Raw genomic sequence first — 138,064 nt, 5'->3', positions numbered from 1 at the left:
TCTGCTGTCAGTCAGTACCGAGAACATAGCTAACTCCTTCACTCACTCTCTGGAAACACATGTCTAAGGCCAGGCAGATAAATACATCTCCATTGAATAGATGTGTCAAAATTATATTTCTAAGAATTTGTTCTGCTTAGAATATCATCGTTTAGTGCCATATAATTGCTTATTCCTTAAAATCCTTTCTATTTCTGTAAGTTTGGTAGTGATGTCTCTCCTTTCGGTGATAATTTGCTGATTGGTATTCTCTCCTTTCGGCAGTATAGCTAATGGTTTTGTCTTCTGGTTTCATGGCTTTTCTCTTGTCTAACTCCCTTATTTCTGCTGTAGGTTTTGACAAATTCCTTCTGTTGCTTAGAGGTTGTTATTATTTGTTTGTTTCTTTTTCTTTTCCTTTTTTTTGGGTGGGGGCGACAACAGGATAATTCTGCCTGGAACTTTATGCAGACCAGGCTGGCCTTGAACTCAGAGATCTGGCTGTTTCTGCCTCTGGAAAAACAGAGTGCTGGGATCAAAGGCCTGAGCCACCACACTCAATTCTTCCTCTATGTTTTTTTTTTAAAGATAAATGTTGTTAGGTTATTGATTTGATATCTTTCTAATAAAGACAATTGAGACTGTTATTTCTCATTAAGCACTGCTTTAATTGTAACAGTTTTGTCATTTTTTCATTCATTGTATTTTCTTTTGGGTTGTGTGTTGACACAGGGCATTGTGTAGTCTGAACTTGCTATGTAGCTGAGGATGCTCTTGAATCAGGAGCTTCCTAACTCCAGGTCCCAAGATCTGGGGTTAGAGGCCCGTGTCACAACACCTGCTTCATTTTGTTGTTGACCATTGCAAGGTAGTTTCTGATTTTCCCTGTAAAAAAAAAATCAATACACTAATTTTCCCTTTTAAAGAAATTGATACTCGACACATTGATTATTTAGGAATGAACAATCTAATTTATAAATTCCTCAAACTCCTTTCATTTCTTGTGTATGTGTGTGTGTGCACTTCCATGTTTTGTTGTGCTGCATGTGTGTGCTGTGTACATGAGGAGGATATGTGTGTACATTTGAGCATGTGAGTGTGGAGGTCTGAGGTAGACAACAGATGCCTTTTTTTCCCCATTGCTCTCCAACGTCTTTGAGACAGGGTGTCTCACTGAGAAGCTTACCCGCTTGGCTAGGCTGGTTGGCCAGTGAGCTTCAGGACCCCCAAGACCCCCTCATCTGTCTCTCTCCATCCATCAGCCCAAGGCTGGGATTATAAGCATGCTCCACTATGCCAAGCACTTTGTGTACGGTCTTGGGGTCTGAATTCAGGTCTAGTACCTTCATGGCAGAGACTTTGCTGATCCAGCCATCTACTTCCTCCTCAAATGCGAACATCTGACTTAGGGTCATAAAGATGAGTCAATACCGGGCAGCCAAGTGTAGCACTATGCTGGAGGGGATAGTGTAGTGTGTATGCCAGGACCGAGGAGCTGGGACATGCTGTACCTTCTGCTCAGGTTGCTGTGAATCTAAAAAATGCTCTTAAAAGGAAAAAAAAAGGCTTCAGAGGAATCTATTGGAAGGTACTGTGTGCTAGGGCAGCCTACTTAAAAACGTGGTTTGTGCTTGGGCTGCTGATCTGTGAGCTGGTTGTTACTGCTCTGCTGTGAGATAAGGAGCCTGTTCGAGATGCAAATCAGTCTATTGTTTCCGGTACTCATAAAGTCTGTCTGTAAAAAGACAGCAGCTGCAGCTGAGTAGGCCAGCACGCTTGTGCCTGTGGCCTTTGCGTGTAGGAGACTTTGTCTGAGGAGATACGAAGAGGAGTCCGGCTTCAGCCTGCTCATAGGCTGTGGTGATAGAGATAAGATGCTCCGAGTGAGGGGAGCTTCCAAGAGGGAATATGCAAGCTGCTTCCCGGGAAGCAGTGAAGGGAACTTGAAATGTGGGTAAAGATTTTATTTTATTTTTTTTTCTTTTTTCTTTTTGGTTTTTCGAGACAGGGTTTCTCTGTGGTTTTGGAGCCTGTCCTGGAACTAGCTCTTGTAGACCAGGCTGGTCTCGAACTCACAGAGATCCGCCTGCCTCTGCCTCCCTAGTGCTGGGATTACAGGCGTGCGCCACCACCGCCCGGCCCAGTGGGTAAAGATTTTAACGATATGTAGGTGAAAAGGAATGGTTGTAATGATCTGTCCTGTTCCTTTAAGAGACAAGCCACGCCCCCCTTTGGTGGAGGCAAGTCGATCTTCAGCTTTCAGCCTGAGTCCCTGTAGCTTCCAAATCTCCCTTCTCTCTTCCCCCTCTCTCTGTCTCTCCCCCCTGCCCCTCTTTCTCTGCTCTTCTCTCTTCTCCCCTTTCCTTCCATAATCTACTAAATAAATATCCAACCTCATGGCATGTCTATCCATGTCTCTGTCTCTCGCCCTCCGCATGGTTTCCTGCCCGGGACCAGCCACCTTCGGAGACCTGTGGCGTGGTTTTGTGCACCATCCTTGCCTGGGACTCCTGCCCACTGCCACTGCTCAGGGACCTGCAGTGTTTCTGCTGTTGCAACCACGGGGGATTCTGCGGCACTTTAATTAATCCATTATGGTATTTGAGGCAAACACAATCTAAGCAAAAGTCTGAAAATGTAAAAAATGAGGTTGTAGTTAGAGACCAGGAAACAGTTTTATTTTATTTTTTTTTTAATATTTATTTATTATGTGTACAATATTCTGTCTGTGTATATGTCTGCAGGCCAGAAGAGGGCACCAGACCTCATTACAGATGGTTGTGAGCCACCATGTGGTTGCCGGGAATTGAACTCAGGACCTTTGGAAGAGCAGGCAATGCTCTTAACCACTGAGCCATCTCTCCAGCCCCAGGAAACAGTTTTAAATGAAAATAAGACATATACGTTAAATACAGCCAAGAGATGCCAGGCAGGGTTTGAGGGCAGGCTAGATAGGACTTAATTCCATACCATGAAGTTTGTCTTCTGATTGGACGACAATAGGAAGCAGAAAATGACATGGCTCAACTGTGATTTAAAATTAACCTGCACCACTAAGGGAACCCACCTAAAGAGAAGGAACTTGGACCGAGAGGCTCATCCGGATGCTACTTAAACAGTAAGAGCCCCAACGCAAGGAACTGAAGCTGGTCTGAAAACAATGGCAACATACAAAGCTGTGATGGAGGGAACATGTATCGGGTTTGAAAACTGCTTAAGCATGAATAAGGGAAACAAAGGGTGTCTGGACCGCTGACTGCACAAAGCCAAGGGCGGAAAGGCGGCATGAAGAACCGGTTGGGTGGGAAGATAATGATTTTGGCTTGACTTGAGCTTGAGGTACTTGGCAAGACATCCAAGTAGAAATGTACATAGATAATGTGGGTCAACACCTCCAGAGAGACGTGAACTTCTGGGCAGTCAGCAGTGTGGAGATGGCCAGGGAGCTCAGAAAGAGAAGCTACAGAAGAGCCCTGGAGGCATGGAGGGATGGAGTGGAGATCAGAGAATGGAGAAGAGCCAATGGAAATGATTGACAGGCAAGTGATCAGGGCTGAAGACCCCCAAAGAACATGACACCCATGGAGGGACAGGTGTAGAAGACGATGGTCAGCCATTGTCATACATGGCAGACTTAGTACTGGCTATAATATTAAGGCCACCACGCTTAAGTCACCTAGGTTGTATAAGACTCATGATGGATGATCCCAAACACCAGGATTGAGGGAAATATACTCCTTGGAGCATAAATCGACACCAAGGAATCAGGAAAACAAGAGAAGACAGAGACTGCAGGTTAGAAGAAGCAGTTGAGGCCACAAAGTTTGCAAAGAATGAACTAAGAACCTAAAACAGTGGTTCTCGACACATGGGTCATGGCCCCTTTGGGGGTCAAACAACCCTTTCACGGGAGTTGCCTCATATCAGATACCCTGCATATCAGATGTTTACATTACAGTTTATAGCAGTAGCAAAATTACAGGGATGATGTAGGAATGAAAAGAATTTTCTAGTTGGGGGTTGCAGCGTTAGGAAGATTGAGAACCATTGCACGAGGGAAAAGGCGCTGTGCTGCTTTCTGTGATGCAGGGGGGGAAATACAAACATAAGGAGGGTACGCAGACAGTTTCACAGCAAGGACAAAAGGTTAAAGATGTTCTTGGCAGGTGCTTTGTGCTCGGGAGTGTGGGAAGGGAGGTCATCAGAAACAGGGACGGGGCAGGGTCGGAAATGATGGAGAAGAATCAACACACCTGTAGAAATGAAATGAAGAGTCCACTATAAATGGGTAAACACACCTCTGAAGTTCATCAAAGTCCTAACTGAATCAGAAATCCAAGGGTGTGCCGTAAAATCAGTTGGCACTTTGCCAAAATGAAATGGTGACTATATAGTGGGACCCTGAATCAATCCAAGCAGCTGCCTGTGTGTTTTATATTATCATTGCAAGTGAAGAATTGGTCCAGACTATATTCATTATTGTGTTTCTAATATCCACACTGGTATAAATTTGTGAGTTTACGAGTAGGTGTCAGTACGAGTTCACGTACTTATAGGTTGCTGTTGTAGGCACATGGGGTCCATGGTCAACCTTGAGTTTGCTCCATAGGTGTCATCCACCATGTCTTGTATAATGAGGTCTCTTATTGGAACCTGGGACTTTTGGATTAGACAAGGCAAACTCCAGTGATTCTCTTGTTTCTCCTTTCAAGTGTGTACCACCATACTGAGCTTGTTACATGGTTAACGGGGGGGGGGGGCGGGGGGTATGGGGCAGATGATCACAGTGCATCTCAAGTCAGGAAGCAGAGAGATGAAGGCATAAGATACAATTATTACTCATTTAGGTATCATATGAACACATAGTTAAGGGACATACCTTGTTAAAATTCATACTTTTAGCTGGGCAGTGGTGGTGACGCATACCTTTAATCCCAGAATGTGGAATGCAGAGGCAGGTGGATCTCTGTGAGTTCGAGATCAGCCTGGTCTACAAGAACTATTTCCAGGACAGCTAGAACTGTTACACAGAGAAACCCCGCCCCCCCATTCATACTTTTACATAGAAAATCCCCTTAAGGAACCAGGAGACAATGGCTTGCTATTGCTATTGACATGGTCCTTATGTTACAGGAGGAGCAAATGATCAGATGACTCACAGGAAGCATTAGTCAGGGTTACTCAGACAGACCCCAGAGCACACGGACCTCTTCTTACCACCACCTTTGGCCTGAGGGTTTTATTTTGGTCTTGTGGCCTTCCCTGGGTCACCAGGTAGTCTAGGGCACTTCTGGATGCTCTTCCCTCACTCCTTTCCTTCGAGTCAGACTTTGATGAATTCAGTGCTGCTCTCAACCATTCTCAGCTTTCTTCTCCTTATGACTGAGAGACTCTTCCATCACCCATGTCCTCACAGAGCCTGAATCTCTGAGGACCTGGATTGACGTGGATCTTTTATACCAGAAACCCGAGGTTAAAGAGGGGAGGCAGTGTCAGGAGTGCGTTTCCCTATTCTAGCACACTTGGGGGTCAGCAAGATAGAGTTAGGGAATAAGCGGGTGTGTGCACGAATCTGCTTCCTCTCCTAGCTCATTGACAAATAGCTACTCCTAGAAAAAGTGGCCTGGAAGCAGAGATGGAAGGGTCATGTTGAGGGCAGCAGAGTCTTTCTCCCACAGCACTGTTCCTAGAGCCTACCCTGAAAGAGGGTGGCTGGGTTAGGATGCTGCTGTTGTTCAGGGCATCTACCATTGTGAGCAGAACAGTTCGGGGAGGACTAGGGCTGGAGGGGGCCAGGCAGAGGCAACAGAAGCCCCACTGTCCAACACCAGTCTTCACAACTTCCCTGGGAAACACCAGGGCTATTATTCCTACTTTAGTCATCGACACCTGGAAATTCTGTTCTGGGAGGCGATTCTCAACTTCCTCCTCTCATTTCCAAAGAGAGAGAGATGAGAGGTGGTCCGCGTCAATTGAAGCTTAACTGAGGAGCCTGTTCTTATTAGGGTTAAGCGGAGAAGTGTCTGTTGGGGTGTGCTTGGCCTAGCTCTACTTCCCACTCTTCTGGCAGAAGCGCTGCCATTTTTGCCTTGTATACATAGCCTTCTTTAGTGCATAGTCATGACAAACGCCGCTCAAGCTGCTTCCTTTTCCTGTGGTCACAGGCCGGGCTAGTAACTCACATTCTTCCAAGTGAGGCTTGCTCTCAGATTCTAAACTAGAGGAGGACGGCACTGCAAACTGCAGGGAATGTTGTGTGACATTTTACTCTTTGCTCTTTGGGACCCGCCACCCAGCTCCCAAATAAATCACACACGGAGGCTTATTCTTAGTTATGAATACCTGGCCTTACCTTGGCTCGATTCTTGCCAGTTTTTCTTAACTTAAATTATCCCATCTATCTATTTGGCTTTTATCTTTCTCTGTGTCTGTATTCCTTTTCTTTACTTCTTACTCCTGTCTGGCTGTGTAGCTGTGTGGCTGGCCCCTGAAATCTTCCTCCTTCTCTTTCTTCTCTCATTCCCAGATCCCCCTCTTCCAAATTGCTCCTCATATTGATTCTCTCTGCCTGCCAGTCCCGCCTATTCCTCTCTCCTACCTTGCCATTGGCCATTCAGCTCAGAGTCAAACAAATGCAACATAAACAAAAGAAACACATCTTAAAATAATATTCCCCAGCATGGGAAGGATTCCTCGAGGGGCCAGGACTCCAGAGGGGCCCTTCCGTAGCCCGTGCGCAGGAATTTGACTCCTGTTTGGCCTTTAAAAGCCACTAGCTTCAGCCTTCTTTCGAGTCTATGGCCATGCCCGAAGCCTCCAGTGTTCCCTGCTTCAGTTGCCCAGACGTGGTTTCTACTTCCTGAATTGTACTCCGTGTTTCAGGACAAACCCTAGGAAGGAATGACGAGCAGACACCGAAGTTTATGTTTATGTGTCTAGACTGGATGTCTCATGACCATCACGGTGCCATTGCTGTCGTTGTCATCGTCATTATTGTCATTATCATGGTCCTCTTCTTCGTGGGTAAATAGATCTCGCCCAGGTTTCATAATTAGGAACTGGGCAGGGTTGAGACACACAGTCAGCTCTGTGTGACTCAGCAGGGACATGCTGGGATCTCCAAACACCCTCCCCGAGGGCTCATCTTATCCTTAGGTTATGACTCTGGCTTCGTGACGTAATACTTAGTGAGATGTGAGGCCTAGTGCTTCCAGAGTTCTAATTCTATACTTGCAATACTTGCAACCCAATCAACCCAATACTATCAGCCTGCCTGCCTTCTAAGGTGTTCCTTGCCTTCTCAAAGCTCTCTCTCTCTCTCTCTGAAAATAGAAGGTAAGAAAAACATTTGCTCAGCTGGGCATGTGGCTCACTTCTATAATCTCCAAGTTAGGAAGGTGAGGCAAGTTTGATTCCTGTCTGGATTACATAGTAAATTCCAGGTAAGCCTTGGTTACAGAATAAGATGCTGTCAAAAGACAGGAAGGAAGGAAGGAAGGAAGGAAGGAAGGAAGGAAGGAAGGAAGGAAGGAAGGAAGGAAGGAAGGAGATAGGTAGGTCTGTAGATGAATGGATAGAGATCATTTTCTCTGGGCTTAGTACGTACTAGTCCCTATTCTAAGCCCAGTGTGTGTGTGTGTGTGTGTGTTCATTCACTTCGCTTCATCACATTCTGGTGAGGTAAGTGCTGTGTTGCTCTCTCTCACAAGTGAGGGACTTAATGCCCTGAAAGACCTGAGTGGCTTAGTCAAGGTTACGCAGACAGCAAAGGACAGATCCTCTCTGTAACAGAGTCTCGACTAAGGCATGGTGATTTGTTAGTTTATCATGGTATCTACTCAGTGCCTGGTATCAGGTGGGTAGGTTAATGCCAGGACAGATGAAGGAGCGAGTTAAGAGAAGGCTAAGGTGTACATGGTGAGTACAGAGGGGTACCAAGAACACAGTCCCATTTCTCCCCGTCTAAACGGGTGTCGTCTGCATTTCCTGGTGCTCCCAAGTTCCTGTCATTTCCCACGTAGCCTGTAGGTGTTTTAATGAGATTCCTGAACTAGTTCTTTTTTGTCCAGCTGATATAAAGATACGGTTTCTGAATATGCTACGTTTTCCTGTGCCTTCTTTCACATAGGACCAATAACTCTGCGAGAGTACTTGAGTGACAACTGCGTATCGTTTACTTTCTCAGGATTTAGATATGGCGGAGTCCTGGGGTGGCGAGACGGTTTGCTACTGTCTGTGCTCTTTATCCAGGTTTTCCGTGGCTGATCCTTGGAGAAAGCCTTTGGCTGAATTCGTTGTACGCTGGCATCCCTTGGAAGGCAAAGCTGCAGAGCTTGCCTGAAAGGCACTGGAAGAGGACACCCTGGGCCTAACTTCTTGGATGGAGCCGGAGTCATGGGGATCATTTGTGTTGTTTGTGGACAGTCGCGAAAGGTTGGCCAGATAGCCGGGGTCTGGAACATAGAAGGTTAACGATTCAGACTTCTGGGGATGTAACGTGTGGGTAGGTCTCCAAATAACATTTGTGGAGCGATTTAGGTTCTATAAATATGCACCAGTGAGCAATTTGGGCAGAGGAGGACCGTAATGAAAGTGAACAGGACGTCCTGGGCTTCAGGCTCCCCGGCTTTTGCGCAATGGATGGAGGGTGTAGGTGAGATGTAGACTCCACAGCGTCTCCTCTCTAAAGACTTAACTACTGCAACTACGGTGGCTTAGATGTTCCAAAACCAGAAGCCAATGCTTATCTGCAATGTGGACTGACCGTTCACCCGGTGGGCAGTTTTATTACAAGACTGGCATTCGACTGCCAGGATCTCGAGGCCTTTGAGCCACAAGACTGGGGTGATCGTGTCTGACTACCTAGGAGAAACAAAAGGGGTTTAGATATCTCTTCGTGAAACACAGGAAAAGATTATAGGAGACATGAAAAATAAGACGGTCAAGGAACAAGACCCTACAGAATGAAGGTCTGGCCACTTGCCTAGGTATCAACCCCCCCTCTGAGCTGCTAATAGGAACAGAAAGGATTCAAACCCTACAGTAGAAGAAAGCTATGAATGGCAACCGTGGCCAGCTACACAACAAAAGCTGTATTGTTTTTTTGTTTTGTTTTGTTTTGTTTTGGTTTTTCGAGACAGGGTTTCTCTGTGGTTTTGGAGCCTGTCCTGGAACTAGCTCTTGCAGACCAGGCTGGTCTCGAACTCACAGAGATCCGCCTGCCTCTGCCTCCCGAGTGCTGGGATTAAAGGCGTGCGCCACCACCGCCTGGCTCGGAGTGTTCATTCTTTATTTTCCTTCTTGTTTAGACTTCTAATAAAGACCCCCCCCCTTTCCCTTTTGAGTTGTAGAAAGAGTATGGGTGGCAGCTGTCAACTTGGTTTAGAGGTTCTAGGATACCCAGATTGGGAGACAGTGCCTGATGGACGTTTCCTGGAGACAGCCAGAGTATCTTTGTGTAAGAAGCATAATTGTAGCCGGGCGGTGGTGACGCACGCCTGTAATCCCAGCACTCGGGAGGCAGAGGCAGGCGGATTTCTGTGAGTTGGAGGCCAGCCTGGTCTACAAAGAGAGTTCCAGGACAGGCTCCAAAGCTACAGAGAAACCCTGTCTCGAAAAACTAAAAAAACCAAACCAAAACAAACAAACAAAAAAAGAAGCATAATTGCGTTTTAAGGGGAGAAGAGTGAACCTTGCTGGCGAACGGATGTTTAGATGTTATTAAAGGGTACGGATGCTGAGTAGTCATAGGAACGAACTGTACCACTTAGGAGCCAGCTGTCTCTTTAATCCACCGTAGCTCTTTTCTATGTGGTAACATAAGGTTAAGGTGAGAATCAGCATCCGTGTGAGAGCCAGGAAGTCAGTCTCTCTTACTTCCTGTTAACTTTTGCTAATAAGAGGCACTAGTGGTGAGCCAGACAAGGAGGGGGTGATGCTGCTTCTTTAATGCGTGAAATCCATACTCAAACGAACTAAAACAAATCATTCGCCTCTCCAAATATTCAAGTCTGATATTTGATGTTGATAACTGATCAAAAACATAATGGGGTTGAGTTATGCGGCACTGAAAACCACCAGCCGGTATGTCATCAGTGTGCCTGATGTCATTACTGCCTATTAGATTTAGCCTGGATATTTTGACAGCTCTCTTTTGAAAAGCCTGGGGGAAAATTATCTGCCCTGCAGATCGCTATGCATTCCTGGTTTATTAAAATGTGCAAAGAGAGCCTGCACTTTCTTCTGAGGTAGCATTGAGGCCCTTTGATCTCTGCTGACTCCCACTGACAGGATTTGGAAGTCTCTGTTGGCATCAGAAAAGACAAGCCTTGGGTCAGAGAGCTGTTTGATATTTGGCCTCTTTTAACTGAAACAATTGCAGTCTTTTTAAGTTCATGGATTATTAATATTTGGTGACTAACTGTGCTTAAACATCGGTGGAGATGAAATTTCAAAAAATGATTATTTTGGCTGTACAATATGATTGGATATATGAAATGTCAATTCTCTGTCATGGGAATTTTGCTTCAATTAAAGAGAAATCAAGTCTCTTTGTTTTACAATGAATATTTTATTTGTGTGAGCTGAAGTTACAAAAAAACATAGATATCATAAAGGTTCTACAAGGATGGTGGGCAGACTAGAACTTGGGGATTGTGGACAGTTGGGATATTGTAGATCCAGAGCTAAGTTATTTTAGGGTGTCATTAGCCCCTTGAGAGTTATTCACCGCTCACATCTCAGGGAAATGTCCGGAAGTATATTAAGAGACCATTAGTTTCCATCAACCCCAATGTTCAGCCTGCCACCAGACAGCATCTGGAACCTTACAGCAGAGATGTCTCTGTCCTCGGGTGTTGTGTTGCCCCTTGCCCCTCCCCAACCACTCTCCACCCGTGCCAAGATGTTTTGTGCCCCCCTTCTCTGTGACCACCCACCTACTGTTTTCAAAGTATATTTGAGAACGACTTTAATTCATGACTTTCTTTTGTTCTGTAACTATAAAAACTTCATGAAGCCATTTGCATGTTAGAACACGGTGTCTGCGGCAACTTGAGTTAATCCGTGTTTCCGGGTTATGGCTACGATTTCACCTTGCTTCAAGGCTATCTGCAGGAGCACTCTCTGACTGTTTCAGCTTATCTCTATGCTGAGAGCCAGTTAAAGACTTCTCAGATCTTAGGCAGTTTTTTTTTGTTTTTTTTTTTTGTTTTTTGTTTTTTGTTTTTTTGAGACAGGGTTTCTCTGTAGCTTTGGAGCCTGTCCTGGAACTAGCTCTGTAGACCAAGCTGGTCTCGAACTCACAGAGATCCGCCTACCTCTGCCTCACGAGTGCTGGGATTAAAGGCGTGCGCCACCACCGCCTGGCTCTTAGGCAGTTTTTACCCTTAGTGAAGTTCATGAATTTTAATCATATAATAGATACAACAAGCCAGAAGTGACTTCCACTAGCTATTAGCTACATCAAAAGAATGAAAACAGCCAACTATAAAAAATGTACATATGTCTCAAGATACTTTCTTATGGAAAAATAAAAAGTCCAAAGTCTTATTTACTTAATGGTAGTATCCTCTTGTGGTGAGAAAAGTTGTTTTTGCTCCATGCTGGTAAGGGTCGCCTCTCCTTCTGTGTTCTTCCTTTCAGTCTGCCCCATTTTTACTACTTAGGTCATTGGCATAAAGAAGGAACATGTATTATTCCACCATACTTCTTATTTTCGAAAGAATATTCCAGAGTCCGCTCATTTAGTTGAACTGAACAAGGCCCAGTTCATTCTTGCAAACTGAGGTTTGTTTTGAATGAGGCTCTGCCTCACTCAGCTTCCCATTACCCCGATAACACACCTGGCTAATGGAAGGGCAGAAATGGTTTCTTTCGGTTCAAGCTTTCTGTCTGTGACCGCTTGGCTTCTGGGCCTGTGGTGAGGCACAGCGTATGGTGAATGTGTGTGAGAGTAAACCTGCTCACCTCAGAGTAGCCAGGAAGGAGAGAAGAGAGGGGACGAGAAGAGAGAAGTGAGGAAGGGGGAGAGAGCTTACTATGTACCCTGAATGACCTACTTCAACTAGGTTCCCCTCTCAGCAGCTCCCAGGGCTCTGCCAGTTGAGGGGGTAAACCTTCCGCATGCAAGCTCTGAGGGGACATCTAAGAGAAAATCCCTAACCCTGACCTTCAGCCTTGATTTATTTGTCACGTGTGGTCTGAGCAACGAACCCCAATAGCCCTGGACCTATTTTTGGTTTCGAATGAGTGAGATTATGAAGCACACAGCAAGCCAAGTACAAGAAGAAAACAGTAAGAGATTGTTAGGTAGGTAGCTAGACAGACAGGTGCTCAAAACCACCAGCGGAAATTGTGGAAATTCCCTTTAAGGCAGCCAGGTGAAGTTCCCAATTGAGAGGCCTGAGCCAAGCAGAGTGTCCCCTCTGGTAAGGCTTCTAAAACACAAAACAAATATCTGCAGAGATAACATCGTCAAATCTAGTGTTCACGATGACGCCCTACAGAAACGAACCGAGGACTTGGAGGCAGCCAGCTGGAGTTCCAAATCGAGCTCTCTCTCCCATGGCTGGGCTCCCAGCTTCTCCAGCTCACTGGAGTTATTTATACCTCACGAGATAAACAATAGCAACGTCTCTCTCAGAACTGGTTCACCTTCAAGCTGTTCTCAAGGGCACCGTTTGTTTTTATTCTGCCTGTTACAGGGTTATAGATGGAGAGGGGGTGAATGCAGGATGGGTAGATGATGGAAGGATGGATGAATGGGGGAATCTCATCTTAGACAAGGGTCTTAGAGGACACTTGACATAAACGTGCTTAGGTCTAAAGTGTGTGTGTGTGTGTGTGTGTGTGTGTGTGTGTGTGTGTGTGTAGGCTGCTTCCGGAGCCAACTTCTTAGTGAGCTTAAACAGCACGTGACAATTTATCAGTCTAATCCCCAGAACAGCGGCAGATACAGCTGGTGTGACGTTTCTCACACTGTGTCACTCAGAGGTTCCTCTCTTTCACTTACAGGAATGCTTATGATTACATCAGGTCACCCAGAGACCCCAAGAGCCTTTCCCGTCTCCACTCAATCATATCTGCAAAATTCATTTGGCTATTTGAGGTACCCAGTTCACAAGTTCAGAGGATCACAAATGCTGACATCTTTAGGGGGACCACCATTCTGTTTGCTTTATGTAACAGTAGAAACCAAATCATCAAAACCTAATGCTGCAAAGGTATGGGCCATGAGATCAAGTCTGTTAATTCGATAATCCCATGTGTTCTGTGTGGGAGTATACACAGTTTGGGTAAGTCTGAAAATCATTATGGAGACGATATCTTTGCATCTGCTGGGATAGCGGTGAATAGCGAAGGTCTGCACTCATAATGAGAGTGCCGGAGACTCAGGTTAGCAAAACTAAGGCAGTTCATTCTGCAGTTTTGCAAAGCCCAGTGTTAGCCTACGGGGACTGATGGGCATGTTGACCGAGTGCAGAGTATGGGTCATAAACACTAATGGATGACCCTTCCTCCTGTTCCTCTTATTGAGTGATCAGGAGGGTACGGTCCTGCTGTTCTTTACATTTATCTGCTCAACAAAAACTACATGTGAGTTCATGTCTAATTTGTTACATTCTGTTTATTTTAAAGTAGATCAGATGCATGACCTCGTGGCAAGCTTAGCTATTAGTATTTTGATTTTTGTTTTTTTTTCGAGACAGGGGTTCTCTGTGTAGCCCGACTGTCCTGGAACTTGCTTTGTGGACCAGGCTGACCTTACTCAGATTTGCCTGCTTCTGCCTTCCAAATGCTGGGATTAACGGCATGAATCACTACTGCCTGTTAAACTTGGCCATTAGTAGTTTTCTCCTCTAAACTTATAGTTTGAGCGTGTATTGAAGGGAGTAACAGCAGAGTTTGGATTGAGTCAGGGAGGGGACATAGCTAGATTAGCAAGCCTTGGGCAGACTCTAAAGCAAGAGGTTCTCAACCTTTCTAATGCTGTGACCATTTAATACAGTTCCACACGCTGTGCTGACCTTCAGCCTTAAACTTATCTTTGTTGTACTTCATAATTGTAATTTTGCTACTGTTATAAATTGTAATGTAAATATCTGATATGCAGGATATATTAGTGACCGCAGTGAAAGGGTTGTTTGACCCCTGAAGGGGTTGCAACCCTACAGGTTGAGAATCGCTGTTCTAGCGTTTTCTATTCATTTGGGCCTAAGTTGGATCAAGGCTTCTTTGATAATCATCAGATTTTATTTCTTACAATGGGAAAAGGAGAAAGGAGGGAGAGCTAGCTAGCTAGATGATAGATAGAAACCTTCCCCGGTTTCCTGACTATGGAGTCACTATAACGAGTCATAGTCTACCACCATACTTTCCTTCCTATGATGGCCCATGTCCTCTGTACCTACAAGCCAATATCAACCCTTCCTGGCTCAGGTGTGTTAAGCGCTTCATCCCAGTGATGAGACCATAACTGTCCTCTGAAGAAACGGAAAATGTCAACAGACATTAAGTACTTAATCAATATAAACTTATAACCACTTAAAAATATAGATAGACATTTAAGATTAAAGCCAAGCTAGGAGCAAAGGTTAATGTTCAAATGTTATATGTTATTACAAAGTTGGAATAAGGCAACTGAATGAAGGGCGAAAGTAAAAACTGAGGAAGCTCACTGGTTGTTCCTGGTTGGTTTTTTTTTTCTTTCTTTCTTTCTTTTTTTTTTTTTGGTTTTTCTCAAGACAGGGTTTCTCTGTAGCTTTAGAGCCTGTCCTGGAACTAGCTCCTGTAGACCAGGCTGGTCTCGAACTCACAAAGATACGCCTGCCTCTGCCTCCCGAGTGCTGGGATTAAAGGCGTGCGCTACCACCGCCTGGCTCAGCTCACTGGTTGCTATGACAGTAGGTGGGCTTTAAGAGACACGTGGACGAAGCTACTTAAGGAAACAGAGGGACAAGTATGTTTTAAAAATATGAGCAGTGGGGATGCCCCTCAGTGGTGGAGATGCAACAGCCTTTTAAGGTCTACCGCTAAGTTTACTCTCCTGCCCACACCCCTTTGGGTACTGTCCCTCAGTTCCTCTTGTGCTGTAGATCAGGAGGCTTCCAGTGAGATCGGTGACTGTAGGATTGATTTCTAGCCCTGTCCGAGACCGGAGCATTTCTCCCGTTAGCATCTTATGTATTCATCCAGGATCCCACCCTGCCTGTCTCTGCCCATCTCTCGCTCCCTCTTTTCAGGCTCAGAACCTCAGCTACACTGAACAGAATGCTCCACTCTGTGTTTTTGTATTTCTTTAGCTGGTTTGTTTGAGGCAGGCTCTCCTGTATGTGTCTCCTAAGATGACCTTTAACTCACTATGAACTTGATTGCCTTGATCCTCCTGCCTCTAACTCCCAAGCACTGGGATTCCAGGCAGGCACCTTTATCATGTGATGCTGGGGATCCAGTCCAGGGCATCTAGGCAAAACACTCTATGAACGAAGCTATGTTCACAGCACTTTCTTTTGTATTTCTAATTTAAAAAAATCTTCCAAGACAATAGTGCAGATTTAATTGACTATTACCACAGAGATTATTATTATTATTAAAGCAAAAGCCGTGTCATCATTCCAAATGAAGCAATTCAGACCACTGTCAATGAAAAAAGCATCCAGGGAGATTACATTACTTGCCCTAGAAAAACAGCATGCAGCAAGGAGGGAAGCCCTGTGCCACGGTGAGCCATGGTGTGTGCCAAGGGGCTGAGGCAAAGGGAAGTTTTAAAAGATGAGAAAATGAGGATTACATCGGATGTTTTGAATCAATAATCCATGGCCACAACGATGATTAATAACAAGAGTGGTGTGGCGTCCATCTCAGGTTGGCCAGTTTGTGTGCATGGGTCCTCGGAGAAGGCTGTGTGTGGTGTCCTTTTCTGACACAGCCACTTGCGGGTAACACACAAGCACAAATCCTTCTCTTACAATCTCCAAGCTGTTGCTACACTTGACACAAGTGTGATTCTTTTTTTCATTCTGATGTCGTCTGTATTTCTGTTATACACTGAGGCACATATAGTTTTCCTTGGTGACAGTTTTATTTTTTGGCAACAATAGCAATGAGTCATTTCTATTTAGATCTCTCTACAATAATTTCACATTGTTTTAGGATAGCTCTACTCTTGATGATTTAACAGGGACATCATTGATTCTGTGGATTGCCCTGGGAAGACGGACATTTAAACATTATTTGTTCTTCCCATGGGTGGTTGAACTTCTAAATATGTTTATTCTTCCTGCAGGTAGATGAACTTTTAAGCAATATTTATTCTTCCCAAGGGCAGACGGACATCTAAACAATATTTGTTCTTCCCGTCAGTGACATAGGATTCTTTTTCATTTGTTTTATTTTCTGTGATTTCTTTCTTCAGTGCCGTATAGTTTCAGCATGCATATCTTTCATCTTTTCAGTTAAATTGATTCCTAGATATTTTTAGCTTTGTGGCTATTGTTAACAGGACCCTTTTCTTGGCTTCTTTCCAGAAAGTTTGTTACCAGTTATGGAAAAGCTCTTGGTGGTTTTGCATCCTGCACCTCTACTTCTTTCATTCTTCGTGTTGAAGCTCACACCCGGGGCGTGCTAAGCACTGGCTCTCCCATGGAGCTCCATTTACAGGCCCTGTGCATCCATTGTTAAGAGCTAGGTCACACTGTGCTGCCCAGACTGATCTCAGACTCCTGAGTTTACGTGATCTCTCTGCCTCAGTTTCCCAAGGAGCTAGAACTACAAGCATGTGCCATGGTGCCTGGTTCTACTTTAAAAACATTATGTGTATATGTGTGTAGGGGTTGGTGCACGTGAGTGCAGTGTCTGAGGTGGCCAGAAGAGGGAGCTGGATCTTCCGGAGCAGGAGTGAGTTGTCCAAAGTGAGTCCTTGCTATCTAGATTTGAATTTTCGATTTTAGGGAAATCTACTTAAGTAATGTTCGCAGCCTCAGAAATTACGTGAAATAATGATGGATTTTTTGTTTGTTTGTCTGGTTTGTTGGTTTTGATCATTTGAGACTGTCTTTCATTATGTATCTCATGCTTGCCTCAACTTGCCATCCTCCTGCCTCTGTCTCCTGAGAGACAGGACTGTGGTAGGCATGCACTACAATGCTGGGCTTATGTGTTTTTTTTGAAATAAGAATTAATAGACTTTGGTTGCATATCATACACAAAGTATACATATGAAGGCACAAAATTAAAGAAAATATTTCAAATTTGTGGGATTAGTTACCAAGAAGAGTTGGTTTGGGGATAAGAAGAAAGTCTCAGGTGCAGGTAGGTTGTTGGGGACCAGCCACAACAAAAATACCTCTTGCCAGGATAAGGGCATGCGAATTTAGAAATACAGTAAATAATATGAAGACATGAATGAAAATAATAAAATGGAGAATCATATAGGATAGTATCAGGAGGGAATTCCAGTGAGTACTGAAAATTTGCCCGTGTTTAATTTACAACTGCTTAAAATATCCATCCCTTTATCCTGATGTCTATCCCTGATAGTAGGGTGTGTTTCTTTCCTGTATGTTTTGTGCCTTTATTTTTATTTTTCAGAGTTAACATTTTTTTGACTGAGGCATCCATTTCTTCTGTGTTGTCTTCATTGCTTGAGATTCTCTCTTTCCTCTCTTTTCTCTGTTGGCGAGGCTTTCCCTTTGATGTTTTAGTTGACTTCGTAAGTTTTTAATTTCCAATTTTATCTCATTTGGATTTTCTTTAGTGGTTCTATTTATACTTCAGTGTGTTGAACTGTTGAGCCTATAATTCGTGATCCTAGAGAAGCTAAATAAGAAGGTGAACCCAAAGAAAAACTTATGTGTGTTGTTTGAAGCAGCTAAATTGGGGCATGGATAATCTGTTTCAGAGCAGTAGATAACTAAAGCAATAAAATCCAGTCTGTAAGCCAAGCAGAGAATCTGGAATTTGTCTCTCTGCTAGGCCATCAGGAGAAATGCTCTCTCTGACTTGGATGGTGATGGCTGTAGGGAAAATCCAGTGCAAACTGTTGGAAGTTGTTGTGGCTAGTACCACACCTTTGAGAGCCAGTACGAGCAGCTGTAGCTGCTGTGTCGCTTCCTCCAGGTGTCTGTGGATGGCCAAAATGGAGGGTGCTGACACAGGCTAAAGGGCTAACAACCCCCAAAGCCTCCAGCGAGTTGAGAACTCCAGACAGGTAAACTGATGCAAAGATAACGTCTTCTGCAGGGAACTGGGATCCAGTGAACTCTTAAAGCTGAGCAGCCTGCATTGGCATTCACAGCCTGGAGAATGCAAGGGAACAGATCTGCAGATGGACTCTTCCACCAGAAAGGTCCCCTTTTCTGCCCTATAAAACTCCAAGTCTCAGGCAGGGCGGCGGTGGAACACACCTTTAATCCCAGCACTCGGGGAGGCAGAGGCAGGTGGATCTCTGTGAGTTCAAGGCCAGCCTGGTCTACAGAGTGAGTTCCAGGTCAGGCTCCAAAACTTCACAGAGAAATTCTGTATTGAAAAACGAAGAAGAAGCCCGGCAGTGGTGGCGCACGCCTTTAATCCCAGCACTTGGGAGGCAGAGGCAGGCGGATCTCTGTGAGTTCGAGACCAGCCTGGTCTACAAGAGCTAGTGCCAGGACAGGCTCCAAAGCCACAGAGAAACCCTGTCTCGAAAAACCAAAAAAAAAAAAAAGAAAAACGAAGAAGAAGAAGAAGGAGAAGAAGAAGAAGAAGAAGAAGAAGAAGAAGAAGAAGAAGAAGAAGAAGAAGAAGAAGAAGAAGAAGAAGAAGAAGAAGAAGAAGAAGAAGAAGAAAAGAAGAAGGCAGGTCTGCAGTGGCTATGCTGACGACATTGAAGATGAAGTAAGAGAAGGGCAAGCCAAGGAGGGGAAAGCAGAACCCTCCTCCATCCATCTGGAGTTCCCCAAAGCATGGTCAGAAGGGAAAGGACTTGAGCAGAGGTGGGGTTTATTATTTGGTTAGCCTAAAAACATGGGTTGTGACATCCCTGAACCTCGAAGTTCCCATGTGAACATGGAAGGCTTTACTTCCTAGCAGGGCAGATGTGAAAACTTAAATGGATTAACGTTTGCAAAGCTGCAGTTCATAATTGGAAATCAGCTACAGTTACTGCTAAAAATGGCTTTTTAAAAATATCATTTCAATAATCCTATAATTTAAGGGGCAAAGGGAGGTGGATCTTGAGTTCCAGGAAGGCCTGGGTTACACTGGGAGAGGCTTTCTCAAAAAAAAAAAAAAAAAAGGAAGGGAAAAAAGGAAAGAAATATCGCAATTGAAGTTTAATGTTTTGTAAATCTATACTGTGCGGAAAACACTCATCTGGGTATGCTCACAAAGTGGGAGAGTGTGGTGTGTCTCCGCTATAAACAAGTTACTGAAATTGGCTCTTGCCTTTACAGTTCCTCTCTTGGATGAGTTTTAAGAAAGTGACTTTCCTCCAGTCAGCCACCAGGTGGCGCAGTTTGTTTTCCAAACCATGGCAAGTTTGTTAGGAACAACAGGTTTAATTGCTTATCTAGAAATAGCCAGGAGACTAAGAAACCTCCCTGAGACATAGAGAAGGTAGAGGCCGAAACGAGAGTTGGAACTATCCCCTCTCAAATCCTTCCCGTTCTTACCAGGAGGATCTGAGAGTAGACAAATGGCTTCCGTCGAGTGTGAAAAGGAAGATGCCATGACTCAGCCAGTTCTTAACCCTTCCGGTGAGCCAGGCGTGCATGGGAATAATCCCATCCTACACGGGAAGGAACTGACTTGTAAGGAGGAGAAACAATGAATTGAAGTCACCTCCGTCTCCCAGCCAATTTAAGATTCTAGGATCGGGACGACATCGTTCTACAGACCAGCGAGAGGAGGACGGTTTGGGGATCACAGTATCCAGAGAAGCGCAAACAAGGAGAAAGAAGCTAAATGTTGCTTTCAGCTCCTACAGTTAGGACAACACGAACAGCAAAGAACTGACCGTTGCATGCCGGGCATTTTTCCATCGCCGTCTCTGGGTACAAAGCTTAAGGTAGCAGGAAATTTAGTATCATACCAATATGAGAAACCAGCCTCTCTCATCTCTCCTCTGCATCAATTATGTTTGTGTGGCTGTGACCACAGCATCTGGAGAGAACAGCTTAGGGGAAGAAAGATCAGCTGTGGCTCACAGTTTCAGTGTGTGGTGGTGGAGAAGGCACAGCCAAACATGTGGTTTCTGCTGTCACAGTGAGGTGTGGGTTCCAGGCTGTTATCACATCTGAACAGGAAGCAGAAAACCCCCAGTGGTTCAGTGCCTCTATTGATCGCATCAACAACTGGGGACCAGGTGTTCAAACCAGGAGCTTGTAGGAGACATTTCCTTTAAAACCAGAATGCCCCCTAATCCTGATTCCTCAGAAGTTTGGATTAGTGCCCTGGTTTCAGCATGGTGGTATAGAATCTGTGGCTAGCATTTGCGACTCCATCTTGATTTGTATCCTGGTCTTTTGGGGCCCAGTGTAGGAACTCAGTCCAAAACAATAGTCTCCAGTGGCTTTTATTTGACAATTCCTAGGACCAAGGATGTAGCTAAGTTGATAGAATGAGACAGGCATGAAGCTCTGGATTCAATCTGTGGCATCACACAAACCTGGGTGTGGTGGATCATGCCTACAGTCCCAGGGTGAGGTGGCAGTGGGAAGGTCAGAAGTTCAAAGTCATCTTCATCCGCAGTGAGTTCAAGGCCAGTCTGTTTCAAACAAATAAACAAAAACAACAACAAAAAACAAGCAAACACCAAAACCAAAGCAAACCAAAATAAACAACAATCCCTCTTCCAAACCATACTCACCCAATCAACCAAAACAACCACCATATTTTAAAGCTCATAGTGCTGCTTTACCCTTAGCAATAGCTGACAAGCAGATGTCTGGGTAGAGATGCCCAGAGGATCTAATTGGCCTTGCTTCTTCTCCCTGCAGGGACCACCCCACCTCTGGCCACAGCTTCTGGTTCCCCCTGCCCTTCCCAGCCACAATCTTCTTTTTTTTCTTTTTTTAAAAATATTTATTTTATTTATTTATTATGCATACAATATTCTGTCAGTGTGTATGCCTGCAGGCTGGAAGACGGCACCAAGCCTCACTACAGATGGTTGTGAGCCACCATGTGGTTGCCGGGAATTGAACTCAGGACCTTTGGAAGAGCAGGCAATGCTCTTAACCTCTGAGCCATCTCTCCAGCCCCCAGCCACTATCTTCTACATCTTCCGGTTTTCTAAGCTCTGACCTTTGCTTAAGCACAGGTCTTCCCCCTGCAGCTGTCCCGCGCTGCACACGGTCCCAACTGGTCAGTTTCTTAATCTGTTTCCTGGCATTGCTGGCTTCCTTCCTTTTGAGAAAAGTGTTGCTATCAAGATGATGTTACTCTTACCAGAGTGCAGTGAGACCCAGAGCTGGGAGAGCACGAAGCGTGCAGGAGGATGACCTGCCCCGGATAAGGATTATTTCCGGACTTTCTGAGCACCTGACCCGCGTATCCTTCAAAGTCCCAGTGCTGCTCAAGCCTCATGGGTTCCCTTAATCAAAGGTTCCCAGCAGTCTGTATGAAAGGACACGCCCTCCACGGACCTGATGTCTTCAACGTTTGTGGGCTTTGTTTCCAAGTAACTCATGACTTTTGCCAGTAAAAGCCTCTTCCTTCTCTATACATGCTTAGTGTGCCATCGCATGAACCCTCAAACATAATTCTTTTGCTCATTTTCAAGTTAATTCTTAATGCTTGCCAATGCTTCTCTGCATGGTTTTTTTTTGTTGTTGTTGTTGTTTTGTTTTTTTTGGGTTTTTTTTTTTTTGAGGCAGGATTTCTCTGTGTAACTTTGGTACCTGTCCTGGAACTAGCTCTTATAGACTGAGCTGACCTCGAACTCGCAGAGATCTGCCTGCCTCTGCCTCTTGAGTGCTGGGGTTAAAGGCGTGCGCCACCACCACCCGGCTTCTTTTCATCTTTATTACTTTCCATAATATGGCCTACCGCCCACTCTTGGAAATAGTCTGAAGACTCCCAGAATCTCCCCTTATTGCCCCTTTATCTCCTGCACCTCTTCCCATCCTTCATGTAACTATCGCTGCTCTGCCTGTATACAGACCCATTCCGCAGGAGGAGAAACAGCGGCTTCTCTCTTGGGAATCTGCTGAGGGCATGCCCAGTCAAAGATGTGGACCTTAAAATGTGGACCTCAGGTTTAAAACAAGAGCTAGTTCTTGTGAATACAGCTCAGCAGAGAGATAAATGCAGAACTTATCCAGGGATGGAGTGTGTTATGGAGTTAGCCGGGAGTAGCATTCACTGAGGGTATGGGCTGAGCTGATGGAGTTTGAAGTTCACAGGCTGAGCTCTACTTAGTGTTTATAAGCTGCAGTGTCTTGAGGGCAGGGTCACTGGCTTGCTCTCCACTGTAGACCTGTTCTGCAGTTGCTAACCTTTCGAATAAGTGTGTTGGGGGAGGATGCTGAGGAGTCTCTCTGCTTGGGCAGCAGGAAATTAAGGGTTAGGTGGAGAGAAGAAGGAAGAGTCTGGATGCATGGTCAGAGGGAGATCAGTTCTGAAGAGAGCCTGCCCCAAGTGTGGCCAAGGGATTGGGAGCTGAAATAGAGGCAAGGAGGAGACAACCCACCTGAGTTCATAAAGAGCCCTGGACTATAAGAATAACAGTTGTACTAAAAACAGTAAGTGCGGGGACAGAGGAGATGGTTCAGTCCGTAGATTGCCTAGCACCCAAGCACAAGCACCTGGGTTTAAATCTCCAGCTCCCAAGTACCAGGGGGTTGTGGTGGCATGCTGCTTGTAAACCCAGTACTGGGAGAACCAGGGTTGGCAGAAAACCGGCGCGCAATGGGTAACCAGCCTAGCCAAATCAGGAAGCTCCAGGTTTATTGAGACACCTTGCCTTTAAAAATAAAGTGGCGAGGGACCGAGTTAGTGGCTCAGCCAGTAAAAGTCTTTGTCATTGCAAACACAATGACCTGAGTTCAAGTCCCAGCACCCATGTAAAAATCTGGGCCATGCTCAAGACCCCATTTCTGTAAGGGGGTCAAGATAGGAGCATCACTTAGCTTATCACGGTCCAGCTGTGGTCCAGTGAGAGACCCTGCCTGTCTCGGGGGAATAAGGTGAAGAGTGAGAGAGCAAGACTCTTGATGTCCTCCTCTGATCCTGTGTATGTGTCCAGGTGTGCACACCTGCACATGCACATGTGCATTCAGCACACACATGCACACATACACACACACACACACACACACACACACACACACACACACACCTAAAAATGAAAGTGGAGAGCATTTACGGAAAACATCTGACATTGGACTTCTGGTCTGCACATACATGCACATACAAGCATGCACACCTATATGCAAATGTACACACACTAACATGTCTACATGACTATATATAGAGTATCCCACATGCACACACACACTATATATAGAGTATCCCACATGCACACACACGATTAGAACAACACAACGGGTAACTCCTTCAAGAATGGGAAACATAAAATGTGGCAAAGCAGCATCTCTAGTTATATATATATTTTATTATTTGACAATTTAGTATGTGTTTACAAAGACATATTCCCCCCCAGCTTTCCCCCTTCATCTCCCCTGAGATTTCTCCCCCTTCTCCCCCAAGTCCACCTCTCAATTCCATGTTCTCTTCTCTTTGTTTAGTTAAAAGAAAAGCTCCCTAAACCTACGTAATGCTACCCGTACGTTCACGTTTGTGGGTGCAACCAGTGGCCCATGCCCCTAAAGAAGAATGGCAGTCAATTGCCCACAGCTCCTCTGTTAGGGATGGGTCCTCAAAGAGTATTTACAGTGGTACCTCTAAGTCAGCAAATGAAGTTCATGTAACTCAGAGCCTTGTCAAGTCATAGCAGCCAGGATCCACGACAAGCCATGAGAGTTCCAGCTTGGTGGGGGACTGCTTGAGCCTCGGGGTTCAAGACTGGCCTGGGCAAGACAGCAAGCTCAGTCTCAGCAGAAAAAAGGTCCTAACAAAAGTCGCCTGCTCGTTCTTTCCTTTCTGCTGGACAGTCTTCAGCGGCTGCATTGTAGTAGCCTCTGTTTTCTTAGGAATCTAATAATGTTAATTTATAATAGTTCATATAAAAGACTATGCACAAATATCCCGACACAGTTAGGATAGCACAGGCAAGCACAGAAACTGTATTGGGAATGAAACAGTCTTTGACCAAACAGTCAGACATACCTAGTGTGAAGACAGACCGCACTCCACATGCCTTACACAAGACAGGCAAACTGTAACTGTCGTAACGAAGTTTCCCACAAGCAACCCGCTATTGCAATCAAACAAACATCAATAAGGTATTCTAGAGAATTTTACCATTAATAAATACTTTACTGATGACAGCTATGTTATTGAAGATGAAATACAAGGCTTTGGGGAACAATTTCAGGAACACATTTCAACCCTAAAACAACATAGTCCCCAAGAGTCAATATGCACCATGTGGGCATCGACGGCAACGGAATTTCACAACGCGCCAGCTCCGTGGTCGTTGGAGGCCATGACAAACATATAGGGGTCTTGGTTTACTTTAGATGTCTCATTAGGAAAAAGCAAAGACCAGCCCCTCTTGGTAATTAGAAAATGGTTGCTGATAATATGGCGAGAAAACCTATTTACAAACTCAGTTACTTACCACACTTATTCAACAAGTATATATTAGAAACTTGAAGACATTCATCTCTCGTAAATGTCCCACAGAAAATCTGGACAGCACATTCATCCAATTCTTCTTTTTCATGATGCTTGGAGTCACTCCCAGTGCTTCACGCTATAGAAGTGCTCCATTGGGCTTCACCCCAGCCCCTTCAGGTTCTTAGTAATTTCTGTTCAGCTCTAAATTAAATACATTTAAGAAGCTTTTAAAAGAAGGGTTACACGGCTCTCACAAACATGTATATCAGTGATTAACAGAAGACATGTCTCCTTTCTGCTAGGTCGCTCTTTGCTATGTTCTTCATTCTGTTAGGGACTCACAGGCGAGATGGCATAAAGAATTGATTTCAGCAAGTTTTCCATTAAATTCTCCCTTTGAGGCAGCTGCAGATGCTGAGATAGGTGTAGATAATTAAGATTCAGATGCGGTTTTAAGAAATCATACAAAGAGGTCCCATGTTCATTTTACCCAGTTTCCCCAATTTAATATTGGTTTAGGTCAAGCTATGGCTGACCAGAAGAATCTGTCATTATCCACTTACAGTCACGTTCAAATTATGTTCGCCGGTCTCATGTTGTGCTCCTTCCAGAAAAATCACAGCATTCAAAATGTTACATGAATGGAATTAAATAAAGCGAACGCTCTACATGGCTTTTTTAATCACTTAGCATAATTTTCTGCAGATTCCTCAAGCTTCTGCTTGTATTAATAATTAGCTCCTTTATGTTACTGAGTAGTATTCTATGGTATAGATAATTTGCCATTTGTCTTACCAGCCACCAGATTAATGTACATCAAGTTGATTTGAGGAGAGAGAGAGAGAGAGAGAGAGAGAGAGAGAGAGAGAGAGAGAGAGAGAGAGAAAGAGAGAGGGAGAGAGAGAGAGAGAGAGAGAGAGGGAGAGAGAGAGAGAGAAAGATATTTGAGACAAGGTCTTTCTATGTAGCCCTGGCTGTCCTGAAACTTGCTATGTAGACCAAACTGGCCTTGATCTCATCAAGATCTGCCTGTCTCTACCTCCCGAGTGCTGGTATTAAAGATGTGTACCGCCATACCCAGCTGATTCCAGTTTTCTGATGTTGGATAATTCATGTGGAAGTGTTTTTCTTATTTTCTTGTGGGTATGTTTGTGTGTGTGTGTGTGTGTGTATTATGCAGCAGTGTGCATGAGGAGGTTAGAGGCCAACCTTGTGAAGCCAGTTCTCTCTTTTTACTGTTTTAGGTGGGTTTCAGGAATTGAATTCTGGTCAGCGGAGTTGCCTGGTAAGAGCCTTGCTGAACCATCCTCCTGGTCCGCTATTATGTAAGTCTTTGTGTGAACATACGTTTTCATGTCTGTGGAATCAATGTCCAGTTTCTGGTTGGTAGACAGTTGCAAATTTAGTGCTTTAGGAAACAGTCAAGTGGCTTTCCAGTCCCTGTTCTGTTTGATGTTCCCAGCACAGCATATATCACTCTCTGTCTCCTTCATACCCTTCTTGACATCTGTATGTATTCTCAATGCTGGCCCTTGGCGAGATGTGTAGTCTGCAGACATTAGCATATACTCTCAACACTAGGATTTTGCCAGATGTGTGGTCTGCAGACATTCTGTCACCATCATCTGTCTCTTCATCCTTTTAACAGAGTCCTTTGTATAACCAAACTTTTATACTTTAATAGGTCTAACTTATCAAAATTTCCAAACACTCAGCTGAGCCCTTGTTCCTGAAGTTTTCTAGTTCTTTCTATTGCATGGTAGTTTCACATTCATGTGCTTACACACATGAGCTCCGCTGACGTAGTTTGTATGTAAGGTCTGAGGTTAGCGTAGGGCTCACTATGGGTGTCCACATGCCCTATCACAATTGTTAAAGGCTGTCCTCGCATGTTAAACCTCTACCTTTGTAAAAAAAAAATAATAATTCGGCCAGACAGTCATGGAGCACGCCTTTAATCCCAGTACTCAGGAGGCAGAGGCAGGTGAATCTCTGTGAGTTCGAGTCCAGCCTGGTCTACAAGAGCTAGTTCCAAGACAGTCTCCAAAGCTACAGAGAAACCCTGTCTAGAAAAAACAAACAAACAAACAAATAAAAATTCAATGCACCACACTCGATCCATTTCTAGATTCTCTGTTCTGTCCCATGGGTCTATGCATCCATGATTCTATTAAAAACAAAGTGTCTTGAATAGTATTGATATACAATAGATCTTCCTCATTGGTTCAACGAATTTCTCCTACTTGTCCTCTTTTTAAAAGTATTTTAAAAACTATTTCAAAGACTACACGCCTTGGAATATGTAACTATCTGTGTGTGTGTGTGTGGTGCTTGGGGTTAAACAGGGCTTTGTGCATGCTAGGCAAATGCTATGCCACTGAGCTATACTCCTATTTTACAACACAACTTTTATAGTAAGCTTACATATGTTTACCAAAATTTTGCTGGGGGCTTTCATAGAAACGAATCCAACCCAGAGACCAGTTAAGAAGAATTGATCTCAACTCTGCTTTGTGTCTTCTAATCCATGAACATGGTACATCTTACTTGTTTAAGTCTTTGATTACTTTTGTTAGCACTAAAAATATTTTTTCATCATATAGATTCCACACATAATTTGTTAACTTTATACGCAAAATAATTTAATTTTTTTGGAGTGACTGTATACACTTTTAATTTTGTCTATTTCTTAATACATGGAAATTGGATTGAATTTTGTGTGCTGGTCTTGTATCCTAAGACCTTCCTGTGTCCTTTAGGCTTGTTGACTTTTTTTTCCAAAAATTTTACTTATTTATTCTGTATACAATGTTCTGCCTGCACACCGGAGGAGGACATCAGATTTCGTTATAGAAGGTTGTGAGCTACCATGTGGTCGCTGGGAATTGAACTCAGGACCTCTGAAAGAGCAGCCAGTGCTCTTAACCTCTGAGTCATCTTCCAACCCTGGCTTGTTGACTTTTTAAAAGTGGATTATTTGCAATTTTCTGTGTAGATAATTATGTCATTGAAAATAAGAATGTGGTTTTTTTTTCTTTCTTTCCACTTGGTATGCATTCAATTTTTCTTGCCTTATTGCTATTTCTAAAACTTCTAATTCAGTCCTACACATTTTAATTCAGTGTACATTCTGTTCCAAGCCCATGAGCTTTCAATATTGTTCTTGCTGTCTGGTCTTATTCAGATGTCATTTCTCGTAGTCTTGATTTATGGTGTTTCTAAGTGGAACCTGCTCTTCAAAGCTTTGAAGCACCATCCATAAAAGGAAGCTGATCGTACAGGCTAACAAGCGAATATCAGTAGTTCAGCCTGGGAAGCAGTGATACTTCAGGGATTGTAATTTGAGATTGATTTATGGAGTACCTTTAACACGTGCTTGCTCTTCCAGCACCCTTCCCCATCTTATTCTAAATTGGGAGTAGCAATAATTTTAAACTTGAAATAGAAAATATCTTTAGCAAAGCTACCCTATGACTACACATTAGAAATAATGATTGTTGGGAACTCTTATGAGCTGGATTGAGTCAAATAAAAAAAAAACTGTGCAGCTTACTAGGTTTCTAGTAAGGAGTACTTAAAAATATTTTGGCAACAGAAACTCTGCTCGTGTCTTATTTTGTTAAACAAAATTGCTTTGTTTTAATAATGTGTATACTTTCTACATTAGTGATGAAATTTTAAGTTATATAACATACCCGATCCACTAAAGAGAGTTTCTAGCCTTTATGGAAAGTAGGAAGCATGAATACTGTTAGATCCTTTCTGGCCTTGGTGGTGCATGCTTCGGTCCAATCAGGCCTCAGGTAAACACACAGTTTCAGTCTAGCGTCTTCTAAATGCCAGGAACTCTTGTAAATGATTTGTTGAAAAACTTCAAAGTGTGCTCCCTACCCCTGCACTCCCGACACCCCCAGCAGTGACAAGCGACCTCCAGGCAAGTTCGTCATTCTCCTTTATAATCACAATCCCAGCTGGATGACTACCTGTGTAGCTCCTCCATTTTAAAACTGGAAAATGTGGAGGTAGCACCCCATCCTTTATGTGCAGTGAATCCGGGAATCTGAGCTGGGGATACCCACTGGACCTCTCTGAGCCTCAGGCTCCCTGTCTGAAAGGAACACTAAGGACACACATCTTCCTGGGTGGCGCTTAAGTGAGGCGACTTCTGTTGAGGGTCTGGCCCAGGGTTGGGCAGTGAGTAGACCCTCAGGAGAGGTCCTTCTCTTGCACATGGCCTTAGCTTTCTCTATTGACTCTCTCCCCTGCCTTTACTATATCATGTGGAAGGAGGTGATTCTTATTTTGGATGTCACATCTCATGAATGGTAGAGGGGCACTTTCTACCAGAAATATTCACAGTGGGGACCTGGAAAGCACTATGCCAAGGTCACCCCATTCTCGCTAATGGTCTGCCCATCCAGAACAGGGTGTGTGCAAAGCTTCACCTTCTTCCTCCACCTACTATACTACAATGGGAGGAAAAGGCTCCCCAAGTGACCAATATGTTCTAGAAAATGCATCGGCAATTCCGTGACGTCTAGTGAGTAACCTTCAGACGGAAAACTTTCCACCTTGCCCTGAACCCACAGCAACTCAGTGTGGTGCACATTCAGCTCTTTGAATGCAATGAGCTTACATTCAAAGCATTGCTTTCGGATAGTAAGTAACACGATGTTCTCATGATACAAGGCAATAACGTGGTACATACGATCATTAATTTTTTTTTGAAAGAAAGGAACAGCAACTACCACTTCCCTTTTGACCACCATGATTTCCAAATGGGTGTGTCTGGATTGAGTACAGCAGAAACAAAATCTTTCTATGTGAAGTGCCCCTACGAACGGTGGATCCACAAAGGACCACTCCAGTGAATCTGAAGTCTAGCCCAAGGTTCCCTGTCCATCCTCCCTCATTCTGCTGCAGGATGACAGGGCGGCTAGGCACCCTTCAACAAAGGGACAGCAGTCGGTGACTGTCTGGCTTCTTCACTTCAAAGGTCTTCACTTTAATGCAAAGCCCAGGACTTTTGTGTTACCATCAGGCCTTTCTGGGAGCTGCTTTGAAGTACTCCTCCCTTGGGATGTCGGCTACACCCCCATACCACTTCTGAAGCCAGATGTCTTCTACCCACATCTTCATGAAGAACCATTCATACTGGCGGGGCCACTTTCTCATCCCTGGATGCCTGCAGAAGCAGAGGGAGAAGAACATAGTGAAACAGTGCATCTCAGCCAGTCCCAGGGATCTCCCAGCTCTAGGCCTGATTTGGGCTCAACACCCCCCAGAATGTAGACACTGATGGGTTGGGGAGCAGGGGCTGGGGGAGCCTTAGCAAGGCAGGAAATTATGGTCTCTGTACAGAGGAGCTAAGAGCTCTATTCTGGAGCCAGGCTCTGAGGTGTGAATCCCAGTTCCATAGCAGATGAGTTCAGATGCTGATGCTGCTTCTATGGCTGTCTCCTCACCTGTCGTGTGGGTGAAGGTGATGATGCTCATCACAGGGCTGTATGGGGAGTGAGAAGGAAGTGCACAGCTCTCTAGCCAGTGCTCAGTGATGGCTGATGATTGCCAGTGGGAAGTATCAAGAAAGACCCTGTGTGTTTCTGTATGAAAAGTAACAGAATGGCAAGCCTGTGAATGCATCTCCTCCTGGAGAGATTTCCAATTCTGCAGGAAGCTGAGAGCCAGGCAGCATGGACAGGGAGCTCCGTCTTCCCGTTGCTATACTGACACCTGCCTCCCAAATGCATGAGAATATCTTTGGAGGCAGGAGCTATAGTTGGTCTTATTTTTTTTCTTTGCAATTTTATAAAAATAAAAATTTTCTTCACATCTCAAGATGTTGTAAACATAAGTCAAGGACCAACAGCAAGCTAGAAGGACACTTGTAATAAAACGAACGCCACCATGGTCTTGATAGAGAGGTCCGAGCATGTCTGTGGCACTGGTGGGGCTAGGAAGGCTCAGTTGCTTTCATGGCAAGGCACACGTGGTGGCTGGTTTTATCGCCAGTTTGAAAAGAGCCAGGGCCATCTGGGAAGAGGAAACTTCCATGGAGAAAAATGCCTCCTTCAGATTGGCCTATGGGCAATTTCTTAATTAATGATTGATGCAGAAAGACCCAGCCCACCGTGGGTGGTGCCATCCCTATGCAGGTTGGTATTGGGGAGTATAAAAGCCAACGGAGCAAGCCAGGAGGAGCGGGCCAGTAACACCATTCCTTCACCATCTCTGACATCCACTTATTCTTGTCTATATTGGGACAAACAGGTTTTTTTTTCTGTATTTTTTTATGATAAAGTCTCACTATGTAGCTTAGGCTAGCCTTGGATTCACTCACTATGCAGTCCGGACTGGCTTAAAATTCTGAATCTTTCTGCCTTCCGGATGCCAGACATGTACCACCGTACTTGGCTTCAGGGAGACCAATTTTAAAGCACCTCCATAGCCGGGCGATGGTAGCGCACGCCTTTAATCCCAGCACTCGGGAGGCAGAGGCAGGTGGATCTCTGGGAGTTCGAGGCCAGCCTGGTCTACAAGAGCTAGTTCCGGGACAGGCACCAAAGCTACAGAGAAACCCTGTCTCGAAAAACCAAAATAAAATAAAGCACCTCCATACCTTGAAAACATGGCTTGCTTGGCAAACTCTAACTCTCCTGGCAGTACTGTGATCATCCGGCCAGTAAGTGTTAACCGGGCACATCGAGGGTCTTCTGGGTCGACGATGTTTTTTCTGCAGAGGAAGAACATTGTTCATATTTTCAGACAATGGTGACACCAGAGCCTTAAATACCAAGGATTTTTATCAAACATTTAAAATTGTCACATTGCTGATTGTACCACTGCAGATTTTTATATTGTCTGTAACCCCTGTAACATATTTTTTCATAGGCAAAGTGCACTTTGTGCATATGTTAGACGCAACCAGGGTTGTTGTAGACAGCTGAAGTACTCCAGTCTTGGGTCCACATACCATGGGAATGGCAGTTTGTCATTGTTACTGTGGTAGCTTGGTCTTTGTGCTAAGGACTTGGTTACCAGCTTTGCAATACTGAGAAAAGATGGTGACATTGAGATGGGGAGAGGAGGGTAGCTGACATTGTGTCGTGATGGTGATATTGAGATGGGGAGGGGAAGGGATCTGACGTTGCCTGGTGATGGTGACATCGAGATGGGGGGGGGGAATCTGACGTTGCCTGGCGATGGTGACATCAGGATGGGGAGGTGAGGGGATCTGACGTTGCCTGGTGATGGTGACATGGAAATGGGGGGGATCTGATGTTGCATGCTGATGTCCCCATTCACTTGTTATCCGACAGCTCAAAATGTGTCTCAGACAACCCACAATCAGAAATTTCCTGACTGTATCTGAGGCTGGGGCTCAGCTCCATCCTCACCGCTTGAGATAACCTACTTGAACTGCTGTCTGTCCATCTGCCCACCTATTCTGACCGTGTTTGGAGACTTTCCTCCATTTTTCTGTCTCTGCAGTTGACTCAATCAACATCATGTCCCCCTGGGCCAGCTCACCTGGGAGTCCTGCAGTTTTGTGTCTCCAGCAACACTTTGATGGGCGCCTTTTAAAAAAAAATATTAATTATGTATACAGTGCTCTCCCTGCATTTATCCCTGCAGGCCAGGAGATGGTGCCAGATCTTATTCCAGATGGTTAAGCCACCATGTGGTTGCTGGGAATTGAACTCAGAACCTCTGGAAGAACAATCAGTGCTTCTAACCTCTGAACCATCAGCCCCCTTGATGGCTGTCTTTTATACTTTTATTTATGTGTGCAAGTGTTTTGCCTGCATGATATCTATGCACCAGGTACATATCTGGTGCCCAAGGAAACCAGAGGAGGGCATTGGATCGCTTAGAACTGGAGCTACAGATGTTTACGAGCCACTGTGTGGGTGCTGGGAACCAAACCTGGGTCCCCCGGAGGAACAGTCAGTGCTCTTAACCGTTGAGCCATCTCTCTGGCTCTCTTTAACAGGTTTCTCAATATCTTACCGACTGACTGCAGTGATCCTCTATCTTCCTGGGAGGCTGCTTTAACCCACATATATTTCCTCATGCATATAGATAAATGTACTCATCGTTTGACATAGAAAACAGAACCTGAGGCTTTCTAAATGAGCCTGGAATAAATGAACCTGCGCTTGCCAATTGCCAGTTGTCAAGGGAAATTGGGATTGCATGGGAAATTGCAGTCCAGGAAGGGAAGGTAACTTGTTGTTTATTGTTATTGAATAACTTCTGACATTGTGAAAAGATGCAGGTATGTCCATCCATGTTCTGGTAGAGCATCTTCATAGCGCATTGTTCCCATCGTGACACCTTGTCTCCCGAATGAGCCATAAGACCCTAAGGTAGCATCTCAGCTTTCTATTGGTTGTCAGAGATGGCCATAAAGAAATTCTCAGCTTGTGGTAAAATATAAAATAGTAGAAATGGCTTAATTTAAGATGTAAGTGTTAGTTAATAAGAAGCTTGAGCTAATAGGCCAAAGAGTATATAATTAATCTTAAGCCTCAGAGTGGTTATATCATAAGTGGCTTTGGAAACAGGTAGGTAGAAAAGGAAACAGTCCAGGGGGACCAGCAGGACAGAGAATACTTCTAGGTACATCTATATGCTTCACCTTCTGGAGTTTTTATCAGGTACCAAAATTATGTTGTCAGCTGGGGACCGAGTTTTCAGACATGAGTCCATGGGGAGTATTTTATATCTAAACCATGCCTTCTGCCTGGGCCCCAAAGACTCACAGTCATATTCTGATAGCAATATACATTTAGTCCATCTCCAGGATTCCCCCAAGTCTGAACGGTTCTAGCAGGGCTTAAATGTTCAAACCCAAAGTTTCTTCTAAGACTCCAGACAAACAGAGCAACAAGCCTCTATACATTCAAATGGCCAGTTACATACTTACAACGCACAATGGCACAAAGTAAACATTCCTGCTTCAAACAGGAAGAGTCAGGGAACAGAAAGGACAGGGTGTAAGGAAGGCAAGACCAAAACCCAGCAAGGTAAACACTAAATCCTGCAGATCCACCTCCAGCTCCTGGGCGTGTGGTGGTGTGACTTCAGCTCCGCTCTCCTGGTTTACCCTTCTCAGCCCTCTAGGCTGCTCTCTTATGCTGGCTCCGTTTGCTGCCTGTCGTTTTCCACAACAGCTCTTTCACCCTCAGGGTTCCAACATCCACAGTGTCTATTGCACTTAGGGTCATCCTCAGGGCTTTATTCATGGGTCTTTCTGGGGTTGCCAGAAGAGATTCCAGCCCCACCGCATATTTTTTGGCCTTTTACGCTTTCCTTGGAAACCTGGGTGTAAGCTTCCATGACTCCATCATTTTTGCATTTTGCATGCATGAAAAAAATCAGGATGCCCGCAGACAATGCCAAGTTCTACTATTAGATTAGCAGTAGATAGTTCTTGAACCCCATCTTGGTGGTCTCTGAGTGCCTATGTAGCTGCAGAGCGAAAGGAATTCTGGGAAAACAGCTTCCTGTGAGTCCCTCCGTGAGCAGAAAGCCCCAGAGCCCTCTTCACCAAGCCAAGTCTTCTGAATAAGTTCATTCTTTCACATCTTTAGACCCAAAATGGGTGGAATTCGCCCAATTCTCCAGATGCCCTCAGAACATCTTTTGCTGTTGTTCTGATGTAGAGTAAGAAGTTTCTTTTTTTTTCTTGGCATTAATCTGTTTTGTAATGCTGCCTCCCTTACACCCAAACTTGGAAAACACTTGTTTGCTTGTCTAAACGGAAAAATTTTCAAATATTTCTGGTCTTTCTTTTTGCTCTCAAATCTCATTATAAATCATTATAAAAAAAATCCAGAGAAATCACTACACAGCCGAATGCTGAAAACCTCCCCCAAAGTGTCAGGGAATAGACACAATGGAGGCCAGAACTTTGTCACAAGGTAACACAGCCTCCAGTCAATTCTCAGTAGAGTACTTGCTCCTGCCTAAAGTCAAAAGTACACAGTTTTGCTGCTGCATCCTAGTCAGCCAGAATCACCCACTCGATTCTGCCCACGGTGTTCTCTGGCTTCTCTGTACCACGCTTCCAGACTTCTAGATTCATCTAGCAAACCAGCTCCAAGAGCTCCTAAACCACTGGTCAGGCGCTACCACAGGTTTTCACCAAGCAAAACCAATTTAAAGGAGGGTGGATTTGCTTTGTCTCCGGCTTCAGAGGTTATAACCCACTGTTCCTACTTCCATCGCTGTGGATCCAAGGGAAGCTGGAGATCATGGCAGGGAGCTTCTGATGGAGCAAGCAAGCTCACCATAAGACGGACAAGAGGCAGAGAGGCCAGGAGGAGAAGGCAGGGACAAGGTCCATCTTTCCAGGCCTTGACCCCAGTGACCAACTTGCTCCAGCCAGGCACACCTCCTGAACTTTCCATCTCATTCTGAAGCAGCGAAACTTTCTGGGGACCAGCCTTTAACCATGTGGAGGATACTTCCCACCCAGACTATAATATATATGCAAAGCATAGGCTTGCCCTTTAAACACAGGGAGTGCTGGAGATTGATGTATCCACAGACTTGTACCCCAGTCTAACTGTAAATCACGTATGTGTGATTTACATCATGTGTGAGTCAGACTGGGTGATGAATGTCAGCGTCGCATGGGATGGCAAAATTCCAACAGTTGGTATCATTATTAAAAAAAAGGCTAGCAAGGCTAGAGGCCTTTCTCTGCCAGATAGTGAGCTCTGCAGAAGTCATTTATTAAAGTAGCCCGTGGGCTTTGGTATGAGAACAAAGGATAGACAAGAAGGCCTAGAAACAGAGATTTTATTTAGAAAACCAGATATTTGACAAAGACTGAAACAGAAACTAGCAGGTAATGTTTTATTTTTTAATAATTAGTGCCAAAATGTTGGCTAGATAGAAAAACAAAAACCTTTAAAAATAGATCGTAATGAGACAGGCATAGTGGCCCATGCCTTTAATCCCAGCACTCAGGAGTCGGAGGCAGGTGGGACTCTGCGGGTTTTAGGTCAGTCTGGTCTACAGAGTGAGCTGAGCGCAGCTAGTGTTAAGTGGTGAGATCCTCCTCTCAGCAAATCCTCATGTCCCTCTGAACACAATTCAGTTCTAAACAGAATTGGGAAGCAGATCTTTACTGCATTTGAGATGAAATATGGGAACTATATTATGCTTGTAGCTTTAAATTGGAAAGGATTCCTTAAATAAGACAGGATGAATAGATCATATAGATTGAGTAGATTTCTTATAATATAAATTTTGGGTCTGAGGGAATGGCTGTGGGTAGCAGACTTTGTTGTGCAAGCGAGAGGACCTGAATTCAGATCCCAGCACCCATGTAAAAGCTGGGCATGGTCCTGCATGCCTGTAGGTCCAGCACTGGATGGCAGACACAGGTGCATCCGAGGAGATGCCTGACCAGTCAACCTAACTAAAACGGTGTGCTTCAGGGTCAGCAAGAGACCCTACCTCACAAGAGAAGGTGGAGAGCAACAGACTCTACTGAATAGAGGAAGACAATCCTTTTTCTTCTCGGGCCTCTGAATAAACATGCAAGACCTGTTCAAGGGTCAGACCTCCTGAAGATGAACCTTTCTCAGATTATGCAGGGTTTGAACAGCCCAAGCCAGCTAAATTACTCCTCTCCTGACAGCACTGTCGCTGTTCTTGGTGTATTTCTACATCAAATGGACATTGTGAGGATTAATGAACCTCTAATGTATAAAATATATCCATGATAAATAATTATACCTGACTTTAAAATTAAACAACGGACTAACTAGGTTTAAAATGGAGCTCAGATTTTGCTGTGGCATCGGCAGACTTCGGCATCTCTTCTGTCCTTCTCCTGATGATAAAACCCAGGACGCCATGTTTGCTCATATATTAAAGATAGTAAAGATATAAGGCATATTTTCCCATATGCTTCTGCATGACAACTTCTGAGTCCTTTGAGTGTTCTGACTGAGGACTTTGGCCACACACAACATTTAGTCTCTTGGGAAGTTGAAGTCTAAGGAGCTGAGATCAGACACAGCTACTATGGCATGCACAGGACCAGGTTATGCCCCAAACCCGGATTACCTGGGTCCAGAGGCTTAGCTGGCAACACTTTGCACACATTTCTATGCATCATTGCTTGGGAAATTGAATTTGCCCCATGCAAATGCCCCATGCTTGGCAGCTAGCTTATGTCTGATTTCTTGTGGCCTTCATGGCACACACCTTGTGCCTTTGCTTATCTCATCCTGTGTCTTTTCGGTGAAGTCACCCTTGAGCTTTTGAGTTCTGTGAGTCCTTGTAATAAGTCATTGAGTCTGGGGGAGCCTTGGGGATCCTGACACATCTGACCAAGCAGACAACTCATCGTAACACTGATGACAGATGTCATAAAGCAGCTGTCTGGAGGCATGACTCAGCACCACCACTTCCCGTTCATTAGGTTATGGGAAAGTCTTAAGAAAGATGCCTCTGCCAAGTCGTGTACATGTTTAGCATAGACTTAAGGAACTTGTCTTTACCTGCCTGGAAGCTTTTCTTTATCATACACCCTGCTGAGTCCTGACAAGAGAGGGTAATAGTTGGCCATGCCCATGTATTCAGACAAATTGCTGCACGGAAGAACACTGTGTTCTGTCCAAAATGGTCTGTGGTGTTTTCAACATTGCAAAAGTCTAGTTGCTGAGTCGTGGGTTTTTCTTGTGGGCTGAGACAAAGGAATCACTGAATGCAATCACAAGAAAAGTAGAATCTACTCGGCTCTAAAACAAACAAACCCTGAGTCATACAGGAGAAAATAAATACAATCAGCAAAGAAGTAACAATGTTGTATGCATTACAAAATACAAACAGGAAAGAAGAAACGACTTTTGGTGAGTTACACGTAATTAGAATTTGTCCCCGTGAGAATTGTCATCAGCTTTATTTGTTCACAATTAAAGCCAATTCCTTCAACAAAATCTCTCTTGGATGAAGCAATGGAATTAATAATAAATCATTGTATTTAAACGGGGAAACTTCTTTTCTTCTCTATTGGCGTTGGTTATACAGAGTAGAAAAGAAATTATGTATTTTATGTAAGTACAGAAATTTCCATTTATACAATAGGAAGTCCAGCTTATCTTGGTATCAATCCCCTCCCCCAAGATAGGCTGGCTAGTGAGCCCTCAGAGGAACTCACATTCTCGTGGTGAATATGATAAAAATACATTGTGGACATGCATACATGTAATACTAAAATCCATTCTCATGTATAATTAATATATTAATAAAAACTTCTTAAAATGAGATTTTTCTCTTTAAGAAGGTTGATTTACAAAATACTTGAGCTCCAGGAAGCTGACTAATGCCGCGCCCCCGTGTTTGCGCTCTGTGCGCTATTACCCAGTTACTGAGCTTCGGGCAAGGGGCTGGAGGTTAAAATACACAAACACACACAGACAGAGGAACAGCAACACGGGTCATTCTTGAATTCCCCAAGAATGCCCCTTTATTGTGTTCAGGGGCAGATTATATAGAGATAGCCACGCCCCAGCCAAACCCACCAGAAACCACTCTCCTGCCATCAGGAACTCCTGAAGGTCTTGTGCTCAGAGCAGCTGTAGGCACTCAGATCAGGGGATTACAAGAAATTTAGGATCTGGGGTCTCACTGCTCCCAACAGACTAACATGGAAGCCTATAAGAGTTCCCCTAATTGTCCTGGGCAACGGAATGGAAGGCTGGCTTTTTGAGATGGGTCCTTCCCTGTAAGTGGTCATCTCTCAACAACCTGAGAAGGAGTCACTCCTAAGTCACTTGTACAGCCCGCAGACCCCTCCCAGTCTCTGGCTTTTCCACCTCTGAACATTTGTCCATATCTTCAGGCTCTTGCTGTGCTTTCCAGAGCTCAGTTCGCAGTTCCTATCTGGAATTCCTTGTGTCTCTTAGAGAGAAATTGGAGTGGTTCGAAAACTTGGCACATGGAGTCAAAGGAAATGGTGCTTCCTTAGATTTCCTTATTTGTCTGGGACTAGAAACATCTCTCCTTCTCAGATCTTGAGATGCAATAGACACTGGTCAGCCACACACAACAGGGCCAGACAGGAAAACTTGGAAGGAGAGCCACTCCTGGGCAGAACGGTGCAACCATTCCATTGTGAGCGGCAAGTCACTATCTGAATGAAGGTCTCCATTCTCCATGCTTCCCTTCGCAAATGCTCTCATTCCAGTATGATGGGAATATGGCAAGATTTATCTTCACCAACTATATATTATATGTATTAGAACCATACATACATCAGCATACATACATATACACATATGTGTGCATGCACATATATTATGCATCTATATCTATGCCATGTGTGAAAGAAAATTTTCCCTAAAAACAGGGCCCGAAAGCAGGTGCATGGTTCTAGGAAGTCAGGCTCGTGGAATTCCCGATGAACAGCTAACCCCCACCACTTACCCAGAAGTCTAGAAGTTGCAAAAACCTCACAGCTTAATTTAGTGCCCACCCCACAGTTTTGAAGCCATGCCCTCCCCACTCTCTGCCCGCATTTACAAAAACTGCTCTCAGGCACTGGGCATCATGTTCCCCTGTGCCGGGGGCCCTTAGGCTCCTCTCTCAGACAGCAAGCGTCGGCCCTTGCCATTGGGGTCGACCTGAGTTTTTATTCTTTCATTTCCCTCTGCCAGTTTCTCTCTTACAACGTGTGTGGAAGAGATAAGTGTGCTTGTGTGTGCCTTTAGGCTTGTGCATGTCTGTGTACGTGTATGTGTATGTGGAGGCCCAGGGGTTGGTGTCAGCAGTCTCCTTGATCCATCTCCAATCAACCAAACTCAGAGCTCACTGATATGGCTAGTCTCACTAGCCAGCAGAGAGATTGCCTGTTTCTTCCTTCCGAAGCTGGAAATACAGGTAAGCTGCTATGACTACCGGCTATCAGTTCTGGGAATCCAATTTACTTGGCACGCACTCTCACGGCTGGGCCATTTCCTTAGTCCAATATTCCCACTCCTGTATTTTAAAACATCTAGACTATAAGTAAGCACAATCGTGACACCCCCAAAATACCAGCCGGAGGCACTGCATACATTAGCATGAATTATCACGTTTCTGTCCTCATTGGCGAGCACATTTAAGCTAGCACAGCCATCTTCCGTGGGTTCAATTAACAGCTTCTCCAGAGAGGTCCATATCCCAGCCCCCAGAATTGCATGCTGCGTCTGATTCCACAGATGTGAGTGGGTTCCACATCTGGAGAGGGAATGATGACCCTGTATGAGCCCACAGGTAAAGTGTAATCAGATGGATCTTTACAGCAGGGGTCAGAGTTTAAAGTGGGTAGGAGGATCAGGAACCACAGAAGCAAGGGCTGCAGTGGTGAAAGCATGGGGCTCTGAGCAGAGGACTGTGCGTGTTCTCTGCTCTGAGCAAAGCAGGGAAGTGAATTCTCCCTTGGAACCACCAGAGGGAATCCCAAGGCCTCCTTGGTTTTAGCCTTGTAAGACTCACTGTAGACTTGGGTGATCTCGAGTAGAACAGATCTGCTATTTAAAGCCCCAACCAAACTAACAACATTTAACTCACAACAGAAAATGAATCCACCATTCCTCGATGCCCATTCTTCCAAATCCCATACATTCAACCAAGAATCACCAGATCCCACTTTCTGCTAAAGGCTCTGAGTGAGTCGTGGTGACCCAAGAGAGAAGGAAGGACACAGCTCCAGAGGCAGGACACAGCCCCAGGCCTCCTGAAGCTAGCAGCCTAGCAGGAAAGTGTGGTGAGCTTGCTACACAATTAATGGTGGTTTACTTTCTATATCCTGCTTGTGTTCTGGGGGCCAAGGACAGTTGAATCCTGGGAAATTATTTCAAATTAGATGAGGTGGGGATAGGAAGGGCAGTAAAAAGGAAGTGTCCCCTGCAATGACAGAGACGGCCACCTGTTCTACCACCTGCGGACACCAAGAGAAGTTGCCATCTGTGAAGGAGGAAGTTACTGAATGTGCCTTGTCCTTGGGCTTCTTGACTCCAGAGCGGTGAGAAATAAATACCTGTTGTTTACAAACTAATTCAGTTCACGGTAAATGCCTGTTGTTTACAAACTAATTCAGTTCACGGTAAATGCCTGTTGTTTACAAACGAATTCAGTTCATAGTAAATGCCTGTTGTTTACAAACTAATTCAGTTCATGGTAAGTGCCTGTTGTTTACAAATGAATTCAGTTCACGGTAAATGCCTGTTGTTTACAAACTAATTCTGTTCACGGTAAATGCCTGTTGATGAACCACGGTCTATGGTGGATATCTGCTGTGTGGGGTAAGTTGCTCTGGGTCTAGTCCTGTTACAGCAACTGAAGGGGTCCCGTTGTCACTGAGACCAAGAAAAGGCAAAAGGGAGGGTGATGTTAGACTACACATGTGGACCGCCTAGGTCTTAAAGGGCATGGTAAAACAATTTATATTTGAGGCCAGCCTGGGCTCCAGGACAGGCTCCAAAGCAACACAGAGAAACCCTGTCTTGAAAAACCAAAAACAAAAACAAAAAACAAAAAAACAAAAAAAAGAGTTTCCTACTTTAAAAGGTTCATTTTTCTTATTTTAAATTATGTTTACATGTGTATTTTCATGTGTGGGTGTGTACACGCGAGGGCAGGTGGTCCTGGAGGCCAGAGGCATCTGATCCCTCAGGCGCCTGACGTGGGTGCTGGGAACTGAACTCAGGTCCTCTAGAAGAGCAATTTCAGTATGTACTCTTGACCGCTGAGTCATCTCTCCTGCCCAAGAGTTTTAACTTTTATCCTGAATGAGCGAGCAATGAGCATTCTTAAGCAGGCTGGGAGAATGATGAGACAGCCATTCTGAGCTGACCTCTGACTTCAGGATGGAGAAAGGGTTTAGAAAAGGGGTCAGTTTGGGATCCAGGGAGACCAGTCTGGACCGTGTGGAAGGACAAGAGTGACAATGGGGTCTTGGTGCAGAGAAACAGGGAGCAGTCTCAGGTGAGTGGGGCTATCCTGCTACAGCTATAAAAGGGAGAAGCAGCTAAGTGCATCATATGGGGGTCTTCTCAGAATACCGGAGAGGGTGGGGACCACAGCAGAAGAGCGCTCTGCGGATCTAAGAGGATTCTTGAAGTGTCCAGGAAGCAGATGGATTTGGGGTCTAGAGCTCAGATGAGAGGTATTGACAGAGAATAAAAATTTAGAAGTCACCGGCACAGGTGGAAAGTTGTTTGGGGTGGTAGGATAGAGAGAAGAGAGATGGAGGATGAGAGGGTACCAGCCATCTCCAGGCTGATGTTGGGAGAGTCTGTTGGCATGATCTCTGTGTGTGTGTTTACAACAAGCCTCGTGAATTACCTCGACTTCACTGTGAATCATGGGCTGGAGATAATATACAAACAGCATAAATCAGCCTACAAAACAGTGTAGCAACCAAGTCTGTTCTTTTTGAAACTCAGGTGGTCCCCTCCTGCTGTTTCAAGGATGCTGCTTAAGATTGTGAGTGTTAGCTGTTCCACTTGAGGAAATCTAGAACTCTCTGGAAGATGAGTGTGGCTGTGAGGGAATTTTTTTTTTTTTTGATTTTCGAGACTGGGTTTCTCTGTAGCTTTTTGGTTCCTGTCTTGGAACTAGCTCTTGCAGACCAGGCTGGCCTCGAACTTACAGAGATCCTCCTGCCTCTGCCTCCCGAGTGCTGGGATTAAAGGTGTGTGTCACTACTGCCCGGCGAGGGATTTTTTTTAATTATTTTTTTTAAATTTTATGTGCATTGGCGTTTTGCCTGTATGTATGTCTTTGTGAGGGTGTCAGATCTTGGAGTTACAGACAGATGTGCGCTGCCACGTGGGTGCTGGGAACTGAACCCAAGTCCTGGGGAAGAGCAGTCAGTACTCTCAACCTCTGAGCCATCTCTGCAGCCCTGTGAGGAATTCTCTTAATTGGGTTAACTGAGATGAGACTGCCTATCCTGCATGTGGATGGCACCACTCCAGGGGCCAGGCCCTGGAATGAGTGAAAAAGAAACTGATCACCGGCATGCACACTTGAATTCATTGTTCTCCACCCTTGAGTATAGATGCGATGTGAAAGCTTCAAGTTCCTGCTGCCTTGACCTCCCCACAATGACGGACAGAAAGCTGGAGTTGTGAGACCAGCAAACCCTTCCTCTCTCAAACTGTTTTTGTGAGGGCATTTTTATCCCAGCTGAAAAGGAAACCAAGATGAGCTAGGTGAAGAGGCGGCATGCAGGGGTGGCACATAGACAGGAGAGTCAGGTCATCTGGAATTGAACCCCGGCCCCATTAGAATCGGGGATGTGGATCCCTGTGCAAGCTCCTTGCACTTGTAATGCCTCAGTTTCCTCATTTGTTGAGACAAACCACAGCACCACTGTCATGAGCTTCCTGAACACTTCGTATATCATGTGTGTCAAGTGATCTTTAGAGTTACGCAGAGTAAACAGGGCTCCTCATTTCTCCTACTTCTGCGGTCCTCAGTCCTGGAGGGAGGCAACATCTGCCAGTGACAATCACTACCATTTGTTAGTGCTGAGCAAGGGGCCACACACTGAGACAGTTCATCCCCACAGCAGCCTGCCAGCCACTGTGACTCCTATTTTAGGGTACAGGAAATTGAGAAGCAGACATATTGAGGTACTTAAAGCAAGGCCGACATCAATTGGAAGACTTAACACACAAATCCATCATCTGCAAAGCAGAAGCTCTTTCATCTCCCACAGTCAATTCTCAAATATAAGGGTGCGTCATCAGGGGCTCCCTGGCTGCCCCCTGAAGACTCCTTCATCAGAGACTGTTGCAGTCAGTAATGGACATCCACGAGTGGTCAAAGTTACTGCTGGTCTCAGCTCAGTTTCTGCTGTGGTCCAGCAAGGTGGTCCCAGAAGCAACATTGATGGGGTCAGGACTGGTCTCGATCCTGTTCCTACAGCTAGTCTTAACTAGGCAGTTGGATCGAAACTGGGGAACTCCAAGCTCAGTTTTAGGGCCACGCTGATGCTTCACCCTCAAAACCACTGACCGGTGATTCCCTACCTGTCTGACTTCCTGGAGCCAGCGCAAACCTTGACTGGATACCATCGTGGCAGCACTCCTGAGACACCTTCTAGTGCTCACCCATTCTGCCAACACTGTCCTGGGCAGGGAAGGTCTGGCTGCTGAGTCCTGGCCACTTCCAATCACCTGTGGCTCCTAAGTCTCTCTTAGAATCAGAGCAGTACCCCAAGAAGGCACACTTAGACCCACAGAGCTTTTGGGGTGACTTTCCTCTTGACTTTATTCTGCATTGCAGTACACCAGGGTTGTTCCTGTTCTAACATGTTTGACATGGACATCTTCTAACGATGATCTGAATGGCTCACTAAGCTACAAATTCTACTGTCCACCGAGCAGCGCAGGCATGGAAAGGAAACTGCCTGCTATGTTAAAGGAACGAATGCAGTTTTAGTCTCTGTCTTAAACCAGTGAAGGTGCCTCTGTCTCCTGAGACTGCGAGGCCTTCGTGCATTCCAAGCAAGTGCTCTGCCACTGAGTGACACCTAGTCCTGAGTCTGTGGATCCGAGCCTGCTTATTTCAAAGCACTTGGCATTCCAAAGTCTTACGCGCGTTGGGGTATCGTGTCAGAGTTTTACCGCTGCTCATTCGCCCTGCTGCAGCTGCGGAGAAGCATGGGTTTAACTCCCAGGAGGCTCCTTACACTTGAGTGTGTGTCAGATCCTGCTACACTGAGTCAGCTCGTCGGCAACAAGCAGTCAGAGAGCAGTCAATCTCGTTAAATCCTATCCATGCCTGACAAGCATACAGTAAGCGCCCAATGACCATCATTTGAAGGAAAAAGACACTGTTTCAATCACAATATTTAATATGCTGCTTCATGCACAGTATACTAAATAGGCTTAATTGGATATATGATAAATCCAATTAAGGTTTAATTCACTTTTATTATCCCACTGTTTTTATATTATCGGAGTAAGAATTTTCCCTCACAAGATCTTTTTAATCTGATTAATCAAATCTGGTTTTTGTAGGGTGTATGTGCACTGGGGATTATGCCCAGGGCCCTGCACGTCAGCCGTCAAAGTCCGTTTTCCCACTCAGACATTTTATTACCAATTTCTACATCCTAGGTAATTTACTCTCCCATATTATCTTGGGAATATTAGTTTAGCTCTTTGCTATTTTGATGGGAAGGCCCCATCTATAGTAGCAAAAGGGAGCTGCTTGTGCAGTGATGTGTATCTGTAGGGTCAGTCGCTTAGAAGACTGATGTGGAGATAACTGAACTCCATTCCAGCAGGCCTCTGACCTAAACACACACACACACACACACGCACACACACACACGCACACACACACATACACACACACATACACACACACATACACACACACATACACACACATACACACACATACACACACATACACACACTACACACATACACACATACACACACATACATGCACATACGCACACACACACATACACACATACACACACATACACACATACATACACACACATACACACATACACACACATACACACACACATACACACACATACACACACACACGCACACACACATACACACATACACACACACACACACACACACACTAAAATGCTGGGGGATTGGCACGGTAGCAGAGCACTTAGAGTGTGCAAAGTTGTATTCAAACTTTAGCACCAAAGAAAGGACATCGACATTGACCAAGAATATATAGAATTAGTATGTTAATATTGAATATTTAGCCATTTTATGTTTCTCCCAATGACAGAAGAAAATTAAATGCAGAGGAGAAAAATATACTTGCAAATCATTTGTCTAGAATCATATCTAGACTCCATAAAGAAATCCTAGAATTCAATAATCAAATGATCAATACTCCAATTTTTTTAAATGAGTAAAGGATTTGAACGATGGTTCTCCCAAGAAGAGTACAAATGATTAGTCAACCCACAAAAGAATACTTAATACAACCAACCCTCAGGGAACTGCAAATTAACACCACTGTGTGATATCACTCCCATAACTGGACAAATTGAATAAAAATGTCAGACAATAACCAGTATGGTCAGGATATGGAGCAAACAAAGCCCTCAAATGTTGCTTGTGGGAATATAGAGTAGCATGGCCACTCAGGAAAAAAGCTTGGCAGGTCCTCAAAGAGTTAACCACAGAATTAGCATGTGATCTAGCAATCCTACTCATAGGTACCTACCAAAGTCTGCCCAGAAACTGGAGAAGGATGTGCACAGCAACATTCATTATTCACAATCCCTGCAGCATGGGGACCAAAGCCCATCAAAGCACCCAGAGATGGATAGAAACTGAGGAACATGATATAGTCAAACAATGGAACACTATTTGACCACTAAAAGGAACGAATTATTGATAAACGCTGTAAAACCATGGCCTTTGAAAACACAAAGGTAGATTTAAAAAAAAACAGTAACAAAATATCACATATTATGTACTTCCATTTATATGATATTCAGAATAAATAAATAAAACGTCCAGGACATCTAAGTCCATAGGGACAGTAATAGATGAACAATTGTGTGGGGTCTGGGGCCCTTTGAGAGCGTATTTTCAGCCACCTTCACAGCAACAGTGCTGAAGCCTTTTTGAAGAGTCTACATTTACGGGTGTTACCACCTTGTCTCATATTTGAGTCATTCTTGTTTAAGATGGAGACTCTTCCAACAACATTTGTGAACCAGATGGGGAGGAATTCTCAGAAGACAGAAAGAAAGGGCAGCGCCACGGCAGAGGAACTGGAACATTGGTGAGTTAACGACTAGCTGGGAACCCCAGGGACTGAACTTCATAGCGAGAGCCGAGAGATGCGCCCGCAGAAATGAGCAGAGACGGGAGAGGATCCTGGACTCCTGCTCCTCAGGCTTGCTCTTTGCGGAGCCCCCGCGTGCTCTTTTAAAAGCCACAGAGGTTGGTTTAGCTCCAGGAACACAGGAATGTTTAGGCAAAGGAGTGTAGTAATATGAGCGGCAGCGGGGCTGCGTCCCCAAATCCCCAGCCGCCTGGCTCGGCTAGCTTATGCCCCAAATAATTACACGGACACTGTATTCTTTTAAACACTGCTCTGGCCCATTTCTAATCATCTGTGTAGCGCCCCTAGGTGCGCTTACCGGGAAGATTCTAGCCTAAGTCCATCCTGGGTTGGAGCTTCATAGCGTGTGTCTTCCCTGGAGCAGGTAGCATGGCGTCTCTCTGAAGGCGTCTGCTCCGGAGAGGAGAGCTGTGGAGTCTGCCCTCACTTCCTCTTCCTCCCGGCATTCTGTTCTGTTTACTCCACCCACCTAAGGGTGGGCCTATCCAATGGGCCTAGCAGTTTCTTTATTGCTTAGCCAATGAAATCAACAGATTGATATATGACACTCCCACATCACTTCCCCTTTTTCTGTTTAAACAAAAAAAGGAAGGCTTTAACCTTAACATAGCAAAATTACATATAACAAAACAGTTATCAAGTAAAAATTACATCAGAAACATTCATACATATAACAAAATTAACCGTAAATCTCTATCAATAAAGCAAAATCTATACTAATGCAAATTATTCATGTCTATATCATATCCCCCTTTAAATGTAAAAGAACATTTATAAACTATATTTGGGAACATGGGCGCAGTTTTTTCTCTCCAAACTGCTTCCTGCTGAATGGGGGCGTCGTTAATTAGGTCTTTCATGGTATAACCTGTGTGCTAGTTTCATCTCAGTTGGTAGTTGAGCGAAGCAATTTTCTGAAGATGTTCACAGCAACCCTTCAGGAGGACGTGGTCCATCATACCAAATCGGAATAGAAGAAATCCATAGAGTCTCATCCTCTGTGAAAACAAAATAAGAAACTCCTTTCCAAAGCATCATATCCTTAGATCCAAATTCTGAAATCGTAATACCCTTATATCCATTCTGGTTTAGCTTGGCAGCCCATGTAATGAAATGTCTCTCTGTACTTAGCTCCTTCACAGTCAAAAAATTTAAAGAAAACACAATAATACAAAGAATCCAGACTCTCTGTGAATTTTCCATCTTTACGCGGCTTATTTTTATTTATATCTGTAACTATCTGTACTCTGTCTCTTTAAAGACTTTACTTTTTTCTTTTTAAACCATTAACTTTATTCTCTATATTCTTTTTCTTCTCTCTCCCAAGCCTACGTACATTCATCCAACAGTGTGACTCATTTAGTGGTCTGAATCTGTCCTATTGTGAATCTGCAATTTTTTACTATCCAGGAGCACTTTTGATTTGCGCCTTTAAATCACTAGGCGCTTAAGAATTTAAACTGTGACATTCCTAGGTTAACTTTTTGCTTTTTGAGCATATATCTTTGACCTGGAATAACCCTGTAGACCAGGCTCTTTGAACTCTCAGAGATCCGCCTGTCTCTGCCTCCCAGGCATTGGGATTAAAGGCGTGTGCTACCACACCTTGAAGTCACAGAGGTTTATCTCCCTGTGCCTCCCAAGTGTTGGGATTAAAGGTGTGTACACACAACAACTCTCTTCCTTTTCTTTTTTACTTTAAGAACTTTAACTTTTAGCTTGCGTATATTTTTAACACACAGTAAATCATTTAAAATTTTTCTTTGTCTTTGATGCTCTCTTTACTGTATCTCTCTCTGTTTTTCTGACCACATGAGTCTTTAATTTACCAAGCAATATCAGTAGGACTAAAGGCGTGGCTTTGCCAGCTAGATCCAGTCCATTCCTTAACTTTCCAGCCTCGTGGCGGAGGTACTGGCTGTAGCCACGTTTATAGCATTTCAAGGTCCCTGCCAGCCAGCAAGCTACAACAGACAACACTCAAGTCCTCTCTCGGTAGCCGGCCCTCCTGCCTCAAACAGTCAGAGTTTGCCCTGGCAGGATGGCCCAGAAAGCCGGCATTTTTAAACGGCGCAGCTTTTTTCCTGCTACGGCTGAAAACCGAAAAGCATGCGTTCAGGTTTTCGTCACCACCGTTTAAGTGTTTCGTGGCAGGACCTCTTAATGAGCTGTAGGGATTTGCAGCTGAAGCTGAGTCAGGAAAATTTCAAAATGGAGGGCGTACCATTTTGTGCTAGCTCTGGGGCCGCCAGGTAGGAGCGGCACTCAGCACTTTAATTCTGAGACTGAGCACGCAGCACAGAAATTCTTTTCATCCAAGTTACATCCAAATCTGACACGCAGAGCACTGTGCAGTCTGAAAACACGTCTCTGTATGGCGGCAGGAATCCGCCATGCTCTTCCGCCTGCCTAAGCCTGATTCTGCCTTCTTCCCAGGAGCAGGCGGGGAGCTCTGAGTCATCGTCATGGTCTCAGAGCACTCTCCTTCCGATCCCAAGGGAACACAAACATAAAGCCAGAGTTTGCACTGGTGGCACAGCCCCAGGAAGCAGCGCTTTAAGATAACACAGCTTTTTTTCTGCTGCTGTTGCTGAATCAGGAAATCTCTCTACGGCACGCCACGAACAAACAGCAAAAATCTGTGTTAAACTCTCTCTCCATTATTTTTAAGCCTTCTCAGGTTTTTTAAGTGGGTTTAGTCCATCACGTGGGGCGCCATCTGTAGTAATATGAGCGGCAGCGGGGCTGCGTCCCCAAATCCCCAGCCGCCTGGCTCGGCTAGCTTATGCCCCAAATAATTACACGGACACTGTATTCTTTTAAACACTGCTCTGGCCCATTTCTAATCATCTGTGTAGCGCCCCTAGGTGCGCTTACCGGGAAGATTCTAGCCTAAGTCCATCCTGGGTTGGAGCTTCATAGCGTGTGTCTTCCCTGGAGCAGGTAGCATGGCGTCTCTCTGAAGGCGTCTGCTCCGGAGAGGAGAGCTGTGGAGTCTGCCCTCACTTCCTCTTCCTCCCGGCATTCTGTTCTGTTTACTCCACCCACCTAAGGGTGGGCCTATCCAATGGGCCTAGCAGTTTCTTTATTGCTTAGCCAATGAAATCAACAGATTGATATATGACACTCCCACATCAAAGGAGGAGAGGGGGTGACGCTGCACAGAGGGTCACTTACTTAGAGGATTTATCGATTGCTTTCAAGAGGCATGAACGAGAACTAGAGCAGAGAAATTGGATTCAGCTCCCGAGTCGGATTAGGGCCGGGCACATATGCCACATGACATGCATGTCATGGAGACTCATCACAGCCATTGCCAAACAAGTTGCTGCCAGCAGGTACTTATAATGTGTCCTTTGATGAAGAGCATCCTGGGAGCTGCTCAATGAACAGGGCACCTTTCGAAGCTGTCCCCAGGAGTCAGCCCCAGAATTATGTTTGGTATTAGGCTGAGTTGATGCTTACGGCAAATATGTACATTTAGTCTTCTGTTTGCTTTTGTTTTCTGAGACAGGGTCTTGCTATGTAGCCCTGACTCCTCTGGTGCTCATGATTTAGCTCAAGCAGGCCTTCAACTTGTGGGAATCCTTCTGCCTCAGCTGCCCAAGAGCTGGAATTATAGGGGTATATTACCCACCTGGCTCCACATTTTATTCTTATAAAAACAGTTAATAGGCATCTAGGTAAAACACAGCATGGCCATTCTTGCCCATACCTGCAATCCCAGTGTTGGCAGGCATTGATAGGTGGATTCTAGAAACAACAGCAACAAAAGATGTGGAGGGTGATAGAGGAAAACTCTCAAGACTCCCAGAATCCTCCTGTGGTCTCTGTAACCACAGGGAGGGTTCACACATGTACACACACACACATGCACACACACACATGCACACACACGCACACGGGGCCATTGGTCTTTGTCATTTCTACAACCTCTTCTTACATGTCACAAAGGAATTATTAAACTCAGACATACTAACTCTGATGTTTCTGCTCAGTAAAGACTGGGGGCTCTGAGCCCTGGCAGCATCTGCGACATCCTTTTTATCAGAAGCCTTTTGGGGAAGAGGGGACATGCTTCTGAATCCTTGTTTATGATAAGCAAATTAATGCACCTAGCATTTGTCCAAAATCACCCTTCAATTTGTTTTGACTTCGGGAAAAGCATTTGATAACTCTTTGGGTTCCACGGATAGCCCAGTCTACCCAGGTAAAAACTGGTCCATTGCCATTGAGTGGAATATGAATCAAGGGAACGGTCCTTCCTGGTCCAGAGGGTTTCCTAGCCTGCTCATCTAGAGGCTGCAGTACTAAACCCATGGTTCAAGTATGCTTACAACAGAAGGTGAGATGCTGCAGTAGAATTTCTGCTTCTATTGATCACAATCGATTAGATCTTCACACAGCCAAGTCTAGTGTCTGAGAGTAAATTCACTCAGGGCATGGGCACATGCCCATGCATATGTGAGTATCTGTGTTGCCTGGAAAGCGAGACGGAGGAGGGCTAGCTGAGGGTTGCTGAGATCTCTTTTAAGGTGGAGTCTTTTTCAATTTGACATCTTAACCTGGGCTGGGAAATAGGTTTCCAGCCCTAATTCATTTAACTAATTAAATGAAGAAACCACAGCACCCAAAAGTAAACAGACTAATTAAATAAACCACTTGAAGTAAACTAATGACTATTAATAAAGACAAATTCGTAGGCCGTGATGCCGACAAACAGAAAGGCCTTCTCCCTTGCTGCCTCTCAGACTGTATCCTTTCCGTCTAAAATGTTTGATTATCAAATACAGACAAAACACATTGAAGGGACGCAATGCAATGACTTGCTGTATGCATGCATTGTGTAATGATTGCCACGATCAGCTTAGGGAGCCTATGTGTGCTGAGCCACGCTGAGCATTAGAGTCCCAAACCTGAATGTCTTACGACTGGAAGTCCTCACAGCGTCCAGCATTATGCATTCCTTTCTTCCCTGGCTCCTGAAAACTGTCTAGTCCTTGATTTTGTGAGTTCAACTCCTGAGCTCACACTTTTCTTCTTCTTCTCCACCTCCTCCTCCTCTTCTTCCTCCTACTGTATTTTGAGACTGGTTTTGCTGGTTGTGCACTGAGCAGCTCTGGCTGTCCTGGAACTCACATTGTAGACCAGGCTGGCTTCAAACACATAAAGATCTGTCTGCCTCTGCCTCCCAGTTGCTAAAATTAAAGGTTCACCACCACCACCGCCCAGCACTATTTCTTCTTTTTGCCAGACTGTCATTTTAATTTCGATTTATAATAGACACAAGTCATCATATGGGCCAAATTGTAGTTATTCATAGACTTTTCTCGGAAGCACTGGAAATGCACTTAAGATCATGTATGTGTCCACCTTCCAGATGCCTCAGACTCACCCTGGAGCGCCTTCAGACTATAAGCCCTCACCCTGTGAGAGGTCTGGTCCTCGGGCTGAGGGAGGAATGAAGCTGTCATGGAGAGGTCTCTTTTGTCTCTGCCTCCCAAGTGATTGAAAGGAATTCTTCTCTCAAGTTTTGGGAGCTTGTGCTTTACAATATATAATCTTTGCAGAATATGCACAGTTATCCCTGGGGGTTCCTGGGGAATTACATTCAGAATGCTCCTTGGGTGCCAAAATCTGCAGGTACCTGTGATGGTTGGAAAGAAAATGGCCCCCACAGGGAGAGGCACTATTAGGTATGGCTTTGTTGGAGTAGGTGTAGTCTTGGAGGAAGTGTCACTGTGGGGGTAAACTTTGAGGCATCCCATGCTCAAGCTACGCCCAGTGTGGCACACACTTGCTTCTGCTTCTTGTGGATCAAGATGTAGAACTCTCAGCTTTTTCTCAAGCACCATGTCTGCCTGTGTACCGCCATGAAGATAATTGACTAAATAAACCTCTGAAACTGTAAGCCAGCCCTAATTTAATGTTTTCCTTTATAAGAGTTGCTGTGGTCATGGTGTCTCTTTACAGAAATAAAAACTTTAAGACAGCACCTAAGGCCCTCTATAAAGCGAAAGTATTATGTTATACTTTATTTCTGTAGCATGCACGTGTGCACATGCATGTTTACACACATGTGCACACACATGTGAATATGTGCGCATGTATGTGCATGCCACATCACATGCCTGGATGAAAGAGGACACCTTGGGGGACTCAGTTCACACTCCATGCCATGTGGCTCCCACGGATCAACCTGAGGGCATCAGCCTGAGCCGTGGATATCCCTATCTGCTAAGCCATCTCACTGGCCTCTACAAGCATTTTAGTAGTAATAATATTTGCATATCATCCTACCCTCCACATAATGTAAATCATGTTAGGTTCCTTATAATATTGAACTGATGCAAATACTATCCAAAGAATTGCTATATTGCACTGTTCGGGGAGGGGGCAGTCACAGCTAGAAAATGTCAGTTATGTTTAGTATGGACATATATATTTTTTTCTGTAGTTGATTACATCTATGGATGAAGACTTTCCCACTGTTTAACACAGAACTTCTTAGGTGGCTCTTCTTACTCAGGATTCACTGCTGCAAGGTATATTCAACCACAGATCCAAAGAGCCCTTCAGATTCAACCCCCACATCCTCCAACTGCCAAGAGAAGTCTGAATAAGCAGCATATTTAACTCTGTGCCAGCAGCAACTTTTCTTGGCTACACAGATGCATCAAAATCACCAATCTAGTACTTTGCTAGCATTGAGTTGTTTTAAAAACGTTTATTTATTTTTATGTGTGAGTGGTTTGCCTGCGTGTGTGTATGTGTACCACATGCATGCAATGCCTGGGGAGGCCAGTAGAGGTCACATGAATGCCCAGATCTGGAGTTATGCACACTTGTAAACTGCTATGTGGGTACTAAGAATTGATCTGCAAGAGCATCCTATACTCTTAACCACTGAATCATCTCTCAAGCCCCGAATGTTACCTTTGAAGGACAGGGTGAAGGCACTCAAATCTATATGCCTGGGCCAGGACAGTTTCACCCAAATACTCTTAGAAACTTTACTATGACATTAAGCAATAGAGTACAATCAAAAGTTTTGGTAAAACCTCTGACTGGATGAAGTGGCACAATGCAGGTTCATTTTACAGATTCATGTAAAAACCCCTTACGGGGACAGAGAGATAGCTCTGAAATTAAGAATGAGCACATGGTCAAGCAGGCTGGGGTTGGGACGCCAGCACCCAGGTTGTAAGCAGATGTCCCACAGAGGCCTGCAACTCTAGCTCTGAGGGATCTGTTACCCTCTTCTGGCCTGCGCGCGCGTGTGCGCGCGCGCGCGCACACACACACACACACACACTCACACATCATCTACATATAAGTAAAACAGTCAATTGAATAAGGACAAGACTTTCTAGTCCTCTAAAATCTGCCTCTTAGGAAGGAGTATGCATTCGTTTCACCAAGATACCAGCTTCTCTCTCCTTTGGTCAAAGAAATTACACGAGCAGCATTTCCTCATGGTTACATTTCCAGAGACTCTGGAACCGTGAGATTCTGGAGCCCTGGGTCCTCAGTTTCCTGCACCCTTTCCACTTGGAATCAACCTCTACAAAAAGGTTTATTTTTGTTCGTATGGGTGAGTATATGCCATATGTACACAGGTTCCCATGGAGGCCAGAAGAGGGCGCTGGATCTTCTGAAGCAGGAGTAACAGCCGGCTGTGAACTGCCCAGCATGGGTGCTGGGATCCAAACTCAGGTCTTCTGCAAGAGCAGTAGGCGCTATTAATTGCTGAGCCATCCCTTCAGTCCCTGGATCAGACCTTTTAATACACAGGCAGCTGATGGACTGAGATAGCATTCTGAGTGACATGCTGTGAGGGTTACTGAGTGGAAAGTGTTTCTTAGCTACCTGCCAAAGTACTTATATGAGCTTTGATCACAACGAGCCTTCGGGTCAGACTTTTAATTTGATAAAACTGGGTATAAATAAAATATTAAGAGAGCTGGCAAAGAGAAGCAGCAGGCATAGCGATCTGTTCTGAGTAGGAACGAATGCCTGGTCACACAGGGCCTGGCAGGGTTCTGTTAATTTTCTTCATGAAAGATTTCAGCAGAAGGTTGGACCAGTGCCTTCACTGTCATCACCATCATGAGAGCTGGAGGTTTCTCAGCCCCTGCCCCAGGTTTTGGAATTGCTGTAAAGCACTTGACCATGAACCCTGGTCTCACCGTTGGGATCTCCAGGCCCTGGGGACAGGCAGGAGTCGGCTTGCTGGTCTTTCTAAACTCTACCAAGGTGCTTGTCTGCGATGCAGTTCTGGTAGTTGCTTCTACCAGATGCCTCTCTCTAATCAGATGGCCCCAGAAGCTCCAGGCTTGCTTATTTGGGGGTTCTGGCACCTGTCTGTCTTTTAACGCAGGCTTTGACTTATTCAGCCCTTGTATTCAATGTTACTAACATTCTAGGTTTCAGGAGTAAGGTTAAACACAGTGCTGAACTGTGAACCTCACATCTGGGCCAAGTCATTCACTGGAAGGTACAGGCTCACTCCAGAATACTTGCTTGGACGTCTGATCTTTTCTAAGGCCAGTTTGATTTATATCATTTATATTTCAATACTTTAGAAGCTTAAGTTAGCTGCTAGTGACTGGCAGCTCTGGGAAACAGTTCCTTAAGAAGATTCCAGACACAGGGTACCAGTTGGGTGTGGTTTTTTTGCCTATCCATAGGTTAAGGATACAGGTGTGCTCTTGACCCTGGAAGCATCACTTCTGCTTAGCTGCTGTCTCATTTCTTACATAGATGTTTGTAATTTCTCTGTCTGGCCTTGCTCAAAGAAATTACACACACACACACACACACACACACACACACACAGAGAGAGAGAGAGAGAGAGAGAGAGAGAGAGAGAGAGAGAGAGAGAGAGAGCCTGAAAGTGTGCAGGCAAAAGCAAGAGACTGGATTAAGGCACTCTGAGACACACCCCTCCCCCCAGTCTCCTCATTGCTCCAGTCTTCAGTCCTTGCACCCGCCTGCCTGAGGCCTGCTGGTAGGCAGATCTTGTGCTGTCAAGCATAACTGCGCCTTGCTCCTGGAACTGAATTCTGTGGCTTGTCTTCAAGAGCAGGTATGCTCTGGGTTCTGGGATCAACACGTTGCAGCATGGCTGCTTTTAGGGACCCTGGAATTAGGGAACCACTGTGTTCAGGAAATTCTCCTGGGAGCATATCTCTAGTGGCAGCGAACTTGCTGACTGAGAATAAGGAGACTATTCCATGACAAAGGAGTACAATTTCTCTGGCTGTCATAACCTGGTGGGAACAGTGGAAGTCCTGTAGTTTGCGTCTCTCATTGATGAGGATAGGTGACGGGAGTGGGGTTGGCAAGGCCTTTCGCGGGCCGCATTTGATACCCCATTGTTGCTCTAATTGGTTTCCACAAGAACGAACAGGATGGTTGCTTGTTTTCTATGCATAGAGAATAGAGCTTCAGAATGGGCTCTAAATCACCTCTGTATTTGCAGATGAAATGGTAAAAGCTCGGGGTTGTTCCACCCTCCCCTCCAGGCCACTCCGTGACAATTGTTAATTTTTGGGAGTGGGAGGAGACCTCCATAGGAACTCAGTACAGTGTCTCCCTGGCAGCAAATGATTTGGGGCTTTGCATTTTGAATTTAGACGATGATATCTGAATGGATGCTCTATTTTTTGCTTAAATGTCTTTAGAAGGCTTTTCTTTTAGAGATTTTTTTCGAGAAAGTGTATTAAAGGATGCTGGCTTTGTAGTACACATATCCCTTGGGGAGAGAGGGGCTATAAATGAATTGAAAAAGCAATGCGCTCCAGCCCGTACATACCAGAGAGACAAACTACTGGCCCTCCTTTCGACCCATTCTTCCCTTTATAGGATTAGAACTTTGATGACCCGCCTGGATGGGCTGGGGATGTAGCTTAGTTGGTAGAGCGTGTTCAAACCCCAAGACAGCGTTAACTAAGTGTGACGTATGCAGCCTTGGCTATAGAGTAGGTTGAAGGCCAGGATGAGGTACACAGGATCATGCCTCCAAAAAAAAAAAGTCTCACAGAAAATACCCTGCGTCTATTTCCAAGGCTCATAAACACTCTCTAGGATAGAAATGATATGAATACCAACTTCCGATGGTTCAGCTTATGAATTTTCATTCTTATGTTGGTTTCGAAGTGATATATATTCAGCAAACTCTACATTACGAATTTTGCTCTTTTCCTAGGCTGTGGATACAGAAAAAAAGCCTCTGCTTTTCCTTTGAGTATGGTAGTCAACAAAGTGTATCGTCAAGATTTTGTTATAAAATAGTCTTTGCGTTAGATGATTTTGTCCGCCTGCAGGTCAATGTCAGCGTTCCAAGAAAAGTTAAGGTGGGGTAGGTTGAGCAGGGGTGTTCTGTAGGTTCTGTGTAGCACATACATTTCAACTGACAACATGTTCAATTTATAATAGGCTCACAGGACATGTGACCCCAGGGAAAGTCCAAGTCCAGGACCCTCCCATTTCATAGATGAATAAATGTTAGAAAGCTGGCTCCAAATCTGCTCGGTCTGCAGTACAATTCCGCAAGTAAAGGGGTCAGTTTCCTTCTGCGACAAAGCACAACCCACCTTCCACCTCTGCACAAACCTGTAAGAACAAACCCTGCCTCTCCCTTTCCCCTTCCCCTTCTACCTGCAAAAGTCTCCTTCAGATTCCGGCAGCATCAACGAGGCGATGGGGTTCTTCACCAGGTCAGCCACCACTGGGTCCTTGGCTGTCATGTAGAAGAAGGGAATCCCTGTGCTGTTGTGGACAGGGCCATCGCTAATGGCCAGGCAGCTCCCAAAGGGCAGTCCTTGGATCTAACAAATGCAACAATAACGACAAAAAGACTTTTTAGCGGTAGAGCTATGGGGAACACAAACTGGGGAAAAACTTTGTGTTGCCGGGCAGGAAATACAGCCCTGGGACCTTGTTTGGACCAGTGGATTTGACAGGTAGACTAAGACTAGGTGGGTCCAATCGACGCAATTCACCCAGTGATGGTTTCAGAATTTCTCTGCGGGGAGAGGCAGGTAAGAACATTCTGTCTGGGAGCTAAAGGATTCTGGAAGCTGCCTTCTCACAGCAAATATATTCATTTTATTGAAGGGTAAGGACAATGAGGCCTATGGAGAAGAAGACAGCGCTAGGCCTTCTCCCACAGGCTCCTCCTCAACACCTTCTGCCTGCATCATCTCCTCCATCCTTTTTAAACGTTGGGGATAGAATTTAGTTTGTTTTATAAACTGCTTGGTATTTGGATGCCAAGCATATTTATACTGCTTCAGTTAGAGCAACATTTCTTTGTTTATTAGTTGTATGTTGAGGTCAAGAACCTTTTGGTATATAACTGAACAAGTTATGGGAAGTTGATACGTTGAATATTCTTTTAGCCTAAATGGAAGTCACAGAAGCATGATATACTGATCACTGCCTGTGTTCACCTAGTAGATGGGGGAGGGTCTCCTGTCATGTCCCATGTGACTTTAAACAGAAATGACAGCATTTAAGTCTTAGTGTTCCCCAAACTCTCCTGCACCTACTTTGTCCCTTACAAAGAGCCCCCTCCTAGTGAGGCTGCCATTGTTTTCCAAGCACTAGACAGAGTGTGCACGATTGTGAAAGGAAGGGCTTAAATAATTTAGAAACATGAAAAATTAACAAGTTCTCCAAATGGCACTATTACATCATCCATACATTCTATTTTCAGCCTATCATGAACCGCTTAGCAGTTCATGCAAATGTTTTCTGAATTTACCAAGTTTTGGATTGAAAATCAATATTGCAAGGGGAAGGCCTATCGACGCTAACAAAAGAGCTGTCGGAGATCAAAATATCTTCACTACAAGGACACTAGATGCTTTTTCTTCTTTGGCTGTTTGTGTTTTTGTGAGGCAGGATCTGGATATGTAGCCAGAGCTGGCTTTGAACTCACAATTCTCTTGCCTTAGGCTTGCTGATGCTGGAACTACAGGGGTGGGCCACCAAGCCAGACGGGCACCAGATTTCTTTTGTGTGTGTGTGTGTGTGTGTGTGTGTGTGTGTATTCATGCATTCTAGTGTGCCCATGCATGTGGTGCTTGTGCATAGTGTGTATAGGAGGTCAGGGGACAACTTCCTGACTCTCTGGTGTCATTCCTTAGGATCTCTTACTGTTATGATTTGTTTTTAGATAGGGTCTCTCGGTGGCCTGGAACTCTCCAAATAGGATAGACTAGCTTGCCAGCGAGTCCTAAAAGATCCACCTGTCTCAACCTGCTTAGCACTGCGATTTCAAATCATGACACCATGCTTGGCCCAAAACGAAAACAAAAAGCAAAACAAAGCAAAGCAAAACAAAAAAAAAGCCCCAAACAAACAACAACAATAACAACAAAAAAACATGGTTTCTGAAGGTTGGAAAACTAAGATCCTCAAGCGTTCTACTGCTGAGACACTTCCCAAACTTTAGGCACTAGATTTTTTATTTTTGTTTCTGTTTTACCATGATTAGCTTCATATTTAAGCCCCATATTTTATTAAGGTATGTGTTAGAAGTGTAAAAACTGATCACACACTGGGAATACAGAACTGGCTGGGATTCTGACATAGAAAGCGGACAAGATCATTGTCATTATTAGGATAAAGTTGGTATTAGTTATTTTTTAAGAAAATGAAAAGAATTTTCAAGCTCTGCCTACAGAATTGCTTAATTTGTTTTTTCGAGACAAGGTTTCTCTGGAATTACTTAATTTTGTAGATGGGAAAACAGGGTGCCTTGGCCAAGCCAGGGCTAGTGAGACCCAGAGTTGAGGCAAGAACTCGACCCCCACACGGTGTGACATGTATCCTTCCGTGCACAGATTAATCAGGAACTCGGATCACATCTCTGTCTCTTAGGACTAAAAGCTTTCTGGAGGCTATTCTTACGGAATATGCGGCTTCAGGACATCTCCAAGCTGCTCTGGGAGGAAGCAGGCTAACGGGTGAATAAACCTTTGTGAACTGAAAGAGAGAAATTGCGGTTCAAACAGCTCCCTCCAGCAGCTACGCTCTGCCTAAGCCGTTTTTTTTTTTCTTAAAAATTCAAGTTCCATTTTTTTTAAAGTGTAAATTTCTATCAGTGCGTGGATGGTGCCTTTCCTTCACGCCTGCCTGGTGTGGGAGGTGGTGCGGGAGTCTGCCTGCGGGACAGTGCTCAGAGCCCGCAGGGGCTGAATACGCCTCATCAGTGATTCCAAAGGCGATCCTGTCTGCTTTCCAGGTCTCCGTGTGGCGCTGATTATTTGACCACCTCTTTGGCCATTTTAAGACAGGGATTAAGTCACTAACCACCAGACTGTTTCCCAGGGTCGCTTTCCTCACCACTCACGTGCACTTGGCCAGATGAACCGACTCCTGCACTAGTCAGGTTCCGTTATTCACAAGGCTATGCACCTGTGAAACCCGAGTCGCCTATGCCCGGGTGCTTGCCCCAGAATTGCCCGACCACGACGAGACATGCACCACCCCCGCGTCTCGACCTCTGGCTTACCTTTTCTTGGGTGGACATGGTGGCCAGACAGCCCCAGGAACTGGCGTGGACCAGGGAGCGGGCGGTGCCGGCACTCTCCCTCGGGCCAGGGGATGCTGCGGATGAGCCGCTCTCCCGCCGGTAGGAGAACATTCCACGCGGGGTCGGTGCTGGCCTGGCGCGGGCGGAGCCCCGAGGCCGCAGGTGCGTGTCCTCCTTGTGTGCCGAGGCCGGGAAGCTCTGCTGCCAGATGCTGCCCGAGTCCTCCAGCAGCGCGGGCAGTGCCTCCTCGGTGGACGCGCTGTCCAGCTCCTCGTCTACCTCGTTGGTGACAGCCCAGGACACGGAGCTCACGATCACGTAGCCGGCGGCCGGGGACAGCAGGGCGCTGCAGCATAGCAGCCAGGACAGGCGGGTCCCTGGACCCGCAGGGCGCTCCCCTCTGGACAGCGACATCTTCTCGCAGGCGAAGGGCCCTGTGGCGGGGACCGGTAGCCTAGCAGCGGCCGGCCAGGGGCGCCCCCCTGCGGCGGAGCGTGCTCCGGAGCCCCTTCTTGCTGTAGGATTGTCAGGTCTGCCTTTATTGCTCTACACCCTGGGGAGAAGAGACGTCTGCTGCAAGACCAGACTCCCGTCAGCTGCGCACATCGCCGCTACCGGACTCAGAGTCCAGGCGTGCCAGGGCCGGCTGGCTTGGTTTTCCGCAGACTGGCACGGGTTCCGCAGCCAAAGGGTGGGCGTTCACAACTCCAGCTCAATACACTCCTCCGCTCGACAGCTGTGAGGCGTCCTCCAAGCTGTCTAACTTCTCTGTGCCACCCCAGGACCGTGCCAGCAAGGAGGACATCACCAGGTTCAGTCGCTGCACCTTGAGCCCCCAGAACCATAAGGCACAATACACCTACATCATCCTTAACTCTCCCAGTCCGTGGTGCCATGCCATTAGCAACACAGACTAATAGTACATTTTAAAACATCTTATTCCAGTAAGAAAGAACAACTTAAAATTAACCATTTCTTACCTCTTCTTATGACATCTAGACTCGGTCTCACTAGGGGACATGCTCTATAGCTTGTATCCCTAAAATGCAAGAGTCCTTCTCTAACTAGTCCCAAAAGAAAATAACTTGAAATAGCATTTGCCGTTTTTACTACATCATGTCCTCAGTTGCACCTAGCTGCCATACCTCCTCTGCCCCATCCTGCTGCTCCTCCTGGATGCCTGGATCCTGGGGCACCCTGCCAGTGTGGGCACAGCTGGCCTCTCCCTTCTACATGGATCCAGTCTTGGTTTCTCTCCCTGGCTGCTGTTCTTTTCTCTTTCTGCATCCTTCTCTCTGCTTCTGAACACTGATGTTGTCTTCGGCATCTCCCTGAGACATCTGGTTCCTTCTCACTGCTCCTCCGGTTGCCTGCTGCTCTCTCCCCAACTTCCCACTTGCACTCCCTCTCATGCCCCGTTCCTGGGAAGATGTGTCCCACAGTTTTGAGAGGCAGGAAGGTAAGTCATTGAAATACCAACCTCTGCAGTCAGCTGTGGTGGCACACGCCTGTAATCCCAGCCCTTGGGAGGTGTAGGCGGGAGAATCAGGAGTTCAAGGTCATACTTAACTAGAAGGCAAGTTTGAGACCAGCCTCAACGGCTTGAGACCTTCTCAAGATCAAACAGATTAAAGAAAACAACAGCCCCTCCTACTCAGATGCACCTTCCAGACTAAGAACAATCCAGATTTTGCTTCTCAGGTCCTGATGGTGGGAGAGTGGCATGTCACCTGACACTCTCTGTCTTTGTGTCTTATCTGCAAAATGGGGACAGTTACATCTCCCTCGCCGGGTTTTGGATGTCAAGCAGACTGTCTCTAAGTGTTCAGGGAGGGTTTACTGGGAGTCCCGAGTCTTGCTCTGTTTGCTCAGAGGGAAAAGGATGTCTGTTCCAATCTCAGAAAAGGATACAGAACTAATATATCAGTCCCATGAGACGACTGCACATGGTGGTCTCAGCCCCTAGTCAGCTTTTCACTGCAGGATCAGCCTACCTTCTCTTTCCGCATGACTAAGCTGGCCAGCTGCGGGGGAGGCATGCATCTTCTTTGCCTAACCAGCGAGTGCCTAACTTATGAGTAAATTCAAGTGTAGAACCTTGTAGGAGTCCCGCTTGTCCTGTTGTCTTTATCTCCGTTATCTTTCCCATAATCCCCATCGTGCTTTTTGATTCCTGTATTTTATTGCCCAAAGTAGACCCAAACTCAAAGCAGATGTTAAGGCAATCAGCAGCCGGGACACGGCAAATGTTGTGTATATGACAGCAGTTTTGTCTTTGGCCTTCAGGGATCTACCAGGCTTCTCACTCAAATTTGAGGAGATAATTTCCCTCAGATTTCTTGCATTCCTGTGGGGTCCGGACCGGTTTGATTAGTCATGGAAAGCTAGAGACGGTGTATTCATCTAGATTCACACACTTTTCCTGTAGACCAATCAGAGTCTTATCCCAGTTGGCAAAGATATGGGTGTGGATGTGCTTAAATGTTTTAGGTCTGTGTGAATAACTTTGTTATACGACGTCAAACGGGCATAGACAGCCATTATCCTGTCAGAGAAGGGGATTACCTGTTTTCTCCATCCTTAACCATTCAGATTATTGTCAGATTTAAAAAACTATTTGTTCCACCCAAATCTAGTAGATGAGCAATGGTGGTTGAAATTATCGGGCGCGAGCAAGAATGGCCCACGAAACAAAGAATGAAACTCACTTTAAGAGATTTTTAAGAGAGAGAAAAGCACATACACAGGCCTGAGGGAGTTGGTGCTGGGGGGGAGAGGGGGGGGAAGAGAGGGAGGCAATAGTTACCTCTTCAGAAGAGGGACAAAAAGAGAGTGGAGCGACGTGTACAGCTTTTAAGGCTGCCTAGAGCATGCGCACAGGGGCTTATGTAGCTGTAGATCACACGACCATGCTGCACGTATGTTATGTAGGGCTTGAAAGGGCCCCGGGTGGCTATGTAAATTGCCTGAGCGCTTGATGGCGCACGCGCAGCCGTAGAACTCGAAAGTGCTAGCATTTGGGGTGGCTAGACATTTTGTCAAAGCGCTGGGTGATGGAAACCTAACAGTGGTTACTTGTTAATCTGTTTGCTTTAGCTTGATGACCAGTTACATTAGCTGTTTTTCCTTCACTATAACTAAGTTACCCGACATACCCCAAGTGAAGGAGGAGAGGTCGTGTGCACTTTGGCTGTCTATGTTGGTTCTTTGCTCATTTAAAAACCAGGTTTTCTTTCCGTTGTTGAATCGAAGGGGTCCCTTATGTATTGTAGATGTTAAGACTGTGCCCTGGTTTGTTTTCTGTTGATGTGATTAAGCACTTTGACCAAAAACAACTTGAGGGGTGTGTTGGTTTGGGTTCTGTTGCTGTGATTAAACATTGACCGAAAGCAGCTTAGGGAAGAAAGGGTTGATTTCATCTTAAAACTCTCAGGTCACGATCTATCACCAAGGGAAGCTAAGGCAGGAGCGGAGAGGCAGAAACTAAAGCAGAGCTCATGGAGAAAGCAGTTTACTGAACTGCTGCCAGGCTCATGTTCGGATATCTCTCTTACACCATTCAGAACCACCTGGCTGGGGGTGGCACCGCCCACTGTGGGCGGACCTTAGCTTATCAATTAGCAATCAAGAAAATGCCCCATGGATGTGCCCACAAGCCAATTTGATGGTGGCAAGCCTTCAGTTGAGGTTCCTTTTCCCCAGGTGTCTCCAGTTGGTGGCAAATTAGCAATATTGTCTAGCACAGGGGAGGAAAGGGTTTATTTCAGCGTGTAGGTTATGGACTGATATTGATGGAACTCAAGGCAGTAACTGAAGCAGAAACCACGGAGGGTCGCTGCTTGCTGACTCCCCAACTCACACCCAGTTAGCTGGTTTGTATAACCCAGGAGCACCTAGCTATGGCCGCAGCCACTATGGGCTGGGCCCTCCCACATCAATCATAAATCCAGATGGTCTCTCACAGACATGGCCACAGGCCAATTTGTCTGAAGCAATTCTTTCTTTGAGATTCCTTCTTCCCAGGCAGCTTTAACTTGTGTCAAGTTGACAGTCAGAATGAGCCAGTACGCACCTTGTCAGATACGTCTGTCATTCATAGCTATCTTCTCATTTTGTAGTTTGCTTTTTATTCTGCCGATGCATCTGCCATTCACTGCATTTGGGGCTTTTTAATTTGATGCAGCCCCACTTGCCTGGTTGGCTCTGATTGCCTGCAGGTTCGGTGCCATTTCCAAAACATCCTTGTTGCCATCAACCTGAGACGCCTTCCCCCTGTCTTCTCCTCTGCGAGTTTCACCTGGATTTCATGTCTAATTCTTTGGTCCATTTTGAGTTCATTTTGTTTGTGGTTAAGATCAAGGTACAGTTTTTAAAAGAACACATTTGTAGACAAGACTATCTTTTCCCCATTGTGAAGTTTTGGTGAATTTGCTGAAGATTGGTTGACGTATGTGAGCACCTCTGTCAAAACCAAACTTTTTGTTTGGGTTTTGGTTTTTTTGAGACAGGTTTTTCTGTGTAGCCTTGGCTGTCCTGGATCTTATTCTGTAGACCAGGCTGGCCCAGGCTGGCCTCAAACTCACAGAGATCCGTCTGCCTCTGCCTTCTTAGTACTGGAGTTAAAGGCATGCACCACCACTGCCTGGCATACAAACTAATTTTTTTCCCTTCTCTTTGTGTTTATTTCTACTCCAATCTTTTAATTTCCTTCTTTTTGCTAATTGTGGACTTAATTTATTGGTAATTTGCTACAGTGTAAACTTGGGTTATTTGCTTCCTCCTTTATTTTTGAAGGGCAATTTTCCAGAAGTGGTATCCTTCTGCAGTTTTATCCCTTATTATCCTGAATATAACCCCTCTTCCTTCTGGCCTGGGATGCTGCCTGAGAATCTTCCAATAGTTCTATGTGGATAGTTCTCCCCCGTACGTGATGAATCATTTTGTATTTTTTGGGGGGCCTTTAGCTTTTATATTTTCACTTTTACAAGTTGTATAACAAATGTACAAAAAATTCTTCATAATGTTTTCTAAATATAGATGAAGACATTACAGTGAACCCAAAACAGGTCATTTAATGGAACATTTCTGGACTCAAGAAAAATGCTCATGGTATTCTATGTACAGGAGAGGATATCTAATTTACATATATACGGGTAAGTAGTAATGTTTCTAGTACTATTTATAATGCACATTAATACTATGTTGTCTTTAACAATCTTTTTTTTTTTTTTTTTTTTTTAGCAAGCCAACAGCTAACATTAAATTAAACGGAGAAAAACTCAAAGCCATCCCACTAAAATCAGGAACACGACAAGGATGTCCACTCTCTCCATACCTCTTCAATATAGTGCTTGAAGTTCTAGCAATAACAATAAGACAACATAAGGAGATCAAGGGGATTCGTATTGGAAAGGAAGAAGTTAAGCTTTTGTTATTTGCAGATGATATGATAATATACGTAAGTGACCCCAAAAATTCTACCAAAGAACTCCTACAGCTGATAAACACCTTTAGTAATGTGGCAGGATACAAGATCAACTCCAAAAAATCAGTTGCCTTCCTATACACTAAGGATAAGGAAGCAGAGAGGGAAATCAGAGAAGCATCACCTTTCACGATAGCCACAAATAGCATAAAATATCTTGGGGTAACTCTGACCAAGGAAGTGAAGATCTATTTGACAAGAACTGTAAGTCTTTGAAGAAAGAAATTGAAAAAGACACCAGAAAATGGAAGGACCTCCCTTGCTCTTGGATTGGGAGGATCAACATAGTAAAAATGGCAATTCTACCAAAAGCAATCATTTTGTATTTAACTCAATTGATTTTGCTGCTGCCAAAATTCTTTGTCTTTTGACAGTTCAACTATAATGTGTCCTGGAGTGAGCTTCTTTAGGTTCATGTGGTCAGAGTCCAATGGGCATCTTAAAGTGGGATGTTCACTTCCTTCCCCAGATTTGGGGAGTCTACAGCTATCATTTAAGTAAGCTTTGCACACATCGCCTTTTATTTTTTTCTTTCTGGGGTCCCTACAGTGCACTAACTGTTGCCTCTTATGGTGTCAAAAGAGTCACCATCTCTTTTTTTCTTGTCATTTATTTGTCTTTTGTTCATCTTGGTTTGTCTTCAAGTATGCCTATTATTTCACCTTCTTGATAAAGTCTGATGTTGAACTTCTCTGGTAAATTTTTTTTTTATTTAGTTACTATACTTTCAGCTCTAAATATTCTGATTTTTTTCTATCTTTTTGTTGATACAGGATTATTTGATGATATCGTTTCTTTTGCAATTTTTGATTACATAGAAACTGCATTTCATAGGTATACTAAATAGTTGCATATTACATATCTGAAAACAGACAGATGGATATTACATATCTGATAACAGACTTACACCCATAATATGCAAAGATCATTTGTAATTCAATAACAGACTTCTTCCCAAGGAAATAAGCAAATGGCCACCAAGTACATGAGAAGGTACTCAGCATTAGTCCTTAGAGAAATGCACTTTGAATGGTGATGTGGTTCGCCTTTCTTCCCTAGGATGGCTGCAATCAAGCAGGCAGGGCATGCATGTGAGGAGCATGCAGATCAATTGGATTCTTCTTCTATTGCTGATGGTTGTATAAAATAGTGCGGCCACTAGGAAATCAGATCGGTAGTTCCCCTAAAGGTTAGACACAGATGTTACCGTTTGAGCTGCGGCTAACTTCTCGACCGGCGAGAAAGAACAACCACCACACCAGGATTCTACTCAGATCACGCTTTACTGGAGTGCCCTTGATTGAGAGAGAGCATGAAGCGAAGGGGGGAAACGAGGGGGGGGGCAGGAAAGGAAGGGTAGGAAGCGAGGGGGCAGGAAACGAGAGAGAGAGAGAGAGAGAGAGAGAGAGAGAGAGAGAGAGAGAGAGAGAGAGAGAGAATAAAGCGAAAAAGGGCCCGAGAGCCCTAAGGCAGCTGCTTATATCTGGAAATGGCACACGGGTCGCCCTGTGATTGGCTGCCACCAACAGCTGACACCAGACCGCGTCAGGATAGGCTCAAGGACCCTTATCCACCAAGCATGCGGGAAGCGGGGGACACGCCACTCTCAAAGGCATAGCCAAATATGGAGTTGTTTATTTCCAACAAGACAGGATGTCGGCGCCATCTTGTAATGGCAATCCTGTCTGGCTCACTACATTGAGCCACGTCATGGCTGAGCATACATTGAAGACAAAGCTGCCACATGATTCTTTACAGGAGCATTACACCTCACAGCCCGGACTGGAAACTACTTATGACTGCAGTGTAATACCTACAGTGCACTAGATCCATACAGTGGGATGTATTTGTCAGTGCGTGGCTGTCAGAGGCTGGAAGAAAAGCAGGAACAATTACCAGTGCATTTGAGTTTCTTTTCAGGGAAACGAAAATGTTCTAAAATTAGATCGTGGTGGCAGTGAACTATTTAAATGTTCTAAAATTCATTGATCGCACGTGTTCAGTAGGAGAATTTTATTGAATATATGTTATGTTTCAAAATTTTGCATAAAGACTGCCCTGGTGTAAACAAAAACAGCAAAACAAAACCATAAAAAAAAAAAAACCTGCTGTGGTGCAAATGTCAAGACTTCCAGGACAGCCAAACCCTTCCTGTCATCTGCGCAGTGGCTTTCCATGTCTCTTCTGGAGCAGAGGGAGAGGTGGCTTACATCCGATTCTTTTGTCCTAAGGCATGCAGGATGTTTCAACAGAGTATACAGTGTGTCGGCTTTTAGACTTCACACCCCGGTTGGTTCTAACATTTGGACAATTGTCCTGTTTATCCTGAATGATCAAATCTGAAACCCAGGTTTGCCTGAATTGGAGGAATCAGATGCCCTGTCTTCCTTCAGCTGCTTTAATTAATTGCCCTGTTATGGTCCCCCCACCCCGAAACGCTGGCACTTAAGGGTTCCAGGGTCAGACAGAAGCCGTCAAGCGCTCAGGCAATTTACATAGCCAACCATAGAAGCATGGTCACGTGATCTACGCATTACCCCAGCTACAGCTACTAAGCCTCTGTGCACATGCGCTAAGCAGCCTTTAACATGCTGGACACACGCATTCCACGCTCTCTCCCAGCACCAGCTTCCTTAGGCCTGTTCACGGGTCTTTCTCTGTCTTAATAAACTCTTAAAGTGGGTTTCGTTGTGTGGTTTGTGATCCGTTTTTACTAGTGCCCGATAATTTCACTCTACTTAATCTCTGGATTTTTCTGTCATCTCAATTTAAAACTTTAAAGAAAAAAAATGTGGTGTGTGTGTGTGCGTATTGATACATGTACATGCAGAATAATATTATCTATCACAGTGTGCCAAGTAAGCTAGGTGTCTTAGGCCTAGAGTTTTTATTTACTGGGGATTGAATGCAGGCTCTTTCGTGTACAGGACAATGGCTCAACCATTGGGTTAGTTCTCCCTTAGAAAACAATACTGAGTTGAAATCCAGGTGTTTTAAATTCATGGCTACTGACTCCAAGGGTGGCCCCAGACTATAAAGCAGGGCTATGCACCATTTCACTCTCCCTCCCCTTCTAGAATCCGACTTTTCTTTTCTTTACCTTCTTCACATCTGTTTCAGAATTACATCCCGGGAGACGGCTCTGCTCCAATTTCTCCAGGCAGCCTCCAGTCGGTCACTGGCACCCTCTGTGGTATTTTAACTCTTGGACTGGGTAAGTTATCCTGCTTTGTTTATTGATTCAGTGTCTACCTTCCCCTACCTGGCACATAAGCTTCATTGTACCAGGGTCTTATTTATTCATGGTACCTGGGAAAAGAATAAATCTATGACAAATACTTAATTTTGGAACACATTGCTATACATTTTAAATCAAATATCCCTTCCTGGGAAATCTGTCTGCTGCCAGAATGTTAGTGGGCTTCTAACTTATCATCGTGAGGGAAAATTTATGTTCCAAGACGTCTGTGGGTGTAGCTATTATTACCCCAGTGAGAGATGTGATATGCTTCTCTTTCTGTAAGCTCCGCATTGGCAAACAGTGGTATGCCTTGGGGAGATTCCTCTCTGTGCAGGGTCTCATCATTATCCCTACTTCCAATGATTGTTCCAGAAAGTACTGCCGCTAGCATGCATTCCTGGGGGGTTTGTAGTTTTGCTTCATCATGAGTCAGGACCCCATAGCGGTGACACGGAGTCTGCAGAAACTCCAGGTCTTCTCTCTTGTCTATATCCGGAGTCACAGTTCAGGCTGTCCTAACAGGACAATTGGGGAAAATGTCTAGACAATAGTTGAAATGAGCTGAAGTCTACAAGGTGTGGCAGTTCCAGAGGTTGGACAACCCCCATGCCCACATCTGTTATTGCCACTTTCTCTCCGGCTCTGGGCTCAGCAATATAACTCTCACTTGGGCCAATGGCACAGGTATAAAACTAAGGCACTACACTTGTGTGTTTTCTTCTCTGCTCGCCTCAGAGCTCCCTCTGTTAGAATAAGCACAGGCTAGCTTGCTAGAAGCTCCCTAGGGGATAATCAAGCCATCCCAGTCAAGGCTATCCTAGCCCAGTCAGCCCCCAGCAAGCCTTGAGGGACCACAGCTGAGATCCAAGTGCGCTTTCGACCCAAAGCACCCAAGTAAGCCGGGGACTATGAGGAATTCTAAGTGAACGGCACTGTGTCGGAACTCGGATGTTCATGGTGCTGCAGCAAAGCGATTCACAGAAACAGCAGATAACAAGTTTTGAGACTCCTCTGCGAATTATTTCCGACCTTTGGGTAAAATTCCAAATTTGAGGAATGGGGTAGAGATGTTTCTTGTTCCTATTTATGATAAAAAAAAAAGGAGGCTCCCATATTCCACATTTATACCTGTATCCCGCTGAGAATGACTGCAGGCCTGAGGCCAGCAGAGGGAGATTAATGCAATTGCTTGTCACCCCCAACCTCCTGCCTGGCTCAAGGGGAAGGGGCACTGGGAGTTAGAGTATGGCACTCCTCTGGGGTGGGGTTGTTCTGTGGCTCTAGTGGCTTTCCAAGCCCAGCTTATTGTCTCTTGGAATCCTTTGGGTGCCTGTTAGTCCCACTCTCCAGGAACCCCCAGTCCAGTCCTCATCCTGTGGGCAATCCATCCTAGTAATTGATCAACTGATTTCCTCCCCCGGAGACGGAGCCCAAGTTCTTGCCCATGCTACACAAGTGCCGTACCACTAGCCACATCCCCAGTGTCTCAAATGAAAGACCCTACAGACCCCCTCCTCAAAACCCGCAGCTAGCATGCTCCCGGGGGAACGTCCTGTTTGCTTTAAAAAAATTCTCCGGATCAGCAGCCAGCCTGCTCTCATAAGAACATCCCATGTGCCTGAGAGAGCAGGGTGTCTATGAGATAGGAAGACTGCAGGGCAGGATGTCAATAAGATAGGACATCAACAAAGCAGGTTGACTGCAAAACAGGATATCTATAAAGATAGGAACGGGATGACTGTTGCCAGGCATCCATGCTGAGAGAGGAAACCATTCATGCCCCCCTCCCCTGCCTCATTCTGATAACCACGCTTTTGCTTCTGTAAACTTGCTTTTTGCTCTTCCCTATAAAAAGCCCGCCCTCCAGTTGGCAGGCGTGCAAGTCTTCCGAGAGATCTTGCTGCCCGCAGGTACCTGTGTCTACTCAATAAACCTCTTGCGATTTGCATCCGTGCGATCTCGGCCTGTTCCTTGGCGTTGGGGAGATCTCCTCCCAAAAAAAGGTCCTCGTCGAGGGTCTTTCACAAGTTCTCCATTTATTATTATTTGAAAATTTTGTTTTATTTTTTTTTACGTTTGATTAATTAATTAATTGTGCATGTGGGGGGCCATCAGAAGAGGAGCTGTGGGAGTCAGGGACTGGACTCAGTCATCAGGTTTGACAGCTAGTGCCTCTATCTGCCGAGCCATCTCACTAGCCACTACTGTCGCTCTCTGCCAGTGACGCAGCCAAGAAGAGACAGGCAGAGTCTCTGGATGGCAAGGCAAGCCTCGGTGTCTGAATTAGCCCCCAAGAACCTCCAGGACGGAGATGATGCAGCTACAAGGGGGTCGAAAACAGGAGTGCCTCTAAAGCTACTATGGTGAATACTTTTAAACGATTTTCATTTAAAATTTTAATTTTTGTGTATATACATATGCACACGAGTGAACCTCGAAGCCAGAAGAGGCCGTTGGGCTGTTGGATCCCCAGAACGTGAGCTACAGGTGGTTGCAAGCAGTAGGACATGGGTGCTGGGACTAGAACGTGGGTCCTCTGAAAGAGCTGCAAGCACTCTCACCTGCTGAGCCACCTCTCCAGCCCCAAGGGAGAAATTTTCTAGCGTGACCCAGTTCCTGTTTCTTAACGTTTCTATGCATATAGGAAAATTAAATTCATTTTTGTAGGTAAATCTAATTTACTTCATATGTGGAACTAAATGCAATTTAATTCATCTCACATGTACTAAGAGACCAATAAAATTTCTCAAGTAATTTCATTTATACCAGAAATCATGTTAACCATGAATTCTAAAATTCATTTTAAACATCATAATCAGTAGCAGAAAATATATCCGTATGGCTACGACACACAAAATTTCAACAGCTCTGAGATTCCACTTCACAAAAGGAGCATGGGCGCCTGCTGTGGACACTCTGAATTTACAATTCTACCTCATGTTTTGAAAACTGGGGTAATGAACCAGGCGTTGAGCCTGGGAGTATCAGGAGGACTCATTGAGCTTCCTCTTGCCTGATGGAGTTTTCTACAAGTTCTACAAAAGAGGAAGAGAAACACCAGTCTGTGGTCCTCACACTGTGTCTTTCTCTGGAAACATTTCTTACATAAATCTTCTGTCTCCACAGAGAACTGTCCAACAAGATCCAAAGGAAAAGCAAGAAGCAAAAAGAATCATTCTGCAAATTAGTTTATAGTTTGATCAAAACCAATATCTCAAAACACGTACAAACATAAAGTGCTTCCTCTATTATATACATAAAATCTCTCAGGTCAATACAAAAGCTGTAGGATTTAACACATATTTTAAGATTCAAGCCTGTCTCCTCATGCCCTATTCCAACAAACTGCCTTGTATATTCGCATTGGTTTTCCTGCTGTAAGTATTTTCCGAGCTTTGGGGTACGTCCGATATGTGAATCACGAATCTCTGTCCATTGCTTAGGGTTATGAGGGCTTCTTGTCCCACAGGGAGACTGAGTTTAACGGTGCTTTCCGTGGCCTTGTCTTCTAGCAATACCTGGATGAGCTGCAAGGGGGAAGGGTTTGAAAGGAAAAGACAAAGGGACAGTGTTAGTCCTGGTTGCAGAAGCCACCCACTCGGGGGCCTGCAGAATGTGTGTGCTCTTCCTCTGCTCCTGCCAGAGGATCCTAATTTCTCAGGGGAACCTTTGGGATCTGGTGGAGATTTCATGGTCAGGGGAAAAGGCAGGAGAGATGGCTCACGTCAAGTGGATTGCCTTTAGGAATGGGGTGAGGGTCTGTGGTTTTGAGAAACATCCTAGAACTGACAATTTCCCATAAAGAACCCTCCTCCACCGTTCCTCAAATGTACAGTTAGATTGGGGGATGGGCTGTGAAAACTGTTGTCCCCCCACTGGCTGAATTGACATGAGGTTGAGAATTAAGAGATTGCAGAGGTTCACAGGCTCATGTTCCCTCTTTCAATGACCTGCCTACACCCCGGGAACAGGGAATGGCTGTGAGTCCCTCACCTCTGGGGGAGTTGGAAAATCTGCAAAGCTTTGAGCATGACTTTAGAGTAGAAACAAGTGTCTCCGCTTGATCTGACTTCATCAACAAAGCCCCCATAAAGTGAATATATTTTTTACAAAGACATCCACAGGATTCATTTTAGATGCCAAGACTCACAAAAGCATCTCTCTTCAGCTGCAACACTAACACCTCTCCACCACCACACCCCAAAAATCTGTCTGTCTTTGGGCTAGCGAGATGGCTCAGCTGACAAAGGCAGTTGCTACCAAACCTGCTGAGTTTGATTTCAGAGACTTACATGATGGAAGGAGAGAATCAGCTCCCACAAGTTGTCCCTCTGACCTTCACATGAGCACAAACCCCTCTACACCCCCCTGACACACACAGGAAAATAAACGGAACAGACAAAATAACTATCTTTATCTTTGACCCCAGCATCGATATAATCTTCTCCCCATCACACACATACACCTCTCTCTCTCTCTCTCTGCTTTAAATCGGAGACCATGAAGGCAGAAAACATAATTCGTCTTTAGAAAAGGGTTTCCTTATTTGACATCATCAGCACCTTTTGGTTTCTCTCTTAAACACACCTTGGCATCTTAGGATGGTTGGACTGTCGCCACAGCGCCCGGGACTGACGGGTGGATGTGTCAGTCTGGAATGCTGACACAGCTGGTACCCTAGGTGCAGGGCAGCGCTAAATTGTTCTGAGAACGAGGCTCTCACAGATGTGCAGTGCACGGGGCGTTAACTCTCAGCAGATGAATACAGATGGGATGGGGGTGGGCGGGGGGGGGGCTTTTTCAGTTGCCTTTGATGAGCTCGCACGCCGAATAATGGGAGCCATGGAAATTAGAGGCGTGTAGCTTTCCGGTGTTAGCTTGTTTAAGTCATTACAGCTGATTCAGCAGGCGTGAAGAAACAGGGAGTTTTAATTAATCCCTAATGCATATTACCTTGGATTATCTGTCATTCATCTGCTTGTACTGCTTTATTACCAAGTTCAATTAAGTTTTTAATATCTTCTCTATATTGTTTCCGCCAATTAAGCCTAAGTCAAACCTCATTGTGATGAACTTCCGGGGCGCTATGGGATTGGGTGGAGGGTTAAGGACAGGTGTTCAGAGCAGGAGGCTCGATGGGAGAAACGACAATAGGGACCAGTGGTTGGTTGGTCTGTGTTCTGAGGAATTTTCTGAGCCTTTCTCAGAGATTGGCTTACTGAATTCTTATAGTCCTAAGGGATTAAGCTGCTTGCTCTGGCTTCTCAGGTAGCAGATGAAGAGGTGAAATTCTGGAATTCATCTGCACGAACCACACACCAGTCACTGACTTTAGAATTAATCCCATCAGTGAAAGGGTCGCTGAAGACAGATGCTGGGAAGGTCAGACTTGGAAAGGATGTGGACCCTGCATGCTGCTGGTCCTCAGTGAGGTGACCTTGGGAAAACCTCTCCACCATCCACAGGCCTCAGCTTTGTCACGTGTAATACACAACTGGTGACGTCATCTTCCCACACAGCCAGGTGATGCTCATGCCTGCTCTCTGTCCTGTCCAACTGTGGCTCAGGAGGTCAGAGTTCACTGTTTACCTTGCTGGCTAAGAGCGAGCAGCCGAACTGGAACATGATTTTCTTTCTTTTGCCTGAGCAAACTATAACTCTGAATCTTCTTCTAGAACCATCTATGCACTTAAGGAATCTCTAGTCAATCCGGGGAGATCCTACTACCCCCTTGATACTCTATCAGCCTCCATATGTGGTTCCTCAGCCCAATCCCCAGAATAAATATGGTCACCATGGTCTATCTTCAGGGACAAGCCTAGTGAGCTAATTTACCCAGACCCTTCCTGACTTCAGTTGCCCTCTTAGGGATTCTCACTCGCTGACCGCTCCTTGACACTTATCTCTACACCTCTCTATATCTTCTTCATGATTTCAGAGTCGAGCAAGACCCTGCTCAGTGGTCCTCGCATCACCATAGCGGTCTTGAGTAAAGTGTTCCTTATCGTGTTTTAATGGACACCATGGAATGGTGTCTCTTCTTTAACAAATTCTCATGCAGCAGCCCATACTCTTTCTGGAAGTGGAATACTACAGCCCAGCACTAAAGCTGGTGGTCCTACAGGGTTCTACAGAATGCTCTAGAATAGGTTCAGATGGGTCTGCATAGATTTTTCCAGAAGGTCGTTGTCCAGGGAGAGCCATCCTCCTGTTACAGCCTTTGTCGTAGAGGTCTGGAGCTCCTTTCTGTCGCTGCTCCTGTGATGCTGGTTCTAGACCATCCTCATCTGAGCAGGTCCAACTCCCACCATAGGTAGGGGCCTGACTTGTTGATTGCATTTGCTCACACAGGAGAACCCACACTGTGACGGGCTGGCTCCTTTGACCACTCTTATGAATTGTAATGAAATACCTGATATTTCAGATGATCTGGAGTGACCCCCATGAAAGGACCAGTGGCACATTCTTGTCATTCCAGTGATGGGGGGGGGGGACGACACAGGAGGACTCCAGCCAGCCTCGCTGAATCAGCAAGACCCAGGTCTCAACGAGAGACCCTGTCTCAAAATAAAGGTAGATAGCCCCAAGAAATGATGCCTGAAGTTTACCTCTGTCCTACACGCACGCACACACACACACACACACACACACACACACCTGTGCCCATGTGCTCCTCCACAAGAACATGCACGTATACACACATTCATGCATATGCATACAACACGATAATAAATAATTAAAAAGTATTACTATTATCATCATTATTATTAAGGGGTAGATTTCAAGTGCCATAATGAGGAACCTCCAGGGCTGGCTTTCTATAGTTAGATTAGAAGCTAGAATAAACCCTGCACCAGCCTGTCTGTACCCAATGTCCACAGACTGCTCGTATCGAGTGGCATCATTAAAGATGAGCCAATGGCAGGGGCTTCACATCTGATACAGAGCCCAAGGGTAAATACAACCAGTGAGTCCTTCCTAGCCCAGAGCAACCAAATCTAAAAGGTAAAGTTTGTTACTATTCATTCCTGTCTTTCATACTCTCTGGGTTCTCGGCCACACAGGTTAAACCAAAAACCACCGTGGCTAGATATTTCCTCTCTCTTGGTTGGTCCAAATGATGGAATCTGTTTTCCTGCCCAAGCCATACACCACCTGGGAGGAAGGGGATCCTATACTCCCTTAAGGGACAAAGTCTCTGGGCTCCAGTTCTTTCTCTGCCTCAGGGAGCTGTATGGCTTTCTGTGACATCTTTTCTACTCCAATTTTAATAGAATATTCACCTTAAATCTCTAGACTCCCACCCCGCATCCTTACCATTAAGCTCAGAATACTCTCATTCCTTCTAACTCCAATAAAGTCTCTGTTCCCCATCTCTGTTTGTAAATTCCTTTATCAATGAGAGGGAGAACGGACAATGGGGGCTCCGGGAGACAATGGCACTGATAGCTTAGTCACACCGTGTGAGCAAGTGTGAAAGCAAACTCACCGACAGCTTAGTCACACTGTGTGAGCAGTGTGAAGACAAACTCACCGACAGCTTAGTCACACTGTGTGAGCAGTGTGAAGACAAACTCACCGACAGCTTAGTCACACTGTGTAAGTGTGAGCAGTGTGAAGGCAAACTCACCGTTTACGCGTTTCACCTTTCTCCTCATGCCGGCATATCACTGGACCACATACTACACACCTGTGCTGCCCGGCAGTGAACAGACAAGCTATCCTAATTGCCCTTCACAAAACGACTACAAACCCAAAGAGAGTTCTGGAAGCCCTTATCATTGTTCAGTCTGTGTGATCTTTATGAGTTTCCTACCTCTTGTGCATTTTTATTAACTCTGTTTCTGTCTCTCTGTCTGTCTGTCTGTCTCTGTCTCTGTCTCTCTCTCTCTGTTTACCTTATTGCCTGTGGCGGTATCCACCAGGAAGCCCAGCACCTGGAGAACCATGCTGCTCACACTCATGGGACCGCAGCTCTGGCTCATGTGTTTCAGTGTCACCTGAGGTGACTCCACACTTCGGCTTGCACATTCCGACGTCGGCAAAGTATCCAGAGAGTGGAACAGGGCCTGGTCTGGCTGGGTGAGGAATTGCTCATCTGACAGCAAGTCCTGGAGACTCCCCAGGTCCTCCTCTTCCTCTTCTTCCTCTACGAACGACTCCAGAATGTGAATCACATATTCCAAAAGCAGCAAATGGAACAGATGCCAGGCACCTACATTTCCATAAGACCAGAAATGAATACATACGATAGATGGTGGACAGACAGGCATGAGTCAATCTCTCCTGAACTGATGGCTTTGAACTCCTTGCTACCAGAGAATCAACTGAATGGCTGGTGTGGTTGGTGGTAAGGGACCTGTGACTCTTACAGCCGCTGTCCACAAGCAAAAAACCCTGCAGGTCAGCCCACAGAAATAGAGGTCCAAAGACTCGAGTTGAGTCCCTACGAAAGAACTGAAAACTCACCTGGTGTGAGGTAGGAGAAAAGTCCACCACAGGGATGGGTGCTGTCTCTCTGCTCTTCCAGAGAGAAGTCTGCCCTTGATGTTTGCCCAAGCAACAGAACGGGAGATCTGGCCTGTGCGATCTTTAAAGACACTTTTTAAACAAAGGCAGAACTGTGGCTCTGAAGTGATTTATTTAAGGAGAGAGGATGAAGGAGCTGCTGCGGGTGAATGGAAGGAGAACTGGAATTGCAAGCATAGGGCAGCAGCGGGGACTGGTGACAGGTGGGTCACAAATAAATGTAGACGTGACCTGTTCTCTGGGCGGTGGTCAGTTTCACACGAGGACACCAGCAATGTGCGCCTTTGTGAGTGGGCATCGCTAGGGGTTAAGTTGGCTGTGGTTTACAGAGGTGTAAAATGATGAACGTATATGCCACAAGTGTGGACTCCATCTTTTTTTTTTTTTTTGGAGACAGGGTTCTCTATGTATCTTTGGTGGACTCCATCTTTTTACAGCTTCTGTCCACATCAAGTAACGTTTTGCCCATTTCAAAGCCTCCACGATGTCTTCTATCCAGTGTCCCACCCATCCCCTGTGGGACAGTTGCTGACTTGCCTATAGTAAACTTGGCCAACGATGCCCAGCCTTCTAAGCCTTGTCAAAGCTAGTCTACATGAGGAGGGAAGGCTGCTAGTGTGAATGCTTTGGCTTTGAGTGACAGGCGGGGAGATGGAATGACGCCCTTAGACCCGGGCATTCTTCTGGACTCACACATTGGTCTTACTCTACTTCTTTGCCGGGATGAGTGTTAGCATCAAGTCTGGACCTCATTAGAAGGGAGTGCCTCATTAAAAACGGGTGTCACCCACATGGTAACTTCTAGCAGCCACCCTCCTAAGAGCTACAGGGTGTTTGCAAACTGATCTAGAAAATGGCTTGCCTTCTCCCCGCTCGGTCTGTGTGGGGCGAGGGCACCTGGCAGCTGGTGGGGCAAAGTTGACTCTGACCGCCTGGCACGTAGGCTGTAGGAGTGGAGGCTCAGTCTGCTGCATTAGCTGTCATCAGTGGGACTAAACACCCGAGAGAGGCAACCTAAGGGAGGGAGGGCGTGGCCTACAGTTTCAGAGGGCTCAGTCCGTCACGGTAGGGAAGGCATGGTGGAACAAAACAGTCCACACCATAGAACACGGACTGCCTTGTCCCCTCTGCTCTGTCAGGCCCTCAGTGGCGGGAGACAACACACATTTTCCAGGTGCATCATCCTTCCTCAGGTACTTTACTCTGGAAATATCTTCACAGACACACCTGGAGGTGCACCTCACCGGTCTCCTAGGAGACTCTAAACCCACAAAAGTGACATGTTATCTGCTCAGTGCCGGTGAAAATGCCTTGAACATTGCAGGCGGGGGCGGGGGCAGGGGGAGAAAAACCTGTTCAACAAATGATTCATCCCAGGAAACCGCAAAAACAAACAAGCAAACAAACAAAAAACCAGCTCCCTCCCCACAGCTCCTGTATGCATCATCCCCCACTGGCATGGCTGGCCTCGACAGAGGAAAGCCAGCTCTCGAGCAGGAAGTCTGCTGCGCCACTTCCTTCTGCCATTTGCACACGGTGGTGGTTTTAGCAGTGGCTGTTCCTAACAGTTAAAAATGGGCTTCAAAGGACATGTTTCCCCTCCATCTCTGAGCACTTTTCTCAAAAAAAAAAAGTCACAATTTATGACTCAAAAGCAGGAACAGTTTTCCTCTCTGTCCAGCTGTGACGGATGAGATTGACCCACAGTCCGGTTATTCGATGGACAGTCACCTTGCCACCAACAAACAGATAACCATGGTTTTCTGTGTCTGTGGTGCACATTATACAAAATGTTAAGGCAAAGAGGAATAGATTATACACAGCAGCATTAATATTTATACTGCTGTAACATTCTTTTTATTATTTATATTGTCATTTATCTATTTATTAATATTTATCTAATAAGACATTATTTATTATATACGGTTATTATTTCTTTGCTTGCTTTTCAGTGCCAGGGCTTGAACTCAGGGCCTTGCACAGGTCGAGCAAGCGCTGTCTCGTGGAGGCCACCCCCACCTCAGTGCTCTCTCGACCCCTTAAGCATGTCTCCGAGTCGTCGTGGACTTACCAAAACTGTCTCTGTGGCTCAGGGTCATGGCTTTGCTCACGGCGGTAAGAAGGAAATTCCATCTTAGCTGGAAGCTGGAGGCCAGCTTGACAAATTCCTCTTTGCTTTTGCTTGGCTATTATTTTTGCGTGTGAGAGAAAAAAAAATATATTGGTGTTTGCAACAAAACTAAAAAAAAAAAAATCCAAAACACACTACCACCATCAAACCCCATGTTTCCAAACACACAGATCTGTAAACAGCAGACATTTTAAAAGGAGAAGGACAAAGAGCGAGCCAGAGATGGCCAAGTAAGAACAGAGACTCGGTGTGAGGGCTTTGCCTTGTCTCATTGGGTTTGTTTTGTAATGTTTGGTGTTGCCTCTTGGAGGCCTGCTCTTTTTTGAAGGGAAATGGAGATGGAGTAAATGGGAGGAGGGACAGAGGGAAGGAGGGGATGGAGGGAAGGGAAACTGTGGTTGGGATGTACTATATGAGAGAAGTATTTATTTAAAAAAAACAAACCAAAAGAACCAAAGCAGAGGGAAGCAGGGGTCCCATTTCTAGTCTTGTAAGAAAGACATAGTGTCCACTTTTGCTGTTGGTGACCCTGCAGTTGGACCTATCGATAGCTGATGGATCCTAATCTCAGGCTTAGAGTTTGGCTCAGGAGACAGCTGTTGAAGGAGTGCTTGCCTCATAAGCAGGAAGACCCGAGTTCCATCCCCAGAATACACAGAACAAAGAAGAGTCCAGTTAGCCTCGCCTACTGATGAGCCCTAAGCCAGTGGAGGACCCTGTCTCAAAGAATTGCCAGGGAAAGCCAGGACCAGACAGCAGCAGCAGAACGAAAGAGAGCCTGTCTCAAACACACGATCGAAGAACCAATGCCTAGAAAGTTGACCTCTGACCTCTTCATACAGGCGGCATACTTACCTGCCATCCCACCCCCAAACCACCATAAAATCTTTACAATGCTTTCAGGGAAGTTGGGAGGGGTGACTCTTTCTCAAGAAAAAAAGGGTGGACAGTGTCTGGGCACAGGACCCGTGTTGTCCTGTGGCCCGGACACACAGGTAAACACTGCCGCATCCACAGACAAGTCTGAAGTCTGACATTTCTGCTTCCATCTGTCTCCCTGCCACTGAGTCATTTTTGAGGAAGCCCCCCTTGATTCCAGAAGCAACATGTGAGGTGGGTAAGCCTCTTGTGACAAGACTATGTCTCTGCCCACAGACAGTAGCAATCTTCTTATGACTGACAAAGGCCAGCCTGACTAAGCCTGATCAAACCACAATTGAATCAAGGCTGAATAATCATGCCCACTTCTTAGCTGTCTCCTCACATCCTGACCCTACATCCTGACTCAACATCCTGACCCCACATCTTACCCTACATCCTTAACCCACATCCTCACTCCACATCCTTACGCTGAATCCTCACCCCACATCCTCATCCCACATCCTTACCCCACATCCTCATCCCACATCCTCACCCCACATCCTCACCCCACATCCTCACCCCTCATCCTAACCCCACATCCTCACCCCACATCCTCACCCCACATCCTAATCCCACATCCTCACCCCACATCCTCACCCTGAATCCCTACCCCACATCCTCACCCTACATCCTTACCCCACATCCTCACCCCACATCCTCACCCTACATCCTTACCCTGAATCCTCACCCCACATCCTCACCCCACATCCTCACCCCACATCCTCACCCCACATCCTAATCCCACATCCTCACCCCACATCCTCACCCTGAATCCCTACCCCACATCCTCACCCCACATCCTCACCCCACATCCTCACCCTGAATCCCTACCCCACATCCTCACCCCACATCCTCACCCTACATCCTCACCCTACATCCTCACCCCACATCCTCACCCCACATCCTCACCCTACATCCTAATCCCACATCCTAATCCCACATCCTCACCCCACATTCTCACCCCACATCCTCACCCCACATCCTCAACCCTCATCCTAATCCCACATCCTAATCCCACATCCTCACCCCACATCCTAATCCCACATCCTCACCCCACATCCTAATCCCACATCCTCACCCCACATCCTAATCCCACATCCTAATCCCACATCCTCACCCCACATCCTCACCCCACATCCTAATCCCACATCCTCACCCCACATCCTTACCCCACATCCTCACCCCACATCCTCACCCCACATCCTCAACCCTCATCCTAATCCCACATCCTAATCCCACATCCTCACCCCACATCCTAATCCCACATCCTCACCCCACATCCTAATCCCACATCCTAATCCCACATCCTCACCCCACATCCTCACCCCACATCCTAATCCCACATCCTCACCCCACATCCTAATCCCACATCCTAATCCCACATCCTCACCCCACATCCTCACCCCACATCCTAATCCCACATCCTCACCCCACATCCTAATCCCACATCCTAATCCCACATCCTCACCCCACATCCTCACCCCACATCCTCACCCCACATCCTCACCCCACATCCTTACCCCACATCCTTACCCCACATCCTCACCCCACATCCTCACCCCACATCCTCACCCTGAATCCCTACCCCACATCCTCACCCCACATCCTCACCCTACATCCTAATCCCACATCCTAATCCCACATCCTCACCCCACATCCTCACCCCACATCCTCACCCCACATCCTCAACCCTCATCCTAATCCCACATCCTAATCCCACATCCTCACCCCATATCCTAATCCCACATCCTCACCCCACATCCTAATCCCACATCCTAATCCCACATCCTCACCCCACATCCTCACCCCACATCCTAATCCCACATCCTCACCCCACATCCTTACCCCACATCCTCACCCCACATCCTCACCCCACATCCTCATCCCACATCCTCACCCCACATCCTCACCCCACATCCTAATCCCACATCCTAATCCCACATCCTCACCCCACATCCTCACCCCACATCCTAATCCCACATCCTCACCCCACATCCTCACCCCACATCCTCACCCCACATCCTCACCCCACATCCTCACCCCACATCCTAATCCCACATCCTCACCCCACATCCTCACCCCACATCCTCACCCCACATCCTCACCCCACATCCTAATCCCACATCCTCACCCCACATCCTCACCCCACATCCTCACCCCACATCCTAATCCCACATCCTCACCCCACATCCTCACCCCACATCCTAATCCCACATCCTCACCCCACATCCTCATCCCACATCCTCACCCCACATCCTCACCCCACATCCTCAACCCTCATCCTAATCCCACATCCTTACCCCACATCCTCACCCCTCATCCTAATCCCACATCCTGACCCCACATCCTCATCCCACATCCTTACCCCCACATCTTACCCCACCCAGTTCTGCCCTTTCCCTTTACAATCTAGAAGTGCATGTTGATAATCCAAAAATTAGTCTGAGGAGGCTGGTACCATCTGTGTGTGTGTGTGTGTGTGTGTGTGTGTGTGCCCTTTCTGGCTTTGGGGGTTGCCCAGCGCAGGAGCCATTCTTTGTTTAAATTAGCTTTGTTCAATTCATTTTCTTTAGCAGGTACCACAAAGAAATGCTGTGGAGACGTACCACTGGTGGTTCCCGTAAACCAGCTCTTCTGCACGCCATGTCTAACTGACAGGGGGCATAGAACCCACAGCACTAGATCGGAGCGGGGGGGGGGGGTGCCTGTGTGGGAAACAGCTCTGGTCGCTAGGGGTGTGAGTGCCTGCCTTTGCGCTCACAGAACTCTGGCCATTTGATGACTGAGGTGGCTGGCCCTAGCCTGGATGTCAATCGGATGCTGCCACACGTGACTATGATGTTCTCCGTGGAGACTAAGAGCAGCATTGGTCACGTGGGCACTACAACCATGGAGTGCCGTGAGTTTTAAGTGTGTATGCTCTATGAGTGTCCCCAAGCCCTGTCTAAGTGTCGGTCACAGGCCATGTGGCCCGTGCGTGACTGGCAACTGTATGCCTTTGAAGAAGAGAGGGAAAGCTTGGTTGGAGACAGGGAAATGTCTTTTCTTCTTTCTGCCCCCTCGGAAAACCTGCACAGGCCCAAGGGCTTCTCTGAGCCTTGCCGTCTTTCTTACCACGCTTTTCACCTCTGAGGGGCTCCCACTAGTGATCAAGACAGTGGAGTGAGGGTGACATTGAAGGACATTGGGACCTCAAAAACACGGGAGTACATTTGTTTATTTATTTATCTATTTTTGAGGTAACCCTGAAACCCAGCCTCAAGTTTGGTGATGCATCTCTGTCTTCCCACCTCCACCTCTGCAGGCCAGACGCACCACTGGGGGCCAGGATTACAGGGGTGGATCTCAGTGTACACTCCTCTGGGGGCCAGGATTACAGGGGTGGATCTCAGTGCACACACCTCTGAGGGCCAGGATTACAGGGGTGGATCTCAGTGCACACACCTCTGAGGGCCAGGATTACAGGGGTGGATCTCAGTGCACACTCCTCTGGGGGCCAGGATTACAGGGGTGGATCTCAGTGCACACACCTCTGAGGGCCAGGATTACAGGGGTGGATCTCAGTGCACACACCTCTGAGGGTCAGGATTACAGAGGTGCATCACTGTGTATATACCTCTGAAGGCCAAGATTACGGGGGTGCATCACCGAAGGCTGGGATTACAGGGGTGCACTACTGGAGGCTGGGATTACAGGGGTGAACTACTGGAGGCTGGAATTACAGGGATGCATCACTGTGTACACACCTCTGAGGGCCGGGATTACAGAGGTGTGTCACTGTGTATATCTCTGAAGGTCAAGATTACAGGGGTGCACTACTGGAGGCTGGGATTACAGGGGTGCATCACCAAAGGCTGGGATTACAGGGGTGCACTACTGGAGGCTGGGATTACAGGGGTGCAGCACTGTGTACGGTTTTTTATGAGATGCTGGGGATTAGACATCATCTATGCTAGGCAAGAACCTTACCAGCTGAGCCACACCCTCAGTCCACAGGGATGGGGTGTCACCTAAAGGCACCTGGGAGGGAGCTCTGGGTGGCCAGAAGCACCAGGGAACATTTGTCCCACCACCGTCGCTCCAAGGCACTTCTTGATTTCTACATTTTAAAGTATTCTTGGATCCAAACTGAGTAGGACGGGAACAAAGTTGGACATTTTCATCACTATCACCCCGCCAGATGCTAACAACCAAAGCCATCAGTCATCTTTGACAGGCCCAAGGCTCTGCACTGACTGACAATCATCTGTAAGTCAGCCAGACTATTTTATAATAACAAGCCCTTCCAGGGCTTGCTCTACTAAAGCACCATTTTCTTAACACGCCACACTGATGAAGACTGCAGAGAGGGTGCTGGAGACAGGCAACATGTGGGGTCATGTGGGGTCATGTGACTTGCACCGTGAGCAGGCCAGCCTGGCTGCTTAGAGGCAGGGCTGGCATTCAAGATTTCTTGGTTAAAGACGGAGTCTGAGTGACTATGCAGACACAGGGCAGACCCTCAGAAGCCTGCATCCTTGAGAAGGCACAACCTTTCAGCTGTCCAGTCCATCAGTGTCCAGTATAGAATCTGGAATTGTGATTACTTTTTTCTTTTACACAGGGTCTGGCTATGTAGCCCAGGCTAGTCCTGAATTCATAATATTCCAGCCTCAGTTTCTTAGTCTTAGGTGTGCCCCCTCCTCACATAGCTTGGGGTGATGATCTTTTAAGAAGCAAAGAATGAGAGGAACCATTGGAAAGAGCTTCCGGACTCTTAGGCATTTTTCTGACTCATCTCTTGGAGATGCAGATGCCGGCCAGGGCTACCAAGAAGGCTAGGAGGGGAGGGACAGGGAAGTGTTGGTAGGAGAACGCCTGGAACCCTTTTCCAGTTCTCAGGCCCCAAGGTCCTGGATCTGGCCTACAAGTCTATGCTAGGGTTCTCTTCCCCGAAACTTCGCCCCTCTTGCTCGGCTGATATTCAGGCTGTGTGCCTTTCACATGTCACTTCAAGTCCCACGCTTTCTCCAAGGCCCCTTAAAGGCGAGTCCTGGATTCCATCTAAGTTCAGGTCCTCAGCCCTGAGCTGCCCCTCTCAACAGGGACCACAGGCATGGTGCTATAGCTCCTCTCTTGGTATTCGTGGCTTTTCATGGCTTGCTGTCCACTTGGATGGCGATGAAAGTTAAGCCCAGAACCGCAGTGAAAGGAATCCCAAGAGGTCCATGTGCCAGAAGAAGCTATTTACTCACACCCATTGACCACCCATCTGTGTGTGCGCGTGTGTGTATGTGTGCATGCGTGTACACATGTGTGTGGTCCTGGGAGTGGAAACCTCAACTTTACACATGCTAAGCGGTGCTGTGCCTACACACACACCCTGACCTATACACAGTTGCAGCCCCCTTTCAGCTCTTCCTTTCTTCTTCTTTTTGTTGTTTTGTCTGTGTTGTTGTTGTTTGGGATAGGGTCTCTCGATGCAGTCTTGGATGTTCTGGAGCTTGCTATGGACCCAGAGAGATCCTCCTGCCTCTTTCTCTAGAATTCTGGGATTAAACCATGCCCAGCCTTTGAGGTTCTTCAAACCACATTACACATGTCTGTAAAACACCCGGATGGACATTGCTATTCCCAGGGCAGACCCTTCCTCCTCAGCAGTCCACTCGATGCTCATGCCCTCACCCCCTCATTCTCTCCTTCTAAGGTTTATGTGCACACCTGCCTCTACCCATCTGTAGACACATCCCTCATTCTAACAGACACCTGTGTACCCAAACACGTGTACATGCACAACCATATACCTTACTCCTCCCATCTCGCACTTCTACTCACATACATGTATGCTACCCCATGTTCACTTAAATACAGTACACACACACACACACACACACACACACACACGTGCACATGCACAACATGGCATGCCATCTCCCAATTTTGTGCCTTGTTAGAGAGTTGAGAGGCCAAGTCCCTGGCATAACACCCACACTACACCAATATACTTGTGACCATCCGAGAACTTCTTTCTCATGCCCTCAGGACAGACAGAACTTCAAAGGGACTCTCCCAAGGCCTGTGCTCTTTGGAAACAAAGGCTGAATTCAGAGCCCAGCTTCCCACCTCCAAGGCCATCAAGGCCAGAGTCATACAGGTAAGTGCTGGGTACTAGACGCTATAATTTAGCTGGAAGGATCAACACCCACTCCTGTCCTGTAAGAATTCAGAGTTTTCTACCTGGAAGACGAGCTCTTGGAGGCTTGAAGATACACAGTTCAGGAGTTCAGCAAGATCCGTTGAGGTTTCCAGCAAAGAAATCAGACAGCCCAAGCCTGCAAGGGCACAGAGTGGGCTAAACAAAAGATTGCACGAACTAGGTACTCATGCCCCAGTAACCCAGCAGCCAGACCCGAAGAACAGTCCAGAGGGAATTCCTGGGACTCATCTTGATCACAAAGGATCACCCCAGTCATTTCTGGGGCCACCTTCTTGGTAATCGTAGTCTTATCTCTGCCATTGTTGCAATGGAAAGACATGCTTGGAGACAATAGCTCTACCTTACAATTACACAGAGTCTGGGCTTCAGATGAGCTCACTGCGCAATGCAGACATGACCTCACCTATCCTTGACAGTTTCACAAATGAGCTAGTTTATTAGTGTCACCGAAATGGTGGGGGCATCAAAGGCAGTAAGAGCCTTGCCTGGGGTTATGTACTCACTCAGGTAGAACCCCCGCCTGTGTGTGACGTCAGGTCTGGGTGTCCCAGGCAGCATGGGAGGAGGAAGAACTCCCCCTCCTTCCTGGGGGCAGCTGCCCAGCAAGGGTTTAGGAAAGCAGCAGGGTGCTGTGCCCCTGGATTTTAGAAACACGGGCCCTCAGGTACCAATAGTAGCCAGCAATGCACTAACTGAATGTTGTAGCCTCTTGGAGGGACACAGAAGGATGCTAGCAGACACACCTGTGCCCTAGGCAGGCCAAGAAGAAGTTTGTAGGCGTCTGGGGCCCCTGTGCCTTCACTGGGCTCTATAGATGGGTTGGAGCTAGGGACAAGAATAGTGTATGGATGCCCACTTGGGTTTTCTGGGGAAGCCAGTGCCCTTGAAGGGAGACCCTTAAGCCTCTCACTATTGGGAATTGATGCCCCGGGCTCTGAAGCTTGCTGGGCGAAGGGAACTGGGGCATGCCAGGGGCATCTAGATTGGAGACAGCCAGGGTCTTAGGGACACGGGACATAAGTGACAAGTGAAAGAGGGTAGACAGATACTATTACCAAGAGCATGGGTTATCCACAGCTTAATAACCAGCTCATACAGCCTTGGCAAGGCCACCTCTACTTCAAGGTCAAAGAAAAGACTATTTTGCAGGTGGCTTATGTGTTACTGAATCCACGCATCCATCGGGTCACAGAAGCCGAAGTGCTGCTATGTGGTGGGGGCCCTCTGGGTGGCCCAGCATGAGCACAGTTGACACCGGAAGGCGTTTGCGTCTTTGCAGGTAGCTTCAGTCACAGTGGAGAGGGCTGGGGAGGGGGTTAAGCCTTCAGAGGGAGAAGCTGCTAGATCTTCCTGGAGTACTCTGACTGGAAGTGGAGCTCGACACCCATTGCCACCCTCCTGAAAGGTCCTCTGGGAAGGTTCCAATCACTCTATCTGTTCCTGCCCCACCCCACCCCCCAAACTCAGTGCGTCGCCAGCAATTAACTGGGCCTCTTTGTAGAAAATGAATTTCCCTTTCTTGGAAAAGGATTACAGTTCTCGAATGTCAAGTGGGAGGAATCTGGCTCTTTGTATGGGTTGTTTGTGGAATAGTGCCACGGTGAGCAGCCGGACCCCTACACCCCGCATTGTTAGAGTTTTACGGGGCTAACAGCAGGTCAACAGGGCTTGGGAAAGCACGGGGCTAACTCCATCCCATCACACAGGATGGATTAGTGTGCATACAAGACAGATGCAGAATGACCCTCCCTGTCCCCGTGAGGAGGGTATCTGGATAGAAACGCTGTCAAGCAGCAACAATGAAGCCTCATCTCTCTGTGCCCTCTCTCCCCAAATATGCATTGGCACTGACACCCTGTCTGACCGTCAGGAAGTCCCTGGGAGCAGATGCATAGGGGATTTCCTGGGTTTCCTGTCGCCCCCTACAGGAAGACATGCGTTGAGCATAGTCAGCCAGTAACTAGGGCTGAGCTGTCCGGGGATCTTCCTAGTCGTGGCTATGCCTGCCCCAAAGGGAGAGTGCCCGTGAAGGAGGGTTACATTTCATCTCTGTGTGGCTCTCCAGATCCTCTTCATGGCCCGAGTCACCTGCCAGGACCTTCTTCGAAATATCCAAAGTGCCTTCGCTGATGATGGCACGCAGATCTGACTTCAGGAGGCCGACTCGCCTGTTATTCTTCAGGACCATCTTCATCGTCTGAGGATGCAGAGGGAGAACAAAGATTACCTCCTGTCGTGGGACCGTGGATCGTCCCCCTGGACATCCCAGAGCTTCCTATTGCTGTTGAGGGGAAGGAAAAGTGGCTGTGGGTACATCCACTAACATCAAATCTCAAATGGCATGGAATGTTCAGACTGTATGCTTTCTAGCTCCGGAAGCCAGACCTGCCAAGCTTCCTCTTCCTCAGCACCCAACTCAGGCCCAAGACCCTAGAAAAGAAACTGGAGGGTAACTGATCCAAATCTCACAATGTTGTCATTGATACTGAGCAGACGGCTGTGGGGTTTCGGAAGCCTGCCTTCTCTCCCTCTCCCTTGTTCTGGGCATGCAAGGAGTCACTTTGTCTCTGAGGTGCATTCCCAGCCCTGTTTCTGTGCCTCCTTCTGGGAAGCTTCCAACATGAATGCAACCTTTAGGAGCTGATTTACTGAATTATCAGGCAGGGACTACAGAAACCTTTACGTTTCATGACTTCATAGTATAGGTGCCCGGTCAGCCTTCAACTACACCAATCTGCATTTCCCATTAGGCTGCTTAGGATATTCAGTAAATATCCTCATGGGGGCACAAGAGCAGAGATCAGGCTCCAAGCAGGGCTCACTTCAGAACCCAAATGTGCCCCCTACTAGGATGAAATCAAGGGCCCACTACATTGCCACTGCCAGGAAGACCCACGAATGCATCTGCACTCCAGACTGGGGATGGCCTGAGGACCAGCTCAGAACCCAGGGAAGGACACATGCTAGATGTACGGACTGCTTAACAGAGGACCCGGTGAGTTCCTCTCCAGCTCAGAAGGACTTGGGGCATAGCGCTGGTGCCCGAGCTGTCTCCTGATCTGCTGTCTGAAGGATTTCAGGCTCACATCCAGGGTCCCTTGGCATCAGTGTGGGGTTGGTTTCTAGATGCTCTGTATGCCCGTGTACAGAGAGAGCTGAGGTGACTGGAATCTCCCAGTGCAAGGGCCAGGGTGAGCTTCTTGACGAGCACCATGAGACCTGGGGGCCTCGCTAGCCAGTGGCCAGTGGGCTTTCCTGTCTACCTGCTGCTTGTAGGTGGGCTGGAATGGATGCCAGGCTTTCTAGGTGCTCGAGTCCCTTATAGACGCAGTGTTTGTGCACGGTCCACACAGTCTTCCGTACAGCTGAGACCATCTCTAGGGCACTCGGAGCACCTGATACCGTAAATGCTGTGTGGCGTGGTATTGCTGCAGGCACAATGACAGGGAATGTCTGTCCACACTCAGTACAGACACGACTGTTAAAGGCCTTTGAATCATTTTCAGGCTGAGATGAGTTGAGCCTATGGGGAGAAACCTACAGATCCAGGAGGCTCGAGCTATATCACAATGCTCTAGCGTGTATACCAGCTACACAACCGCCATAGACACCAAAGGCTCAGAGCAGAGGAGACAGGAGCCCCAGACACACAGAGTCCAGAGGGTTGCATGTAGAGGGGGAGGGGTCTGTCTGCCTGCCCATCTATCTGTCCATCATAGGGTCTACTGTGCTGCCTTTCACCTCTCACCTCTGACACCAGCTGACCCAGGTCGGCACCCCCAGGGCATCCCTCCCGTATCTGTTAAATGCTGCTCTGCTTTCTCTCTTGTGCAGAGAGTAGAGGTGATTGGAGCCTTCCAGTGCCAGGGGCAGGGTGGGCTTCTCGCATTGCACCACGGGACCTGAGGGCCTCCCCAGCCTATGGTTGGGATGAAATGTCCTCCCTCCTGCTGGCAGTGACTGCCCGCTCTCAGGGAAGATATGGAGCTTCACCGTGTGCCTTGGGAACATGCAGGGAGGTTGAACTGGGTGTACCTTTGCCATGTTGGAAAGGTATGTCTTTCTCCTGAGTCTTTTGACGAATCCGGTGACTTCTGTGAAGAATAATACACAGGGCCATTACTCCTTCTGCACATTCTAGCTCCTCTGGGCAGGCGGGGGAGGCAGCCATGGCTAAGCAGGAAAGCTGGGCCTTTCCCCAAAGGCTGAGGGAGTCTGGTAGTGACTGCATGGCCAATAGAAGCCTGGTGGCAAAGACTTGTGTAATCCTAGCTTCTGGATTGGGTTGCTACGGGCTGGTTGGTGTCCCCCTTATCCACACGGTGAAGCATCGCCCCACCGCGATGGTACTGAGAAGAGGCGCCTCTGTGAGCGAACTAGTCATGAACGTGGAACTTTCCCAAAGGGGATTGGCTCTTTTAAGAAAGGAGAACTCAGGTAAATTCCTCACCTCTTCCCCAGGGTGGGAGCAAAGCAGACAGCCTGTCTATGAAACAGAAAACAGGTCCTGACTAGATCAGAGATCTGCCACTGCCCTAATGCTGGACCTACAGCCTGTACAGCATCCCTTCCTCACAAACAGCTGAGGAATGACACTCAGCTGCTGCTGAGCTGCCCAGGGCATGATGTACTACAGCAATCTGAGCTAACCAAGACAGGCATTCTGAGGAGTTTAGAATTTTCACCAAGATCTCCAAATGCCCCATCTTTCTCATATCTTTGGAAAAACTATTAAAGGAAAGGATGGGAGGGAAAAGGTGTGTGGGGAGAGAAGAGAGGCTGTGTGTGGGGGGCAGAGGCTGTGTGTGGAGGAGGAGAGGCTGTGTGTATGTAGGGGGAGAGCTGTGGGAGGGGAGCCTGTGTGTGGTGGTGGGGAGAGGCTGTGTGGGGGGGAGAGCTGTGGGGGGAGGCTGTGGGGGGTGGGGAGAAGCTGTAGGGGGGTGAAGAGGCTGTCTGGGGGGGGCAGAGGCTGTGTGTGGGGGGCAGAGGCTGTGTGTGGAGGAGGAGAGGCTGTGTGTATGTAGGGGGAGAGCTGTGGGAGGGGAGCCTGTATGTGGTGGTGGGGAGAGGCTGTGTGTGTGTGTGGGAGAGCTGTGGGGGGAGGCTGTGGGGGGTGGGGAGAAGCTGTAGGGGAGTGAAGAGGCTGTCTGGGGGGGCAAGAGGTTGTGGGGGGAGAGGCTGTGTGTGGCAGGGGGCAGTTGCTTACTCTTTCCCCTCTCCTCCTGAATGAACTTGGCTACCCATTTGACAGCTATTGAGGAGAACATACCCCGGCAGTGTTTGCGGTGGGTGGCTCAGCCCAGGAAGCCATCAGAACCACTGATGACAAAATCACCCAGGCAGACGGGCTCTGCATCTATTTCACGGGTCAGGGGCAAAGGGTTACTCTGTATGACTCATCAGTGGATGGAGCTGCCCTTGTGGCAACATTCAGTTCTTCATCTTGCAGAATCTGGGTTTTGTGTGGAATCCTACCTTTGAGTTTGGAGATCTGTAAGATGGCTGGAAACCCTTCCAGAGCACTGAGAAGCCACAGTTTGAATCTCTTACTGAACAGCCGGACAGATTTCAGGTACTGGATACTAACGTCCTCCAGGAAGTCGGGGAGGAGAGTGTCCTCCAGGCCCTGCAGGGGAAGAATCAAAGAGCATGTTCCGGCCTGCGGCCTCAGGTGCTACCAGTAACTAACAGCAGGTCGTGGTAGGTCAGAGAGGTCACTAATGACCTAATGCAGCCACTGTTTTTTGTACAGGGCATCCTGGCACCCTTGTGTGCCAAAACTGGAATCTGAATTTCCAAATTTTAATACTGGAATCTTTTTTCTTTCTTTCTGATCCTGTGGATGGATTGTGCATACTAGGCAAATACTAGCCACTGAGATCCACTCTAGCCACTGATTCAACTAAAGCAAACAAAAACCCAGAGCCAAACCAAATCAAACAACAAAGCAGCCAGCACTCTGGTTACTACCAGGAGGGTCAAAATCTACGTTTAAGGACAGAGTCAGCTTCTTTCATTCTCCTTCTGTGGTGAAAAGCTAGAAGCTCTAGATCTGGAAAACCTGAAAGGTGAGATTTGTGATGAGCAAGACAAGATCACCACAGAAACAATGCCTGTCTGACCTTCAAAACCCAGGGACTGGTCCAGAGACCGGAGCTACAGAGCAAGGCAAACCCCACAACCATGAGTAACCAACCATGGCTCTGCATTCAAAAACATCTTTTCTTCTCTGAAATTTTATTTGTTTCTATTTTATGTGCACAAGTATTTCCCTGAAGGCACATCTGTGCACTACATGCGTGCAATGCTAAATAAGGCTTGAAGAGGCTTTGGATCCCCTGGAACTGGGGTTACAGAAGGTTGTGAGCTGCCATGTGGGTGCTGGGAACCAATCCTGGGTCCCTTGGAAGAGCAGTCAGTGCTCTTAACCTCCGAGTCATCTCTCCTGTGACTGCCCTGGAAAATGCCCTTTTAAAAGACTGGCCTGGGAACATCTGTAATCCCAGGACCAGAGACTGAGGCAGGAGGATTGTGAGTTCAAAGTCAGCTTTGACTGCATAGGGGGATTCTGTATCCAAGAAACAAACAAACAAGCAAACAAGATAACAATAAATAGAACATCCTTGGTTGATATGTCCAGAGATGGAAACTGGCTACATTCTGAATTATGGGTCCTTGTTTTCTTTGTATGAGGAAACTTAAAAAAGCAGAAGGCCCTGGTTCATCATGCACTGGTCTGTGTGTGTTAAGGGTGTGCTTTTCTGGGCCGGTATGTGTACTGGGGTGTGCTGTCCTGGGCCAGTGTGTGTACTGGGGTGTGTTGTCCTGGGCTGGTATATATACTGGGGTGTGCTGTCCTAGGCTGGTGTGTGTACTGGGGTGTGCTGTCCTGGGCTGGTATATATACTGGGGTGTGCTGTCCTGGGCCGGTGTGTATACTGGGGGTGTGCTGTCCTGGGCCTGTGTGTGTACTGGGGTGTGCTGTCCTGGGCCGGTATATATACTGGGGTGTGCTGTCCTGGGCCGCTGTGTATACTGGGGTGTGCTGTCCTGGGCCGGTGTGTGTACTGGGGTGTGCTGTCCTGGGCCGGTGTGTGTACTGGGGTGTGCTGTCCTGGGCTGGTGCATATTGAGGGTGCTGCTCTAACTCAACCACTGGCATCTGTCTCTGGAAGGGATGCGCAGGCGAACCAAGGGTCTGCCCACCTTAAACAGCTGCATGTCATAGCATCCAAAGAGCTGGCGCACGTCAGGCAGCGACATGAGCATGACGGTGTCCTGCTGCAGAGATTTCCAGAAGGATGTGATTAATTCCTCCACCTAATGTGATAGAAGGCATCATCAGAAACTCAAGCTGTGCCTTGTGGGCCCCGCCCCCATGCAGTCAGTGACCCCACAGGCTGTGCCTTGTGGGCCCCGCCCCCATGCAGTCAGTGACCCCACAGGCTGTGCCTTGTGGGCCCCGCCCCCATGCAGTCAGTGACCCCACAGGCTGTCAGAGGCCCTGAATGCCTGGCATGGGCTTCATACCATCAGCCTCACCAGCCGTAGCTGTGTTAGGAGAGTATTCTTTCTATTTCGTGTGCACTGGTGTTTTGCCTGCGTGCGTTTCTGTGTGAAGGCATCAGATCCCCTGCAGCTGGAGTTACAGACAGTTGAGAGCGACCATGTGGTTGTTGGGAATTGAACCCGGGTTCTCTGGAAGAGTAGCCAGTGCTCTTAACCACTGAGCCATCATCTCTCCAGCAGAAACTACTCTTCAGCAATCAAAGCCGGCCTGCCCTGCCTTGGTCTCAGTTCAGGAAACTTATTTCCTTAAGGGTGCTTCCTAGATGGAATGCTGTATCTGACCACCAGGGGGCTCCAGTTGATCATAAGATGAAGGTTGGGCCACTGGGGCCCAATCAAGGGTTGAGAATAAAAGTTCACGGACTGACTTGACTAATCCCTTTGTTCATTTTCCAGCTCAGCCTTGCACCTCAGGCCTCCCCCTCAGCACCAACTGTGAAGTCATGGGAGCGTCTCGGAAATCAAGAGGACAGCACGTTGAGGGGCAAATTGTCAGTTTCCTTCTTTTCCTGTTTTATCCGCCCATTTCCATTTTTTTTTTTAAAAAACTAGATTGGCAGCTGCCAGCCAATGAAGACTGCCGCCTTCTAAGGTTTGTTATTAAGTGTGTGTATGTGACCGTGTGTCTCTGTGTTAGTATCCACAGATGTGTGTGTGTGTAAGCCTGCAGCGTCAGAGGCATCGGATCCCCCAGAGCTGGAGTTACAGGTGGTTGTGAGCCACCATGCTCGTGCTAGCAACTGGACTCGGTCCCTACGAAAGCAATGAGTGCTCTTCACCTCACTGAGCCATCTCTCCAGCCCTGAGATTCTTGCCCCGTGGGATTTATCCCGGCAGAGACATCCTGAGGCAGGACAAAGCCCTCCAAGGACCCCGGGGCAGGAAGTGAGTCCCAGTATAGGCTGTCAAGGAAGTGAGAACCACAGTGAGGACCTGGACTTGAGATCTATTGACAGGACACTCCTCCAAAGAGTCAGGAAAATGCTATGCTGGAGGGCGGAGGGCGTGTCTCCATCCACTTATAGCGTGGTTGGTGACTCTTGCTCCAAGGTCCCTGCTCCTGCTCACTGGTGAGCAACATTCACAAGTGTTTCTCCAGTGTGTCCCCCTCTCCCTGATATCTGTTACTGACCAAGGCTGAACTGTGTCCTTTCTCATATTGACCATGATGAAACTCCTGTCCAGACACATCCAAAATGGTGGCCTTCCCTATTTTCCCACTGAGTTGGAACTTTTGGGGGAGGGGCAGGCAGAAACTTTGCTAGTCCAACCTCCGCCACCATCTCCTTTAGGTTTGGAGTCTTTCATCATCGTGTCCCATTGGGGAACATCTTGCTGCCTCTGCCCACAACATAGGCTCCATCTGGATGCCCTTCTGTCCCTAGGCTTTGACTGCTCAGCCTCTGCTTTTCCTGCTGGTATTGGAAGCAGCATGGCGGCCTGCTTTGGGAGTCCTTTCAGCTTCTGCTCTTCCTTTCTGGGCACCCAGAACATTCTAATATGCAGCCTGCTACGGTTTGTCCTCCCCTGAACTTATGCAGAGGTTTAATGCTATTATGGAGGATGGAGATACCAGTGTTTAGAGACAGGGCCTTTAGGGAACTGACTTGGATTATAGAAGGTCATTAGGGAAGAGGCCTGATGACTGGATGCTCAAGGTTCTATAAGAAGAGGAGAAATCCAGGTACCCGCATGCGTACACACACACACAGACACAGACACACACAGACACACACACAGATGATCTGCTGTATTGCGCTGAGCTGCCAACAAGAACGCTATCATCAGACCAAGTCCTTAAGACCTTGAACCTTTAAAACTATGACTTTTTTTGAATCCTTTATAAAGGAGCTTTTCCTGGGTATTTTGTTATATTAAATGTGATAGTTTGAATGTGAACTATCTCCCAATGGCCTATAGGTTAAAGGCTTGGTCCTTGGCTGGTAACGCTCTTAGGAGGTTAGGCCCAGGAGGCAGTGTCCTAGACACTGGGGTGTGGCCTTTAAAAGGACTGTGACACCTTGCTCTCTTCCTCTTTCTCATAGGGTCTCACCAGGGGGAATACTCTGTTCTGAGGCTCACTCCCTGCCTTCACATGTTCTGCCTCCTCAGAGATGCAAAGTGATGAGGTCAATCAAACATGGGCCGAAATTTCCCAAACTACAAGTGAAAAGAAATGCCCCTTCATTGTAAGTCTGTCTCAGGTATTTTGCTGCAGTTCACAGTAGCCGGTTAACACCGGCAGGAAAAGGTAACCAATGAACAGCTCTAGGATCCATCAGACTTATTGGGTAACACTGTTGCTTTCATTACCAAATCAGGCATTTCTCAAGCTTTGGGGAAAATGCCTCCCGAGTCACAGAGATGGAGGCAGTCACAGGACACGATTTAAGCAATTCTCTGCTGGGAGAGTGGAGGAAGCTGTGAGGGACAGAAGAGGGGCCCGCTGGTTCTCTCTCACTGTCGCACTTACACTGGCTCCGTGGCCCATGGGTGCATGCTGAGCGGCCCGCCACTCCAAGCTGAAATGCTTAGGTCCGAAAAGCATCGGGGAAACTTTCGTTGGAGTGTGCCCTTGTTTCCCTGGATTTTTATCTCATGCTTAGAAAAGTAAGATCCAGGCAGGCAAATGGCCAAGTACATGCTGCCAAGCACGGTTTCTTGAGTTCCACCCCTGCCCCACATGGTGGAAGGACGGAGCTAACGCCTGAAAGTCGTCTCCTGACTTCACACATGTGTCATGTCCACACAGAGAATAAATAAACTGTAATTCAAAAATTAATTTCTTTTAAGCCCAGCACTTGGGAGGCAAAGGAAGGCAGATTTCTGTGGGGTTTGAGGCCAGTCTGGTCTACTGAGTGAGCTCTAGGACAGTCAGGGTTACACAGAGAAACCCTGTCTTGAAAAACCAAAACAATTTTGTGTTTTCCACAGCCCATTCTACGCCCCTCCTTCTGTAATGGGGAGGCCCCATTTATACTTTATACTGTAGGGAGGTGATGTATCACCGAGTGCCACACAGTCAGTTCTAGAATAAAATCTACAATGCCTATGCCAGAGCACCTGCCTCAAAGTCCTTTTTCCTCTTTCTTCCTCTTTTTTTTCTTTTTCAGGCTGAAGACTGAACACAGGGTCTTCTGCTTGCTAGCCAAGCTCTCTACCACTGAGCTAGATAAATCCACAATCCCTTAAATCCAGTTTCTTTTGACATGTGTTGATAAAATGGTTTGGGCATTACTGGGGGGAAAAGGTAGCTATTACCACCCCATACTGTATTCAGGCTCAGCTTAATCTGTTCTTCAAGAGTGATGATACGCATACTAGAACCTTGAAGAATTTCCAAATGTTTGTGCTGAGACTAGACCACGTCCCAGACCTCGCCAATGACCAGACGGTTGCGTGATGAGGTGTTTGATGCAGTGGGAAAGCTCGGATATTCCTGGAGGGATCTGATCAAGTTAAGTGGTTGACCACCAATCACAAGTGCTTGCATTTTATAGACAAAAGCCTACCTTTTCCAGCTCTTGGTTCCTCACATTCTGTAAAATGTCTTGACAGTAGTTGCAGTACTCGTCAGCAAGGAAGACCACCTAGGAAAGCACTGGATGTCAGCTCATCTGTCAGGCCACTTCGCGAGCAGTCATCCTGAGAGAGCCCGTGGAATCTGCTCTCTGAGGCCACCCCTGTCACCGTTCTGACATGACTGTGGCCGGACTTTTCACCCTGCCTGTGCTCTTTGTTTGCAGGGAGTCAGCCCAACTTACGGACTGACACCTCATGGGCTCTCGTTTCCTTGTGGGGACGCACCTTGCAGGGCTGGTTATATCGCTGTAACTTTTGGGGGGGGTGTAGTGTGTGTTGTATGTGTAGGTGCACATTGTGTGTGTAAAGAGCAGAGGCTGACTTCCAATGTCTTCATCTACCTTTAACTCCACCTCTAATTTTTTAAAGAATGTTTATTTATTCATGCATGTGGGAGCATGTAAGCCACAACACGTGTGTGAGGCCATATTCATGTGTGTGGGTGTAAATGGGAACATGCATGCCACAGCACATGTGTGAAGTCAGAGGAATTGGTTCTCTCCTTTCACTGTGTGAGTGGGAATTGAATCCAGTTTGTCAGGCTTGCTTCTCTCTGCTGAGCCATCTCACTGACCTGACTCCCTCTTTTTGCTTTTGCTGGTGCTGGTATTGATGGTGTGGTGTGTATGTGTGTGTGTGTGTGTGTGTGTATGTGTGTGTATGTGTGTGTGTACCTGTGCATGCTTACATAGGCCCATGGAGGACATTGAGAATCCCGTTCCATCACTTTTGCCTTGTTCCTTGAGACAGGGTACCACTGACCCTGGGCCACTGATTGGCTAGACTAGCTGGCTAAGAGTTTCCATGATCCTCCTGTCTTCAGCCACCCCAGCACTGGGATTGTAGACCTGGGCCTCTGCTGGTGTCAAGGCTGCCGGGATCTGAACTTGGGTCCCCATGCTTGCACAGCGGGCACTTATGTTATTGATTGAACCATTTTTCCAAAGGCCACCAATGTTTGACACCTTTCTTCCTAAACACTAGCCACCCGCATTATTTCCCAGCTCCAGATTCTAGAGAATCCAGTTCTCTGCCTCCTTGTTCTGGCCCCCTCCTTCCATGCAGGAGACCTCACTTGAGAAAATGAACGGCATCAGTCCCAGGGAGCCTTGCACCTGCTCTGAGGGCCAGACCTCAGTTTTCAGGTCCACGAGGAAGGTTGGTCCTCACAGGTCTGAGAGGAAGGAGGCGGTATCCCAGGTGATGACCACCTCACAGGCAAAGTAAGAAGGCCCTGAAGTAAAACCCACACAGACTAAAAGGCTAACGTCCCTCAGGACACAAACCTACCAGCTTACAGGAGTACTTGTTTGCCAACTCTTGCTCCCAAAACGGACATCTTCTGAAGGGAGAGACGGGCGATCCCATCCGTTCCGTCTTTATTGGTGAGTGGTTTTCACACTACAAGTCATTAATACAATGATTAGTTCTTTAAAACAAAAGGAGTTCCCTGGCACATCGACGAAGTCACAGATATAAGTCACTCTGTCTCACAGTCTTAGACATGCTACTGTGCCTGCAGCTTCCCCTCATAGTACAGTGATAGTAATTCCTACAGTACCGTCAGCTACACGGCCACGAAGGGAGGGGTTTAGGCTTCAACACTGTCTTAGGGTTTCTGTTGCTGTGAAGAGACACCATGACCACGGCAACTCTTATAAAGGAAAACATTTAATTGAATTTACAGTTCAAAGGTTTAGCCCATTATCATCGTGGCGGGAGCATGACGGGCTGGGAGTGTGGCGGTGTGCAGGCGGACATGGTGTTGGAGAATTTTACCACTTGATCCAAAGGCAACAGGAAGTGAACGGTACTGCCGGGCATAGCTTGAGCATATATGAGACCTCAAAGCCCACCCTCACAGTGACACACTTCCTCCTACAAGGACACACCTCCTAATAGTGCCACTCCCTTTGGGGGCCATTGTCTTTCAAACCACCGCAAATACATTACCCAAACGGATCATTCTTGGGGTGGGGGTGGGGTCCTGTGTTACAGTCAGGAGCTGAATAGTCATGATCAATAATAATATCAGCTATGAGCAGCCTAATGTCACTAGGTATTTCTAGAACTGTCGTCTGTAGAATGTTGCTCCTTGAAATAAACTGGAGTCCAAGCTGTGAAGAGAGTTGTTTCAGAAATCCTGGGCTGACTGGAAAATGACCGTCACAGGCTTCACTTTTGAATAACAAATTTCAGGCTAGAAGGGAAGAGGCCTCCTCACACTGCTGATCATCTGGGCAGGGGGTAGGACTGCTCCTGGGTAGATGACACCAATTCTACTTCGTGTGACATCTTTGGGATTTTTGAAAGCTTTCCCTATAATAGAATCAGCTGAAATGAATTCCACTAATTGCACTTTGATGCAAAGCCAACCACACAGATTGGAGGCTTTTCATCTCCTTTCCATCTTAAGATTATGCTCAGTTCTGGCCTTGGAATTCGGGCAGCTTCCGGGTCAAGGTTTCGCATCCTACCCCTGGTTCCCTCAGTTCCTAAATGGGCATGCCAAACTCAGTCACTTGCTGGTCTCTGGGGTCTGGGGATGTTGTTGTCTATCAGGCTCCTGAGGGTCAGCAGAACCTTCAAACTCCTGGGCACTCTTCCTCGGGCGAGGGTTGTGCTCAGTCTTCAGCCCACAGGTGCCACACACAACAGCAACAGCCCAGGGGGCATTGCTCCTTGTCTGTGACACCCTCTGTTACTACCAAGTATCATACTGAGAACTGGGAAGTTGGAGGGACCACCCAACAGCCAGTGCTCCTGAACTGGTAGCATCTGGTAAAAGCAGGTGACCCTGAACTTCAGGAAATGCATACTGTGAGTTCAGGGTTTCCAGCACACTGCACCGACACCCTTTCTGCAGACTCTTGGAAATCAGTGGGGACATCAGTGTCTACACACACACACACACACACACACACACACACACACACACACACACACACAGCAGGAGCGTATAGTGGTGTCGCTCAAGGTTTGTTTCTATGGATGCTGCCCGTGCCCCAGTCCTGCTGTACCCTGCTCTCTGGTCTCTGGGGGATAGTGAGATAACTGACCATCAGGAAGGGCCTGTTTCACAAGCTCACCAGTCTGACCATCAGCGCTTCTCTTAGAGATGACCCAGAGAACTCACAGTTCCAGCTCTGGGCAGCTTCTCACAATGAAAACTCCACTTCCACCCACCGTCTACCTCAGAGTCCAGACAGACCTGGATATAGCGGCTCTCTGGCTGCTGCTGCTGTTCCCAAAGTCATGTTTCTCAAAGTGTGGTCCTGAAACTACACCTTTGTGATAGGGGTACATACTCCTAGTTCCCAGGGGGGCGATTCAGAGGAGACCAGAAATCTAGCATTTCCACCACCTTTCTGGCACACTTGGGTTGAGATCAGGCAAGTGTGTGGGTGTGCACACACGTGTGCTCCTAGGCAGAGGCCGGAGCAGGATGCCCGGCACCTACCTCTATTGCCGTTGGACTGGATGCCTGATGTTTTGTCTAGGCTTGCTGGCCGCTGAGCCAACTGGATCCACCTGTCTCTGCTCCTCAATGCTGGGTTTATAGGCATGTGCAGCTGTGCCTGGCTGTTTCTCTGGGTGCTTAGGATCCAATATCAGATCCTCATCAAGTGCTCTCACTCACTGAGCCACTCCGGAATCTCTAGGAAGACTTTCTCTTTTCTTTTCCTTTTTTTTCTCCCTCCTTCCCTTTCCCCCTCCCTTCCTTCCTTTTTCTTTCAATTCTGAAGCCACTGAAGTTCTCTGTTTCAACATGACCGGTCACTGTCCTGCCACCACCCAGAAGTCATGCTAGGATGTACAGGACACTGAAGGATTCTCAGCCCTAGGCTGGACTTCTTTCTGTATCACCTCCAGCCGCTGTGAGGCTCAGGGTGGGGAAAGAATGTAAGAGCCCGAGGCTGGGGAAGGGTGCCGTGCACTCACCAACCCACGATAGCTGCACTTAGCTGAATAAAACCACACAAGGTGAAGCTACCCAAGTCCAGCATGGATGCAGAGGAGCTCACAAGACCCTACGCCCAGCTAAGGAGCCATTGGCAGTTGTGAGCTCCTCTGTGGACTTCGGTAGCTTCACCTTGTGTGGATTAATGCAGCTAACTGCAGCCACCATGATTTCTGCTAGAGGAGAAAGAGTCACTTTTCTTTGCGGATGTGGCCACTGGCAGGTTGCCCATGCTACAGGGAATAAACCCCCACCTTTGGGCATATGGGTAGAGCAAACTGGACTCGAGAGAACCTGAAGTGTGGAGGGGGTGTGTTGGGAGGCTCTCTGGGGGGGGGGGTTGCTGAAAGGGAGCAGGGTAGACATGATGAAAATATGTATGCAAATATGAACTTGTCAAATAATAGACAACATATAGAGATAAACGATTCTAAGACTATAAAAGTACTTTGTTATGGGACATCGGAAGGACAATTCACAAGTGCTTGGCAGGTAGGGCACTTGGGTCTCTCTCCCTCATGGCACAGCCGCAGGTGAACAGCTAGGCTTCAGCACACATACCCACCATGACTTCTGCTTCACCACAACCCCAGAAGAATTTCCTGAAACTTCCCAGAGTGTGAGCCAAAGTAAACCTTTTCATCTTTTAAGTTGATTGGAGCAGGTGTTGTGTTACAGCAACGGAAAGCTGACTAATACGAGTTTATCCGTCAATCCCCGAGATACAATGGGACGCCATCTCACTGTTGCCAGGTGTGTCCCCCAGGCCTTCCCTGAGTTACTTCATCAGCTCTCTCCATCGCCTCTTTTCTTTCTATATCTTTGATCACGCCCCATCTCCTGTTCTCCTTTTGAAGAGGCTGTGATGGTGCCCTACACCCCCATGAATGACATCCAAATCCCTCAGTCTGGGATTAGCAAGCTCTTCCCATTTGGCACCTGCCCACCTTCCTTACCCAAAGCATAAGGCCATTCCTCATTGCCGCCAGGCTGTTAGCCCTACCTCCCAGGTCAAATGCAAGCTATACCCTAAGATGACTACTCTTCCAACGAGGATTGGGGAATCCCCTTCAGGACCAGTTATGTTTTAGCATACCAGGCAGAAGCCCCAAGTTGGTCTAATCTCCAGATCCCATGACTCTGCTACTTTACATGACACAAGAGGCAAGGGACATATATAGGCAGTCTTTGGAAGCTAGAAGGCGAGAAACAGATTCCCCCAGGGACTGTGGTTAGGACAGAGCTCTACAGACACCGTGACCTTAGCCTGGTGGGAACTGCTGGGGAACTCCTGTCCCCAGAACAGCAGACACTCATTTTGTGTTGCTCAAGGCCACCGATACCATGTTAATTTGTTAGAGCACCCGTGTCTTCCGTGGTCTCTCCCTAGTCATTCCTCATGGCTGAAATGAACGTCAGGGCTAAAGCAGCGGGCTAGAGGGGGATGCAAAGGAAAGATAAACAAGAGTGCTTGCCCCTAGGTGTGAAATGGCCAAGCTAGCTGGCTAGAAGGAAGGACAGGGACCAACTGAAACAAATTGAGTCTGTCCTAGCTACCCCACCCCCTTCTACACGCTCACCAGGAGCTCCACAAGGTAATTTTCCATTTCCTCTAGCTAACTTCTCAGTTTTGTGGATAGTAACACTTTTAAAAAAAGGATTTATTTTATTTTATATGTATGGGTATTTTGCCTGCACGCACAGATATGTGCACCTCATGCATGCTTGGTGCCATGCATTCCCTGGAACTGGAATACAACTATGAGCTGCCATGCGGGTGCCGGGAATTGAACCTGTGTCCCCCAGAGGAGCAGGAGTGCTCTTAACCACTGGCCATCTCTCCAGCTCTGGGACGGTTATATTTTTAAAAAACACATTCTTGCATCTAGCTGTAACAGACATTCTGAATTGTGGGCACAGACAGCTTGCCTCTTAAGAAAAGCTTCTGCCTTGTTCCGTGAAGGAGACCACCCCAGACCACCTCAGGGGAGGAAGGGGAGGAGAAGAGCATACCAAGACTAGGAAGTCCAGATGCACCTGGCTCTGAGTGCTATCACTCCAGGGAGTGATGCACCTCGGCTCTGTCCGCTCTTATTCTTGGGGGTGGGCTCAGTTGTTGCTGACCCAGCTACGGAGCCTCCCCTTGACGGCCTGCTCCACCTACCTGTGTCCTGGGGTGAATCCCTCAGCAGTACAGGAACTAAGACCACCCGTGCAATCAGGGGACTCAAGAGGAGGGTCAGCTCTCATTCCTAAATAACCACTCTGACCCCCACAGACCCCCCCTGCCTTTGCGGACTTCACCGCCCTTCAACACTGTCCCAGTAACTCCAGGTCAACCGCAGCTCCCTGCCCACAGACAGTGCTTCTCAAGTACAAGGCCATGGGATTTTTGTCTTTATAACTTTTGGGTTATATCCCATGGAGCCCCCAATAGTACTGGTTACAAGATAGATGTTTGAAAAATGATTCTTCGTGAGACTGTATCTGGTAGAGACAATGTTTCTGTCCCTCCAAATCCCTGTGCTGCTAATCTTAAACTGTGCTAGAATTTAGAAGTGGGACCTTGGGAGGTGATTAAGTTAGGAGGGTAGGACCTTGACCAACTGAAACACTCAACAAGGTCAGAGAAGGCCGTGCCAACCAAGGTCGGCGGGGAGCAGCCTGCTGCCTGCAGTTCAGTATAGAGCCCTCGCCAGTGCCACCCAGAACCACGAGAAATCAGTGTGTTTAAACCGCTCAGTTCATTGTAGTTTGCTTTAGCAAACCGAGCTAAGACATGATTAGAGTAATGTCATGAGGTCTTGGCCAACTAAAGCAAAGCTCAGCTCAGGGTCACAGATTAGCTATGAATAGTTCTGCAGTCCTGATTCTAAGAGTGGAAGGAAAACCACGGCGGCACACTGCAGCCAATTTATCGCTAGCCACCTTTGCAGCCTTTAGAGTTACACCTCAAGAAACGCAGCTCAACAGTGACAGCGGCTGGGCACTGTGGTCCTTCGGGACAGGGGCCAGGTTGGTCCTAGGTGAGTGTAATGTATGCTGGACGCTCAACAGTGAGGCCAGAGGGTGGTGGATCAAGGATTGTCCAGGACGCCACACTCAAAAACAGTTGTAACTCTCAAATTTTAGGGGGTCTATTAACCACATCTATTTTACTTCATACTCACTATTTCTTCCTGCTTAATAACGGTGTTAAAATCAGTAGATTTTCCAAAGGCGACAGCATCACCACTGTGGAAGAACAGACAACAGAGAAATCGCATGACTAAGAAGCTGCTCTCTGAACGGGGGGGGGGGGGGGGGGGGGAGGAATTTCTCCTGCAGCAAGCTTGTTTGCTTAAGATATAACTCTTTATCAAAAACTTGTCCTCCAAGGTGATTGCCACGTGCTTGAGATTTTTTTTAAAAATCTATTTCTGTATCTGGGACAACCTTGCGTTTTAATTTCAAAAAATTTATTCCCTCCAGAAGCAAGGTTATGATACCATCAAGGATACAACTTCACCCCTGTGGGAGAAGAAAAAAACCACGGTGAAAAGGGGATCTTTACTGCTTCTGATTCGGGTGTTTTACATTAGCAACCCAGATATGGTAATGCCACCTGACGGAGGTGACAGAGCAGTCATAGAACAAGGGAACTGGGGGTTGAGAGTAGACTCTCAGCTTCATTGTGCTATGCTCAATGGGCTGCTGTGTTTAAGAAACATACACAGTAAAGAATAGGTTTAGTCCTGTTGAGTGCTGTGATATGTTTCCCCTTTAATTATAGACGTAAGACAGACAGGTGCAGGGCTTCCTGCTTGCACCAGGAAATGTGTCTTCTCTGGGTGTGAAAGAGGAGAGAGAGAGAGAGAGAGAGAGAGAGAGAGAGAGAGAGAGAGAGAGAGAGAGAGAGAGAGAGAGAGAGAGAGAGCATCTTCCTCCCGGTCTGCCCCCCCCCCGGGGCTAAGGCTGAGCTGAGCGGCAGGCATGGTTGGGTAGCTTTGTCCACCACCTCAGTCATCACTGTTCTCTTTGCCTCAGAGTGCTAGGCTCTCTCCCCTCCTCTCAAAGTGGGGAGCAATCGTCAGGTGGACACTGAGGGAGTGGTTCAGCAATGGCGCTCATTGCATCAGAAGACTCCATCCCTGCTTGGCCTCCCCCAAACCCCAGCTGCTTCTTCTAAAGGTTGTATTATGGTGCCATTTTGCCCTTCTGTTCGAGTCATGAAAACCTGGGCAGAGCATTTGATATTATCTGATAATGTTTCTACACAATACTCTGTGCCCCGAGTGGTGGGCAGATTGAGAGGCTGGATACACGTCCTTCAGGGAGCCACATGCTTCATCCTTTACAAGAACTGTTATCAAAACATCCATTTGACTCTGGGCATTCCAAATGGCTCACGGGATATAGGTTCCATTCAACCCAGAAATATCGATGGAAGAACTCTGTCTCTAAGGTGGCTCGCAGATGCTAGAAAATGTGTTTTAGGAATTCCGTTTTTGGCATGTAGTGTGGACACAACATGAGCTGTGTGAACCCCACCCCACTTCATATATTGGAGTGTTAGCCTCTAATGTAGCTATATATGGAGATAGAATTTGTGTGTGTGTGTGTGTGTGTGTGTGTGTGTGTGTGGTTATGTTGTAAATTGCCTTTTATTTTATAAGGGCTCACAATTAAGAGATTGCCTTGAGGTCTTCAAAAAATATAAACTTTGAACAGCTGAAACTATGGAGATTCTGGAGGCTGTTGGAGTTGGAATGAATACATTTTGCATTATGAGACAACCATGAGCCTATGGGGCCAAGGGTGCTATCAAGTTGAAGAGGGTGGAGCTATGAATGTGTTTCCAGAGTCACTGACGGAGAAGGGGAGACCCACCACGAATGTGGTGGCACTGTCTCCTGGGATGGGGTCTTGGGCTGAATAAAGAGGGGAAGGCACAAAGTCAGCTGAGAATTTGGCAGCCCCCACTCTTTGCTTCCTGGTTAGCACTAAAGACAAGCAGTCCGCTGTGCCTTGCTCTCAGTGAGGGAATGTGTCAGTCTGAACTGCAAGCCAAACAAAGCCTTGCTTGCTTTGCCATTTTGCTGGGTACTTAGCCACGGCAACAACAACAACAAAAATACAACCAATCTATATAGATTCTGGAACATTATCTCAATTAAAACCAAGAAACTAACAATCCATGAACTGTGAATTAATCCCTAGAGTAAAACAAGACAGAACAAACATTTGAAGTGAAAATTCACCCAACATCAGAAAAAAAAAAACTTAACCAGAAAATCATGGTTGTCAGCATTTGGAGACGTATTAAGAATCATCATTAAAGCTTTTTCCTTTTGGAGACAGGGTCTCATTCTGTAACTCTGGCTGGCTTGGAACTCTCTTTGTAGACCAAACTTGCTTCACACTCATAGAGATCCATCTACCTGTACCTCTCAAGTGCTAGGACATCACACCGAATCCCTAGGCTTTTTGTCCAACAAAGGAGGAGGAAATGCAGTTTCTACATTGTGTCAATATAGGATTCCTAGTATCTTTCCTATGTAAAAATAAATACAAGACCACGATATGAATATTAGATCCATTTACCCATCCAGCCATCCTTCCCGCTAGTGACCATCTAACCCATCTGTTTGTCTATCCATCTGTCTGTTCAGCTGTCTATCCATCCACCTATTCATCATCCGTCACTTAACTATCCATTGATCTGTATCTCATTCAGTCATCATGGACTTGTTAAGTGTCTACCACATGACACAGTCATCAAGGACGTGTCTTATGTCTACCACAAGACAGGCACATGTTAAGTGTCTACCACATGGCAGGCATTTTGCTGGCGGTCAGGCATAGCTGTGTTTGAGATACACATCTGTTATGTCAGAGGCCAATCTATTGAGGAAGAAAACAAAATGGAAAGATGTTGAGAGAATCATGGCAGCAGACATGTGAGGTGTTATGATGTATGTTGGAGTGGTCCTATGGCCCTGCGAATTCAGTGGTTCATAAACATGCCCACTGGTAGCTAGATGAGCTTACATGAGCTTCCTTTGCAATTGGCCTCATTTGACTGAAACTTATACAAGACACTTGGATAATACTTATTAAGCCCTTTTGATGGTGAGAGTGAGCGTCACCAGGCATTCCTTACGATATTCAGACATAAGAAAGTGGCAGCTAGCAGATCTGGGTCAGATGAAGGGAACAATGATGGGACACGTCCCCCCTCTCTCTCACCCCTCTCCCCCTGCTGACTCACAGCCTTGGAGCAACTATCACCGCTCATTAGGGCTGAGTCAGGCCCTCAAGTATTTCCAGCTTTTACACAAAACTCCCAAATTCCTGCTAGGTGATTGGTGTTAGATCTGGGTTTAACTCAAGGCTAACTGGAAGACCAAAGGGGCCGCTTGAGAGAATACGGGACCTGTGTGTGGCTAGTCTCACTACGGGAGCCAAGTTATCCTTTAGTGTTAATGAGGATTTTCTGTGCATTGAAATAACAAGAGTGAGAAAGAGAAAAAGTTTCAGCCTCACAGAGTGAGGGGACCATCCAAACAAAATCCACTTGTCAGCCAGCGAGAACCAGCGGGGCTGTCTCAGTCCTGTTTGCTATGACGATGCTCAACACCTGGGGCAATAAATAGGTTTGGCGAGCTCAAACCAGTTTTCCTTCAAAATCACCTCTTATTAGAGCACTGGTTCTCAACCTTCCTGATGCTGTGACCCTTTAATACAGTTCCTCACGTTGGTTGTGGTGACCCCACCCAACCATAACATTATTTTTGTTGTTACTTTGTAACTGTTATTTTGCTATGAATCGTCAAGTAAATACCTGTGTTTTCTGATGGCCTTCGGTGACCCCTGTGAAAGGGTCATTTGACCCCAGCAAGGTGGAAAACCACTGTTTTAGAGCCTTGTGCAAGCAAAGATACACAGAATCCATGGGATCGGGCGTGCAGATTAGCCTAAAGCATGCAATAGACATGCACAAGGGCCTGAGATGATCTCTATAAGTGTACTGTAGATTAAATAAAATATACATCGAAGCAGAGGGGGAGATGTTTCGGGAGAGAAAGGAAGGGAACCCGGCGAGGAGGAAGGGAATCAAGAGAGAGTAATGAGGGGGTAAATATGATCAAAATACATCATAACCATGTGTGGAAATGTTCTAAAAAACATTATTTTTTAATAACAAGTATATGCTAATTTAAATTTTAAAAAAATCAGCACGAGTTAGGACGCAAACTGGAGGCAACAATACAGTTGGGCCACAAGGCCGATGAACAGAGAACCTCTGTTGGATCTAGTCTTAAGGCCTGGCGTGGGAGCCTGGAGGTCTCAGTCAAAAGTGTCGGTGCAGTGAGGACCTGGTGAATTGGACCTAGAGAGAACTGCAGACACTTGCTGGGCTTGAACCTGGAAAACTGAGCTAGGAAGTAAGATTATGGTAGACCTGAGTTCCACATGTCCTACCCTGGGGTCCCCTGCGACCCAGGAGCAGCCACAGTGAGAACAGGGTCGAAGCAGGTCTGTCCAGGGTGCCAGCAACAAGGGCACACTGTGTCTTTGGGCACACTGGCTCCTGCGTCATTTCCCCATTGCGGTTCTGAATCAGACCATGGGGACATTTATTAGGCTCTGAGTCAAAGCAGAGTCATTTCCGAACTATGGCCCTAGTGAAGCCACACACAATACTCAGAGCTGGCCTTGCTGAGAAGGACGGGCTTCATGTCCCCCTCTGGGTGTCTAAAGCCTTTGCAGTTTCCAATCACCAAAGCAGAACCAAGAGCAAGCCAATGGCACAGAAGTGACCCTGTGTTAGCCGGTCCCATGAGGATGTGCGGCCCTTGTGGGCTACCACCCTTCAGCTGCTATGTCCTACCTAGGCTATTAAGATTTAATAAACACTGGGCAAGGGCAAGGGCAGTCAGAGCAGGGGAAGATAGAAGACCAGGGAGGAAGGAGGTGGCATCCTGCTGTAGCCACTGACGGCTACGCTTCCTTCAGCAAGACTCGTGGGCTCTGGAGATCCTGGACAGGAATGGCGTGGGGCGTAAGTCCTATTGAAGGCCCAGAGCCTCTAAATATTTAGTAACACGTGAACTCAGACTTCCTTTCCAGGTTCACCTATAGTCAGATTCTTCTGAGCCCCCCTTGGAGAAAACCCAGGGAACCCTTGTGTCTTTGGGAACCAGCAAACACCCAGCGTGCTTTATGTAGTATGAAAATCACATTACTTTGATCAGTTTTCCCAATCATTTGGCACTGAAGAGACCAAGACACACTTCCAGGACACACGGTTAATGTTAAATAAATAGATAAATAAATATCCTCACAAGTCTTTCAAGTGTGGCGTTAGCTCCACCTCTGGTTTGTCTCTGCATTCTTGGGCTTTGACATCACTGTCATTAACCCAGACTTCCATTACATCACTCTGACACCCCAATCTCTCTTGCACATCGCTCGAATGGCGGGGAAAACAACTTGAAGCAATTACAACGGTAAGAGGCTAAAAATGCAGTAAAATCCAATGCTCAGCCCATGCTGGCCTCGCATGAGCGCCCGGGCAGAAGCACGGCCTCACAGCCACCGTGGGTCTGCCTGCAGTGCTCTCTCACCACGGGTGACACAATTATTTGGGTTTTGATTGAAAGACACTCTTCACGGATAGCTTTGGAAATAAAGTTAAAACCGTAAACATAGATTTAGATAGAAACACGCCATGACGTCACAATTGCAAAATTTGTACAGTTTGATTACATTATAATTACAGGCATCGCAGAAACACACCAACCACTTGTCTGGTGCTGTGCTTCATTCACCCTAATCCTCAGGCCACCCTGCAGAGGTAGAAGCTAAGAACTGTCGTCCCGGTTTATAAAAGGGGCAGGAAGAGGAGAATTCGGAGGAGGAGGCTCTGATCTGAGTTCAGAGCGATTACCTATCATCCTGATCTTTTAGGGCACATGTGTCAGACAAGGTAATAACAATAGGGGCTATGGATATAGCTGAGTTGTAGAGACCTTACTTTCCATGCACGGGGCACAGGGTTCCATCTCTCCCAGCACACGGACACACAGACAGACACACAGACAGAAACACAGACAGACAGACATGCACACACGCAAGCACGCGTGCGTGCATATACACAGACACACACACACACACATCCACACACACTGGTTCCATCCTTCCCAAAACACAGATACAACAGACAGACAGGCACACACACACACACACACACACACACACACACACACACACACTCACACTGGTTCCATCCTTCCCAAAACACAGAGATATACAGACAGACAGGCACACACACACACACACACACACACACACTCACACTGGTTCCATCCTTCCCCAAACACAGAGATATACAGACAGACAGACACATGTACACACGCAAACACACATGTGCACACGTAGACATGCAAACACATACACACACACACTGGTTCCATCTCTCCCAGCACACACAGAAGGACAGACAGACAGACATACAATGGTTCTATCTCTCCCAGCACACACACATACACACAGACACACACACACACACACAATGGTTTCATTCTTTCCAGCAGACACAGAGACACACACACTCACACATGCACAGAGAGACACACAAAACCCATAGAAAAAGTGTTTCGAAACTAAAAATGTACAGGAATTATGCTACTGGAAAAACTACGCTGGCAAGCTGAGCGCCGTAGCTTAGTCTTTTCTTCATGGAGGAAGGTTGCTACTCAACTATTTAACTGTCTCCTGACCCATTAGATTTAATGAACAACTTAATTGCAAAATTACGACCTGTGGGGAAGCCTCTGTAAGTGTTGAAAGTATAAGTTATCCACATTTGCCTTCCTGATGCAAACTTCAGCCCCTGGGTGCGTGTGCTGGGAGGGGGCGGTCAAGTTTCACAGGGAGACGGCAAATAACATCAGGCATTGCAGTGGGTGGCTCTTGGCAGAGATGGCGGGGGGAGGGGTCCTTGGATCAAATGATAAGTTCCTGAGGACGTCAGGGGAGCTTGGGGCTGAATCCTGCTTCCAAAGTCTTTGCGAGCCAGAGTGTCATCCAGGGGCATGATTCTTCATACACAAGATTCTTTTCTTTCTTTTTTTCTTCGAGCTGCTAGAACACAACCGGGTAATGTATATGTTTAACCTTAACAAGTCCTAACCAGCCCTGAAAGCATAGGGTGGACAGGGCCAAAAAGCTGGTTGCAACTTGGACACCTCATTAGTGGGGAGACTCATCAGCGGTCTCGCTGGGGGGTCCTGGCCCTAAAGGCTCTGTTTACATCTTAGCCCCTTCTTGTACACTGGCTGCCTAAATGGAAGGAGAAGAGGGCGTTACTGGGCCAGGGGACCCTTTGGCAGAGCTGCTGTGACCTGGTACCGTCAGGTGGTGGTGGCCACAATTGCTAGGCTGCAGCTACCTTCTGCTGAGCTTGCTTTCCCCAAGGGGTGGGGGGAGGCGGGAAGAGGAGTGCTCTGCCTGTCCTGCATTGCTGGTACATGGATCCAGCTGTGGACGGATCCACAGCCACATTCCACGGGCTCAGGCTGCTACCCCAAGGCAGTCCCCTGAGCTCACCAACTGGCAGGAGAACAAAGGAATGGAAGTACAAAGGCTCAGCATTTGAAGGACGGCTTAGACACTTTCAAAGGCCTTTAGCTGGCAAAGTCCCGTGTGTGTGTGTGTGTGTGTGTGTGTGTGTGTGTGTGTGTTGGGTTGGATGTAATGCATGTGTGTATGTGTGTGTTGTTTGTGTGTGTATGTCTGTGTGCTGAGAGGTATGAAACTTGTGTGTGTATGTTTGTGTTTGTGTGTCTGTATGTGTGTATGTACATGCCTAACACGTCTATGTCTGTGTACTGGGAGAGATGAAACGTGTGTGTGTATGTGTGTTGTGTGTGTATGTTTATATTTTTGTGTGTGTGCATGTCTGTGTCTGTGTGACGGGAAAGATGGAACCTGTACCCGTGTTTGTGTACAAGTCAGTCTATGTGCTGGGAAGGATGGAACCTATACGTGTGTGTGTGTGTGTGTGTGTGTTCGCGCGCATGCGTGCCCGTGCTGTGGCAGAGAGGAGGGCAAAGATTAGCTCCATTACATCTTGAAGAGAAACATAAAATCACATGTAATTCTTTTCGGAATCTATATGAAGTAGAATGGAAAAGGACAGACTAGTTTTCTTTAAAATGTTTTAACTTGGGATTTAAGTTAAGCAGGGCCACTTCCCCAGGTATGATTAAACACACATGTACATACACACACATGCACACACACACTCCACACTGACAGAGGAGGGAAGCGTTTTGCACCTTGGCCTCAGTCTGACGAATTTCTAGGTCAGCAATTACACCATGTCCAGGTGTTAGTTTGGCTGCCTGGCTAGTCCCTGGGAGGCTTGTCCCTGCCAAATCACACTACCCTGGGGATGAGAGAGAGAGAGAGAGAGAGAGAGAGAGAGAGAGAGAGAGAGAGAGAGAGAGGGAGGGAGAACGAGAGAGAGAGAGAGAGAGAGAGAGAGAGAGAGAGAGAGAGAGAGAGAGAGAATTCTGCACTTCATGACGGGGTCTTTTTCATATGGTAAAAAGCAAACAAAATCTTAAGATGCTGATCAGATCTTGGCCCTTCTTGGGTCTCGGGTGAGGTTTAGCACACCCATCTCATCCATGGACACTGCATCTATGTTCTTACCACACCCATCCCATCCCATCCCATCTATGGATGCATCTATCTTCTGTCACCTCCGCAGTTGATAAGCAGACATTGTGTCCTGGTCCTCAAGACAGGCCCTTGTATCCTGGGACATTTCTCCTCCCCAGCACGGGCATGGAGAAAGCAGCGTGGTGGTAGTCCCAGGGCTTGAGTGCAGACAGGGCTGATGGGATGGGCTATAGCAAAGCGGTAAGAAACATTCTAGACATTGAATGTATTTGATCTAGGCTGTATGCCTCTTCAAAGTGTTTGGGAACAGTGGCATAATGCTGAGAGCCACTTTCCCTGTTCTTAGCCAAATCTCTGTACTAATGCATGTGTGCCTGTGCGTATGTGTGTGTGTTTGTCTATGTGTGTGTTTTTATTACCTTCCCTAACACAAAGTCCAGAAAGTGTGTCTGTATTGGGGTTGGGAAGGGATATGTGTTTAAACCAGACCCTTGAACAGCCTAGGCACAGGTAAGTGTACCCAACAGTTGCTTTAGATCGCTTGTATGCGCCACTCTAAAACGGTTCTGATAAGAAATGCTTATCTTTCTTTCAGCTGTGGCGCTGAAACTCGGGACTTCACAAGAACACACGCTAGACAAGTGCTCCACCACTGAGCTACACCCTCAGCCCAAGGCTGCCTCCCCAGAGGAATCTCTATCCTGCCCCTCAGCAAATAGCAGGGCTGTTGTACATTAGCCGTCATCCCTGAACTCATAAAGAAACGCCAGCCTCGGCGAGGCAGACAACTTAGGGGAACCTCAAAAACCTCTCATCTGAAGCCTTGCCCAGGGCTCTCCCTTGGGTATTAAACGCGGGGAAGCGGGTGTAAGCAGAGCCAGCTGCGCTCCCTTGCTCCCTCAGGTTGATGACTTCCAGATGTACAGAGCTGGGCCCTCCTTGCTGGCTTCCCTTTCCACCACTCAGATCTGTTAGAGGCAGACGGTTCCGAACCTCCCAGGCCCTGTCACCTGGCCTCTCATGTGGGGAGAAGGGCGAGAGCTTTGAAGGGAAACAGGACTGGAGTGGTTGTAGCCTGTGCAGGTTTGAGATCCCTGGCCACCCCGAGGACTGGGCTGGGAGACGTCACGGGGCTTACCACGCCTTTTCTCCTAGATTATGGAGTTATGCTTGCTTTATTATTTTTAATTGAATTTTTTACTGGTGTAATTATAGATTTATGTGTAGCTGTAAGAAATAATCAAGGGAGCGGTCCCTTTCATGCTCCGCTCGGTTCCACCCAGCGATAACTGTTTGAAAACTATTGTACAATCTCCCTTTGGCTCTATTGGGCATTGATTCCAGAAGTCACCAACACTCTAAGCCTAATTCCATGGCTGCCAAGTCCCCATATGAAATGTATAGAATGTGCGGGGACCTTGCACACACCCCTGAACACTGGAAATCAGCTCCAGTTGACACATGTACCTAGGACAAAGGAAATTCTATGAAAAAAAGCTGCAACACTATATCATGTAGGGGATGATGCTTTTAAAAAAAAAGCAGTTCCTATATTCCATGCAGACAGAATTTTTCTTCCACATAATTCCCACCCACGGTTGATGAAATCTGCAGAGACAGAGTTTGCTTTCCCATGCCACAGCTCAGATATTGCCACTGGTACCACTCGCCTACCTTACTCACATTTTCTGTTTTACTCAAACTGTGCTTGTGTGTGTATGTAGCTAAAATGGAGGACGATAATCCGGAAGTACAGAAATAAGGATGTTTCACGGCATAGCGCTTTTAGAGCTAGGCTCGTCCCCAGCCTCCCTCACCCTGGACCACTCAGTTCCGCCAACCGTCTGCCCCTCGTCTCATCATTTGAACATGCCCTAGAAGTGGAATCTCTTAGGGTTGGGGCTGTTTTCACTTAGCGCAATTCCACAGAGATTTATCCAAGTTTCGACATGGGTCAACGGCTTACTCCTTTTCACTGGTGGGTGACAGTCTGTGGTGTGGATGTACCGCAGTTAGATGAACCTGCCACCTGCCGCAGGGCATCTGGGCTGACTCGAGTCCGAGGCTGTTAGCACTGCAGCTGTTGAGAACATTCTTGGGGGGCGGGGTTGCACGTGGACAGGAAGTTTCATTTCTCAGGGACAAATGTCTCGGAGATCGATGGAAGCTTAGATAGTCCTCACGTGCCATGTTTTTATGAAAACCTGCCAAACCATTTTGTAGGGTGACTAATTGTTTTATATTCCCACCAGAGATGTGGGAACAGCCCGCGTTCTCTGCATCGTCAATAGGATTTGGTCTTTCTAGTTCCGTTCCTCCCACAGGTGTGTAGGCACAGCTCACAGCAGAAAGGGCTAGCTGTGTGGGGTGTGTGTTTGCCTTTTGTCTAATAGGATTGTTTTTGAGTTTTCATACTATTGAGTTTTACGTGCTCTTTCTAAATTCGAGATTCTGGTCATCTGACAGCCGGGTGCATTGCAAATGTTTTCTTTCTGTGTCTTTTCTATCCCCTTTTCAGGACTTTTGAAAAAGTTCGATTAAGTTTTTCATTTTAGGGTTCATGCATGTGGGACTAAGGTTTGGAACTTTCTGCCTAGCCATAAGGACACATTAAGCTTAATCTACTTTTCAAATTTAATATTCCTATATTTTATTTATTTGCTTTTTGTTGTTAATTTTGTGCTACAATTTTGCAAATATTACCTAGTACAATCTCAAACTCTTGAACAATTGGGAACCTCAGCCTCCCTACTAGCTGGGGTACAGCCTTTTTCTTTTGTGGAGGTTGAGACAGGGTCTTTCTACATAACCCTGGATGTCCTGGAACTTACTATATATAGACCAGTTTGGCCTCGAACTCATGGACATCTGACTGCCCCTGCCTCTTGAGTACTGGGATTAAAGATGTGTGCCATCACGCCTGGCATAGCTTTATTCTCATCCTTCTATTTTAGGTTTAAGCCTCTGACCCTTCTTGAGTTAAGTTTCATCAAAGTTGTAAGGTTTGTGTTGACGTTCATTTTTCTTTTGCATGTGGGGTTTCTGTTAAATGTTACCCCTCTCTTATCAGTTCTCAACCTGTGGGTTGAGACAACTTTGGGGGTTGAACGACCCTTTCACAGGGACCACCTAAGACCGCTGGAAAATATAGGCATTTACATTTACAATATGATTCATAAGAGTAGCAGAATAAGCTGGGCGGTGGTGGTGCACGCCTTTAATCCCAGCACTTGGGAGGCAGAGGCAGGCGGATCTCTGTGAGTTCGAGACCAGCCTGGTCTACAAGAGCTAGTTCCAGGACAGGCTCCAAAGCTACAGAGAAACCCTGTTTCGAAAAAAAAAAAAAGAGTAGCAGACTAACAGCTATAAAGTAGCAATGAAAATGATGCTATGGTTGGGGGTCACCACAACACGAGGGACTGTATTAAAGGGTCACAGCATCAGGAAGGTTGAGGGACATGATGACTGTATTTGAAGTTGATCTTAAGACTTGTGGGCATGCTCGGCTATGCCATTTCTCTTCCTTTCTTTCAACATGGAGTCTGCTGGCTGTCAGTCCTGAGAAGCTGGTCTCAGGTCTTCTGAATGGTTCCTGGCTGGTGAGCACACGTCTGATTACTGTGGGGCCCAGGTACCCATCCCTCTCTCACCCGGTTTAGCCTTCTGAACCCTCACTTTCTAGTCTCCCCTTCCTCAGCAACTGTCCCAGTACTTGCTCTGACTGGGGACACATCTCTGTCCCTGCAGCTACGACAAAGCACCATCAGTGAAGTAACATATGAACAAAAGAAGTTTCTCTCTTACAGATCAAGGGGCTGAGAAGTCCGGTGGTGGCACTAGCAGATCCAGGGTCTGGCAGAGGCTCCCTCTCTGGTTCTAAGGCTCTAAGATGATACCGTGTTCTATATACCTCCACAGTGAATGCCAGAGGAGCAAGAGGGACAGATGCTCTATTCTTACAAAGCACAAGAGATAAATGGGCCAAACTGTGGCATGAGGGCAGAATGTCATTCATGAGGGCATTGTCCTTATGGTTTCAATCACTCATAAAGATCACCCCCCCACACACCATGTTTGTTTGTGTGCACAGATCTGTGTGTAGATGTGTGTGCCTAGGTGTGCTTGAGGCTCCAACTCCTAACACTATTACACTGAGGATTTAGTTCATCTTGAGTTTTGGTGGGACACAGTATTCAAACCACAGCACAGTAGAAACAGGCGAAGCTCCGGGGTTCTGCTGCTGTGAAGACTCTAATCTCACACAGTCTCTCAGGAGACCCCTGGACCATTGAGGTGGTTCTGCTGCTGTGAAGACTCTAATCATGAGACCACACAGTCTCTCAGGAGATCACTGGACCACGGCAGCCCCAGCCTCCCAGTGTCATCTTCTGCCAGGCTCCACAGCTGCACAGCAGGGTGCCCAAGCTTTCCCATCCCACCTTCTCCTCCACAGAAGCCCTGCTTGCTGCTCTCTCCCTCTTCACCTGTCAGAATCCTAACCTGTCTGACCCTCATGGCTCAGCGTGAAGCCCAAGGCCCCCATCACTCCTCCATCACCTCCTGTCAGAATGTCTGTTCCCCTTCTCACTGGGACCTTGTACATTTCTGACACTTACATCATATGTGAATCACATTAAACATGCATCTCGGTTCTCCTATTAAGCAAGCAGTGGGAAGGGGCCATGTCTCATCTGCACTACAGGCCAAGCAGCCACTCTCCAGGGGCCCCTCATACAACCTTGTTACTGTCAAAGCTAGAGGACTTTGGGAGTGAGTGGGATGCTGATGATGCTGAAGATGCTGATGATGCCGTGCAATAGATGAAAAAGAATTTGCCCTTGGTTTCTCGGGTGCACAACCACCTATTTGTGCCAAGTGAAGGTCCGGTAGACAGCTAATGAGCAGAGCAGAAATGCTGGCTGGGTAGAGAGCCTATGAGCCGTGTGGAAATGTGGGGGCAGGAGGCTTCCCTGAAGCTGGCACCGCTGAGGATGGTCCCCCTGATGTCATCAGGAATTGTGGGTTCAAGAGGACCCCAGCAGAGAATGAGGAGCGGGATTGTGGAAGGCCCGGATGATTAGAACAAGATAGAGCCATGCACACCACGGTCACAGGAAGGTGAGTATGGCTGATAGTAAGTCTTATATTATAAAGGAATATGAAGTATGCTCAGAAAAGGAAGCAGGATTGGAAGGCTGCCAGCAGTGCCTAGTGGGTGGTCTTTACCTTAGGTGCTCCTGGGAAGGGAAGAGGCAGGCAAATTAGGAAGCTTGATCTAGTGGCTATGTTTGGAGTAAGGGGGGACTGAGAAGAGGGCGGCCATATGAGCTCCATGGGAATCTAGCTGTCCCTCAGCATCCACAGGGGACCAGCCCCAGACCTCCTCCGATGCTCAAATCCCTTCTATGAGTGTCTGCAAAGAGCGTGACTCCTCAAATATGCTTTGAACCATCTCTAGATTACATAATGCCGAAAGCAATGCTGTGTGTTGTGCAAGGACTCTTAGGCTGCATTATTTGGGATACGGTCATAGGATGAGATGTCTGTGCGTGCTTAGGACAGATATGAAGACCACAGACTTAACTGCCAAGCACAAGGCCTTGGTTTGGTTGACTCTGAGGATGGTGAACCTTTAGCATGGCTCAATCTGTAGATGTGGAGCCCATAACCACTCTCTAAGCAGAATGACAAGGGCTTACAAGAAATATCAGTATCTCAAAGGGGAAGAATGAACAAGGCTTTCATGGAGTCAGTGGTGGCTTAGGATGACTGAGTGTTGTCGCAAATGGAAAGTCAAGAAGTGGAGGCAATTTTCAGGGAGGTTCTAAGTTGAAGTTTCCACACCCTGAGTGTGAAGTTCCCATGGGCCATTTCAATGGGAATGCCTGGCACACAGCCAGAGAGGGCTTCCTAGGCAGTGGGCAGGGAAAGGACCGGAGATCAGGAGATGAAGCTACATCCTTGTGGAGTGAAGGGTTAGTGAAAGATTAAAGGTAAGAGGCTCCTGGGGCTGGCGAGACTGACAGCCTCTACTCACTGGGAAGCGCAGAGGTTAAAGGAAAGCACAGTGCACAAGAGGGGACACATGGAGTCCTGAAGGCAATGGATGCTTCCAGGGAGACTTAACCAGAAATGGCTTAGGTGGCTAAGAAATGACTAGAATGAATCACAGAAGTCAACCAGAAATGGATCTCTGGCCAATAACATTGCCAAAGGCTGAAAAGGCGTGTTAGCTACATGTTATGTTGTTTCTGCCCTCCAAAAGGACTTGAGGTAGAACAGCCCACAAATCAGTTAGGTACAACTAACACTGGAATGATTTTCAAAGAAACAAGACTGGCAGGGGTGAAAGCTGGCCCTGGGGTCACAAGAGTGAGAAAACTAGCCCTGACCCCCCACACCAGCTGCAGCACACGGGAGAGTGGGCCCTGCACCCTACCTGGGCAGCACACTAGAGCTGACCCTGCTGTCTGGGTCAGAGATGATCCAGCCCTGAGGGTATGAGAGCTGGCCCTGCCCCCCCCATCTCATATGCCCCCTACAGGAATCAGGAGAGAGGGCCTTGTATCATGCCTGGAAAAAGAGTAGAGCTAGCCCTGGTGATATGAATGAGGGGCGCCTGGAGCTGAGGACCTGCAAATGGAACAGATCCTGCCCCTTGCTGCAGGCTGCATGGGGTGAGGTAGCCAAGGCAGTGCTGGAGATCCAGCCTGGGTCGTTACAATGAGGGGAAGCTAATGAGCTGACCAACCTGCCTACCACTCAGGCCCAGAAGCAGGGCTATGAGTTTGCCTACACCAACATCTACCAAGTCTATGAATTGTTGGAGCCCGTGAAGGGGACAAACCTACAGATTCAAAACAACAGGACCTCCATGACACAGGACAACAACAGGATACCCAAGAGGAGCCTCAGTGAGAGCCCATTATTGGTGGTGTAGCGGAAACCAGAGGCCTCGAGCCAGACTGATGACTCATGGTAAGGAACACTTGAGAGTCAAGATGAACAAAGTGAAGGACAAACTGTGTGTCTCAACCGGCCACACTACAGCTTCCATGGAAAATTTCTTCTTTGTTATTGCTTTTGTTTTTATTTTGTTTCTTTGTTTTTTTTTTTTTTGGTTGGGGGGCCATGCAAGGGCAGAGGGCGATACAAGAGGACAGGGAGATAAGTGGGAACAGAATGTATGTGAAAGACACAGAGAATCAATGAAAATAAAAGGGAAGGAAGGAAGGAAGGAAGGAAGGAAGGAAGGAAGGAAGGAAGGAAGGAAGAAAGGAGAAAGAAACCAGGCTTGCGTCCCATGACCAAAGTACTCAAGGACAGACACTAACCTGTGACAGCTTTTTTTACCCAGGAGGTAGCAGTAATGGGAGTAGAAGAAAGAACTTTTCTTGATATAGATTCCATCATAGTGATACCTGGAAAACAGAGGGCATCCATTAGCATTCACCCAAGTGCATGGTTTGTGTGCACAGTTCCCCTCAGTGAGGACCGCAGCAGGTTAGGTGTACCCACCGCATCACTGACCCACTGGAGTCTGCAGCCCAACACCAGATGCATTTCAACAGCCCTACTAAGGGGCTTCTCAATGTGATGTCCTGGGGCAGGGCCTCCTGTCCTACCACCCTTCACGCAGACTCCTTCGCGGCCCCATCTGCTCTGCACAGTCTGCGAAACTACAGCAGTGTGCCCAGGCTAACGACAGACCCAGATTGCTTCAACTTGATTACTGCCAAGGTTAGACTTGGCACTCGCACTGTCTCCAGTTTCTTCACGGGCAGCCAGTCCTTCCTCTAATTGACTTCTGTCCCTGCTCACTCATTTCCTGTCTTGATTTAAAACAAACAGCAAATGACAATGATAATTGCCTGGCAATTTTGATAAGGACACATTTGATGGTACTGGAATTTCCTTTCCTGTTAAAACTGTCACCTTAGGCCCCAGCCTTCTCCATAGGCTAATGGACCAAATACTTAAGACATTTTAGTTCAAAGTATAATTAAAGCAATTGGCATTATTCTATGTGTGTAATTATTTGAGCACTTTAATAAGTGGACACATTCCTGTGGCACGAAATTCTAATTGGTATTAATAATAAAGACCCAGAGTCAGAAACTATGGGGTGAGAGCTGGGAGATCAGAGAAACAGCGTGGCCAGCCACTAGAGAGACCTTTTACCTCTACCTAATCCTCAGACCAAAAAGGTGATCCTGTTCTCAGACTGCATCTCCAGACTGCATCTGTCTCCACCAAACCTCAGACTGCTGTCGGAGACCAGCTTCGACAAAAGTACCACTTATCAGGGCAGGGACATGGGGATTTTGGGGGCCTGCTCCTCAGACTTGTCCCGCCTTATATTCCTCTCTCTGCCCAGACATATCACTCCGGGCTTCACCTTCCTAGTGCTGAGGTTAAAGTCCTGGGACTCCCAAGTAACTAGGATTAAAGGTGTGAGTCACCACTGTCTGGCCTCTAGTGGCTTAGCTCTGCACTCTGATCTTTAGGCAAGCTTTATTTGTTAAAACAAAAACAAAATATCACTATGCATATCTAAACGTTTGAAATATATTTAGTGGTCTTCATATTTTAATAAGATTTTGAAGCAAATGAATGCAGCGCTGCCTGAATGACTTCAGACACGGATTCAGTCTGAGCCACGGCACCGTCTGGTAAATGCTGTCCTGACTTCAGACACGGATTCAGTCTGAGCCACGGCACTGTCTGGTAAACGCTGTCCTGACTTCAGACACGGATTCAGTCTGAGCCACGGCACCGTCTGGTAAATGCCGTCCTGACTTCAGACACGGATTCAGTCTGAGCCACGGCACCGTCTGGTAAATGCTGTCCTGACTTCAGACACGGATTCAGTCTGAGCCACGGCACTGTCTGGTAAATGCCGTCCTGACTTCAGACACGGATTCAGTCTGAGCCACGGCACCGTCTGGTAAACGCTGTCCTGACTTCAGACACGGATTCAGTCTGAGCCACGGCACTGTCTGGTAAATGCCGTCCTGACTTCAGACACGGATTCAGTCTGAACCACGGCACCGTCTGGTAAATGCTGTCCTGAATGACTTCAGACACGGATTCGGTCTGCGCCACGGCACCGTCTGGTAAATGCTGTCCTGACTTCAGACACGGATTCAGTCTGAGCCACGGCACCGTCTGGTAAATGCTGTCCTGAATGACTTCAGACACGGATTCAGTCTGAGCCATGGCACCGTCTGGTAAATGCTGTCCTGAATGACTTCAGACACGGATTCAGTCTGAGCCACGGCACCGTCTAGTAAATGCCGTCCTGAATGACTTCAGACACGGATTCAGTCTGAGCCACGGCACCGTCTGGTGAATGACGTCCTGACTTCAGACACGGATTCAGTCTGAGCCACGGCACCGTCTGGTAAACGCTGTCACGCATGGCTTATTCTGTGTCACTCGTCTTGTCATTTACTGCGATACGCCTGTATTTTCATTTTCACCGTTTAACACAAAACAAACATCATTACTCTACCTGGCACTTCCTCGTGTGCCCAGCCTCCGGGTGCCCAGGTCAGGAAAAACCAAGCGCACGAGCTGCAGGAACAAGCGGATTTGAAGATGCAATTTGAAAACTGAAGACAAACTCATTTTTATCTACACTTACCAAAGAGTTATAAAAGTATTATAACTTATTATGAAAAGTATACATGCAAATGAAGAGGGGAGTATATCAGATACGCACAGTATGCCACAGTGGGAAAGGTGACATTTTAAAATAAACCTTGCTGTCCAGGCTATGGTGTGTAATGTCCTGGCTTAGATCCTCAGTACCAAACCTCTAAAACAGTGGTTCTCAACCTGTGGGATGCGACCCCATTGGGTTCGCCCAAGACCATCAGAAAACACAGATTTCTCCATTACCATCCATTACAGTAGCAAAATAACAGTTATCAAGTAGCAACAAAACAATTTATGGTCGGGGATCACCACACATGAGGAATTGGAGGGTCGCAGCACTAGGAAGCGTGAGAACCACAGTTCTAAAACCAAACTTCGATGTAGAGTCTCAGCATTCACATGCATCCTCTGTGTTTCTAGACGAAATTGCTCGCATCTGATGGGGTGTGCGGTCTTGCATTCCGCTCTCTTCAATATCACACCGAAGACTGGAGTCATGAAACTTCTCTCGAAACTGGGCTGTCAGCAGCTGTGGGGTCCAGCCTGGGGCTGCCATTACCATTCCACGGCTTTCCTCCTTCCCTGGCATCACTGTGTTTTCATGGCTCCCTCCTTTCTCTCATCCCAAGGTTTTTAGGAGAGAATGACACCTGAATTCAAGAAGAGCCACCTGAATTCACATTCTCATCCCTGGGCTGAGTTGCCTTGATGTGCCCATGTTCAGGGAGACCTGAGTTCCACTCATCCACAAGAATCTATTATAGTTGCCTGATCAAGGTGTTAACCACAGGCATGGTCTCCGGGCTCACGGCTGCTAGGAGAAATCTTGCCTGTAGGGACACGTTGGAAGCCAGAACAGGGAGCGCCACATCACTGCCAGTGATGTCTGCTCTTTCTCTGCAGAGCGGCTTGGCTGAGCTCCTTCTTCCCTTGTACCACCTGCCTCCCTTTTGCATTATCTTCCAGGAGCAGCATTTGAGAGAAATGAGAAGGGGTTTCATCTTTCTCTCATCCCTGTCTGTCTGTCTGTCTGTCTGTCTGTCTGTCTGTCTATCTATCTATCTATCTATCTATCTATCTATCTATCTATCTATCTTCTACTTACCTATTATCCACCTAGCTATGTATCTTCTGTCTGTCTACGCATCAGCCCAGCATCCTTCCATATGTCACTCTCTATCTATCCTTGCCGTAGCTATACAACAGGGCAAAGCAAAAAGGGGGAGAGAAGAACAAAACAGTGAACTGTGTGACAGCCCAGCCTCGGGGCTTCTATCTCCCGGGCATTTGTTATCAAATGGGCGTTTACTTAGGAAAATAAAAAAATTGCCTGAGCTCATCCATGCATGATGAAGTGGAGATGAGGGAATACAAAGGGGTTCTCACTAATGCACCACGCTCTCTGCTGCGAGAGGTGTGTGGGAAGGGTGGTCCAGTCACTCACAGTGTTTCCTGCGGGGCCACTGCAGTTGCCATCTCGTGACAACCCAGAACTCGCGTGGGTAGGACAAGAAGGGCCTTGGTGGCTAAAGAGAGAGCAAGGCTACGGCTCTGGTTCCATGGGCACCACCCACTGTCTGCTCAGGCCCAGAACGGCCAAGAACTTCCTGCGGCCAGAAGTTAGCCATGTGTGAGAAAGCTGGAGTTGGGGAGGGCAGAGACTTTTCCTGTATCGTTGCAGAACATGAAGAAAGCAGACACCAGCGGGCTCCACCAGAAAACTTATCTACCAAGCCAAGGGACATGTGATGAAAAAGCACTCAAGGCAAGTACTGAAGAAGCCATCACCAAAGGGTCTAGCTGGGGCTAGAGAGATGGCTCCGCGGTAAGAGCACTGTCTGCTCTTGCAGAGGACCTGAGTTCAGTTCCCAGCACCCAAGTGGCAGTTTACAACTATCTCTGCAACTCTAGTTCCAGGGGATCCCATCTCCTCACACAGATATACATGCCAGTAAAACATCAATGCACATAAAATAAAAATAAATAAATCATTTTTAATAAAAAAAAGGGTCCAGCTGGCTCTTAAAAGGACCTCTTGGTCCTTCCTCCCAAAAAGGTTCAACCAACACTTGGCAGCTGAGTGAGGCAGGGATGCAGGAAACAGGCCCCCACACCTGATTCTTTGCGGTGTGCCCCAGAGCTGGGAAATGGGGAGACCAGGCCATTTGGAAGCTGCATTAGAGCTCAGACACTGTATGAGCCTGGGCATTTCAAGCAAAGTTGTCTTGTCGCCCAGGGTTTCTAGGGAGGCCTGCTGCCTGTTCATAGGAGGGAGATAGGAGAGCACTAGGAACACAGTGACAAAGGACACAGGAATAAGGTCCGTGGCTACTCCCAGCTCCTGCTGCTCACGCAAGTGTGTGTGCAAATGGACCACACCCAATGGACCACGCTCGTGACTATACCTTCGAGAGGGAGGCTCCAGCCAGCATTTATTTCCCCCTTCTTAGCACTTTTCCATTTTCACATTGCTCACGACAGCGATGCAATCCTTTCCTAATCAGAAGAACATCCATCCAGTGTTATTTTAGCAGAGGAAATCGGCCTCCGGAAACTCCCCAAGCCGTGGAAGATACCATTTGCGGTCAGAATGCGCATCGAACTGGACGCCCGTTCGAATCATCTGTGCAGGAACTCCTTGGGAATCGGCTCAGTTCCCAGGGGAGGAGGGAGGAAGCGAGAATTGGATATTCTGTTGTTTCTCTTGTAAACATGCTTTGTGGTCATATCCTCTTCCCCTTCCCTTCCCTTCTCCATTTAGCCACAGCTTTGGCACACAGGATACATTCCCAACAATCAGTCCCTCTCCACTGGCCTATTCTCCAGGCAACTTGCCAGCCAAACTTAATGTTAGAGCCTTGGCATCTTGGGGAGTGGATTCTAAGGGAAATAATAAGACAAAGAATTCAAAATATATGTGGAGGTCAGACACCGGAGTCTCATTTCTTTCCGTTGGAATGTACTGCCGTCTAACAACAACCCACAACAAGATCTTTCTGTTTGGTGCAGAGACTGAACACTCAGGGGCTCCACATGCTAAGCAAGAACTCTCCCACTGGGCTATATTCCCAGACCCCAGATCTTAAAAGGAGGTGGAAGAGAATTTTCTTCTAGAACTGAACAACCTCTAACGACACCATCCAGAGAGATGAGAAGGAAGCCGTCGCTGCAGTCTTAGCCAGGGAAAGATCATGCCCTGCTGACGTCACCCACTTCCCTTTGAGAAGACTGGCAAGTGGGCAGATAAGAGAAGGCGGCTCTGCCAGGCTACTCAGGACTCCACAGCGTCTTTGATGCTGTTCCCTAAAATTCAGAGTGATGAAATCGTGGACATTTGGGCTGCATGAAAGCAGGTGGGGATTCTCAGTGGGCTGGAAAACCTTTCTGAGTCACCCCCATAAGATACGGTGATAAAGGGACCGTGAGCGTAGTTTCCCCGCTTTGGTTTTGGTCTGCTTATTTTCATGGAGAATTTACAGCTTATAAAGCAGTTTTGGGAGAGCAAACTTCATGCTCACTTATGTGAGAAAAATATTTATTTTTGTTGGTGACAAATTTGCAGTGGAACAAAGGGAATGACAAGAAGGATTAAGCCCCAAAGAAAATGTAAAAAAACAAAACAAAACAAAACAACAACAACAACAAAAAAAACAAATGGAAAACAAATAAACCAAACCAAGAAGAAAACAGTCCTGTGTCTGAGCACACTTTAGCAGCATGATGTGGTACCGGGAGGCACTGGGAGGCACTGGGTGGCATTCTTGAAGCCACTTTTAGGGGGGAATATGGATGGGCAGGAAGGTGGCCTTTTAGGAACCAATAGTAGTCCTGAGAAAGGCCTGGCAGTAAGAGCAGTTGCTTTCTACATACAAGCAGTGGCCACATTGGAAGATTCAACCACACATCACAAGCACAGAGAGGCCCTTAAAGACTGGGAACCAGCTGTGAGAACTGAGTTGGAAGGGTAGATCTAAATATAATAGATATCAAGGCCAATAAACCCCAGGACCCGCCTGTCTCTGTCTCCTCAGTACTAGGGTTACAGACATGCACCACCACATCCAGCTTTTTGCATGGATGCTGGGGACAGAACTCGGGTCCCCAAGCTTGCTCAGCAAGCACCTTTCCTCCTGAGCCAGCTCCCCAGTTGATCTAGTCCTTTCGTCTTTATAGGCTCTTTAGTTTTCTTATCCAGAAAAGATGATGATGACAACGATTAATTTTTTAACCAACAGGTTATCCATTCACCAGTCATCAAAGAACACCCTAAAGCAAGCCAATCCTGTGTACATAAAAACCCTTACAAAGAAAGGGGACAAGCATAACTGGTAGCTCTGTGACCCCCATGAACAAGCTCCTTCTCACCCCAGTCCTTTAAGATCAACCTGGCTATGCAGTGCAGGTTGTCGACTGTGCCCGGTGATTTTCATCCGTCTGTGTTCTGCGGGTCGAACGACAAATCGTGGCCTGTGCTGTGTTGTCCGGAGGAATGGCGCCCTCCCTTTTGCAGAAATGGGCTCTTCTTCACTGAGCTTCAGGTCTTGGCCTAGAGAGGGCACGCTGGTCTCAGATGAAGTCCACAGCCAAGGTAAGGTGCTTAGAAGATTCCTCTTAGTCTGGGCATCACTCAGACCAGGTGATCGCCAGCGTCTCCATTCTCTAGGGTCTTTTTAGTGACATCAACAAGTGGGGAGAACTCTGTGCCTGCCTCAGGAGGCTAGACCCTGCATCGTGGCCAGCTGCAGGACCCTTGGCTTTCATCCCTTTAGGTTTATTTTGCAAGCAATGAAACAGCCCCGGGGATCCCTGCCGAGGCCTGGTGGCCTGAACACCTAGAATGCTGTGACTTGTTCTCTGTCAACCTCACCACTGCAGTCCCAGCATCTAAAGCAGGGTCTGCCTTTAAGGAGCTGTTCATAAGAGCTGTCGAATGAAGAGGGTCTCACACTGTAATTTTGTTGCATATTAGGTGTTCTCAGAAGAAGTTCTTGGATATGTGTACTAACTTCCAAAGCCAATGAGTTCTCTGAGCCCAGCTGACGTGCAGGAAGCATTGGTTGTTGGGTAGCAGAGTGGTTCCGAACTGGGTTCTGGGAGGTTTGGCACTTCTAGGCAGGAGTAAGCGCCTAGCAGACCAAGCTCTTCGGTCAATGTTGGGGTTGCCACAAAGAGTACTTCAACTGTCCCCCAAACCACTGGAAACCATGGAGATGGAAAGCGGATTTTCAATACAAATGAAGGATATTGACTGGCGGCTCCTGAGAACAAAGTTAGACCTGTAGAGACCCCACTGAATCCAAATGCACGTTAGTCTTCCTTTAGAGGCAGTCAGCAGCGGTCTACGTATATGAGGTCCCATACGGCTTTGACCATCAGCAACCCTGTACCTACCTCCGTCTGTGTTTGAACCTTCACATAACCTGACAACATTTCTCTGAATGTATATCTTCACACTTAAGTGCCCCCCACAGGGTGGGGCTGCAACTTATAAAACCAAACGTCTGAATGGACATAGCTCTGTGAGGTCTCCATACTTACCTTCCCGAATGTTGCTGGGTTAACCTGGTTCTGAGCACTCTGCCCACAGGTCTCCACATAAATCTCATACATGAGACATCGAGGCACACTGAACCCTTCGCAGACGCAGAAATTGTCGACTAGCCTGCAGAGACAGAGGGGAACCAGAAACAGGAAATTGGCAGCTGTTTTTCTGGAGTGGGACACTCTGTCAAAACCCATGACGGGGTGCATTCGCGGGCCCAGCCAAATGACCTCCTCTAGCTTATGGGATGGAGAAGACGCTCACAGGCAGCAGAGGAAATGATCTCTCTTGTCCCCGGGCCAGTGGTAGGAATACAGACTGTGGGTTTCCAGTTACCAACACTGTAAGGCTGGGGGTTTTATTGGAGGGAAAGTTACATGCTAAAAAGGAGTGAGTACTGTTGGATAAATCTTTTCAGAGGCTGTAGCCAAGGTCTATGTAACTACAGGACAGAGAATTATTTACCTGGTAAAGCAGCAAACTAATACCACAGTGTCCACTCAAGGAGTCAAGGCAGATGGGAGGGTGTGGTGTTAATTGGTCCCAGAGGCCCACAGGCTAACAGCTTGACCACGGCCTGCTATGGTGCTATGACAGGGGGATGGTGGGATTGGTATAAGGATGTTAAGTCACTGGGGAGGTGCCTTTGAAGGGGATATTGGGACCTCCCCCTCTGCTTTATGGCTTCCATTAGCATCATGGCTCTTCAGACACTCTCCATGATGTCTCCATGGTGTCTTGCTGCAGACACCATAACCATGGGACCGGTTGACCCTGGACTGAAACCTCTGCAGGAGCCATGAATCAGAAGAAGCCATTTCTTTAATAACTTGATTTTCTTGAGGTTTGCCATTTTTATCTCTTCCATCATAATCCCAAGCAGAAGCGAGAAAGCCATCTGTATTGGAGGTGTTAGCAGACTGTCCCCGGGAGTGCAACCCCAAGGAGAAAGTGCTGTGGAAAGCCTGACCACTATTGTGTGTGGCTCTGGGGAAAGGATGTGAGGCAAAACTACCACAAGGCACACTGGTTAAGGGGCTGCCAGTGTGCCACCAAAATTCCCTTGTATTTGCCTGAGGTTGGATGCTGAGGCCCATCCCAGCCATGTTTTGAGGGTCTGTACCCACAGTGCTGTGCCCATTTTTATGTTTCCCAGGCTGACTGTCTCTTCCTGTCTCTGAAATGGAAACCTCGTCCTTCCATTCCCCTAGACTAGCCAACATCCCGACTTTTCTCCCGGGAATAATTCACCATGTGCAGATGACAATGGCACTGATGTCCCAGAAAGACCCCGCTTGACTAAATAGATCATTGCTGTCCCACCTAACAGATCACTGACTGGAAGACAAAGGGTGAAGTCATGGAGAAACATGGCCCTCCTTCCACTTGACAACAGTTAGGGCCCCTCCCGACTCTCTCCTGAGCTGTTCCCCAGGGCCCTGGCTCTTGGTCATCGCTCTCTCTGTAGATCTATCTACCCCTCTCTTTGGGAAGCCTGGTCTTTTCCATCCCATGGCTATCTGCCTTAGACACGCAGTGTTCTGAATGCTAATGCTAGGTGAATTGAAGTCTTCCAGGCCTCTCTCCCAGCCCTGAAGGTCATGTCAGCAGAGGCCCGCCTACTTAAAAATTCTGGGCATGGGGCTTGATTTGGACTTTCTGCTAAACCTCTTGAAGACATCAGGTATCTCTGAAAGGGATTTGGGGCACTTGCTTTGCCCCAGGCCCCAAGCCACCTAAGGAGGATGCCCAAGTACTTTAAATTTTATAATCATTCTTTCAAATCTGTATAGCAAAATTCAAAATCCCAGACACGCATTGGTGAGCTGAAGCAGTTAATTGGGGTACCAAGTTGGTTCTTCCTGCTGAGAAGGCATACAAGGGAACCTGGTCACATGGTAAGGTTGTTTATTCTCACTCAGGATGAGAAGGACCATAATTCTTTTTGGAGGAAAATAGTAACTGTTTATAACCATAAAGCTCTGATTTTTTTTTCTATTTCTTACTCAGGTGACTCTTTAAAAAGAGTTTTCCCTGAGAAAGATTTCTTAAAACTTACAAAAAGAAAAATGTAGGCAGATATATAATAGTCACCTTATACAGCCACAGTCTGAGGACTGGCTTCAATTATTTTCCCATTTATAAAGAGTCACAAACCCTTTTGAGTTTAGTCCCACGGGATGAGGGTATTTTTCTTTCTATTTTTTCCCTGTATTTAAATAGCCAAGAAATGAATTTCACAACTAATATGGAATGCATGGTTGAAGCTAAAAGTTGTTTTATGTTAGGCACATTCACTCTAGAGCTCACGCCGGGAGAAAAACCAAAAACTAAACAACAAAACCAATAAAAGTTTCCTCCCCTGGCCAACGCCTGCCTAAGTTCCAGGTGTCCTACCAACAGGCCTAGTCCGGGGCAAGCTGGATTGCTTCCCACGGGAAGTGTAACCCATGGGGGCTGTCGAATGTAAAACCGGAGCCCAGTGCCGATGCAGGACCACGTGTGTGGGAACCGGTGTCCACAGCCCATGGCCTTCCGCCCTTGACCTACTGGGGCTCCTTCTCTCCCTCGGCCTGGGCTCCCCGCCCTGCCGGCCTGCGACCTGCCCTGCCCCTCGGCCCTCGGCCGCGTCCCCGCCGCTCACCACTGGATGATGCCCCGGTGCAGGCCGCGGCCGCCCGAAGGGGAGGCCGGCACCGCCTCCGCCATGGGTCTGGCCGGCTGCAGCCGGGCAGCGAGCGGGCGGCACCGGTCCCTTCGGTCGTGTTTACTTTAGAGCTGTGGCGCGCGGGGGACGCGCGCGCGCGGGGAGCCCTGCCGCCAGGGAAGAGGGTGCAGGGCAGAGGTGCGGGTTAGGATCGCCCCCCCCCATCTAAGGCCTGATAGACACCCCACCCCCATCCCACCCCACCCCATGGCAGCCAGCTTTGGGCCAATGGATCAAGCCAGGAAGAGGCTGGAGAGATGGCTCAGTGGTTAAGAGCACTGCCTGCTCTACCAAAGGTCCTGAGTTCAATTCCCAGCAACCACATGGTGGCTCACAACCATCTGTAATGAGGTCTGGTGTCCTCTTCTGGCCTGCGGTCATACACACAGACAGAATATTGTATACATAATAAATAAATAAATATTAAAAAAAAAAAGAATAACGGAGACACATGTTTCCAACCAGGTCACGAGTTGTGTTTGATCACCAAGGGACCTCGACTGGACTGCACTTGGAAATTAATTGGTTATTTTGGCACTTTTGAAAAATACCGATGTCCAAGCAACTTCTTCTCCCAAAGGGGTTCAGTGTAACTGGCCCGGGTGGGGGTGGGGCATGGGGAGTGGAGGTGACCTGAGAAAAACCACTCTTTGGATGAAGCTGTGGTCCAGGTGACTGAAAAGCTGAAAACAGCCTGGCTTGCGGGCCTGTAATTCTAGATAAATAGGCAGATTCCAGGTAAGGCCAGTGTGCGGCTTCAGGTGGCTGCTGCTGTATGTAGACTGATCCCCAGAGCTGGCCAGGCCAAGTACTTCCCTGTCCTGCAGAGTCAAGTGTGTGTGTGGCTCACTTCTTTCTTAGGGAAATCGGCTGTTGTACCCAGTGATGCTCCACAGGTGTGTCATGCTGCACAGCAGAAGCCCAGCAGTCAGGAGGTGACACCCACTGCCCGCTGCTTCTGAGTCTCGTAAGGATGTCTCAGACTAGATGAAAAACATTTGACAATCATCTTCACACGGTATCAAAGCTCAACGTAAAAACGAGTGGAATACACAGGCGTGCTTTTCTCCAGAGAAGATGCACAAATGTTTGCTAAACACCCAAAGTGATGCTTGACTTCAGACATTAAGGAAAGGCCAGCCTGGGCCGTACCCATTGGAATGACTTTTAAAAGTCCTTAGGAAGCAGCACATGTTGGTGAAGATAGGAGAAACTGGACCCTTGTATCTTCTGGTAGGGATGTAAAGTGGAGCAGTTGCTATGGGAAGCGGTGTGGCTGTTCCTCTAACCGTGGAATTATCAAATGATCGAGTAGTGCCCAGCTCTAGATACACACTCAGAAAAACAAGAGAGCAAGATTGAAGGACGTGTGGCTGAGTTTACAGCATCCGTGGGGAAACCATCTGAGTGTCCACGGACAGACAAACGGGTAAAGACAGTGTGGGATAGCCAAACCATGTGCTGGTATTCATTCTTAAAAGGTAATTAAATTCTGACACAAGCTCCAATGTGGATGAACTTTAAAACTGTTAATCTAATTGAGGAAGAGCTGAAAGGGTACTCCTATTTATATGAGGTACGTCTGGTAATCAGACTCAGAGAGACAGAAAAATAGCTGGTGGTTCTCTAGGGGTAGTTGTGGAACGTGTTAACTAGGGAACACACATCCATCAGTGTAGAGTTCAGTCTAGCATGATGGAAACGCTGTAGAGATGGATGGATGATCATTATACAACGCGTGAATGTACTTCATGTTTCTGAGTTGTGCAGTTAAAAATGAGTAGAATGTTTTATGTGATATATACTTATCACTCTTTGAACCAATCTGCCCCATAACACACATAAGCCACTTCTGAAAGCAGGGCAGAAATCCATTAAGCACATGGAAGGGCCAACTGCCTCCCACGCTGGGGCACATCACGGGTTGTGGCAGCCTCCCTTCCACGGGAACACCATCATCACAGGTCAGGTTCAAGGTAGTTCCAATGCAGCAATGACAGGACACCCAAGGAGGAACCTTCACCTTGAGGTGTGACTAGATCAGTGCAGCTGGGACGAGACGGCATCCAGACCTTCTCGGGGATGCCGCACTCTACTAGGGTGAATTCAGCCTTGTCTTGAAGCAGGGAGAATCCACAGGGCTGGAGTGAGTGGGAGCTGGGGGAGTTAGAATAACCCGGTCAACAAGTGACATCAAAAAGAGACACCACTGCCAATTTTCTTCTTCATTCAGTGTCTTTGTTTCGGAAAGGCTGATTTCAAAAGCCATCTCTAGGGTCAAGTGGCCTTGCATCCTGCTCTCGGAGTCAGGAGCTGAGACTCTTCACGTCTCTGGAGAGCATCCCTCACAGCAGGAACAGCAGCTGTGTGTGCAGGTAAGAAGCGCGTTGGAACGCTGCTGCTCTCAAGTTCATCTAGGAGATACTGCTGAATGGAGGAAGGAGCACAAAATGCCAACTTCGTTGAAGAATTTGCATCAGGAAACAAAGAGATGAAGTGCTGGGAAAGACTCTGCAAGTGTCTCAGAGGCAGCCCTCTTTCCCTTGAATCTCCACGTGCTGATAGGTCCTTTATTGCTTCCACAGGAGCCTCTGTGGTTCTCTGTTGCTGGGCTTTCTGTAGTGATACAAGTGGCCCCTGCTTCCAGGTTCAGGGAAACAGAGGGCATGGCTCCTCCCGGCCTGACTTAGTTACGTTTTATTGCTGTGAAGAGACACCGTGGCCACAGCAACTTGTAATAAAGAAAAACATTTAATTGGGACTGGCTTACTGTTTTCTGAGGTTTAGTATATTATCGTCATGGCAGGAAGCATGGCAGTGTGCAGGCAGACATGGGGCTGGAGGAGGAGCTGAGAATTCTACATCCAGATTAGCAGGCAGCAGGAAGTGAACTGACTTGAGCTTCTGAGACCTACCAGCGACACCCGTCCTCCAAAAAGGCCACACCTGCTCCAACAAGGTCATGCCTCCTGATAGTACCACTCCCTTTGGACCAAGTATTCAAACAAGAGTCTCTGGAGGCCATTCCTGTTCAAGCCACCACACTATCTCGCACCCTGCTCCATCACTCAGGCAATGTCTCAAGACACCAGCTCTTGTCCCCTAGAAAATAGACAGAACCAAGGCAAGTGTCTGTTTATCATTCTGGTTCTTCTTACCCACCTTGACTAGGTAAAATTTGCACGTGCAGCAGGGACCGTAAGTTGCTGGCATTGGGACTGGACTTTGAAAATACAAGCGACAGCACATGTGACCCTTGGGACGACTACTGGTTTCCGCTAATTGTTACTTCTCGTGACAGAGGGTACGAAATGCAAACATTGCCTCATTTTAGCCCCAAGCTATTGAGGCCCGTTAATTAGAGGACTCTAGAAATGAGACCATGGGGTCGGTTTCATACCTTCTACTCCCCAAGGGCCTATGGATTTCAGATGCCACCTGTGTCCTTTTATGATCAAGCATGTTAGATGTTCAGACTTTGACTAGTTACATGCTAATACAGTGACGTTCTTAATGTCACTTACTGTTGTCTTAATGGTCTACACATGCAAAGGACACTTCTCTTTGCCCATGACATTTCATCAGCAGACTATCTATGCCTCTTATTCAAGTGGAACACACAGCTACCTAAGTGCTAAGTCAAAGTAGCTTTACAAACCATTTTCATTCCAAAGGTGGATTCACAGTAACTGACGCAAAGAAACCTCAGTCTTGCAGCCGAGGGGACAGCCTGACCCACGCCTCTAGCTCATACTAGCAAAGCCCCATCTCTGACTCCAGCTCAGCGTCTCCACTCTGCTGCCCTGTACCACGGCGATGCAACTCAGTCTGCATGTTTCTATCACACGGTAATTCAGTTCCATAAGCTGCACCTTAATGCGGACAATGCCTCTCCTTGCTCCGGCTGAGGATGCTTCTCTTACCACTAAACCCACCTCTCTTTCCGCCTCCAGGCTAATTGGTTTCTAGATTATCCAATTAGTCTCAATTCACCTTCCAAGAAGCACCAGCTGTGCTTCTTCCTGCACAAAGCCACCTCTGATGATCCTGGGTGTTTAATTTTGCTCAATTCTTGCAATTATTCGCGTTCTGGGGATGGACCCAGGTGTCTCCAGGCAATGATAGGTTTTAAATAAAGCTAATGAGTACAGGGAACGAACGCATCGGGCCAGAAATTTCACAGTGAAGCAGGCAACTGCACAAAGGGGCCGTTGCGGAGAATGGCCCAGCTCTCACTGACCGTCTGGGTGTGCAAGACACTATTTAAAGCAGCAGGCTGCAGGCTTTCAAATCATATTGGAGTAAAACACGCCCATTGGAGAGAATGAAAATCACGCCCGCCTATCACCGGAGTGGAAAAGCTGCCCTGCACTTACTAGCCGGGTGTTGTCCACTTGGAAACAATAGAACACTGAAAATCTAACAATATCCCCTCTTTCCCGTGGGGGGTCTCACTATGTAGCCCAGGCTAGCCTAGAACTCCAGGGCTCAAGAGATCTCTTTACCTCAGTCCCCTCAGTAGCTAGGACTATTCAGATAGACGTAACAGGATGACTGGCTCCTCTTCATGTGGGGCACCGTAGAGACACCCACTTGCCATAGAGGTCTCTTTCCCTTCTCCTGTTTCCACGCGGAAGGCTGGCTGTGTGTGGTATAACAAACAACGTTATCTGCAGAGGAACTCAGAGAATGCGCGGAATGAGAAGGCACTGCCCTCGTTTGTCTCAGAACGCGGAGCACATTACAACTCAGAGGGTAATGTGTTTGAACGCTGGCACCCTGGCAGAGGACTTCTCCAGAAGGCTGATAGAGAATCAACAAAATGAAGATGGGGAGCAATTTCCTGTTCTTCGCAGGACAGGCGGGGGCTTCATATGTCGTTGCGTGAAAGCTGTCGAGTGAGGGAGGCAATTAGGTACCGTTTCATTCATAACTGTCCACAAAGGCTCACGTCTTTGCCTACTTTGTTAAGTAACAGTTAAAAGAATGGGCGAAAAACACTCTAAATCATGACTGTGGATGTGTGCAAATGTTATTTGTCGGTTTAAGGGCGTGGAGATTACTTTGCAAAGGGGTTTTTGAGTGACAGCCATGGAGCGTGACTCATCTTCCTCTTCTCTTACACTCCGGTTCCCTCTTCGGTATGAACACAGCCAAGCAGCTGCTTGCCCCCATCAATTTGAATGGAATCATTTTCCTCGTACTGCCCCCACCGTGAAATGAATTCTACTGAAGCATCTTCAAACCACGCATGTGCTTGAGATAGCTTCCTGTAGGCCGTGGGATGCTCCTGCTAATTATCCGTTGGGATTCCCCAGTAGAAGGAAGCCGGAAGGAAGCATTATTTACAAGGGCATCTGCTGGAACTTTCCCAGTGGCTGTCTGCAGATCGTTACAATAAAGCAGGCTTTAGAAGCCTGCCTTCATTGACGCTGCCGGTGAGACCCTGCAAAGCCAGCCCAAGATGGAAATATAGTTTGAATCTTTTAACTGAATGGTGGGACCAGAAGAGTCTCTGACTTCAGATTTATTTGTTAGATTTGGAACATTTGCATATATATAGAGAGGGGGGGGCAGGAGTCTAGTCCAAGCACAAAGTTTCTTTCTATTTCAAACACACCATAGACACATAGTCTGGGGTTGATTGTGATTGGTTACACTTGGGTATGTAAAAGACACCCTGTCACTACTCAGAAAGTTTTGTCTCTGGCGCCCTTCAGATTTCAGGTGTTTGGATTAGGTGTGCTCAACTCCTACGGCCAAGGTCATCTTTTAAAGTACAGCTTTCATGCGTGACAGCGGTGCCAGGCTTCTGAGAGTGTGTGCAGAGCCTTTGCACGGACGTGTGTGCAGACAGCGTGTGCACAGCCTTTGCACAGACAAACAGCTAGATCTCTCCACCCGCCCCCACCCTGCCCGACCCCTCAGCGTGGGCACAGGTCTCAAAACTTTGCTCAGGGAAGCTGGGGTAAGAGGTCACAGGAAGCCAGCTGGGAGACCAGGAGAGACAGATGCCTGAGAGTTCTCTGACTCCATGTAGCCCAGCTGTCCCTCCTGAAGGGAAGGGCTACGTGGTTTCTATGCCTCCGCTGACAGACTGCCATTCCACTGGAGCTAATCTGAGCAAGTTTGCCTTCCCCTTTTCAAATGGACAAATGTCTAACAGCTGTCATTTGTGCTCTAAAGGGAAGGTTCTGGGTTACTCCCACACCAGCCCTGAGGTGCAGAGCAGAGACCCGCTCACACAGCGGCTCTCCAGGGAACTCCTGTGTCCATCTGTGTTCTGGGGCTGGGAGACCCCAGTAAAGGTATGCTGCAGTGTGTTTATGGTATCCATGGTAACTACCATCCTTCATAAAGACACAAGAGTAAAAATACAGCTACCCCAACACATCTTGAAAAAAAATATTAGATAATAGCTGGAGGTCCAAGATGTCATGGAGTCCAGGATCACAGGTCTCCTACAGGGTACAGCCGGACCACAGGGACCTGTAATGACATGGGATATGCAGGAATAAATCTGAGATGAGAGGAAGGTGGGGACTGAGGTCCAACCATGCCCAGTCATATGGATGGCCCTGGTTGCCATGGAACAAGCATGGCCCAAAAGAACAAGGAGTTAATGTAGACAGCAGTCTTGGAAGGGAAACTGCCGGGGACAGTGCCTCATGTGCCTGTCACCTCCCCATAATTCTTCCTGCATGTCTTACCCGCTCCAAAGGGTGTTGTGACTTGATCTTTGAGTGACAGTTGCCCTC

General features: G+C 47.0%; 2 protein-coding genes across 2 annotated transcripts; both read right to left on the bottom strand.

Annotated features, from left to right (window-relative positions):
• Positions 1-25,819: 25,819 nt before the first annotated feature.
• On the bottom strand, positions 25,820-60,818 carry Creg2 (cellular repressor of E1A stimulated genes 2). Its single transcript, XM_075980357.1, has 4 exons — positions 60,089-60,818; positions 57,226-57,395; positions 31,316-31,429; positions 25,820-29,881 (listed from the first exon to the last, which is right to left on the bottom strand). Exons 1-4 carry the CDS (start codon positions 60,521-60,523, stop codon positions 29,734-29,736), a joined length of 867 nt encoding a protein of 288 aa, XP_075836472.1. The 5' UTR covers positions 60,524-60,818; the 3' UTR covers positions 25,820-29,733.
• An 11,292-nt stretch (positions 60,819-72,110) lies between these two features.
• Rfx8 (regulatory factor X8) lies at positions 72,111-125,665 on the bottom strand. Its single transcript, XM_075978883.1, has 14 exons — positions 125,463-125,665; positions 122,912-122,973; positions 120,732-120,818; positions 104,895-104,958; positions 99,054-99,164; positions 97,694-97,771; positions 93,819-93,932; positions 92,088-92,238; positions 90,648-90,706; positions 88,653-88,809; positions 86,633-86,727; positions 79,436-79,550; positions 76,734-77,050; positions 72,111-72,362 (listed from the first exon to the last, which is right to left on the bottom strand). The coding sequence occupies exons 1-14, from the start codon at positions 125,487-125,489 to the stop codon at positions 72,168-72,170; spliced, it is 1,632 nt and encodes a 543-aa protein (XP_075834998.1). The 5' UTR covers positions 125,490-125,665; the 3' UTR covers positions 72,111-72,167.
• Between the last annotated feature and the right edge of the window lie 12,399 nt (positions 125,666-138,064).

The sequence above is a fragment of the Microtus pennsylvanicus genome, chromosome 7 (assembly GCF_037038515.1).
Source record: "Microtus pennsylvanicus isolate mMicPen1 chromosome 7, mMicPen1.hap1, whole genome shotgun sequence".
NCBI classification, from domain to species: Eukaryota; Metazoa; Chordata; class Mammalia; order Rodentia; family Cricetidae; genus Microtus; species Microtus pennsylvanicus.
Note: the sequence above shows the minus strand (reverse complement) of the source record. Positions and strands in the feature narration are given on the sequence as shown.

Coding starts and splice junctions, on each gene's coding strand:
- Creg2 (XM_075980357.1), bottom strand. CDS start 60,523: ATGTCGCTGTCCAGAGGGGAGCGCCCTGCGGGTCCAGGGACCCGCCTG. Junction 31,430..57,225: donor TCTGAAGGAGACTTTTGCAG/GTAGAAGGGGAA, acceptor CTTCCTCTGCAG/AAAAAACATCGTCGACCCAG. Junction 29,882..31,315: donor AAGCAAGCCATGTTTTCAAG/GTATGGAGGTGC, acceptor CTGCTTCTGCAG/GCATCCAGGGATGAGAAAGT.
- Rfx8 (XM_075978883.1), bottom strand. CDS start 125,489: ATGCTGGCTGGAGCCTCCCTCTCGAAG. Junction 122,974..125,462: donor CTGGAGCCTCCCTCTCGAAG/GTATAGTCACGA, acceptor TTGTTCCTGCAG/CTCGTGCGCTTGGTTTTTCC. Junction 92,239..93,818: donor ATGACATGCAGCTGTTTAAG/GTGGGCAGACCC, acceptor CTTCCCCTGCAG/GGCCTGGAGGACACTCTCCT.